The sequence below is a fragment of the Diplotaxodon limnothrissa genome, linkage group LG18 (assembly GCF_057381915.1).
Source record: "Diplotaxodon limnothrissa isolate DT_005_m linkage group LG18, D_limnothrissa_male_GT1.1, whole genome shotgun sequence".
In the NCBI taxonomy this organism is placed as follows: domain Eukaryota; kingdom Metazoa; phylum Chordata; class Actinopteri; order Cichliformes; family Cichlidae; genus Diplotaxodon; species Diplotaxodon limnothrissa.
The window spans coordinates 23,465,599-23,603,499 of record NC_140613.1 but is presented as its reverse complement, the minus strand read 5'-3'; the positions used below and the strand labels follow the sequence as shown (position 1 = coordinate 23,603,499).

Sequence of the window (137,901 nt, the reverse complement as noted above, 5' to 3'; positions counted from 1 at the left end):
ATCAGTTTCATGTGCTCTTGGTTACGTAATACAGTCGTATTTTTTGTTTATCTTGTTTTTATTTTATGTGTTTTGTTGTTTGTATCTGCATCTGTCTGGGTTAGCCGGTGTTGTGCCAAAAAGTGATTGTCTGCCAAAAACTGATTTCCGGTATTTGCCAAAAAGCGATTGCTCATATTTAAAGTGCTATAAGTAACTTGTTGGGCTATAATATGTTAAACATATGTCAAATGCATCCCTTATGGATGACATAAAGTCATCTTGAGCCACAAACAACATTCGTGTAGCAAGATACAAGCCGCAATCAGTTTTTGGCAGCGACTTTTATATAACCTTTATTTATGCAGTAAAAAAAATCTCATTAACATTAAAAATTTATTTTGTAAGAGTAAGTTGCCCAACAGGACAGCAGAAATGGCAGCAAATATTACAATAGTTCTGTAAAAATATTTTAAGTGGGGATAAAGGACCGGATTGGTTATAATGTAAGTACAAGTTGTAAAGATACTTAAAAAACATAATGTTTTAATTCTTTATGTAACCCCTTTGTATCCCCTGTTCACCGAAGTCTATTTACGAACATACGTAAAGATATTACACATAAAAAATACACAGAAACACTGGAAATCAGTTTTTGGCAGACAATCACTTTTTGGCACAAGAAAGACTTTTAGGATTTTAGCATTTTGTGTGTATTTGCACTGGAGAATATAATTCACTGAAAGCATGAACCAGGTAACTAAATACATTAAATATGGGAGGTTAACTTTGGATTTCCAGTTTCATTTCGTTGTTCTTATCTTGCAAAGTGGCTTTACATATTTTAGTCTAGCTCAGATTCTCTAAACACGATCAGGTTTCAGTTTCATTTTTCATTAGCTGTGCTGTTAGTTTTAGTTTCTATCATGGCTGCTGTTTTCACATGTGATATTTGGAATAAATATAATAATAAAACCCTTTACTCAAAGTCAGGTACATGTCCAAATCTCAGTAAACATATGCACCAAATACTCTTCAAGCTGGTTATGCCAACAAATTTGGCCAGGCTGACAAAGATTGAAACTGAAGATATTTCCTGTATACTTTTTTTAAACTTTAGTTTTGCGAGTTTACAGCATTGTTTCAGTTCACTTTTTATTTATTTTACTGTATCTCATACCCGAAAAACACCACCTTCTTCTTTTTTTTTCCCTGAAACCAGTGCAGTCTTTTTTTTTTTTTTAAATCTTGGTCACCTTGTATGCATATCAGATTTTTTTTCTATGTAAATAGACATTTTATAAGCATGTATCCTACACTTAGAAACTGTTATGTGGCTGTTATAATTATTGTATTTATTATAAATTTGTATTTTTTTAAGTTTCTTGTAATGCTCTTAAGATAAACAATCCTTATAACAGAAACATCTATCGATTTTGTTACACTCATCCAGTTGAAGGTCGTGGGGACTGAAGTCTGTCATGACTGTCGTGGGGTGAGAGGCAGGGTACAACCGGAACAGGACACTGATATGTGGCATGGGTTGAAGCTAGAGTACCCAAAGAAAACCCACAAAGAAAAGGAAGCTCCACACAAAAAGGCCTCAGACTGTATTTGAACGCAGGATCATCTTGCTATGACGTGACAGTGCCAACTGCATGAAAGCTTTCAACTGATATGTAAAAACGACCCATTAGATAAAGAGCACATATATAAATAATTAAGCAATGCCTGTCATGAGTTTAAATGTATTTTAGGCCTCCATTCAAAACGCACTACTGCACTACTCAGTAAAAAAATATTTAAGCAACAAAGCGAGAGAGGGGACTTCTCTTGATAGTCCTGTATACTCTTCGTTCCACGCTTCGTTAATCGATCCTAAGCTCCACCTTTCCACTGCTCTTCCTTAGGTCGCGATTTATATCAAAAACTCCTTATATGGAAGGAAACTTCCCAAATTCCTGAATAGTGGGAGTGAACCTCTGGTCCCACCCTGCATACCAGACGTGGAGAGAGGACGAGACAAATTGTCGCACTTTTTTGAGTCACGGTCAGGGGGGAGAAAAAAGTTATTTGGGAATGAGCTACTGGGCTGACGTAATGTCGGTGGTGTGAGGTTTTCAGATAACAAAACTTCTCCTGGCATGTCAGCATGTGTGAAAGTCCAGGATGCTATGTAAGACGTATCTAAGACAATGTATTAGTGGCGCATAATATGATTTAAGCTGGCAGTCAGCTGGACAGGTCAGGGGGTTCTTTCTTTATCTTATTTCGACAAAAATATGTACAATAGGCTGCTTTATGACAGTGGTACATCAGATTAGTATGACTCCATGAGACACCGACGGTTCCTCCCGACATGGACACATGCTGGAGCCCATCAGTGTTACTACCTGCACTCATCGGATACATCTTTCTTTCTTCTTCAGCTGATGTCTTTGACATCCCCTTGAAAAGTTTGTCCAACATATACTGTATTAAATATTGTAAAAGTATGGGGGTTTTGACTGTTGTTGTTTTTTTAAGTTTTGAAATCTGTCCCACTGACTGGGGACAATCCCACTGACGTTATTCTCCATCTTTCCCGACTATCCATCCAGTATCAAACTACTTCCTTTCAGCAAGTGGGAAGGAAAAACTCCCTTTTAACAGGAAGAAAGCTCCAGCAGAACAAGGCTCAGAGAGGGGCAGCCAACTGCTGCAACGGTGAGGGCAGGGAGACAGGACAAATGACACACTGTGGAAGAGAGCATTGATTTATGAGTATGAATATGCGACCCAGGGACCCAAATTAATCCACCAAAGCTTTACTCTTGTAAAAACTGCAGTTAAATAATTAATACCTGAAATATTTCAATAATATGCACCACTGCTGGTGGATTATAAAAGAAAGTTTCATTCCTAAAAACTCCTTTCCACTAGGATCCATAAATATTAACGTGCTTGCAATGACAGTAGACTGAATGTGGAAAAAACAGAGATATTGTTGAAAGTACAAATATTTTTAAGATGTGCCTCCTAATAATTTGTGCTGTAAACAGATGTTTGATTCATTTTTAGAACGCATATTCGATCGAAGATGAAGATCTATAAGTTATAAAGTCATAAAGGTTTTCGTTGAAATTGTGTCGTATGTAGCCTGTGAACTACAATGACAGATTAAATACTTTGGAATTTTTTTAACATTCGAATCCAAGTGAGAACCATCCAATCCTCAGTTGGTCACTTGGATCATTTATTTAGATGTTTGATGAGACACGTTTCTTTCAGTCCATTATATTTTATATAGTTCCCATTTTCAGAGGCTCAAACGTAATTGGACGTTTGACTGAAAACTTTCAGGCCAGGCCTTTTTTTTCTCGTCATTTCACAGCAAATTGAACAGATAAAAGATCTGGAGTTGATTTCAAGTGTTGATCTTTCATTTTGCACGCCTGAAAAACCCAACAAACCAGTCAGAGATAGCAGAGACCTTAGGAGTGGCCAAATAAACAGTCCTTAAAAAGAAGGAATTCATTGTCAGAAAGACCCCAGGAGACATCTAAAGTGCATGATAAGATAATTATTTCCATGGTTAAAAAAAACCCCACTACAACATTTAGACACGTGAAAACACTCTCGAGGAAGTAGGTGTGTCATTGTCCAAGTAATGTGAATGCACAGGGTGCAAACGCCTGGTTATACTCAAGAACAGGGAGGACTTTGCCCCAAAAAAAGCCTTCACCGTTGTTTGGATTCACCTTTTATTATGGATGAAGTTTGGAGAAAGAAAGAACAGCCCATGATCCAAAGTACACCATGTGTTAAACACGGTGGAGGCAGGGTTAGTGCACGGGCAAATATGTGTGCCAATGGAAGTGGGTTACTAGTGTGTACTGATGATTTGAAACTAGTTTCACCCACATATTAAAAACTATCCTGATATTTAAAATCATTTATTTGACCAATTAATTTTGAAGCTGAGAAATTCGGGGAGAGGGTTTAAAAATGGCTATAACTCTACAACATTTAATGCAAAATTGTTCTCAAATCCAAGCTGAAACTATCCTGTTTTAACCTGAGCAGAAGAAAGCCCCATAAAATATCAGTGATCTAAGCCCAGGTGTATCTCATCAGTGTCTGAGCATCCTCCTGGTCATAAATACAGCTGGATTTCTTTGTACATGTAACAGATGATACCGTCATACAGGTGTGCGGCAGGCTGATTCAGTGTGAGGGTAAACGCACCAGAGGGCACTTACTCATCCTGCTGTCTTATGTGATTACATCAGCTGACTGAGTCATAGGAGGAGTGACGTAGGCAAAACATTCTTTAGCCTATTGAACATGTTGCAACCCAAAGGCAATCAGAATTACAACCAGTAGGTGCCGAAAAACTGTTGCTTTACTACACATATGGCCAGTTTAAAAGGGTGGGATTATACTTTTAGACTAGTAAAATGTACTGTTTAATAACAGAGGACCTTTTGTAGCGTGGGCCCAGTAAAATCATAAGAATTATTGATGAATTTGAACCGATATTACTCTCATCATTTTACATCTCTGGTGCAGACAAAGAACACACATGGACAATGTGCACCCCCACATGGACGACATGTGTAAATGCACCAATTAAAAGTCCACCTTCAAACAAAAGGCACAGTTTAGATTAACTACTTAAACCATAAAAGACCTGACGGCAGCCAAGATTTAGATCTTTTTATTTTTCAAACAACTGAGAGATGTTAAACACTGAACAAATAAAGATGCCCCATCAAAACTCCAGAAAAAAACAGATTCTTTTCAACCAGTTGTAGCACTTTTCCATTATTGCCAGTGGTGTTGTTGATGACGACGTGCAGTTTCTCGTTGTCTGCAGCTTCACCCCCTCACTAGATCAGCGCGTAGAAAAAGTAACAGAAAACGGTGCATATACCAGCGTCAGATTGATCGTGGGGATTTGGGATTCTTACGTACAAATCCAGCTCCAGGCAGGCGTGTTTTAGGCGGAAGCAAATCCAGATTCACTGTTTTGTTTTTAAACCAAGGCACATTGGTAGGTAGGAATGGATGACCAAAAAGAATGAATGGACAGAGAGGCTGCACAGAAGCCAATCTTCATTTAAATCATGTGAGAATGGTGGTAGCGACTAAAAAGGGAGTCGAACTGAAGTACTGTCACATGGAAAACGCCAAGAACATTGGATGCGCACAGCTCGCTCTGTGTTTCTCTCTTAAATGTTTGAATCACTGTTTTGAACGGGAGCAAAAGAAGTGCCACCCTCATTCTGCAACTTAAATGATTTCTAAAGCCTGGAAAAAGCAGCTTCGAGAGCCGTAAATGTGTCTGAAATTCGTATTAATCCATGGGCACATTGTGGGAGAATCAGTCAGTTCACACTCGAATGAATGAATCAGTAAAGAAAATGACCAACAAGTCGTCAACTTATGTACAAGTGCATAAGAGGTCTCAATTCTGTACATTCACTAAGGCGGTATAAACTCAGAAAAAAAATATATATTAGCAAGGAATTTCAGAAGGCAAACGATATCTAAAGAAACAGAAAAAGTTCCAGCATTCAAACATGTCCTTGCTTTTGTCATTGAACACCACCAGCAGCTGGGACATTCTTTAATATTTCGGAGAGAATTAATGGATGGAAACATTTGACTGCACTATTTTTTTTCCTTTTTGCATTAGCACCACACTACTTTAAAACGGTTACATCTCCAGAAGAATCTTCATGACCTGGAACCTTTTAGGAGCCGAGCTGATGAGACAGAGAGAGCGGAAATTGGTTGGAGGGTGGAGTCTGGAATGTAAATAACCAAAACAACAAAACAAATCCGCACCGGCCAATCTTAAAGAAAGGACAGCACATGGGCTTCCTTTAACATTTAAGATTCAGCTGAGAGCACAGTGATGCAAACAGAAGAGAAAGCAAAAAGAATCTATAGTTGTTGTTATCGTCCTTTTTTTAACATTTGTTTTGATGAACATCCCGTAAATGAACTGGTCAAAAATAAATAGATGTATATATGATAAGAAGTTTATAATTTACTCTTTTATATCTCACATAAAGCTTCTTGTAACTGCCAAATATGTTCCAGTAACTTCAAACCCTGGACATATTCGGCTCTAACTGTGCTAGATGAACTCTTATTAACATCTTTCTGGGCACCAACATGGTGGTCTGTGCAGGACAGCTAAACCCCAGCCTTCCCTCAGGTTTAACCCTAGTTCAAAACTTCTTGTTAGAAACTAAACAGATTAAAAAAAAAGAAACAGCATCATCCCAGTGTGCCTCAAAGAGGGGTACAATTCATAATATTCAAAAAAAGAAAAACCTCACATTGTTACACCTATTTGGGTGATCTGGGATAATTCTGTCTTCTTTTTTTGCCTTTATGGTTAGCAGCAGTACTCTGCAATACGGGCCTCATTCCTGTGGCTTTCAGTTTGAAAAATAAAACAGAAACAGCCCTTGATATTACAAACTCAACTAGTCTTTTAATCTTTACACTTCTTTTATACCAAAATCTTAATAGATTATCACAGAAAGAGGAAGAGGCGTGGGGGAGTGGAGTTTGGCAGGCCTGATTTTTGCCAAACTCACAGTGAACAAAAAAAAAAAAAAAAAAAAAATTAAATCACAAAGTATCTCGTCTCTGTGGTGAGATGAGGAAAGGAGTGGAAAAGTACTGCAACCTTCCCGTACCCCTTCAGTCTAGGCAAACGTATGGCAGGATGTTCAATTTGCTTTCATCCCCGTGAGGGTCCAGTGATATGCAATCTGTCCAATCGTACCAGGTGCCCTTGGTGTCACAAACGCCATTCACCCCCTGCCAGTGCTGTGTGTGTATCCTGTCCAAGTCCTCATCTGTCACGTCCCGGCTCACGCCCGGTAAATCCCCTGTCAAATTGTCCGTTTGGAGAACGTGCATCTTCCGCGACTCCTTAATTTCCTGTTCTTCCCTTTTCAGATATTCCGACATGAAAAAGTGTGCACTAGGGGCCTGAACCCCCGAGGAGTTAAGGACATTGCTCTGAAGGTTCAAGTAGGACTGGATGATTTCATTTCTAGACAGCTCCTTCCAGTTTGTGTGGTGGAAGGGGTTAGGGCTAGGACCTGGGACTGTGGCGGTGGCAGCGCACTGTTGTACAGTGCTTTCAGTTCTCTGCCTAGACTCAGCGAGGTCAGGAGTGGGTGCTTCATCTGTTTGAGAAGGTTCTTTATGCACCAGAGGTTTAATCTGACCTGTGACCGGGTCAAACGTTAATCTGCGTTCTTTTAACCGAACGGGTTTAGTGGTGTCCTCCATTTTCTGGCCATCTAAGTTGACAGAGTAATCTCTAGACCTGTACTTCCTCCTTTTATGTTCCGAATTTGGTACGGTTAGCCCATCTGCGTCATCAGACACAACCATAGCTCCCTCAGAAATCTGTCTGTGTGGTTCTGAGTTCTGCTGGGAGAGAGAAGGTGAGGGGGAGACTGATGGGGATTCCAGTGTTGCAGATATGTCTTGTGACGGGCAAAGAGAGGAGGCTTCTGAACTGCTGGCCCAGTGCATTGAAGACCTATTAGAAGAATGTGGCAGCTTGTCAGCATAAGATGAGGCCGGGGACGACACAGTGTGGGAAAAAGATAAGGGAGAGTCCCTGGAGGAAGGGCTTGGGACCGGCGTTCCTTTTGGTGCATATGCTGAAGAGCGCTTGGTCATTGTATCTTGCTTCGTACTCCTTGGGCTGGTAGTGAAACCACGAGGACTTCTGGCTTGATAATAGCCCCCGCCTCCTTCATCCAATCTGGCCTGTTGCTGCATCACAGCAACTTTAATCAAAGAGGAAGTGCTGGGTAGTTTGGCCACCCCGGGAGAGCTGGGGCGAGGCTTGACAGCATTAACAGGAATTCTGTTCATTTTATCATTATCAAGGTGCTCAACTCGAGATCTGTCAGGAGACGGGACAACCTCCTGGTCAGGGAGGGCATCCGGACTGCCTGCAATCCCATTGGTGGGTGGCGTTGAAACAGAGTTATCATATGGGGACATTTTGGAGATTTTTTCTTGCAAGTACACTCCACTGTCTCTGTGCTCTGCCCGCCGCTTGCGGCTGCTTGATTTCTCAGCTTTTGGTGAGTACGTGTTGTGAACGTCATTTCTGATTTTGACCTCAGGGACACCTTTCCCTGGCACAGAAATGTCAGAAGGAGAGGCATCGGTTCTGCAGGGATGAGAACTGCCATTGGTAGAGCCAGGAACACTTGCAGCCACAGCTGGCCCAGGTTCAATCAGCTTTTGCCAGTTCCTCAAGAGTTTCTTAGCTCGTTTAGCCAGGTCTTCATCCTTCGTCTTCTTCCTCACATCATTGATCAACTTTCCTAGTCGAGTTTCCTACGTTAAAAAACAAGCACTAGGATTAGAAACACTATTCAGTTAAACAGTTTGGTATAAAGCAGCAGCTAAGTTCAGTCGACTGTCTTACCTCAAGTGCTTCTTTGGTGATAGGATACTTTTCAAGGCAGGCAATTACTTCCAGTACGACCACCATATTGCATATCTGCAAGGACGATATATAGAGCTTCTAAAACATCACGGTCACACAAAGTGTATATTACCCAAAAATTACTGCTTACTTAAGTAACAACAAAAGAAGCTGTTAATGAGAATTACAATCACATTTATAATATTCTAGAAAGGCCAATGCTGGTGACAATTCAGTGATTAGCCAAGAGCCCTGCACTAATGCTGATCGTGGAAACTCCCCAGAAATTAGACAAATTCAAGGGAATTGAATCGTGCCTGCAACGTGTTTGAGGGGCAAGTTAGCTTAGAAGTTAGCAAGGGGAGGGAGGGGGGCATTAGCTTGTCTGTCTGCTTCAAGAACAACAAAACGACGTTGCAAAGTAAAGATGGAAGTGTCAACTCACAAAACCTTCTCCTTTGTAATCATTATAACAATAGGGTAGCATATAGACCAAAACGGAGAGCACAAATTAATTAACTTTACGCGAGTTTCTTATCTTGTTGACAAAGTCAAGCGGAGCTCAAGTGTCTGTGAATTTGCTTGTGCTAGCCGATTTAGCCGCGGCTAGCATTTCAGCTGAGAAGGAAGGGTGGACTGTTTCAAAAAACGTAGCTTTAGCCGCTGGAGCTAAGAGTTTGCTAGCTCCCGTCCATGGCTTAGTAACACGAGATTTTTATTAAGATGAAACAGTTTAGGGTGAAAAACAAGTACGAGGTGAAAATAAATTCAGAATGGAAAATGAATTTGGAAGGAAATTAAGCAAATAGTTTTCTTTTTAACGTATACGCAAAACCCGCTGTGGCTAAGTTAGCCGCTAGCATGCTACACGCCAGATTATGGTCTGTCCAGGGTAACGCTGGTAGCTAAATTAGCTTTCAAGCTGTCAACTCAAGTACCCCCATCTCTAATTCCAACTTAAAATATACAATAAGAAGTTTGGGCACAGGAATATAATTAAATAAGAGTTGTCGGGCGAATTCTCAAGTCGAGTTGCCCCAGAGTGCAGGGAAACAAGGTAACTTAAGCTAGATAGCCTGCTCGCTTTAGCGCACTCACATTGCTCTGACTGTCGATGGCCTGCAGCAGCCGTTCCCTCATCTGCTGCGGGGTTGCTGAGACCGTTGTCATTGCCTGTTCGGTGCGATCCGGAGGATGGAGGGAGGAATCCTCCAAAATGAAAACCGGGTGACAATGATGACTCAAAAGCCGCTTCGGGAACACGTCAGGCGTCCGTACAGCATATTTTCTGTCGCCTGTAAGGTAACGGCTCGGCTTATCTCACATGGAGTAGGGAAACGTGTGAGCTATGTTGCCCGTTTGCTGCTGCCTCCTCGGCGCTCTCGCAACTCACTACCAGCTGCAGGATCGCTCCACGGCCTCCTGCTGCATGCCGGGATACGTTGTGTGCGCTTTGACGTCTGCACGTCCTCAAGTAAACATACCTGATACACTCAGGGATGTGCACCACCGCAGGACTCCATCTACTTGTGGTTACACAGTAAACATTGTACAGCAGATCATGTAGTATGTAAACGAATTACGCACTGCCTTTGACCCCTAAATAACAAATACTGATAGTTTTATAAAAGTGATTTGTAGCGCAAAATCTAATGGTTTTCCAACAGTTTCGTGCTGTGTTCAAAATTGTTCGCCACTGTCAGAAGCCAGCTAGCCACATCCCAAAAATACCAAAGCTCCCCCACGTTATCTTCTCCAAGACAGATTTAACCACAACCACTTAGTATTATTTTTTTAAAGTGTCTAAACGTTTGCTTTGTTTTGTTTAGTTACGCACTCTGTTGCCAAAGCTGCACACATTCTGTCAGGCATTCGAATAAAAGAAACATATGTGTGTGTTTATCGCAACGAAGTACAGTAGTTACTCATGTCTAAAATCGATCCTTCTATATTACAGCATTTCACCAGTAGATGGAGTCCTGCAGTTTCTAAAACAACAAAGCATACGTCAAAGAGCACAGCCTGTCCCTGTCCACAGGAGCAAAGCAGGACGGGCTGTGCTAGATTGATGGGGCCATCAGATATGATGCAAGAATGACTTTGCTTTAAATGTGACCCCTTCTTACATTCAGAGTTGTCATATTTCATCAAGGTTTCTGAGATTTTGATCCATATTGACATACTAGCATTACACAGTTGCTGCAGATTTGTCAACAGCACATCCGTGATGTCAGTCACCGCAGCAGAAATTCAAGACATATTAGACCAGACAGCATTTTTCCAATATGCTATTATAGAATTTGGGGGATTCTGTGTGAATCATAGCCTCTGTTTCCTGTTCTTAGCTGGGGTGGCACCCGGTGTGATCTTCTGCTGCTGTAGCCCATCTGCTTCAAGGTTTGATGTGCTGTGTGTTCAGATATGCTCTTCTGCATACTTTGGCTTCAATGAGTGGTCTTCATCCTGAAGATGGTCTGGGCATTCTCCTCTAACCTTTGACGCCAACAAGGCATTTTAGCATTTGGGCATTTTGAAAATGTTTTTAGTAGGTCTTAATATTTTTAAGTAATATTATATGAAGGGCATGTCCCAGAGGCAAAATTTACAAGAATCACTATAAGTATTATAATTTTAAAAAAAATGCACTTTTACACAGCAGTTGACTCAGTCTTGTAGACTGTAGGCAAGTTAGGATAACAAAGCTTAACCAATAAACAAATAGGAAGGGCATTTCCTCCGTATTTAGTTTTTATTTTTAATGAACATTTTATTTCAGATCTAGTTTTAGTTTTAGTTAAGGATAATCAACAATAAGAAGAGACACATTTAGGGTTAACTGTTGTAACCAAATAGAATTAAAACATTTAATCTCAAACTAATTTCTTGACAACCACAGCATAATCCAATCCACGCAAAGCCCAGAACACATTTAAGTCATAGAAAAGACTGTCCTCTCACCAGCAGTCTTAGCTTTAGTATCCATCCCACATAAAAAAAAGTAGAAACTCATTAAAACTGTTGGTGCGGAAAGAGTGGGAGAGGCAGGGCAACTGAAGTCCTGGAGTGGGTGAGAAAGTCTAAGTTATGCCAGTTATGGGGGCTGCAAACACCATGAAACTACTGCTGCACGTCTTTGTTTTCTAGTACTTTTTGGAGTCAAGCTAATGAGAAAAAAACACAATACGAGAAATCAAGTGTCTTGGCTTATTCAGATATATTTATTTTCATCTCATTTACAAATAATAATGCAAAGATACAAAGACAGAAGCCTTCACACGAGAAAAATACATCAGGTACATTTTAAATGGAAAGCCCCGCCCCAAATCTATAACGTCGCTCACATTTACAGCCAACTTGGATTATTTTGGTCCAATTTTAACAGTTAAAATAGAAAACGCACAATTTGAAGAACAAGGTTTGGACCAGTTGCTTTTAAAGGGTTAGCTCAAAAAGAAAAAGTACAGACCTGCCAAGCTCTGCTGCAGAATGCTAGATTTGCATATTATACGAGCATAATGTTTCCTGTTGCTGCGAGTGCACTACAGAAACATAGTGCACCTCTTCACGGCAACAGGAACATAGTGCATTTGCAGTGTGTGGAATAGTTTCACTCAACTTAAAATACATTGTAGAACGTTTTAGCTGCCATTGTGTGAGTCTTGAACCAGCACTGGGCCGTCCTCGAAATGCACTCACAGGATTCATAGCTGTGGGCAACCCACTGAGTGACCTTACACTCTGTTTCATCTTCCTGATTCAGTTTGTGTTTTAACAGCTTGTGTCACAGAGCCACTATTAGTCTGACTGTACAGTATTTGTATGTGATTTTTCTTACTCGTGTTATTTCTCATCGTGTCCATGTTATGTCTCAGTGTTTTTTTTTTCACTACAAAATACGATTTCACCACAAATTTATAAAACAAAGGCGAAACTAAATGGTTAGTTTAAAGCAAAATACAATATGTCAAGATACTTTGAAATTCGGCATCATGCAGAAAATAGATTTCTCATCTAGTGGACAGGATATAGCAGTCATTTCTTTAAAGGGGACCTGTTATGCTCATTTCCAGCACCAAATTTAAAAAAACAAACAACTGCTGACTCTTCTAGAGTAGACGTGCAGGATTCACAGTACAGAATAACCCCCACGTATCTTATAGAGGGCCCTGGTGCAGCTTCTCAGGACATCTTTTGTTTATGCAACAGGCTGTTTTAGCTTTTTTCCCCTTAAACATACAGAAGGTTTGAACGAAAGGTGGGTGGAGTTCAGGCCTAGTAGTTGGTGCATTGTATTGTAAATTCACTTTGGACAAGTCACAAAAAAAAAACAAGCAGGCATGCAGGCGTCTGCAAGGGCCTTCACGAAAGTAGCGTCACTGGGACCCAAGTGGCCCGAGTGACATAAAGTATAAGACCCACAGACACGTTTTAGAAATCAATTTCATAGTGACTTAATTGCCAAACAATCTCTAGGCGTATCCCACTGGGGCCTTTGATGAGCATACTAAGACTATCCACTCTCAGTGACATCATACAGAGCCAAGAGCAGAAAAAAACTAAGCATTTAGGACAGGCTTTGGATAAAGTAATTACTGTGGTCTTGTTTATTATTAGTGTCTCCCATTCTAAGAGCAAATATAACTGGAAGGAGATGCATAACAGGTGCCCCTTTAATTCATGTTGTAGAAATCAGTAATTGTGTCCAACCTAAACAATGACTTTGTAGGTAAATATGAAATAATTTGAACCATAATGGGATCATTTGAGGAAAAAAAGAGGATGTTTTATAAAAGTTTTAAATTTTTTCTCTTACTTATGGCTATCTTTTTTTTTTTTTTTTTTTACCTTTGGTTCAACTGTTGATTTTACTTTAAAAAGAAGGAGAAAAAAGATACAGTGCTGTAGACAAATCTGCTCTGAAGTAAAGACCAAAAGAATCTAAATAGTCTAATATGTAACAGGAAGTGGAATTCCTGCAGAATAAAAGTTTTTCAAGTAAATGAAAAGTGCTTCAAGGGCCTTGAAATGCATATGGACGAGGTCCAAACGAAATATCAGATAACTCTGAATTAATAAATAATAATATTGAAATAACTGTTCAACCTTACTGATTCACTGTTTAAACCACAAAATTGTTTAGCTAATCTACACTGCAAGTGGTTCTACATGCATGTAGTCTGTTTTTCCAGATACAGTATTTAACTCAGCTGAAACATTTTAAGGTAGAGGAAAACAAACGTTGCTCTGCTGTAAACTCTTGTCTCTGTAAACACTGGTGCGATACCTGAACGTTACTGCTTAAAAAGGTGGCAGTAACAGGCGACGCATCAGTCAGCGCTTATCTACATGAGCACAAAAAGTGTTTAAAAAAAAACACAAAACAAAAAACAAACGGAAATAAAGAACCCACAAAAGATGTCAGGCTCACTATAAAGTCTGGAGGTCCAGCAGAGAATATAGAGCCACAATGACATATTGCAGCACAGTATTTCTCAGTGCATTTTCTTACTTTGACATCATATCACATAAAGCACGAAAAACATTGTTCCTACCATACAGAAATATACAAAGCTAGTCTATAGATTTACAATGACATAATCAAAACTGTGTGGGTGTTCCACGGGAAAAAAAGCGCATACTGGATATTGCGGTATAAAACACAGTATCAAACAACGGCTTCTACATGTGCATGAAAGGCTGATTACCACATATCTGATGCTTTTAGGCTTCACTTAGCAGTCACGTAGCCTATACACGATGCAGAATCAAAGAGAGACAAAAGACGAGTTTAGCGAACAAGGGGGGGGAAAAAAAACGCTTGCTTAGACAAACAAAACCGACCTAACCCTTAAAAATAAAATAAAATAAATTGTTAAAAAACAAGCCATAAAGAGAAAACACTTAAGGAGATTCGTGCAGTCACAAAATTATTAAAATAGAAAAACAACCACCCCACTTTCCCACAGTGATAACTAGAACGCAGGATCACTGACCAACATGATGCATCTGAAATATTAGAGTTTTGTTGTTGTTTTTTAAAGGAAAAAGCTTAAAAATCTAATTTTAAGATTCAATCATAGTTTTGTGTTGCATGAAAATAAATATGCTGGCACAGGGTTCCTCGACGCACATCGACAGACGCGATGTTTCAGGAACATAACAGCCGAATAGTGTCCTGGGAATGAATCTATATCTATTTTACATTTTATTCTACCTGCACTGAACTGCAATATTAATTCTGCAAAATACTTTTCAGGGACTGACTCATCCCATCTGGCACAGTATTACAATAACACTTACTGCAAATGTCCAATGCACTATTTTTGTAACTTGAACCGTGGTTTGTTTTTCTTTTTTTCTTTTTTTTTTTGCTAATTAATAATTTATTACAAACGTCTTCGAGCATTGTTTCGTTTTCTTTATTCCGACATGATGCAGTCAGAGCTGCAGAGACACGACAGACACACCTGCGTGCAAAAAATGTAGGAAAGAAAAATGTGTAACAGTGTAACAAAATACTCACCGACTGAGTAACAACTCAGCTCTCTTCAATAGATTTTTTTATAGAAGTTTTCAAAAATAACTATAATTCAATTTGCTTTTTTCATTTGTCTTTTCTTTTTTCTTCGTCTTCTTTTTTTTTTTTTTTTTTACAAGAAGGCAAGTTTTATCAAAGACAGGACAGACAGGTCCAGTGCACATAACAGTCACGAGGGTAGGTGGGGACGGGGGGTTTGGTATATACACTCTGAGAAATCAGTGTTTTAAATAAATGCATAAAGTGCAATAATGAGACACGTTTCTGAATGAACTCAAAGGACCCATCTACTGAAACACGCACTGATTTCACAGAGGATTTTTAAAGCACGAAAGCATACGACTACGAGAGCGACCAGAGCGATACGGAACGAACTGATAAAGGGCACGGACAACACGAGCGCTACGAGAAAACGGATACATAGAGTCGCTGTAGTGCCAGGGAAACGAGCAAAGCAACACATAAAACTTAAAGCAGGATGTCATATCCGCTTTGGGGAAACAATATGTGTCCTTAAGGACATAAAGGCTAGTTATGAGAGGCAATGAGGATGACAGGATGGCAACAACATGGTTGTACAGATGTGACCTAAATACATTCTCTTTGTATCAACAATTCTGTTCTATTATAGAGGCAGTTCAATTGTCTGGAAAAATATACATATATATATATAGATATTTCAACTACGCTGAGGTCACATCTTTGGGAGTAATCCTGTGTGCCACGCTCAGTGTGCCTTTTCCCCCCACCATCTCTACACCTCACTAGTCTGAAAGAACGGAAACAGTTTCAAAAGTAACATGGCACGGTCGCCGTGCGTCCTCTAAGAATCCTGCACGCTGCCTTCCTGCGTATAAGGGTTCGATGTGTGTGTTTCATTTTACAGTCCCAAATCGATCGTTGTAGTTTTGCATAGATACCGTTACGCAAACTCTAATCACATTCTGTACATGTAAAATATAAAACAAAGCCTGTAAACATCTAGCTCGTATTCCTCATTTATCCGTTTAGGTGCGATAAATGAAGTTGAAAAATGATATGGTAGTGACGACACAACGGCGGATTACGTAGGCCAAACCACCTGTAAAAAATTACTCCATCCCTAAAATGCTTCTTTGTTTTTTTCCCCTCTTTCTTCCTCATCTACATAAGAGTCATCTTTGCATGAAAACCAAAATGTAGACGCTATTAAGGCAAAACAAGTATGCACAGTGATTTGTGATTTCATGCATAAACTGATGACCGCCACTGACTATGATAAAAATCAAAATTCACCATTCCCTAAAAATAAATGAGCTTGCAAAAGGGTGACTCATCGCCTCACCGGGGCTTCCATTACAGCTTGGGACAGAGGGAGGTTAAGCTCAACAGGTGTTTCCTCTGAGTCATCAAGCTACTCTATGTTAACAGCCGTGCGATCGCTATAGTGTGATTTATTACGGGTTTGCTCTACAGACATAGTTTAGTCAGTCATTGATGGAGAATTAGAGACCGGGCTGTTTATGCCCCCAAATTTTCATTAAGCTTCCTCGAATAAAAAACGGGTATATCATCTAAATCGCAACAGGATCCATCACAAAAGGTAGTGAGAGAACCATTAAAGGGAAGCTAGCAGCAGTCTTTAGAAACATTTTAAGAGCTCATTTGTGGGAGTCGATTGTGTTGGGTCGTGTGGAATTGATGCTCAGCCCAGATGAGGCCTTTGATCAGCCTGATTCTAGATACCTTCTCCTCAGAGACCCTCGGCTTTAGGTAGCAGAGTTCACACACCTGTTACACCCGCTACTTTTGTTACAGCCTGTCAAGGCGAAATGCATCCTCGGTGGCGGGATCGGTGAGGACCATGTCCGGGTCATTGAGCATGTGCAGGCCATCCAACGTCAGCGGGTCGATTTTCAGATCGTCCAGCGGGAACTGAGAGTCCACATCAAAGCTGACATCTGTGGGCAGGGAGCCAGACAGGTCCTTGGGCAGGCTGGGTGGAGACTCTCCACTCACTGTGGAAAGACAACAAGAAAAAAAAAATACTATTCATCTCACTGAGGTTTCTAAGGAAGAGAAGGAAGGCTAAAATTAGAGACAACTTCAATGAAAACAAAAGAATGCAGAGGAGTGTGGGTTATGATTTGATAACAACTTAAGGGGACAGCTTGGCATCATAATTACATATCTAAGTGAAGCTGATTATTAGGAGGGCTAATTTTTTAAAAACTAATAAAGGCAAACCTTAAGAGGATGGTTATCTTTGAATCTACATGCAGATAAGTGTTATACGTCTCTGCAGCATTTAACAATGTCAGAGCTAACATTCTAGTGATTGAATGACAGGTAACCCGCTACTTTCATACTGCTCAGACCATAAATAATCAAGTTGGACTTTCATTTTTTTTATCCTGTGATTTATGCCCGATTTAGACTTCTGTGGGAAATCTACGTCGTAACTTCCGTCATAACTGCAACCACCTTTTTTATCCTTGATGTGCAACTCGTGAGAAATGTAACAACACGTCGGGTTGCGGCAGCATGCAACGACTGAATGACAAAGTGCTGTTGCTTCCATCCATTATACAAATCCAGTAATCAACCAAATCATTGTGAAGCTTCTTCTGTTCAGTTACTGTCACAAGACCCACAAGAAAATGTGAATCACAAGCGTTCCTCCGCACTTGGATCTACCAGTTCTACACTTTAGAGTCTGGGTCTCTGCCTTAACAGGCCACTCGCTGCATGTCTTGAGAAGCCGTGTGAAGCACCTGTGAGAATGATGTTGGGGATGTTGCCATGGCTACTGTATCCAAGCTGCTGCGAGTCCTGAGGGTTGCAGTGGCCAGTCAAACCCATCATAAGAGCCTGGGAGTAATTGAGGGTGGAGTTCTGGTTGTACAGGCTGTCAGAGCTGATGGGGGTCTCCATCATGTTGAACTGCTCCAACTGGCAATCCCAAAATAAAGAAATAATGCAACAAGTCCCTGAAGTAGGAGAAAGCTAAATGCAGGAAAAACATGCGAAGATGATTGGTTTCTATCTGACACGGACGGAGCCTGTACCTGCTGTGAGAGCGCACTGGCTTGAATGGAAGGCAGCTGCTGGTCGTAGAAGTCTGCAAACACGCTGCCCAGTATGGAGTTGTGCTGCAACAACAAACAAGCAGTGATCGGTTTATTATAGATGTAGGTCAAAATTACAAGTGCGCACCATCAATATGAGCATATATATGTATTGCATCAAGGCTTCAGACATAATACATTAAACAAAAAACACGGGATATACAAAACGAGACAGTCAAAGCAGCTAGAACACTGCAACATGTCACAACGTCTGGAAATGTGTGAGGTTTTTAATGTACAAATGCCCACCCAGTTTGCATATGCCAACACATTAAGTGTTTTTATGTGAATGATGCACCATCAGCGTATTTATTTTATCTTTTGTGTTTTAAAAAGAAAAAAATCTCGGAATTACAGCACCGTCTAGGCAATAAACTACCAGATGTTTTACTGGAATTTTACACATTTATCATGTAGTTTCACTGGTCTGACCCACTAACGATCAAAGTGGGCTGCATGTTTGACACCTCGGGTCTAGACAACCAGATACAAAGGCTTAGAATAATTAGGATTTTTTTATATGCCTCTATAAAATGCTTATAGCCGATTTTCTTTCATGAGGAGGCCTTCACAAGTCTTTGAGCATCTGCCATAACGTTTTGCACATTTGTGTGACATTACTGCAGCACAAACCTTTTCATTTTAATTGCACAAAAACGATTTAAAACCTGCAAAAAATAAAAGAAAAAAACAGTTGTAGTAATCTGCAGATATGTAAATAAATGTATTATATGATAAAATAAATAAATAAATGGCTTAATTAATCACACGAGGCAAAATCTTTCAATATCAGCTGCCGATATCTTACAGCTCTCTGTATACATAATACACTGAAATGCAAACCGGCCAAACGCCCCAAATCGTCTACGTAAGGACAACAAAAGGAAAGCCTTACATGAAAAAGGAGCTTCCTCTCCTGCCTTCTGGCTTCCACGTTTTAATTAAGACAAACCAAACAGGATGTAATGTGCGTTAAAATTAAGGGAATCACTGAAAATGTAATCCCCTCTGTGGCTTTATTCTCCCCTCCACCGACTCATCCAGCGCAAGCTAATTCTCTTGAAATTCCTCATTTGAATGTCCTCATCGAATCAGCAGCAGGAATTCTCCCGTTTCATTGTGGCCTCTTAATGTATAAGTAATTGGATCATATTCTCAGTCTGTGCTCCACCTAGTTCTAAACCACATTATCTGTGTGCGCTGCACAACTCCCCACGGGGCAGAGCAGGTTAACAAGAGAACACAGACTGTTGGTTGTGGTTTGGCCCGTGGATAACCTCGGGACTACGAGTGAGCCACTTCAGCTCTGGAAAGGCCCGAGTTGGGAAAGCAAACATATAGAAATGCACACACAGCATGAATCAACTCTGTCACTCGCCACGTTCCTCTCTCTCTCCACATCTCAAACACACAAGGGCATGTTTAAAAGTCAGAAACTATAACTTCAATCTTTGGACCAGTAAAGGCTTACTAGATGGCACTTTTAAAGGTGTAATTCAAGACAGTATTTAAGAAAGAACACTTAGCAATAAGCGATTAAAAGATTATCAGCACTACCTTTTGCAAATCTTACATGCTTTTACTAAGTCTCACGCACATCACTGACAGCCCTAATCCATGTTTACCTTGGGTGTGTTCAGTTTATCTTAATGCACTACATTGCAAGCAAGGTTCAGTTTGCACAGCTTTTCCTGAAAAATCCTTCGAAGGGGATTAATACCTCCCTTGATGCTCACCCATTCCCCCCCATGCTGGTGCAAACCCACAATAAACACAGAGATCTGACAAACATGGGAAAGAACAAAACAAACTCCACTTCACAGTCTAATAAGCAAGACTGGGAGGGAAACGGTGGAGTTGCGATGCAAATACCACAAAAAGCAGCAGAGGAGGAGGAAGGTCAGGGACACGGCTACATCACAAAACACATCAATGACACTAAGAGACTGCTTAAAGAGACTGGTGGTCAGATCTGGGCAAAACAAGAGCTGCTCAGGGTTCACAGTTTGTCAATGCTTAATGTGATCATTCAGATCAGGAATAGAACTTTTTAATGCACATTTTCTATGTATATATTATTAACTTTAAGTACACACAGACAGCTTTCTCCCAGAGTATTTCCTTCACTGCGCGGTTTCACTTCCTCTTATGTCAAGCATGGAAAACACATCAGTGATTTATAAGGTTAATGATGCCGCTGTGCATGTCGGTAGACTCAGACTCAAAGAAACCCCAGGATTTCCTGCTATTGCTCGTTAAAATGTCAACTAATAGAGGCTACACTGTGTTTTATCTACTTATTAGATACTAATAGATATTATTCTTTTTTGGCTTATAAAACACAGAAAGTAATCATATGTAAATGCATAAATAATGACAATACAATTAACTTAAGGGGGGGAAATGCTTGTTTTGATGTTATGGGTCTTGCTGAAGGGCTCGCTTTTTATTTTATTTTATTTTGCCCAGATCTGTATCAACAAGAAAAAGCTGCACGGAGTCCTACTCAGCAGAGATAACCACAGCACTACGATGCAAGGGACGGTGATGTTTATACAAAGCGAGCCAGCAGCTCGTTCAGTCCATACGCCCTTACTTGAGGCGAGCCTCCGGGTGAGAAGCCTTGATTGGAGACGGGAGAGGTTGGAGATTGATTGGCAGAGGATCCAACCCTACTGCGGTACTGTTGAAGGGACGAGGCCTGATACAAGAGGATACATTTGAGTTATTCACACTGGAGGCCGTCGTTTTGTTTCCCCCCCTCGTTCGTTGTGTGTAACTCTTCTCCTATTGAACAAGGAGCTTTGGTTAACCATGTCTGTGGTGTTTTTCTTGCAGGAGACTGGCGATCAGAGGAATATTGAACCTGTGCATACTTGTAGCTAATGCTGAAATGTAATTAGTATGATCACAATATGTGACGAGTGATGTGTAGATCTCACGTCAGTGGAGTAGTAGAAAAAAAAAAGAAAAGTGAAAGACTGAGTACTACAGGGGATTAATTAGTAAGAATATCGCTGGAAATTAAACCTGAGCAAGTGAATATTTTAAAAATAGTGACCAGGGAAAACCCACTCTGCTATCTCTTGTTCTGTCCTATCATCAGATGTTTTTTATACTGTCTAACAAAATTAAAAAAAAGTACTATAAAACCTTCCAAGTAAGCAACAGATACGCCATCAAGTAATTGAGATTTATCAAATGAGGCTGATAATGTTTAATCAAGTCAACGAGGCGTTCAAACCTTTAAACTCCTAAACTATTAAAAGATAAGTTACCAAAATAATGGTAGCATGAGATGAGAGCGATAAAAAGGAGTTCAAGGTCTGTGGATAGAGCTATAAACCGGTGACCTGGTCAGTGGCGTCGAGTAAACCTGTTTGAACTCGCCTGAAAATGAAAGAAGGTCATGTTTTCCTTGACATTACTTTGACTGTAAAATGATAAAAACATTTCCTTATTAACGGTTTAATAACAAGAATACAAGTCTAAGATCCAGATCCCAGCGAGCTTCCTCTGCGTTTTCCGTGACCTCACGCCGCACAGTCTTTTACGGAGATGAAGAGAATGTAGGCCACTTCATTTCTGCAGTAATCCAAACACATTCCCATCGCAACAGTAGAGCGAAGCAGCGAGAGCCTAGATCTGAAGGAGAAACAGCGCCTTACAGAAGCTTTCAGATTCACGGATGTTTTGCGAATCTCTTTGTGCATTTTTTTACATTCTGCTTTAGTGGTTTTTGGGGGGGACTTGAACTCTGCAGAGAAACAAAGAAATTCTGGGACTGCAAAATTATGGTTTTGTATCATAGTTAAAATAACAAAGAAAGAACAATTGCACTGTCACACACAGTCCTATTTTCACGTCGTTTTTTTCCCCCCCAAGCAAAACGTCTGTTACAAAACACACTCTTGGACAACTTCACGTCACAGCTGAACGTCTACGAGATCAGTTCTGATTACTTCGACGTGGCAGTGTGTTCGCGAAACCCCGAGCCCAACACGTTAACACCATCTGAAAACAGTTCTTTGGGAAAACTGGGAACCAGCCAAGGAGAACCAGTCATCACTGGGTTGTTGTTGCAACAAATCAGCGAGACACAGACTGCTCACCGCGTTCATGTCGATGGTCATGTTGGTTTGCGAGGACGCCTGGTTGTCTGATGGGGAGCAGGAGTTCACCGAGGACGGCAGCTGGACCAGACCCGCCTGCTGGAAAATAAGCAGTGGACTCATAAATAGATAACTAATCTTTAAGCACCACTGTATAATTTTAATGCTTGCTTATCACACACGCATTATATTCATATCTTATTTTATTACATCTTGGCAGATATGAAAACACATCAAAAGAAGAAAAAAAAAATCACATAAAAGGCTACAAGTTGCCTTTTATGTGACATTTTTAGGAGTTTAGATTTTAGAGTTTTATATGTTTTTGTTGAATTTTATTGTCAAAGATCATGCCAAAATGTAAAAAAAACACACACATAAACTTTCTAGTTAAAGGTGAAGAGTCTGACCTGACTATGCACAAGGACTGCTGCACTGACAATCTCCTGTGAAATGTCTTTTTTCCCAGACCCCGAGGCAGCAGGGATATGGTTTTACTTTTACCCCTCTAAGTAAATCATTGTGTATTTTTTGTCAAAATGTTATACTTGCGTCTCATCTGTTGTTCTGGGAGTTGAGACACACGAACAAAGATTTTAGCAAGTTAGCGAGATCTCCGCAGGTGTTTTGCAGTTGGCCTTGGGTTCTTTGTACCTTCTTCAGGACCGCGTGTATTCGCACTTGCTGTGATCCCAATAGCCCCACGTCATTATCTCCTCTGTTTATTTCATTGTGGACCGATGAACGCCTAGATTCTTGGAAATGTGTCTGTAGCTTTTAAGAGGTTTGTGCAAAAACCCAGCGAGAAAGCTTTTGTGACTGAGTCATAGTTATCACAAGAGAAAACTCTCTATGGCTTTCTTACTGAGAACAACCTCTACAACCCACACTTCTAGTCTCATCTTCATAATTGGAACACCTGAATCCAAACAGCTTTTGGAGAAGCAATTAGCAGGGATTCACTTTTTTTTTTTTTACAGCCTCTCTGATAATAACTCAGTATGTTGAATAAAGACATGGAAAGCACAGTTGTTGGTGCGTTTTTATTTTTAGTCAACTGTGGCAAAAATGAAGATCTGCTCAAAAAGTAATCAAAGTAAATGAAATAAAAGCAGACGTGACAGGAATATCAAAGAGTTTGCGAAGTTTTCTTCCAACTAACTGGTAACTGAAATCATCATAGGTTTTATTATTTATTTGGAACCTTATTAAAAAATATAGTTATAATAATTCATTTATGAACTGCTGCTCCTATAACTCTGGTGTGGTTATTCTCTAATTCCATCTCATTAAACATCTCAACAATAGAGAGGTGACTGAATCACAGACGAGTAAACGTAAGTAAGTCAAAGTAAGTCGAATGTTCCCATGAGAGCCAAAACGCATCATCGTCATTAAATGCAGTTTATCTATTTTTCCCCTCATTTTTCATCTTACTCACTCATTCACAATCTGGATGCTATCAATCTAATTAAAAAGCAGCAGCAGCTGCAGATAAACATTAAGTCTGAGATCTTAAAGTCTGGCTAACATCAAAGTTTTGTAATATTCTTTTTTTTTTTTTTAATGGGCTGTGGAACACAAAAATGCATTTTCATTTCAGTTAAACATGAACGGCTTCATGATTACAGTTTGTTAGGACACGTGTTCAGTAACATTTAACATAAAGCTATAGTTTCAAATGATTTAGCGTTCATGTGATAAACAGAGATAAAATGTATGAACATTCTTAGAATGAAAAGAATGAAAACATTCATAAATCCAAAAATATTGGAAGAAGTTGGAAAGACTTGGAGATTGGGATTAGCTGTACTTGCATTAATAAACATAATCCCGAGATTGGAGGCTTAGGGAGCTGACAGACTGATGAAATGGAAAGCAGACCACAACGCCAGCGTCACAAACTGAAACACAGCAACAGGTTTGTAAAGGAATGGACTCGATCCTAATTTCCAGTGAAACTTCCTGAGGTCTATACCACAGCCACTGAAAATTCAGGACTCTGATTGGCTGGAAGACCCAGAATAACTTTTACTAAGTAAATTATTTCATCAATTCCAAAATTTAGACTTAACTTCAGATGATAATGACTCATTCTCTACTACTACCAATAACAAACATGATCAGACGCTTCTCTGTATGTTGTACATGACATGACAAGTTCGAGAGTGCGATTCGAGTGTGAATCCACTGCAGCTACTATAGCGGACCCAAGAAATATAATTCCTTATAAGGAAGAGTTTAAGGAACGGCTGCGGCAGAAAAGAGAAAACCGGAGAGGAAATGCAACCAAAACTGCGGAGAAAATGAAAAGATGTCCACAAACCACGGGTAAAAGCGAGGGAGTGAGAGAGAAAGTGAGTCAGTGCCAGGGGGAGGGGGCAGCGATATGCAACATCTGCACTGGCAGCATGTTGTGTAGGAGAGCACGTTGCTGAAAGTTTCCCATTATCTTTTCGGCTTCAAATAACTCTGACCTAAGGTGATAGACATTCTAAGAGGAAGTGACTAGCAGTGATTTGGCTTTAGCGGTGGGCAGAAAGCAAGTTAAACTACTCTCAACTCTGAGGTGATTGTTTGAAGTAACTAACAACAGGGCAGGGCGACCAACTGTCAGCTGTAAAGCGGCAGACAGTGAGCGAATTGCTTCATATGCAGATGGACTAACGCTCAGCGATCCTCTGGATGTTTAAAACGGGTAAATGAAAACAAAACGAGCCACACGTCCGAGTTAAACAACTGCTGTTGACTCATTCATTGATTTTTTTTGGCAAGTGGTCATAATACTATATAAAACTGGATGTTCGTACATATGAATGAGATGAAGTTTATTATGTTTTGAGCTGTGGCTTTGGATAGAAACTCACTTGCTGGTTTGGGTGTGTCTGGGACGACGGCTGCTGGCTGAAGAAGGCGTACTGGGACAGCTGCTGCTCCAGGTTCATGGCATTAATGGCTGCCTGTTGGGAGCACGGCACTTTATATGACAGAAACCTCAAAAAGCATTCATTTCAGTATTTGTAGCCTGCCTACAAATCATGACACTGTTTCTATGTCTATTAATGTACAACGCTTTCCTCTTGAGTACCTGGGAGAGAGTGAGAGGTGGAGTTGTTGGGGAGAGCTGCAGGTTCTGGTGCTGGTGGGAGTCTCCCGCGTTCAGGATGAGAGGAATCACACTATCCTGCCCGGCCTGGATTTCCATGGCTACTGTGGGTTGAGACGTGTTCACTCCTACCCAGCACAAGAAAACAGTTTCCTTAAAGACCCAACTTGGCACCAAACAAGTGGCAAATGCTGAAATCCAAGATCCTTCATATCCTGCACATAACTTTAAGATATGTCCAGAGAGAACAGAGGAGAGAGTGCTTATTACCACCTTGTGTGTTACCCAGAGCCTGCGTGCTGCTCTGGGAGCCGAACGAGGCGGCAGCTGGGTCGTCGTGGTCGAGCGGGGTGGGCAGCGGAGGAGGGAACTGGATGTTGGTCAGATCGGGAAGAGAGCCGCCAGTGTTGTGGGCTGCTGGTTTCATCGAAGCGGTCAGCTGCTGTTCTGGAGACGGGAAAATGCTGCAGAAAAACAGATGGGTGCCGTAAACTCTCCAGCGATGACATGCTCGATATACTCGGTGATGAAATAGCAGAACCGCCAACACCAGTAGCTTATTCAGATTACTTGGAAATGTCTCCCGAGGCAAACAAGTCCAGAGATATTTGGACTTCATGCATTTGGCCCAGGGTATTTTTGCAAATCTTTTGGCTCCACACTCTCATTCCTTTGGCAGTTGAGCGAGTCAAAATGAAAATGTTGAACTACAGTCAGATGCTTTCAGTTCAAAACTACGCTTTATTCACACCCATTCATCAGATTTGTGTACACACGTACCTAGCCGAAGCTTCCTTTCTGGATTTAAACACTATATCGTAACAGTGAGACCAACGTGCCCCCCAAAAATATTTACACTGAAACATAATTTCATTGTGTTACTCAGACTATAGAGGAAGGTATCCTTAGACAACCTAAGACATTAAAACTCACTGGATTCCAGGAACTTTGCAGGGCTTGGATCTTGAAATGTTCTAAAGTGGGAGAAAAAAAGACAACTAGTGTATCAGGAAGACCAGTGAGATACTCAAGTGAAAAACATTTTGTGTGAAGATTTACTTTTTTGCTGTCCCAGTTATGTTTCTGTCCATCTTCATCCACCTCTTGTTTAATTGCTTCAGACCCCGGTACAGTGAGTAGGAGGACTGGGGAGAGCAAGAGCGAGATGGAGAAATTAAATTAAAAAATAAATCTCCTCAATCTCTTGGATCTACAGATGTCCTGCCTGTTGAAGCTCATAATAACTGCCTTCATTTAATCAGATCAAGTGAGTAAGTGCAGTCGTTAATGTATGTAGCGTCAAGTTACAACATATATATACATGAATTTATATATATCCAAGCACTATTGCATTGTAAGGTACAAAATGATGACAAGGTACCCAGCAATTCCCTTTGAGTAAGCACTTGATGACAGTGGGAAGAAAAGGTTCCTTTAAAAAGAGGAAAAACAAAAACAAAAAAAGAAAGTAGACAAGAAGTGTGACATTAGTAAAAGAAAAAAGAATTCTGAATGCAAATAATGGGTAAAAGCACAAGCACTTCTCCAAGATGATACATACAAATTCAACCAAAGTGCTTCTAAAATTGACATAATTCCCCTCACATGGCCATTAGGAGCGAAATTCACATGGTACTTGAATGCGCACCATCTGCACAGCAATCAATTTTCCTCCTCTTGCCTTCAAAGCCGCATTCAAACCCTTTCATCATACACTGGAGGGCGCTTCCACTGAGTCGTCAGGAGAAAGCAACAAAATACCACAAAAACTAAACAGGATCACAAAAAAAAACAAAAAAACAAATAACACTGAATTCTGCAGATAATGCAAAAAACCACTAATTTAAAAAGCACATATAGACTAATTCAAGGCAGAGTTAAAAGCTCATTTCATGCAGGGTGTCTGTATGAAGTGAGCTGACACACACCACACTAATGAACATGTCTCTTACACTACATGACGAGAACATCTTCGAAATCTTGTGTACCTCGTTTTGGCTGCAGCTCCTGTGATCCTCCAGTGAAGGAGGCCTGCTGGGCAGGAATTAGTGTGCTCTGATGCAGTGCTGAGTCAGAGTTTGTCCTGCAGCACAAGAATTTTAAACTCACATAAGGCGATCTATAGACAAAATCTACCCGAATAGCACAAAAAAGTACATAGTGGGCAACTACAGCACTGCGCGACAACAGCATCACATGCAGCAGTCAGTTATTTTTAAATGTTTAACACTAGAATAAGGACACTGGAATAGTTTTAAGTGTAAATATAAACATTTCAATATTTTTTCTCAATGGCAGAAACTGTGAAAGTCATTAAATATGTGACAATGCAGAAGGATTTCACAGTCAGAGTGTTAGCCTCTTGGGTCTTTCCACTCTGAATGTGTCTTGCGTTATTATCTGAACACGTTTCTTCATGACAGGTGAAAAAAAAATGCATTTAGTTGCAAGAAGGCCATGCCGAGACATTGTGTCATTATCAGAGACCGTCTTACCTCCTCCAACTAGTATCAGGTGGCGGCGAGAGATATACTGAGCCATATGGACAGCTGTCAATGTGACATCGCAGGTTAAGAAATAACAGCTGGAGAATAAAGCCTTGGCAGAATCAGTGTACTCTCTTCTGTGAATTCAAAAAATAAATAAATAAAAAAAGCACTGTGCTTGGTGATCTTCTACAATACAGGGTACACTTTCATTACCTACAGGCCGAAGTCTTTTACAAAAATGCCCACAAAGAGTTTGATTAAGATCTAAAAATCTGAAATCAAGAAGCACTTCCGTTTCAAAAGCTAGCTGAATACAACAGCATTATTAATGAAAAGGTGTTAATAATTGCTTGTTCTGCACTGTGTATTTTCCAATAATGCTACCACGAAGGAGCATTTAAACACAAATGTATATTTTATGCATATATTAAGCTTTAAAAAACAATAATACAGTTTAAAGATTTGCATTGACTTCTGCTGGAGAATGATGAGAGCCCGCAGGTGGTTTCACTTATACTGTGTGATTAGTCCTGTTCTCAGAACTGTGTGGGTGTGTGCAGACTATGGTTTATTAACATCTCCACGATGCTAATGTTCAGCTGTTGACACCATGTTATTCCCAGCCAAACTCCTCCCACTGAATATTTATCATAATACATGAAATCTCTGTCTGTCTGTGCGTTGGTTTCTTTGTCCACCAACTCCTCCGAGAGCATTAGAAGATGAGCAACCAAACCTGTGCACACAAGTTCATCTTAGGCCCCGGAAGGTTCTTATCTATATCAGATACTGCGGCATCATCGCATTGCCTAGCAACCACCCAGCAACAGTTTGAAACGATCCATTTTTTTTGCACTTATGCACCTTATAAAAGCACTGTATCGTTTGTATTTCACAACAGTAACATTTAATTTGTATTCGCAAAAGCTAAATTATGCATGACACATTATGATGGCATTGTGTTGCCCCGCAACCACCTAGCGACAGGCTAAAATGACCTGTTTTTAGGCTTCATGCACCTACAGCAGTTTATGAGACATCCCTATCGTTTTTCATTTCAAAGCTACTTCTCATTTGAATCCACAAAAAGCTGAAATATTCATGCCTAGTAAGCACCTAGGAATGGGTTAAACTGACCCATTTTTAGGATATTAACATGTTTGTTTGTTTTTTCTCAGTGTGATTAAGTATATCAGGCTTCCAACAGCATGAACAGGCCAAAACAAATACTGTAGCATGGGGCATGCATTGGTAGGATAACATCTGTGTAAATTCCTAATAATCTGCAGAAATGCCACTCTACTGCTCCTAAAGAAAAATTTGACCGAGTGAAGTTTTGACCAAGCACTCTGATTTAAACTGAAGCTCAGAAACCAGATAAAAATGGTAATGGTAAATGGCCTGTATTTATATAGCGCTTTACTAGTCCCTAAGGACCCCAAAGCGCTTTACATATCCAGTCATCCACCCATTCACACACACATTCACACACTGGTGATGGCAAGCTACATTGTAGCCACAGCCACCCTGGGGCGCACTGACAGAGGCGAGGCTGCCGGACACTGGCGCCACCGGGCCCTCTGACCACCACCAGTAGGCAACGGGTGAAGTGTCTTGCCCAAGGACACAACGACCGAGACTGTCCAAGCCGGGGCTCGAACCGGCAACCTTCCGATTACAAGGCAAACTCCCAACTCTTGAGCCACGATCGCCCCAACATTAAACAACACTTCACCCAACAGGCAGCATAAAAGGATATCTGTCGTCCGTGTTTGTCAACAGACAGGGGTTTCCGGTGGGGCGATGTGATGCGGTTCCGATCGCGGTAGACTCTTTCCACCAATCCGTGGTGTCGCGTCGACCTGTTCATGTCGAGCCCTGAATTCTGACAAATAAAGACAAGGAAAAAAATGGGTAATGAACTGGGCAAATTGCAAACATTACTTTTCAGCTCCTCACCGGCCTGCACTATTAGAGCTGAATGTGTAACAATAACAAGAGAGTTTTTGAGGTCATTAATCTACAAAAAGCACTGCGGCAGCCACGGTAGTCAGCACTTTACCTCAGTTACACTGCTCTTGGCCAGCAGAGAATAAACACTTCCTATGAGCATGTAGCACAGGAATGAAAGGTAAAGTGGTCCGGGGTGAAAAGGATGGGGGAAGACTGGAAAAAGAAAATCTGAAATGTGTGCATTATGTTCTACGCGTGTTCTTCAACTTGTTTGTTTGTTGTTTTTTTGAGGGTTGTCATTTCATTGGCAAAGAAAATTAAAACTACGAAACTGCATTACATTTTCCTTTTTTTTAAAGGTTGGTATCTTGTTCCATTTGTCTGAAGCTATTCCGTGGAAATTTCAAGGACAAGGGCTTTTTAGCCCACATGACAGATGTTTTCTGTCTTGCTGTGCAGCTTCAGTGCCTTTCAAGCAAGAGACTGTTTCCAGCACTGGCTGAGAGAATAAAACATGGAGAAGCTCTTCTTTCTCATATACACAGACTGACACACTAAGCAACGCAGCAGTCGCGTTGCAGATAGCACTGAACGCAATGATTTTTTCTTTTTTTATTTCCCCAAATAAAATGAAACCTATTATTCAGAACAAATTACACACAACCTCCTGACCCTTTTTCCCTTCAATTTCTAACATTCATTATTGTGCAATATCAGTTTTAAGGCTTTCACTGAAGACTGACATTTCTTTTATGTTTCTGTCGACAATTAATGCAAATCCTTTCCTGCCACCTTTGAAGCTGCTCCTGAAAACAATTTAAAGCAATAAAAAAACTTCTGCTTCTGTTCACGTTGTTGCCGAGTATGAAGCTGTCTCCCTGCACATAAAACACACAATTCAAATTTGGTGTGACAGACGTGGCTTCAAGAACGTTCTTATTACGCTGCGGCAGCAACATATAAACTTCAAAGTTATTGCAGGACTGTGTACACAGTGTTTATTGGACAGAGCCTGCGCCGAGCCATGCTACAACCGTATACAAACCTAATGTAGGCTGTGGCCTTGGATACTTACACTGCCTCTAAATAAAGTATTATTTTTGTTCATATACTGCTTACATAAGTGACTTACACAAAGTATGTGACTTCCTGTAGAAGAATATTTAGTCCAGGGAAAAAGAACCTCAGGATGTCTAAAAAAAGCGACCAGTCAATACTGCAGGATATTACTTACCCATAGAGATTGGGAAAAAATGGGGGTATTTATTTATTTATATCACATAATATATTTTTGCAGTTAAGGCCACAGATTGAATTGACCTACACCAGGTATATTTTAGTTGTAAATGTGAAAGGCAAAGGAAAGATAAGCAATCCTGTACCTGAAAAGGCACGTCGATCGTGCTGTTTCCAATCTGATTGACGTTTGGCAAGGATCCTCCATAGTACTGCCCACGGTTCTGCCCCAGCTGCAAATATTTGGTCTTCTGCAACTGCAACTGCAAGAAGAACAACATCAGGTAAATCAGCAGGCATTTATGGGAAATTTAGAAAAGAAGTAAAAGAGTTTCTCGCTCGCATTAAGTCCACGCTCCAGTTACAGCGATGTAATAAATTAGCTATTAACACCCCACACGCCTAAAAACCAAGGACCAGGCCGTGATATTGTTAATAACGAGAGCTGAATATGATGTTCTGCTAGAACATTTTCTTTTTAAGTTGCATGATTGTTTCATTTACATTACAGGACTGTTTGCAGATTTTTCTTAAATTTTTTGAAGTGCTAAAAGTGAGATTTGTGGATTTTAGCAGTAAAGGAAAGGAAGATCGAAGTGGTGGAAACTAAAAGCTGTTTAATTTAGTGACAAATTTTGTTGCAAGCTCTAACGTTTACAGCTAATTTAGTGTCAAATTTAACGGTTTCTTTTTTATTTAATGTGAATAGATTATATGAATGCCAAGGTGCAAGCAAAGCAGTATAGATATAATTCAGTATCACTGAATGTGCCTGTCTTCATTTCAGAAGAAAACCCTCCAAACTGTCACTCCAGTGTTTATTTCAAAACAGCCTCCTTTTCCATGTCCAATCAGAGAACCCATGACCAGTCAATTAAATTGTCTCATGCAAGCCCACTGCTTACTGTTGGCATGGCAGAAAATCTAATAATAACAATTACTATGCCTGCATCAGTGGTGTATTTTGATAAGCCTCCAACCTCAGAGTATACTTCTTTAGCTACATGAACGCAGTCTCTGATGCAACGGATTAGATACTGTAACAACAGAATATGAAGTCTGGGTCACTTTAATCACAAGAAGCCGTGTACGGAGAAAAGCACAAAAGAAAAATCAGAGTGAGAGTTGAGCATAAAGGGAGGCAACAGTGTGAAAGGGTGAAACTCTAAACCCGAGGCATCCTTCCAGCATGTCTAACTCTGGCTCAAACAAGAGCTACCTAATGTTTGTCTTTCCATTAATCACTGGAAAAGTGCATCCTTTCACCAGTTTCACTGCCCCATCTCGCAGTTTTGAAGAAAGCGATCCAGCGTCGCTCTGTTTAATGGGTTTGCTCATACTCCACCTCTCCACTGGGTTTTAATTATAGTCAGCTTGGAGGTTTTTGCATAATTTTACTGACAGCCAAAAACACACAAACGACTGATTGCATACTTAATGAAATCTAGATTAAAAAAAAAAACATAAGGCCACAGACCTCCACCAACCTGTCGAGACATATCGTCTACAAATATGGACCTATAATAATAAAGTCATAACTCTGATGCAACTTGTTCTATTAGTTTCCAGATAAGGACGTGTTTAAAGGTAAAGCATAGGGAGGCCATTTTTCTTAACATGTATTCCCAAACTGATGATTTTTGGTTATTTGGTTACACGTAACTATGTTGCATAAGTGTAATGTAAAATGTTACATTTAAGTTACCTGTTCAAATGAAATGTACTTGATTGGTATATATTCAGTTTATACCAAGCGATTTTTGTGCGTGCTCTCACTGGCCACTTCTTTAAGATACACCTCCTCAACTGCTTGTTTATGCAAATATCTAATCAGCCAGACACAATGCAGCAACTCAGTGCATTTATGCATGTAGACCTGTCAAGTCAAGATGCTTAAGTTCAAACCAAATGGAGAAGAAAGGTTATTTAAGAGATTTTGATCGTAGTATGGTTGTCAGGACCAAGTGAGCTGGTATTTCAGTATTTCAGAAACTGGGATTTTCTAAACACCTCTAGGGTTCATAGAGAATGGTCTGAAAAAGAGAAAACATCCAGTGAGCGGCAGTTTTCTGGGTGAAAACGCTTTGTTGATGTCAAAGGTCAGTGGAGAAAGGCGCGACTGGTTCTAGCTGATAGGAAGATGCAATATCCCCGAAAAAAAGTTCATTAAAACCAAAGCATGCAGAAGAAGAAGAAGCAGAAGCATCTCTGAATGCACAACATCTTTGAATCTTGAAGCAGATAGGCTACAGCAGCAGAAGACCACACTAGGTGCCAGTCCTGTCAGCTAAGAACAGGAAACTGCAGTTAAAAAAAAAAATCACACAGAGGATTTAAGGCACTTCTTAATGGGCCAACCCATCACTAGTGAGGTGTAGCTAACAAAGTGTCGGGTGAGCGTGTATTTCTAATATTTTTTTTTTTAAAGCAATGCACGTTTAGAAGTTTTGCACTGCAGTCTGCCATTGACGTGAGACTGTGAACCAGCATCCACGATATCTACTGTTACATGATACTTCTGCTTTTCTGATTCTAGAAAGACCTTTAAGTTGCTCTTTATCGTCTTCTGAGCAGACACAAACACACAGATTCAGAGAAACAGAGCTTAGATAGGATAGTGGCTGATGCTTGCAATGATGTTAAGTCCATCATATTTCCACTCAGTAGCGGTTTCCACTGAAGCCCTGCCTCCATAGGATTTATTCTGGAGGCCTGTGCTGTATGTGGCTTAAATTCCACATAATCTGCTGGCCTTCATCTTTGACGTAAATGTCACTCATGTTGCAGTGCACACAGGCCTGAGGACCCGTCAGACAAGTTCACCGCGGTTTATATGCACAGAAACACACCTTAACATATATCCCTATATGCACCACGATTTTCTAATTCATTTTTTAAAATGTCAATCTCTACGTTCACGGATCATATCATATGCTTTAGGTTAATCGCTTCGTATCTAAGCCCACGAGATGAAGGGAAAATCGCGGTGCTGGACGCGCGCTGTCAAACACGGATGCACGCCCCTTTGCTTTACACTTGCGTGGGACAAAAATTGTAGCCAATAACTTTTAGGAAAGATGGTCCCCGCAGTACGCATCTACATTTGAGGACCGACACATCGTGTCGGCTCAGCTGGCCGTCCACCGACAGGAGAAAATCGGCCACAGCTGGCAGGAAGCGTCGTTTGTTATTGTTTACCTGTTCTGCGTGCAGCCGCGGCGCTACAAATGCCTATTTGACAGCTCGCTGAAAACAAACGGAGCGCAGACAGGAGGGAGGGAAGGAAAAGGCAGCAAACGGTGTCGTTACCCTCGCTGCTCGGGTTATGCTCAGGTCTTTCATCACTTCTTCAAACGCCGCCGTCTCCTCCGCCTGCTTCTGGTTATGTAAAGCGATTTTCTCGCTGAATTTCCGCGGATTGTTCGAAGTCGCCATGTTTCGCTCTTCTGCTCCGTTTTCCTTCAATGGTCAGCGTCAAGTAACACGGAGGGAGGACGCACAGCTTCCGGTTAGAGAGGCGGACACAACGCAGAGCGTAAAAACAGAATACCCCCCCAAAAAAGGCAACGTTTACCTGCTTTTCCTTCATCCTGAATGAAAAGTCTTTAAACTTATTTTTTTAAAAGGTTTTTACAGTGTCGTGCAGGCCAAGTGGGCTTCACATATTTGAATTTACTGACCACAGGTGATACCTATAATCTACAGCTAAAACAGTCTGTGGACTGACTCTAACTAAAACAACAGGAGCCAGTGTGTGACTTATTACAGGAAGGCCACATGTGCAGGATCCCATGAAGCCTCTCCAGTGTGCTAATAAAGCGCTGCGTGATCCTGCTGACACTTATTAAACATGTTAGTGTGTGGGGAATGACGTCCGCACCGGGATCTGGGACTACCTAAATCAAATGCAGCCATTTTTAGTGTTAAAAGCTTCAAAGACCCTAAAACCGTCGTTACTAACCTGCCGAGGCAAGAAAGGGACGGCATGTGAGCCTAAAATCAACTTCCGGCCACCGTGTTTTTATCTCATTATCTGTTAAACCGTGCAGGCAGATAACCGAACAAACATTTACTTTTACTTGATTAAAACCAAACGGTTTACACATCTTTTATTATGAAATCTGCTGGTTTCCGGTGTACTCAGGGAAGAGAACGGCAAACTTGACGCTTCTCCCTAGGTAGGCTTTGCGTGGTCACGTCGCTGCGCGGGGGTGTTGTGGAGGCGCACCGCACATCTGGACTGCGGAACCCCCGCAAAAATACACTATTTAAGAAGACACGCATCATTGTGTGCGTGTCCCTTAATATTTCTGAGGACAGTGTAATCTACAGAATTAATAATAATAATAATAATAATAACAATAATAACAATAATAATAATAATAATAATAATAATATTATGTCATTACATTACATTCTCTCTCCACATTACATTTGTGGAGAGACAATTTGCAGTTTGGTTTGGCCTTAGTGTACATGACTTGCGCCTTGAGTGAGAATGTAGAAGTCTCTGAATCCCCCTGGGAGTGTCTCTCTCCTCCTAGTTTTCCCACTGAGCAGATACAAAAGCTGTATGGACTACACATTCGCTGAAGACAAACGAGTTTTTTGTGAAAAACAAATGTGGTATTTGTGCCATCGATGACAAACGAATCCGTCTGCAGGGGAAAGAGAAAAAGAAAAGGTCTTTGCGTGTCCGTACCTGTTTTTTGGCTGCATTGGGATTTTTAATTTCACCTGCACTGCTTCATCCCCCCTAACACCCCCCCCCCCCCCTCCAAAAAACCCCCCTCTGATTTTAATTTATGACTCCGTGTGGAGCGCAGTGAAAATAGCTTACTTGCAGATTGAAGTTGTGTCTGTTGTGGCCAGTGCGATCCTCTATGCTGTTGCATGCTGGGGGAGCAGGCTGAGGGCAGCAGATGCCAACAGACTTAATAAACTGATCCGTAAGGCCAGCAATGTTGTGGGGATGGAGCTGGACTCCCTCAAGGTGGTGTCGGAGAGGCGGATGCTGTCCAAGATAAAGACAATGTTGGATAACACCTCCCACCCACTCCATGACATGTTGGTCAGTCACAGGAGCTCGTTCAGTGAGAGACTGAGATTACCGAAAAGCACCACTGAACGACACAGGAAATCATTCCTGCCTGTGGCCATCTCCCTGTACAACGCATCCACTTAACACACTGTTTGCTGCTACAACTACACATGTTTCTTTTCCAAATATTTATTTATAAGTGACTTATGTATGTATGTATGTATATATATGTATATATTGTACTATTCTTAGTTAGCGTATTGTCTGTCTTGTCTTAATGTTGGTTTAAAATGGAGCACTGTAACAAAAAATAATTTCCCCCAGGGATCAATAAAGTATTCTGATTCTGATTCTGATTCTGAAGTTCGCACGAAACACAAAACATCTGGAGCATTTGTTTTGTTTTAAGGATAAACGCACCTAATTATTGTTTCTTGTTCTCAGACACTAAAGACACAGTGGAGCTGTTTCACCTGCCATTAAGTTGAGTGTAATTTGGTTGTAATGTAACCATGGTAACATAGGAAAAGAAGTGACTCCAGGGCAGGTGGAGGATAGGAGTCTGAACACAGGATTATTATTATTTATTTATTTTTATTGTTCAATAAGCCTCCAAGGGGCAAGAGGCTTTAAGTTGAGCCTGTATGTAATTCCCTTTTAAAACGGGGGGAAATGCATGTGGAGGATTTCTGTATCCAGCTGTCCTTTGTCAGATATTGTTAATGTTTATCTAATGCAAACATGCTGTGGTGACAATAACAGCCCAGCATGCAGCGACATCTCAGCTTTAGTGCACAGCTGAAAGAACGTTTCACTTCACTTTATCGGCCGAGCTCAAAGTCTGAAAGTCATTTAAACATCTACACCAAATTTCACACTCTGGCTCCGTGTTGTTCACAAAACGCTGATGAGATGGTAACAGATATAAATGATAGAGAGTTTGGTGAACCCCATAGTCTTTGATAAGTAACATTATTCTGTCTTTTGTGCTTTGCTCCTTTAATGTAGTTAGACTTGTCCTGAAGCATGCATGCTGCTCCAGCAGAGTGTACTAAGATGGCAAATATTAATTATCAATAAAATAAGAAAGGTTTTCTTTTTTTTCAGGTATGCCAAGCCTTTTAAATGGTACCAAATCTTCCTCTGAAACACCTCCAAAAACCTTTTTAATCTTTTAACACCATATAAAACATATGAAGGCATGTGCCAGGTAACACAAGGTGATCCGCATGAACAGTCTGGTTGGGTCACTAGTTCATGACTGGGCCTTGGTGGACAAATGGATTAAACCTTTGACTATAATAATATTCTATATCTGAACTCAGTCCATCTAGTAGATGCACAGTTACAATGCCAAAGCTACAATACCTGTTTCTGTCAAGATGATCCCACACGCTTTTAATAAACTTGAGGTCTGGGCTCTGAAGAGGCCGGCCCATGACTGATAGTGTTGCACTGTGTGTTTTTCTATTCAGATATGCTTTTACTGCAATGACTGGGTTTGGGATCATTGTTGTGCTGAAAAATGAAGTCATTGTCATTCAGAATTTTCCCAGACGGTATTGTATGGTACATCAAAATTTGATGGCAATTTTTTTCCCTCCAACCATTTTGGCAAAATCCACAACAACATTGACTGAAATTCAGCCCCAAACCATGACAGGGGCTCCACCATGTTTTACAGATGGCTGTAGACACTGTTGTGCTTCTATCCTGTTGATGATTTAAACCAAACCTGTTACATTTGAATTAATTGATCAGACCTGTTGACTCTGATTGTCAGCTCAGGTGTTGTAAAATTTGGCAGACCTCAGCCTTTTCTCTCTGTTTCCCTTCCTTAAGAATGGCTTCTTGACAGTTGCCCTTTTTGAGGAGACTTCAATGAACAGTAGGTGGATCAACTGGACTGGACTGCCAAGGACCAGCTGTATCTATCAGGTCCTGTGTCAGGTCATTGTTGGATTTTTTTTTTTTTTTACTACTTCTTAAGGTCATGACTTTCAGATACTGCTTATCTGCTGTAGATATTTTTGTTTTGTCTTTTTAAATTCCTGCTACTTCTTCTTTCATCCTCCTCTCGCCCAGTTTCCTCAAATTTTTTAAGGAAGCACTACACACCGTGTTGAGATATGCTGTTTTTGGCTAATAGTGTTTTGGGAATCACTTTGTTGGAGCAAAATATTATTTTATGTTTATCAAACTGTGTTATATTCAATATTTTTCATAGATTCAACAAAAGAAATTAGAAAAAATGTTTTTGTAACAGGCTGCTTTTAACAAATTGTCCAAATATTCAATTTAAAAGCGGTTCCTTGTTTTGTTGGCTGTTATGTGTAGACGCAACACTGGTTCATCCCTTCAGTTAGATGGCTTTTTGTGCTTGAATGATTCATAGGTCACTGCTAAATGGCGTAATAAGGATCTCCAAAAATAGTACTGACCTGAAAATGCAACCAATTACCAGAGAAAAACTTTAAAAAGACTTCCTGAAAACCCCAAGAACTATTGCTCAAGACCACTTTAAGTACTGATTCAAATTCTTCACTCAACTAAAAATGAAAAATGACAGGCTGTGAAGTAAGAAAGTAGCTCTTTTTCTACCACATTTTTCATTTATTTATTCTGCAAAGCTAACTGAACCTTGTGCTGTAATAATGTAATAATAAATTACTATCAGAAGATGGGAATAAAAACTTAGCCTGAATCAATTAATTAGAAAAACAAAATCTGGGGAAAAGAAGGAAAATTTAAAACTAGCTCTATTTTCTTTGCTTCTAAACAGGAACATTGGTACAGTCAGGGGTTAAAGTGAGACTCAGCAGGTAAAGAAAGCCGAAAAATCAGTTTAATGACTCAGCGTGAAAAGAAGCACAGCTCAGATTTCCTTAATCTACATGCTGTGTCCAGCTGACCTGCTGCTCTTTGTAGAGTTTCCCTGGCTGACTTCCATCCTCTACCACTGATTGGATACTGTCAGTGGTAACTTTTTCCTAGACACCCAGTGTGCACAAGTCACACACACGTTAAACCCATCACAGTGCAGCAAATCAACCTGTTTAACCTGCACTAACCTGCAGAGGATGTTCATGCTACCTTTAAATAACACAGTTAGCCACAGTTTGTTTTGCACGTTTCACAATATGAAAAACCATAATGTCACATATACAGACCCAGTATCTGATTTAAAAACATGAGGAGCTACATTTAAGCTTTAACTTTCCAGTTTATCAAACACCACTGAGCCGTCTTTACTTTTAAATATAACCTCTCTTCTTCCTCTTCTGTCTTTCTTATCTTTCTCCATCTTCGAGTGAAGTTAGCTCTCTTTCTTTTCTCTCCCTGTCAAAAACAGCAGCTGGACCTTTTCATCTGTTTGTGTGCAGATAACCTGCACACAAACAGTCTGCATGCTTGCTGATAGAAATGCTGTATTTGAAATGACCTGTCACTTAAAAAATGTTACTGCCTTTATGCTCGCTTGTCTTCTGTGGGAGTAGCCAGATGCTGAAGTACAGCAACCTATGGATACTGCAGTCGTCCCGGTGCTGTACCAAAAAAAAAGAAAAACAGAAAAAGAAAATACAACCCACTTGAACCCCTGACTTTGCCACACGATTGTGCCTCTTTGGTCTCTTTCTATCCTCTGGTGACTAATAAACGAAAAGGATTTTCATGTGTTACTTTTTAGGCTTGATGTTTGAGGGCCAGTGACCCCTCAAATGCCTTAAAACCAAAAATAACGAGTGTGTTTTGAAAATGTAAGGAGTAGAAAGTCCAGATATTAGTTTAAAATTGTAGGGAGTAAAAGTAAAAAAAAAAAAAAAAACTACTCAAGTACAGATACCTGAAAAGTCAACTTAAGTACACTAACAAAGTATTTGTACTTTGTTACTTCACTCCTCTGCAGGTCACAAATGTTAATATGTTTCTTCCTCTGGGTAACACAAAAGTAATCGGATAGTTTTTGAGACTGACTCAGATAAACATTGCCATTTTTAAATCCTTGTCACAAGCACAGCTTTGCGTTCCAAGTGTTTATGTTGATTCAAGAACACAAATTTAAACTTGTAAGTGGTGTGAGAAAGTGTTTCAACAGAGTTTTTTAAGGCAGCGTGACTTTTGTTGGTCGACAGAGACAAATAAAGGATCTTCCAGTTGATTTGGTTCAGATAGTGGCAAAGTAGCAGCAGAAGCTTAACGAAGCGTCATTAATTCACAAGTTATTAAGGTGTATGGTCAAATATCCACAGACAGAATTAAAGTGCAGAGGTTATGAAGCATGAGCGTGTTCTGTATGTGGAGACTAAGACTGACAGCAGGGGGAGGCAAAGGTCCTGTTGAACCAAGTGGCAGTTTGATCCTGTTTATGTCTGTTAGAGAGTGTGCTGGTAGCACAGTTTCACTTTAACGGCATCATGAGAATCCCTTATCAACACAGCTTGAAGGGTTTACATCTGAGAGAAAAGGGCGCAAAAAAGTTAAAGTTGTTTTTCTCTGATAAGTTGAATCACACAAAAAAAGACTTTTCTGTTGGGTGAATCTGAGACTTTTTGGAAAGAGAAAGAAAGAAGTATCAATTTAACCTAAACTCTCTGCTGTTCAAAAAACAATATTGGTCATAACCAACCAAGTGAAGCTAAAGTTGGATGTACCTCAGTAGAAGCAGGAAGAGTGTTCGCCTGTTGAGTCACAAAGTTTACTATCACACTTTTTTTAAGCTCTTGTCAGCAGCTTTCTATTTTCAGCCTGAGCTTTTACAGGAAATATTCTAGTTTCGTCTCTTTTGCTCAGTTCCATGATTTCAATAAAGGGAACTTCAACAAAGCTAACGAACGGTGCTTATGATGAGCTACATGATTACGCTCACGCCGCAGACCTTGACCCACAACACTGAAGCAGCACTTCAAGGTAACATGAGTGTTTTTATTGACTTAACCTCTGCTGCTTGACTTGGCTTACATAATCATATTGATTTAACATGTCAACTTTGACTGTTTTGTTCATTTTAATCCATTTTTATTGTGTTTTTTAAACTTGTATTCTTAATCATATATTTATAATGTTACATTTTAACAGTGGAAGGTCTCTAGTTTAGAATCAACCTTTAACTTTCCATCTCAGCTATACTGCTAAACACTGTCTTGTGCTGTAGTTTGACAGATTATCACATTATTGTTTCAGCCATGCTTTTTGAACCATTTTGTTTCTTTATCCATAATTGCAGACCATGTATACCAATGGCACAGGAGGAAATAACACAGTCAGTGACAGTTCCTCCAACTCTTCTACAAATCTAGGAGTCGGGCTTGGGGTCTTCTTTTTGCTGCTTGCGATCATAGTTGGTGTAATCATTTATAAATTCTACTCTATAATCGCCAATGTGATGCCGTTTAGACAAAGAACAGCGCAAGAAAAGGAGGATCACTCAGAGACCCCACAAGCAGATTCCCATGAATATACTGGTATGATTCGAGAGGAGTCAATAGGACAATCTTCTATCTATGAAAACCTGAAACCTCAAACTTGCGGCTACAGCATGGCAGCTTCAAACCAAAGCAGGTGAGCTGCATTAACTGTTTTTTCTACGTGTAGATTTTCATAAAATGTATTTCTTGGAACACTTATGAAACTGCAGAAGCTCAAAAGCAACGGACGGAAGTGGATTAAGAAACAATGTGTGTGTGTGTGTGTGTGTGTGTGTGTGTGTGTGTGTGTGTGTGTGTGTGTGTGTGTGTGTGTGTGTGTGTGTGTGTGTGTGTGTGTGTGTCAGTTTCCCCATTTTGCACAATCCTGTTGTGATATAGACAAATACAGAAACCCAAAAACTTTTACAGTTTACCTAACGAGACTGTTTTCCATCACATTTACTGTTTTTTCAAAGGTTCCCAGTCGAACCTGATGACGGCGTGTACCTGCAGTGCGACGTCATAGATGAGGCCATATACATTAATGACCAATCACATGACTGTCAAGAAGAAGACGTGTACGTTTTGCCAGATTAATCACGGGACACATTTATAGAAAGGCCTGCGCATTTTGCTCCAGTTGTTGTATGCAGCAAGCTGTCTCTTTTGATTTCTGTCTCTGTTTTTGTATAACGATGTACAGCTAAAAGTCAGCATACTGCTACTGCTGCTTTTTGATACAGTCTGACTGTAAACAGAAATGACTGGATGGTAGCAACATGTCAGTGTTATCTGTTATCTCCCATTTTGGAGGAGAGTAACAAACCTTTTTTTTTTTTAAATTTAATCCACTCCCTCCTGGTACGATTATCTATGTTACACATGTTTGATTGCTACTATTATTGGCACATCTCATATCACAACCACGCTGGAAAACACTGTACAAATTTTGACAGCAGTCCAAGGTAATCAAGTTTGTGATTAGATTAGATTGTTTTATGGTGTTCTCTTGTAGTTACAGATGAGGCTTTACTTTGACCTTTGGAGAGAAGTGTGAGCAGTCTATCTGAGGTTTTGTGAGTCGTGTGTGTTCAGTATTGTCCTTTTTCTCTCACTGGAAATTCTTCACTTGGTCCTAAATCAAATCTAGAAACATCTAACTTGCGTAGATATTGACATCATGTTATGTTTTTAGTATTTTGCTAAACAATGCGTCCAAAATAAATCCAAGGTTTTAAAAATCAAACTACAGATATGGATATGGACACACATATCTTTGGAATTCCCCTTTTTGTGCAAAAACGTTTAACTACACACTGAATCTTTGAGATGTCTTCATATGAGAAAAAATGAAGTGCAGTTTCAACAGTACATCTCAGTTTTTCTGCTGGAGTAAAGAAAAAAAAATACTAACATGAAGAAATAAATGTGTAAAATTACCTAAAAGGTTCTGGCAGATTATTGCAAAGACTGTCCTGCAATAATAAAGCAAAGTCATTTATTTTTTTTAGTTTTGTTGTTTTTGTTTGTTTGTTTTTTTATTGTGGACCCACTATAAAAATGCTCTCAATTTCTATCAATTAATTGTTTTTCTATAACTTAATTACTTTTAGTGCAGTCTAAATGGCCATGGGGGAGGTCTCTATCAGTAGTTAAAGCTGTAAAACTAACAAAAAATACAGTGAGAAGTCCAAAATCAATGCTCTCCTTCACATTTTCCACTGGGGCTGGATTGGAGTCTTGGGCGTGCCAATTCTGGCCCCCAGGACTTCAGTTTGACACCCCTGGCCAAACACAGGTTGCAGTGGTTTCTCTGAATTTTTTTCCTGTTTGAATAAGGAAAACTATTTTGCTGACCAAGTCATCATAAAATTCAGCAGCAATTTAAACTAAAGGTCATGTAGTTATGGAATAGCAACCAGCGGCGAGACCAATCATTTTTCATATCACAGACATGATATCATAGTATATTTACCCTAGACAAAGAAATATGTGTGCTTTCAAACATGTTACCACGGACGGACAGACAGACAGACAGACACAGCACCCAAACTTTTCTCTGTGGTTGTTGTTGCTAAAGCAAATGACTCAACAGTTTGTTGCAGTTACACACAGACGCAACTCTACATGGTGAAAACATTACATGCTTTAGACCCGATAAAGTTAAATAATGTTTCAAAATACTAAAACTTTTATTTAAATTAGAAATTAAAAAAGGGACAAGATAAGTGAGAAGCTCGATGGCTCCCACGTGATATATTTCTGGGATTTACTCTAGCGTCGGAGTGTATAGGCAGCCAACCAGATGTGTGGGATTTATTACTCCAGTTCATGCTATAAGATGCAAGATAAGATGCAAAGAGCAGAATTTAAATAAAATTCTTATCACTTTCCTTTAAAATGATAAGCCAATGAGGCTTTACAAACACTATATTAGGAATCAAAAAACTCATGATTAGTAGTAACTGCTACACAAAAATGTTCATATAAAGCAGAAAACATGTGGTTTATGCAAAGGCAGGAAAAGATGCAATGGTCAGCACTATTTTATCTAGTCTGTGGTTTGTCGGCTTTTTCAGGCGCGAGGTCCAGAGAGGATGTGAAAATCTGTCGTTCTTTTTACAGCTCGAGTCCAGATCTGCGCGGATTTCAGAGAGCAATCGAAATATGAAAGCCACAGAATAACAAGTGAGGTTTGTGACTGTGTTTAGAGCGGTTAGGTGAAAATAGACTGGGAGGATTATTTTTAGCTTTGGTTCCAGTTATTCTGACATTAATTTTGCTGATTGTTTTCCAGGTAGGCTATTTGAGGATCCAAAGGAAGGGAATGCCCAAACGAAAGCCTGTGTGTCTCAGGCCACGCACACTCACACAGAGCACGGTTTAGTAAATGCTCTGCTTGCTTGTATCGTTTGGGTGGAATGCAGCTCAAAACCTTTCAGCACATGAGAATCAATGCCTTTCCATCCATTCACACACGACTGTGCAGCAACCCTGAAGATGTCATCTTTGAAACAAAGCATTAACAGGACAAAAGCTAAGAAAAGAATGAGCAGTGACTCAATTGAGAGGCCCAACAGATGTTCCAGTAGGTCTGCTTAATCATCTATTAACTCAATGAGCTCAGTATGTCCCACTTTTTAAAAAAAAGCTCGGTCTATTGATCGCAAAGCAGCATGGGCTCCTGTTTAACTGACCTTTATCCCTTTCAAGATAAAAAAAAACAAAAACCTATAAAGCACTTATTACAGCCAGTTGTGTCAAGCCAGATATCAATTTGCTCACTTTTTACCACAGGCTCTGTTAATATTTCCTTTTCACCCTAAACCTTGAGCTGTAATTATGAATTCAGGGTTTTTTTAAGCTTCTTTTAAGTTATTTTTCAAGTTACTTGAGAAATATATATATATATATATTAGGGGTGCAACGATGCTCGTATCGATATTGAACCGTTCGATACAGTGCTTTCGGTTCGGTACGCATATGTATCGAACAATATAAAATTTGTGATTTATTTTATCAACTTTCCTTCTGACGATGCTGTCTGTGTTGAGCGCTCAGTGAATCTGCGTTCGACTGAGATCCACTGAGCACTCAACACAGACAGCATCGTCAGAAGGAAGAGCGCAGGGCAAGCTAGCGAGACTGAAGTTAAGCTCTCCTTGCAACATGGCAAATTGAACCTCCCCCACCCTCATTCAGATATGGCGTTTGGAATTATTTTGGTTTTCATGTGACGTATGACCAGTGTTGGGTAAGTTACTTTAAATTAGTAACTTAGTTACATTACTAGTTACTTATATCAAAAGTAACTCAGTTACTTCAAGTTACTCGTTACTTTCAGAGTAACTAGTTACTAGGGAAAGTAACTTTGGTTTTACTCAGAATTCTCTTGTTAATGTGTTGCTTCCATAACCCAGCAAGATTGCCAGTGTTCTAGCTTGCTTACTTGCCACACGTGCACTGTGCCACCTACCAATAGAAAGGAAAAAATAATGTGCACATTTCCACGAGAGAAATCCCACGCCTGATTCTATCCTAGCCTGCTTTTTACATCCAACACAAAAACTGCAGTCGTGGTGCTTTCGATTGTACTCAGAACTCGGAAATTCTGCCTTCTGAATAGGAAGATGTAGGTAACCCCAGACTGCAGATGAGCTGCATACAGAGCTGGACTGGGACAAAAAAATTGTCCCGGGCATTTTGACTAGAGACCGGCCCACCATTATAGGAAAAATCATAAAGCCTTTGAATGAAAATAAACTCTGTTGTGACAGTGATGTACACTGTTCTGATGGTATATATGTATCAATCTATCGATTGTTTGTTGTAAGACTCAGATATTTTTTTTTTTTAAAAGTGAGACATTTTAAATGAGAATAAGAAAGTATTTCCTTGTGCCCCCCTTTCCCTTTTAATGCTCTACCTGGCCCCCTGGCAACACTTTGCTAGACCCGCCCCTGCACAGTTACCAGCTGTCAGCTACTTAGAAAAGGATCCTGGTGTTATTTGTCTCTCAGAAACAGTTCATTTATTAAGTGTTCATTTATTAAGTATTAATAAATAAGCGCTTTTCACAGCGCTTATTTATTAAGCGATGTGAAAAGCGCTTAATAAATAAAGTTTACTTACTTACTTACTAGTTTACTTCATAACTTCCCTTCAACTCATTCATGTTAACTAAAAGGTAAACCTGTTTCTCCATCACAGCTCTGATGATTCAGTAAGGACATCTCCTGGTTTCATCTTCATGTTTCCCTCTCACCACATAACCAAACCGATATCATGACCAGCAGGTTTACAGCTGTGGCTCCAGCCAACATCAGCTGATACTAGAAATTAATAATAAATAAATTCTAACAACAGCTGATCAAGCTTAAACTGCTGCTGTTGTTTACCGAGACATCCGCTGGTTTCCTCTTTCTGGTGCAAAGTGGGCGATAAATAAATAAAAGAGAAAAGCCGATCAGCTGATCATTGATCAATTTCATGATTGAAGTAGAAACAGGAGAGGGAGGGGGAGAGGATGAGAGAAGAAGAGGCAGCTTTGCAGCAAAGACAGAATAAATCCAGCTTTGTGTCTTTTTCATTGTAGCTGAAGTCCGGAACAAAATGTTCCTTTTCACCTCAATACGAAACGCGTAATATTTTCTGAATAGAGACGATTCCGTTTTTACGGGACGGTTGGCAACTCTAATAATTAACCTTATGAACAAAATAAAGTTCAACATCAGTAACATAGCACCACCCAGCTGTATAGAAACTCATGCTAGCTAGCACGCAGTACGGAAAAAGTCAACATAACGAAAATAAACTCCACCTAAACTTGGTTCATATCTGACCCAGATGGACTGCAGGTTATAACTTCTTACCTGAAGTTCAGTTCACCTGACACTCTCGGACCAGCGGCCGCTTCGGGTCTCTCCCAGGGGCGGAGCGTGGGGGTGGCTTACTGGGCTTAAGCCCGGGTTGTTTTGTCAGAAGCCCGGGGTCTTTTGGAGTGTAATTTTTTCATAGTTAGATGCCTGGCTGACAACTGTATAAAACAAAAAGTACACATAATATTCGAAGCACATAGTGCACACTGTGGGAATTTACGACTGTGCGTGAATCCCCCCTGATATTGGTATGATCCGAGCTCAGGGACTAAGCGACTGAGCGAGGGGGCGGGGCAGCTGCTACCTGTCAGTGCGCTGTTGGAGAAACAGAGCCAGCCATACTAAGGAGAGCTTAAGTTTGACCAGGTACCAAAGAAAATCATTCGTACCGTACAAATAATGTAAATATGACGGTGCATCACGAAAGATTGATATCAAACTGATCACTTGACCAATATTACGTTACTTGCTCTTCAAGTGAATCAACAAATGGCGAAATGAAAAGCCGAACAAATGCTATTTTTTTAGAGAGTCTTAGCTTACGTGTGTTTATTTCATATTTTCAGTTCTTACCCTCCCCGACTAAATCGGTTTCAGTTATGTACTGAAATATAAGAATGGATGTCAGAAGTAAACAGTTATCAAACACTCAGGTGAAGAAATGACACTCAGACACTTAGAGCAGTTTTAACGTGCACGGGTGAGAGCTCAAGAGAGACTCACACCCCCTGCAGCAGTTCTCTGCTTTGTGTTCCCATACAAGGTCGTTTCTTGGGTGGCGATTTCCTGTAGCTTGACAGATAATATGAAGGCAAACAGTTTCCGTTGTAGAGCAGAGAGCCAGCAATTAAAAAGTGCAGCTGGTTGAGTACAAGTTGAGTACAAACAGAAATATAAACACTCTTAGCTGATTATTATATAAAAGTAAAAGTAAAAATCCTCTGACAATGGACATTAGAGTGTTCTTTCAAAGAGAAAACTCAGGTAAATGTTATTTTATATATTATGCTTTGTATGTTGTTCAGTATATTTCTATGCAAAACAAGAGGGATTTCAGTACACAGCAGGATATTCACATTTGTAACCAGATATTTACACTTTAGGGAGAAAACATAAAACATTTTTACTGTACAACAACAATTTAGAGTAAACTGTTTGTTTTAGATAAATATTGAAATATATTTTGAATTAGTTAAATGTCAGAATAAAGAGAGACAGAGCTGTCTATTTTTTATCACTTTCATCAAATTTAGGAGTACATGTACACTAAGTTTGTTAATTAATAAGAAAACTCCAGACGATTCCATTCTGAGCTGCAGAAGCTTCTGATAGGTTAGTAGAGTCCATGTGAGTAAATTGGTGGCACAGCTATGGATGCATATAAGGCAAAACACAGAGCCTGTTTCTGTGACATGGGAACATCAAGAGATGTCAACCAAAACACCAGGAAAAGAACTGTGGAGCTCCATAAGTGTGGCTCAGTTTTGAATACAATTTGGTGCCATTTGCAATTAAGAAATACAGATAGTTTCTCTCTTTACTCTTAAAGTTAACAAATATGTTTTTTATATTTATCAATCTAAAAAAAAATAAACATTTAGTCTGATTTGATGTTACAATTAAAAAAGTGTTTGTGTTTTGATCTGAAGAGTTTGTAAATATCTGGTTTCAACTGTCTATTTGATGATTGTCAGCACAAAGAGAGAGAGAGAGGAACAGAGAGGGAGATGGAGAATGAGGACAGAACAGAGGTGGAACAAGAGCAGGTGAGACACACATGTTAGTCAAATGGTTGTTTAGCAAAAGTATCACCGTATCATAGGTCCTCATGTATCTCGTACCTAGTGTTTCTTTTTAGGTTTGTTATTTTTCAAATTCTATATTTATTAAGTTATGCAGGCTTGTTTGCACAACAAGGCTAAATAATTATATAAACCTTTCTCAATCTAAATAGTGGACTTTGGTAGATTTAAAAAAATAAGTGTAGTGCAGGTCTATGATGATTTTTAGTGCTACTATCATCTAGTTCTGATTCTGGTTCTGTCTTGGTTAAATCCTAAGTAGTGCTGATTTTGAACTGTTGCAGTCCTGTTTTAATTCTGGATCAGTTCTGCGTCTGGTTGAATTGGGGTTAGTCCTCGTGTCTTGATACAGCCCCGACTTCGTTCTGCCTCGCTGCTTAATTAAAAAACTAGTTTAAGGTGTCCTGCATGTGTGATATATATTTTTCCCTATATGAAGTCATTCTTTTTTGAACAAAACTCAAAACAGAGCCAATTAATCTTTCAGTCATTTCTAAGCCCCCCCCCCCCCCCCAAAAAAAAAAAAAAAATCCCACATGCATACTACCCTTTAGGGCTAAGCCCCGGGTGTTTCAAATGTCTGGCTCCGCCTCTGGTCTCTCCTCTTGCCTCCCTTTTCCTTCATCCACCTGCTGGCTTCCACCACTTGCTAATGTTATTGAATCTGTGGAAGCTCCGCGATAGCCACCACATGAAGTAACGAATAACGACCCTATTTAAATCCCAGTAACGAGTAACACGTTCCCGGTTTTGGCATAATAACTAGTTATCGTGCTCGTTACCACAATAATAACGTAGTTACTGTAACGCGTTACTTAATAACATGTTAGTCCCAACACTGCGTATGACCCTGAAGGTAAGCGAGTCATGGACTAAAGTAAAACAGTATGTTGGATGTGCCAGCAATGCTCAATTACATTGGTGTGAACTAGTGTGTTAGCGCAGTTAGCTCCTTAAGGTGTTGGCTGTCCAGCCCCATGCACGGGCGATCAGGGGTAGCTCGTTAAGGAGATTTGCCGTGTTGTGGCGTTAAGGTCATTTCAACGAGATTAACCTGAAAGCACTAGTGGGAACACAACGAATATGACTGCACATTTACTCTGACATCATCCTAGTGCAAAGACAAGTGGAAGCAGACAAAAACAACAAGCATGCATGCTACAAATTTACCCGAGTCATTTAGACAGCGTTAGCACATGATTCTCCTTATGGGGACCTGATATGTTTAATATGCTGCTAAGAATATAGCCCAGAAGAAGCGGATAGTATAGCTTTTATTTTGGAAAGAGCCATTTCTCTGTAATAAACTCTCTTTTCCAAAGATGAGTGATTCCTCAATCAGATACAGGGCTCGCAATATCGCTAGCCCGACATCCCGGAGCTAGCGATTTTTTCAGTCGGGGTACCAAAATCTATCTCTTCCCTGCCCGTCGGGCTATTGTAGGAAAAATATATGTCAATGCTTTTGCATTCTTTCAGAAATGTAGCTGGGTAATTATGTCATTGGCATCGGTGAGCCACTGTCAATATGTGACATATTGAAGTCGCGTTTGAATTTGCGCTTGTTTTTTTGCTTTCACTTTGCAATCGTGCGAACTGTGTATAGAGAGCGACAGTACTGATTGGTGAGTGATGATAATTTGTGCACCAATTCCTCTGACATCGTCTTATTAATCGTTAGCTTACTATGCAAACATGACAAGTGAAATCTCCTGCAGCAAGCTTAAACATGTGATAGGTTGATCGCGCAGAGAATCGCTGAGCTTATGTGAGTGCCTGTGTAAAACCAGCAGGATATATACTTTAGTTCTGCTGAGCCAAAAAAATCGGGCGATCGTGGCTCAAGAGTTGGGAGTTCGCCTTGTAATCGGAAGGTTGCCGGTTCGAGCCCCGGCTGGGACAGTCTCGGTCGTTGTGTCCTTGGGCAAGACACTTCACCCGTTGCCTACTGGTGGTGGTCAGAGGGCCTGGTGGCGCCAGTGTCCGGCAGCCTCGCCTCTGTCAGTGCGCCCCAGGGTGGCTGTGGCTACAATGTAGCTTACCATCACCAGTGTGTGAATGGGTGGATGACTGGATATGTAAAGCGCTTTGGGGTCCTTAGGGACTAGTAAAGCGCTATATAAATACAGGCCATTTATCATTTATTTAAATAAGACAGGTCAGGGTGAAGAAGTGACAACCAAAGAAAAGCTTACCACAAAACGGAAAAGTTATGACAAATCAGACTATAAGGCAAAAAGAAAGTGCAGCTTTATGGTTTCATGGACAAAAGAATTTCTGTGGCTGCGATATGATGAGCTAAATAACCAGGGGTGCACATAAGTGGTCCGCATTCGCTGTCAAAATAAAAAACACGCACAAAGGTTAGGGTTAAATTTAAAAACTGTACTTTTGAGTTAAAATATATATTTATAATTTTAATAAATGACAAATTAAAAAGGCATGAACATTTTTTTTGTATGGAAAAAATATCGAACCGTGACACCAAAGTATCGAACCGAACCGTGAAGTTTGTGTATCATTGCACCCCTAATATATATATATATATATATATATATATATATATATATATATATATATATATATATATATATATATATATATATATATATATCCCTTATGTTGTTTAACAAGATGATACTAAACACAGCGCCAAGGTCATTAAAGAGACTATCTCTTCTTTACAGCCTGATTTCTGGCACGCCTTGGCACGCCTTGACCTGACACTATCAGCCACTTCAGGTTAGTACCTGATAGTGTTGTAACAACTCCTTCTGCCAAAAAAAAAGAAAGAAGAAGAAGTTTGGCTGCAGTTTAAAATGTAAATAAAAAACATAATCCACTGACCTCCAGATCATTAAGTTGATGGACAACATATGACTAAACGGTAGTTTTCCATAGTTTTCACTTATAGTGAATAGTGATTACATTACTTGCGTGGTTATTCAATCACTTCAAACGCTTTTTGTGATATTTTGATGTTGAGACTGTCAACACCTTTGGCCTATAAAAGAAAAGAGATGATGTCTTTTTTTTAATATTATCTTTCTATTTCATCTTTTATCTTTTCTAATGTAAATACACCTCTTTGACAAGCCCTGCTCCCTTTTCTTTCATCCTGACCGCTGTGAAGACAAGCCTAGACAAAAGCCTTCAGTGAGGCAGCCCCCGCACACTTGTGTGGTGCGGGTGCCAAAGGGCGGCCCTTGCTCAGTGCTAACAGAGTGACGTCATCGTGGCTGGACCTTGTGAGCCTAAGGAGGGATTACTAGTGACTAGCTCCACTGACAAAACCCTTTGAATTTTACCCGTGAGCTATCCGAGCCAAGGCTGATTTAGAAAGCTTTTGTTGGTATTTTTTTTTTGTATTATACTTTGTTATTTGTACGACTTGCATACTACATTATCAGTTTGACATTTTGTGGCAGGGGCAAGTTTGCCCCCGTGTTGCATCAGTTCTGCTTTAAACAGGTGGCTGGGAACTGAGACACCCAGCTGCCTTACTTTCCAAATGCCAAGTGTTTTCTCCTAGGATTTCACCTTCTTCTTTTTTTCATTTCATAACTTGCCAACTGCCTTCGCTAGAAGAGAGATCTGGACTTCAGACAGGCTGGTTAAGTAGCTGCACTCTTTTACAGTGGAGGCAAGGTGTTACAGTGTGTGTTTAAAGGCTCGTAGACAAGGAAATATTGTAAGAAAACATATTTTATTATCACAACTTTAAGTGCAGCAGTTCAGCATTTGGTATTTCCATATGAACGGAAATGTATAAGACATCAACCAAAATACAAAAAAAAAGAAACTCACAGAATCAGACAATCCAGTGCAATTAAATATTAAATAGTACTAAATAATGATGTAACAAATCAAAAACAAGGCAACACAAACAGTACCATAAATAGACTTAAATAAATAACTAATAGAAAATGTTTACAAGCACAGGTATTTTTGCTTTTTAAACTAATGCATAACTCTGATTTTAAATGTAATTGCTTCATTAATACTCATTGAAAACCTTTGTTTTTTGTGTTTTTGTGTATGTAACGCTTAAAAAATAAAAGACAACACACTCCAGAAAATACACTTCTTTAAATTTTGAAGAAGTGGTTGGTTGCATTTTCTCCTCAGGCACAGTAACATTTACTGACAATAAAGTCAGTGAAAGTAGTCAGTGTCAATTTTCCCCTGCTGTCGTAGTGCATGAGGACCATGGGCTCGTAGGCTGCCGGCACGCAACAGGGATGAGGTGTCCCTCCTTTGGTGATCTGGTGCAGCCGAGACTTGACCTGAGTGTGCATGCTTGCCGGCTTGTAGTTGTGGGGGCAGGTGCCGTCGCAAAAATGCATGGTGTATTCGACTGGGGCTACAACCCAGTCTGTCCAGCCGATGTCTTCGAAGGACACGGTGACTGACTTCCGGCAGCACCATCCTGGTTCAGCACAGTCATCTTCCTTGTTGGAGCGACGCTGCCTCGTCCTCTGCGCGGGGTTGGCTTGTGTGAGGTCTAATTCCAGAGAAAAGATCGGCTTGAGGGCCCCTCTGTTAGCCACCCCTACATCCACAACCAGTGGCTTCCCATTAGTCTTGAACCACTTCTCTACCTCTGGGATGATGTCCAGGTACGCATCTTGAATGTTTGAGATATTAGTTTGGGCTACAGAGTCAGTCCAGGCAGCCGGCCACACTGCTGGCTTTCCCCCATTGACTTTAATTTTAATCTCCTCCCTTGCTTCAGGCCTGACTGAAGTGAGTTTACCCAGAACCTGTCTGGAAATCTTCAGCTCTGCTCGAGCTACAGTCAAGTCATTCTGAATATTCGTATTCTTTTGGAAAACAGCTCTGTACCACCGCATGCTTGGACCTGACCGTGAACCCCTCCGAAGCGCTATAACTGGTGAAACTAAAGAAAAACACACACAAAAAACAACAAAGAAAATTAGAAACAAAGTTGTTTACATCCTTTGATCATTAGCATTGTGTCATAGAATAATTGGGAAGGGGGAAATAAAAGAGTATTGCATAAATTCTTTATGAAACTCTTGTAATTGGTTGTTATTGATAACACTAATAAAGTATCCTCAAAGTAAAGCATTGTGTATAAGGTGTGCCTGTCACGCTCATGATTTCTAAAAGCTTGCAGGAATGTGTTTGCTTTTTTACACCACAGTTTCATGACTATAGATTCTATTTTAAGCTACATCAGCCTTTATCAGGAATGTGAACTATTAGGAAAGATATTATTCGTAGTATTCATAACCACATCACTATAGCAGGTTTTGCAAGTACACAGTGTTAAACCTATACTATAATAAAGCCTCAGTCTTCTTCTTGTAATCCAACTTTCTAACCTGGCTTTTCACACACAGCAAAATCTCCAGTGTTAAATTAACACTGGAGAGTGTCTATATGGGTCCACACCTCTGAGTGTTAAATACAACACTGTTGAGTGTTAAATTAACACTTTTGACAGTGTTATATGTTTAAAAGTAACCTAGTCAGTTTTGAAGATTAACAATGGCTAACACTGAGCAGTGCTGATTTCCTAACACTGGAAAATAACTCAAAATGTTAGAAATATTCCATTGTTAGAAAATCAGCACTGCTCAGTGTTAGCCATTGTTAATCTTCAAAACTGACTAGGTTACTTTTAAACATATAACACTGTCAAAAGTGTTAATTTAACACTCAACAGTGTTGTATTTAACACTCAGAGGTGTGGACCCATATAGACACTCTCCAGTGTTAATTTAACACTGGAGATTTTGCTGTGCATCACTATTACAGCAGCTCAAGTGGGCGGCCCCGTCTAACAGAGTTCTCATCTGTACCTGGAAAGAGCACAGTGGACATGGTGGATTGCGAGTTTTCCCCCATTGGCTGGCTGGAATTTCCTCTTATCTCCCTTATTTTTCTCCTGTAGAGCTGATACATCTCCCTAAGCTCCTTTTTCGAGGCCTTTTGGGTCAGTCTGGGCTCCACGTCCATACCCAAAGAGCTGAGGATCCCTGTCTTCACAGCCTCCAGAAGCAGAACTGCCTGGCTGTCCATGCTCTCCATATCAGGTGTGTTTTCGTGGGCCTTGTGAAGCTGGCCTTCCCCTGAGGTGGAGGCGAGGAGCAGCAGCGTGCAGGTGACGAGTGGGAGAATCGTGTGGGAGATGCACATGGTGAGCCAGCCGGGTAGGTCTGATTTGTGAGAGCAGCAGCAGTCAATGGATAAGGTTTGCCTATGCTATGAACTAAATTCCTGGCATGCCTTCATTTATAGTGCTCCTGTGTTGCCACACCCCTGTTTGGTCAGGTGAGCCTGTGATGGGCTCATCCAGAGCCATATGTCATAATATGGTAGCATTTTGTGTTATGTGACAACAAGATGTCAACTATAACATCAGAAATGTAAGAAAGAAAATTTTTAATCGTTTGCAAGTTTTTTTGTTTTTATCAACACACAGAAGGAGGCGACAGCAGAAATGGGATGAAGAGATTTTGGGATAAGATTTGGTTACGTCCACCTCAGCATGATGAAGCATTTGAATTTCCAGTTATTCATTACTTTTCGCAAATAAATGATCCACACGGACCACTTCGAAGAAGTCCAACAGAGTTATGCATGTGATAGTTTAATGACCCTCACCAGTCTGTGTCTAAATGTTTCCAATGCAGCTGTGCCCAGTATAGTCAAAGGTCAAAAGCAAGTTCCAACTGATGAGAGATTCACCTAACATGTGTAAGCGGGCTGGCCATTTTCTGGCAAAGATAATAAAAAAAATAAACAAAGGGAGACAGTTTATTACGTCTATATCAAGGCTCTTAATGTTGAGCACCCTACAGAGTAAATGTCTCAAGGTTAGATAGAAGACAGATAAAAGAACAAAGAGGTAATCAATGTCAAAACAGGGAACTTTCTTAATCTGCCATGACAGCAATCATGTGGTCACACAATAGACCTAAGCTTAAATGTGTATTTTAGCACGAAATGGATCTGCATATCTGATCTCAGCCTCTTCTGTCCCCTGTGCTGAACAAGAGAGCAAAAATGCTGCAGTTTCCGTCACTGATGATTGATAGGACAGACTAAAGAAGTAAACAAATACATCATGAAGCTCTGCCAAGACCTTATCAGCACGTATAAGTCTCACTTTGGTCAGTGCACTGCCAAGCATTCTCCCCACCCTTATAATTGCAGAGATGTGTGCGAATCTGTAAACAGTGAGTCACCAAGGTGATGAAACAATCATGTGCTTTCCCAGGTGAGTTTTTGCCGGATGAAAGCGAGTGAAAGGTGTAAAGTGACTCACGCTGAACTGACACCCTGGTTTAATCTGTCATTAAATGTTTACAGTCTTCTCTGTCGGTCTTCATCTATTGTTTTTTTTTTTTTTTTTTTTTTTTTATTAATATTTTTGGATGGACAGAAACATTAATAAATAAATATACAACTGCAATAATGATACTGTCAGTTCTCTGTCCATTTCTAAACAAACAAACAAACTAAGACAAGCAAACAAACAACACACTAACAAAAAAAAAAAAAAAAAAAAAAAAAAAAAAAAAAAAAAAAAAAAAAAAAAAAAAAAAAATTACATGAATAAATAAATAAATAAAATAAATAAAACCCAGGAGAAACAAAATAATACACCGCCTCCTGGAAAACATCAGCAAAAACAAAAACGAATAAGGGTAAAACCCCCTGGTGCAAAAAAAAAAAAAAAAAAAAAAAAAAAAAAAAAAAAAAAAAAAAAAAAAAGACAACAACCAAAATACCAATGACACATGAAATATCCCTCTAAGAGACCATTTATCATAATGTCTAAGAGACATTGTCAATGTACCGCAAAAAGGGACCCCAGACCTGCTCAAAAATATCTTCTCTTCCCTTCATTCTATACATAACCCGTTCATATGATGCCATCCTAGACATTTGTTCGGTCCATTCCTTGAAAGAACAGGGGCTGGATGACTTCCAATGCCTAAGAATTACCCTGCAACCAGTTATAAAAGCCAGACGCATCCACAATCTCTGTTTTTTTGAGAGAATGTTATCGTCAGGTAGTAGGCCCAGGACGCATATAGCTGGAGATTTAGAAAGATTAAGTTTAAAAATATCATTCACCAAGTTGATGATCCCATCCCACAAATAATCATTTTTCCGACATGTATACAACATATGAACTAGAGTCCCGACTTCCTGCTGACATTTCCAACAAATGTCCTTATCTGCGAGCTTCAACCTGACTAATTTACTGGGTGTCCAATAGTTTCTGTGAAGCAACTTGTATTGGATAAGTTGAGACTGTGTTTCAGGTGAGCAAACATACCATGATGAGATCAGCATCTTCCAACTGTCCTCTGAGATCTGGATACCCAGATCTTTCTCCCAACACCGCCTCAGTCCCCCCAAACTGGGAGCATGTGCCTCTCTGAAGCTCCCATAAAATTTAGATGCCCTGATTCTGTTATTGTCAGGGGTTGCAAACATCTTCTGAACACTAGATGGAGGGTCTAGATTATTTTTCAAAATGGCTTTAATACAATGTCTTATTTGAAAAAACCTCCAAATTTCCCTTGGATCCAAATTGAATTCTCGTCTGATTTCTGCAAACGATTTCATGCCAGTCTGCCCAAATAGGTCCCCCATCTGATTAATACCTGTCCTAGCCCAGGCCTCCCACCAGACCGGTTTCTTCCCTATTAATACTTTCTTATTATACCAAATAGAGGCTCTAGCGGTGAGATAAGGGCTGCTGTTGGTATATTGGTGAGCTCTAAGCCAGGTCTCTTGCATGAAAGACAGTACTGGATCTTTAAACGGTACTGGCCTACCCTTCTGAGTAAGGAAGGCCTCTAAAGACGAAGGGGCCACAAGACTTTCCTCAATCCCAACCCATGATGGCTTATCAGTAGAGGAATTATGTATCTTAACTAACTGAGAGAGGGAGAAAGCGTAATGATACCAGACCATCTTAGACAATGCCAACCCACCACTCTCTTTAGCAGCATATAATTTAGACCGATTGAACAATGGCTTTTTACCTGCCCACACAAAACCCTCTACACATGTATTATAAAGCTTTAGCAAATTATGTGGGACTGCTATCGGTAACATGTGAAGAAAGTACTGAAGTTTAGGGGCAATAATCATCTTCACCAAATTAATTCTGCCCAAAAGGGACAGATTTATTTTAACCCAATTCTGCAACAGCGAACGGATGTTTTGAATCACTGGGGAAATATTTACTTTCACGCTGAACTGACACCCTGGTTTAATCTGTCATTAAATGTTTACAGTCTTCTCTGTCGGTCTTCATCTATTGTTAAGTGAGATAGGAAAAAACCCTCTGACTCATTTTGTCAGCATGACTGAGGAGTTTCAGAGTACTGACAGTGAATGTCATCTCACACACTGCCCAGACCTGATGCAAAGTGTCATCAGACAAGACTAAAATGATGTAAAAGTATGTGTGTCCTTCTGTGTGATATATATATATACACACACATATGTGTCTGATGACACGTTGCATCACGTCTGGGCATCAGGTTCGAGCTGTGAGTGCATATGATGAAATTCACTCTCAGTACGATATACAGCTGTTTTATATAGCTACATATATATATAGATACATAATATGTATTTTTATATGTTTTACAAACCCTCCAGGCACAGAAACGTTCAATTCAGCAGTCATTTCGATTGAACTGCACCCATGTCATACGTGTTTTTGTTTGAAAAAGTTTTCAGAAACAACGTGACAGTGGATCATATAGATAGATAGATTTTAATTTAAAAAATAAATAAATCATGTTAATATTTCATTGACACGATTTATGACATTAATAATAATAATGGATTGGATTTATATAGTGCTTTTCAAGGCACCCAAAGCGCTTTACAATGCCACTATTCATTCACTCTCGCATTCACACAACCTTAGCTTGCCTTCCACAGCTTGTAGCCACAGCTGCACTGGGGCAGACTGACAGAGGCGAGGCTGGATATCGCGCCATCGGCCCCTTTGGCCGTAAAGTAGGGTAAAGTGTCTTGCCCAAGGACACAACGACCAGGACAGAGAGGGATCGAACTGGCAACCTTGCCCAGGGATCGAACCGGCAACCTTCCGGTTACAGATACGCTTCCTCAACCCCCTGAGCGACGGTTGCCTAACAATCATATCTGTAACTGAAACCATTCCCATAAGATAACGAGGTGACGTTTTCAAGTTCAGACAGCTTGCGCATTGACTTATTGCACCGTGGCGCCCCCTCGTGATCGTAAAGCTACACTACAGAATTTAATTAGCTAAGTGAGGCTGGATTTGGTCAGGAGAAGGACGCAATTTTTAGCATAAACCTGAACCCAAGGTTGAGACAGACCAATAATACAGAAATGCTTTCTGTTCCAGATGTGAAATATTTTCTATATCTAACATGTCTGTGATTTCATCTCTAAACTGAGAAGTAACTACCAAACTTCACAATTGTACGGGGAGTTTTATCTCTTCCTCTTTACCTTTCCTTTTCAGTGAACAAAAATAAACTTAGACTGAGTAAAAAGAGACACGGACGACTGGTGCGGTAGTAAAAAGATGACTTCAGCGGAGCTCCAAACGCTTTCACGGTCAGTCTTGACAACAGGCCGATGCACAAGAGGGATTCTGTCTGTTTCCAGTTAAATTAGATTCAAAGAAAAATGAATCAGGTGAATACAACAGCAGGCCGAGCGTCACAGGGGGAATCCACCCATCTTCAGTGTCTCATGGTTGGAAATCACTTCCTTGTAGGATTATGGTGTGCTTGGGCTGTAGTCTTGTTTGCCGAAGAGAACAGATTTAAAGAAAGGCAAACAGAAAACCCAAACACATTACTGTTTGTCTGTGATCACCATGGCTGACTGGCCGCAGAGGTTTGAAGTCAAAGACTTATACAGAGAACATGAGGAAACAATTTCAAAATATTTAATTCAAAGGTCTAATGCTTTAAATCTGCCACAAAAAGTCTGAAACACTTTTCACTTTTCATAAAAAGCTGTTTCGAATAAATATGAAAAAATGTGGATATGTTTTAGTCAAGTGTTTCACACCTTCCCTCCGTAAAGCAGTCACACAAAGACAAAACAACACACCGTAGTGTGATAAACTGAGTCACTGTATTCAGTCACTCAGCTGAAAAAACCCAAAACTTTATTCTGACACAGTAAGTTTCCACTTTAGCTGTTTCAAATCAACAGTGAATTTCACGGGAGAACAAGGAAGGGTTCACATCCCCTCCCCTTATGTAAACTCACGTGTTACATCACAGGAGAAGAGATCGACCATTGTTTTATGAAAAAAAACAAAACAAACAAACCCCAAAACAAAAACATCATAGTGTCACTGCGTGACAGGCACAGATCAGTCCCCGCTGTTCAGCTTGACTTGAGAGCTCGGTTGTTGCGCATCCTCTCACTGTTAAAGCATGATTCCTCCAGGCACAAGCTGTTATTTGGCATGATGGAGTTTTTTTTCTTTTTTCACAAGCTCACGAGAAACATCCTGCGTGGATGGCAGCATGCGGAAATGAATGGAGTGCGAGTGTTTCATGGGAATTTTGGTGGCAATGAAGAAAGGTGTCTGTTTCACACCTGTGTTGAATATTCATGAATTGGTTTTTTTTGTTTTGTTTTGTTTTATTTATGGGGGTGGGAGGTCTTGGGTTCTTAGGGGTTAAAAAAAAGGCCATTTAGCTACAGACAGTAAGGCGGTCAGCTTTTTGACAACTAGATGATAGAACGTCGATAAGAAGGTCAAAGCGCCAACCCCTCTCTTCATTAATAAGGTTAACACGCTGCATCTCTTCCTGGTCAGGTGATCAGCTGACTGGAGGACTGGTGGTGGCCACCTTTTGTGGTAGGTCGTGCAGCTCGCCCATGGGAGGAGAAGGGGGAGGAGTAGGAGGAGGTGTTGATGGTGGTGCAGTAGAAGCAGCAACAGCAGGAGGGAGGAGGAGTGTATCCAACGCTCCCGGGGAGAGAACGGAGCGCAGGAATGGGCTGACTGACCGGGGATCCGCCGTGTGCTTTCGTTGTCTTCAGTGATGGATGAGCCGAATATCCTGAGACGCCGCGGTCTACAGGTAAACGGAGGCTGGCTGTCATGACAGCGCGCGGTTGTGGTTGTTTCTAGGGAAACGAGATTAGCTCAAAGTGATGAGCCATTTGCCGACGATGCAAGGCATTGATGTCAGCGTGGCTTATGTGGCGTCAGCTTATTTTTCATTTAAAAAAAAACCCCAAAACTTTCACCGTTGCTCTTTAGATCTGTGCTTTATTGATTAGATTATGTGGCATCGTTAGAAAATATTATGTGCACTGAGCATCTTCCCCATGCCCTGTGGGCATCCTTTCAGAAAAGGTGGAGTCCCACGAACCGCAGCAACGGGGACACATAATAAATTTTATGAATGTAAGGTGTGTATATCAGACCTGACCTCACTACTACTTAGCTATGTGTTTATTTTGGAGCTCTTTCTGTGTGCTTTGGACAATCTGGTTGCCTTGGTGATCTGGAGCACAAAAGCCAATGGTTCCTGGAAGACTGTCAGAAACATCTTCTCCTGGGTGCCATGTTCATTTGAGATGTTCACAGAATAATTAAGTGTTTGTTTTTGCTCCATTAATGTCTGTATTTTCTGAATTCATTTAGTAGGCAAAGCTGCATTGTTTCCACCCAGGGTCTGTTGAGGCGGTAACACTGATCATCAGTCCAAACTGGGTGTTCCCATTCCCTTGTCTCTGTTTATAGTAACTAGCCTTTTCCCACCTTGCATTCATTGAATTTCGATGGAGTGGAGCAATGCAGTTACAATGAAAATAACGGTCATGGTGGAAATGCTGTTTCAGTGCACAGTTCTCCCTTTTTTAAAACCATCTTCATAGTCACTTTCTCAATTTTCAGACCACTGGAGGTAATGAAACAAGTGCAGGTAGTCTCAAATTCTGTGCACAGACTCTCGCAGTGTGACATGGTGCCACCCTTCAAATCCTGACTGGCAAGAGCAGTTTTACAGTCCTCTTAGCTGAAACTCACGGACCGAGGATTTGCAATTAAATGGCTACAAGGCCCACTTGTCATCGCCAGAAACTAGGCCATTCAGCAGCTAATGATATTTACATAGTGCCAATGAAAAAATAAACAGGAGTGACACAGAACAAGGCCACCAGGAAAAACTGCAGCGTTATTATTAGCACCTTGTGACTGTAAGCATGAAATGTAATTCATAGCAGTGTATTCAAAATGATAGGTGTCCTCCTTGACAGCAAAAGAAGACCTTTAAGATGATGCCAGTGATTTCAGAGCAAAGGTGGAAGATGTCCCCACCACCACCATCACATTTTTCTTAATTCAACCTTTCCCTCTTCTCTTATAGAAAGAACTGAGTCTTCCTCGTAGGGGAAATCTGTAAGTATGTCATCTGGGCAATTCTGTGCATCTTTCGCTCTTTGTCCCCCTTTGCACCTTTTTTTTGTGCCTCAAACCAGGCCAGTCAGTTGTCTGTCACATGTGGGCTTTATTGTGCATGCATGCTGCTTTTCCTGACGGTAAACATTTACTTCTTCACATCCTGAAGTGCAGGAACTTCTTAAAGCACCCAAGAAATTTGGCTGAAAGATAGAGCAGGCTCACTGCCCAAGACTGGTTTTATGTAAATGTTAGGAGGGGGAAAACAGAGGAAGAGAGTGGGAGACATTGTAGGTCTCAGTGTGAGAGAATAAATTAAGCCGCTTCTTCTTTTACTGAAAGAATCCAGGCTTTGAATCTGCTTTTGTATTTAGTGCTAGAGTTGATTTAACATCCTAGTGCCTATATCATTGTATATTATTAGCTGAACTGAGCGAGCAAGCTGAGGAAGATCTAACAGGTAACTGCTTAGTTGTGACTGTTTATTTATTTTTTTGCCAAATGTTTAGCCTGCACAAAATTCCTACGTTATTAGATCATCGTTACAGCTCATTTCAGACATTAGGAGTAGAACAGCAGTGATACATTGGAGTGCATGAAGAAAGTTACCTGAGAATTTGTTGCCAAACAGAAGCCGTTCTGGTTAAAAATAAATAAATAAATACATGTGACTCCAACTTGTCCAGGGACTTTCCCTGGAATGGGCTAGAGCTGAAGCCAAGATAGTTTCAATAGCTGGGAATGAAAGGAAATATCAGAATCACTGAATAATATGTATTCATCTCAGCTGACAGTTTCAAAGATCTTTAGAAGCTACATGTGTTTGTGCTGCTTACCTACACTTGTCCCACTGCCAGTATAGTGTTGTGAGACAAAGTTATGTTTGTGCAATAAAATCCTTTGTATCCCATTGTCTCTGATATCTGTTGGCCAAGTCAGGTGATTTCATTAAGGCTTTTCTGTCTTCTAATATACATCTATATGCATATATTGCTGTATTAACCTTATACAGGACAAAAATGAGCACCATATAAGTCCTGACATGGGGCAGTGTGTGTGTGTGTGTGTGTGTGTGTGTGTGTGTGTGTGTGTGTGTGTGTGTGTGTGTGTGTATAAAGAAGTTAATTTAATATATTTATCACAGTTAATACCTGTATTTTAAAACGTAAGAAAAAAGACTTAAGCTCTCCGAACCATTGTTTTATATAGGCTTTGAAATCAATAAAAGTCGCGAGCATCCCTATAATCGCTATTGAAAAAATGTTACCTTCAAGACTATCGGACGCTCTGAAAATAGTCTTTCTAATTTTGATATAACTTCTTGTCAAATGTTATATTTATTGTTTCTATTAAAAAAAATAAAAGAGAAGAATTAAAAAGAACAGGGAAAAAAAGATTTATCGTTGAAAATCTTAGATTTTTGTACCGGATGGATTATTTGTGTCATAGCGTTTTAAACCAGTATTTCCGACAGGACATGAAAGCATCAGAAATCCCTCCTCCTGCTGGCGCGCGGCGATGCGGCTGCGCGTTGCGGCAGAGACGTTGCTGTGGTTGAAAGTTTCTGTCTCCAGAATAACGCTTTACGTTTTGTCGAAGCTAGTTATCGGTCGATAATGTTGCACCTCGTGGGAGACAGGCTGTCTCGAAAATTTTACTGATGACATTGAAAAGGAGCAGCGTGACCATGGCCGTCGCAGTTGCTAGCACCGCCGAGCTGCCCTGCCCGGGGTCTGGGGTCAGTCTGTATCGAAGAAGCAGAAAGGAGTTTGTGCCTTTGGAGTCGACGTACTAGCCTAAATCGACAGGGGAGACTGTTTACCGCGATGCCCCCTCTTTAACGACAGTATACTAATTCTCATATCGGATCGGATTTAGCGGTCACCTCCAACATGTCTGATCAAAACTACTACTGGACCGTGCTGCCGAGCTACAAAACTAGTTTTGTGACCGGGGCCATGATGAAAAGATCGAAAAGGTAACAAAACCTAAAGCCTGTTTCTAACTAGAAAATTATCCTTGAAAATGGAGACGAATGTTAATTAGCCTCGACCAAACTGCTGCAAAACGTCTGGGGGGGGGGGGGGGTTGTATGTTTGTCATCGGCTGTGCCGTTCAGTCTCTGAGAAACAGCAATTTGTTGAACGTCGTAATTTCGAGCTATTTGATTCAAGGCGCTTAATGGCAACCTCCAGACTGTCTGCTAATATAGCCGCTTCACAGCTCAGACATCTGATCCCTCCGGAGGGTCTGTGATAGCCCCTCAGCATTGCACTGTATGTGTCGGTTACATCCGCCCTAGTTTTTGTTTCCGACAGAGAAACGTGGCCATTGTAGACTGTTGTGTGTATGTGTGCGGGCAGGCTGCATTGTCTGCTGCCAGCTGTCGCATAAAGCGACACCAGGGCCCACTGCTGATCGGTGCACTGATGCGGTTAGTGGGACAGTAGTGTTGTAAACGTGCTTTCATCAATCAGATAAATCCAGTCAGCTCTTAAGGTGTCTTAGCCCTTAATGCACTCAATATGTCTTTGGCAGTCAGTGAGTTCATAGTGATCTTAAATTGTCGCGTCTCTACCTCTCACCTCTTTGTCATAATCTGAACACATAATTGTTGGTTTGCTGGCACAATTTGCCTTTGTTACAGTGGTGTAAACCGCAAGAGCTGCAGTTTATATTGCAGGATTTAAAAATGTAAATGTACTGCTATTGAGTGAAGCTTCAGAAGAAGAAGCCATTAGCACGCTGAAACATAGGCTATCTGTGGAATGTCAAACTATCCACTCTTTCCATGTAGTTGGGGGGTCATGCATCAATCAGTGATGTGGCCGATCCACCACAGTGAGCTGATGAAATTGGCTTCAGTTAACAAATGCAGCAGACATAGTTAACACGCAGGACTGTTTCAGTGGCCTACATTCATCATGTTTCATGTCTTCCTGCAAGATCCATACAAACCATTATTGTTAGTCCCAAATATCAGTCGTCTTATGACTGCTAGCTGTTGATGAAGCGCTCACGTGGTGTGCCAGTGTGATACAGTGGTGCTCTCATGTCGAATTTCCCAGAGGAACCCACCCGAGGGATTAATAAAGTTCTATCTTATCTTATCTTATATCTTTCGGCACAGGTTCTGGAGTGTTTTTGCTGATGTTTATTTTTTTTAACAGGAGCAAAAAAGCGAACCTTCACAGTGTTTCTGTGGTTGGAGCCCAACTCTTGGCACACGTTGACCCTCTCATCCTTCTGTTTCTGTGGCACTTTGAGTCTTTATGGGTTGAGGGGCCATATAGTTTGTGAATCTGCCTTTGCACCGACCCAGAAATGTCAGGCTTTGTTGTCGTCTCAGCCCCTCAATTATTTTAGGTCACTGCCAGAAGGAAAGGGAGACAGGATCTACTTTACCGACATGAAACAGAAAGCATTGAGATCACAAACGGGGGGGAACAAAGAAAACTGAAAAGAAGCCAAAACTGTAATCTTAATGAAAACATGGAGTTAACACCTGCGTGCAGAAACCTGCAGGCACCAAATACAAACATACAGGAAATGGACAAGATAACACTGGTACTCTAAAGTAATGTTATACTTGGACTGGTAAGCCAAAAAGGCATTAGGTTGTTTGCTTTACTCCAAAAGCTGCATCAAAAGAGCATTTTAAACTCTACAAATATATGCAAATTAGAAGAAACACTGTTTGTAAATTGAAACCAAAAAACCGATCAGGACAAACAACACAGACCAGCTTCAAAAATACCAGCAGAAGTGAAACAACACTTCACAGCTCACAAAGACCGAAGTACAAACATGTGGACGGTGTGTCATGGCCTGCTCAATTATATCAGGGGTCACTTGGACCATTTTATTTATTTCCATCATGATAAAACAGCTTTCCAAAGTTCTTATTGTCTAATCAGGCTCTGCCAGTGGTACTGATAAGTAATATATTTCCCTTATCTCACATGACAATACTCTCAGACGTCATTGGATCGTACTACACTGCTCAATCCAGACTTCACATTATTTACTGATTAGAAGTGGCTAAAAGAAAAACAAAAAGTTTAATTCCTCTAAATATTAGAGCAGGTAATGTGTAGTTAGCGCTGATGCATAAGAAAGAAGTTGCACTCAAGTTGGTTTGTTTATATATTTACATGCCAACATGTTTGTAGTCATGCATGCTTTGTATGTATATACATAATTACAGTGGCATTACTATTGTCAGCACATCAAAAAAATATGAATTCAGAGGCTGATCGAGTTTGATTTTTTTTTTCCCCACAGATTGATAAACAAAGTGTGCTTGGATCATGTTTGTTACAACACTGCATAAAACAGATGATCACTCTCTTCTGTTTGCTGTTTTCCACTCACAGTTCCCGTAACAACAAGAGAAGGAGTTTGGCGGTCGGGACCCCATCGCCCACGCTGTCACGACCGCTTTCACCTCTCCCACTCGCCACAGGTACTTGTGTTTCGGTTTTACCCGTTTGTCTGCTCGCCTCAGTGCAGGGTTTATTGGATTGGCTCATCAGAATTCCTGCATTTAGCCACCGCTGATTGCGTGTGAAGCAGAGAAGTTACAGAGAGTGGAATGTTGAGGAGAGCACAGGATTGCCTGTCTCATGTAGGATCATCAGTCTCAAGTTTTTTTTGATGCTGTATGTCATGAAGCAATCGCTAGTTTACCTCTGGTGCTTTGTTTTATTTCCTTCTTTCTCATAATGTGCCCACAGTAGAGTGTAAAAGCCATACAATGCTTTTCCTTGTGATCATTTTTAATGTAGTCCCCTTCTAGGCTTCCTCATCATTTGATCTCTCCACTTAAAAAGTGTCATTCCGTGTATCCCCCTTTTTTGTGACTTGTCCTCAGGGACAGTGGAAGTCCTTTAATTACCTTTTTAGCAGTATGCAATATGGTGTGATTGTACCAAATACCCCCTGCTGTCTGTTGACACAATCCTTCTTTGATTAGGACAGGACAGGAAGGGCCCTAGATAACTTTGTATGTATGCATCACTGTCATTAAAATATTTGATTGTTTCAGTTTGAACTTGTAAAGGAAAACCATCTGCAAAGTTGACCGTTGCACACTGATAGTGTAAAACATTAGGAAGCCAGTCCAGTTATTCTGCATTTAGTAATATGCTTGGATTCCTTCAGCTTCCTCTCAATTTTCAAAAATTTTGTTTTGTTTTGTTTCCTCAGCTGGTAGCAGTCCTTCAGAAAGCCCCAGAAATGTCTCTGCTAGCTCTTCTGCCAATTTCCAGTTTGCCCGCAGGTAAGAATTAAATGAAATGCTTTTTAATATAGTCTTGGTTTAAACCAGGCACATTATTGCAGTAGTTTCTTTTCCGTAGTAATATCAAGTGGAAAATGACTAAAACAGACATATTGCAATGAAAAGTACTTTAATGGAGTGAAATGGCAGCAAATTAGATTTAAAAAAAAAAAAAAAAAGAGATATGTAGTCAGTGAAAGTTTATTTTTATTCTTGGCCCGCTTTGACTAAAAATTAAATCAGAAAAAATAACCAAGGGATCTTTGGTTCGGTGGAAACTGTGTGCACGCAAACTGAACATGCACTGGCTTGTTCCCTTTGCCCCTCAAATCGAGGCAGTGGAGAACCATGTCTGACCAGCTGAAAGCCCCCAGGGTCACTCACTTACTGGACGTGGGTCTTGGCATTTGTCAACCCAATTAAGGAGGCGAGTTGGTGCGCGCACTCATTACTCAGGGCTGCTGTGATAATGGAAGAAAACTGCAGAGCTTGCCTTCTCATCACGCGTGCCGTTTATAGACTCGCTGGGATTTAGAGGAACATTAGCTGCAACCAGCTTCCTCAGTCAGCAGCGGAAAATAGTGTGGTAGCCTGTCTCTAAGAAGACTTTAGTAAGGAGCAGCAACATGTATACTTGAATGTAGGATTTTCAAGAACACTGTAGTTTAAATGTATGTGATGACCGACTGTCCCAAATGTCATGAGTTAAGCTGCAGTGCAGTATGCCATATTGCACCATAGAGCTCAGGGATGCAGAGGGGAAGTCTTCTTAGAGGACTGCCTTGTGCAGCTCATCTAAATTTATTGACATTTTTAAGCTGCCAGAGTGTAGACAGATGCTGTGACTGCACTTTTGACAGCTCCACTGGGTTTATTTGTTATTCACAAAAGCTTCGTAGCTCTGCTTTTGGTGCAGTTATTTTTTTCATGTGAACGTGGAGTAGCCTTGAAGAGTAAGGACGACCAGTGCTCTGGTCCACTCTGATTTATTTATTTTGTTCCTTTCACAACTAAGCCATTGATTCCAGTATTGATTTGAAACCTTTGCCTTTATTAGTGGCTTCTTACAGCAACATGATACAACATGTTGTACATATCAGATAGGGATAGATAAGAAACCATACATGTAACACAGCTCACTAACCCTCAGATCCCTTCATTTTCACTGTCACCTCTAATTTAGCTACATGTCCCCAAGAGCTGGTTTCTCAGAGAAACTGCATTCGACCATCTTTTGTTGCCACAGATTGACTCCGTGAAGGAAACTGGGCCACTTCCTCAGAGTGTATTGGATGGAAAACTATTGGGACAGTGGAGATTTATTTATTTATTTATTTGGTAGAGAAAGGTTTAGGTTTTCTGCAGTGTTAATGAGTGCATTGTGTGTCTGTGTGCATAGTGAGAAACTGTCTGTAGGCCTCAATGCTGCAGTATGATAGCAGCTTGGCAGGTGTTCAGAAACAGCAAACAGCCACTGGCGGGGAGTTCTGTCAGACTAACAGGACTGTGACTTTGACAGGCAGACTTAATCTGTCACTGTCATTAAACAGTGTTTATTTTCTCTCTCACTTCATGCCTCCATTCGCCCCTTCTTTCTATCTGCATCTCTCGCCTCCATTCCCTTTTTTTGCATCTGCGTAGTCAACTGGCCCGGACTGAAAGGTAAGAAAATAACTAATTGCTGTTTCTTCTTCTTGCAAAGACTCAAACATCAAATGTTGTCTGTTGGCCTTTTTAGGCTTTGAAGATTGGAATGAGTCAACAGGATGTAAAGTTTTTCATATGAGCCTCCATTGAGCAGCTTGTTATTTATGTGTGCTTGTTTGTGTGTGTGTTTTTTAGCAGGGCAGACGGACGAAGGTGGTCGGTGGCATCTGTTCCCTCCTCTGGATACTGCACAAACGCACCAAGTTCATCAGTATCTGTAAGCGGAGAAGTATCTCTTACTGTCTGTCACCTCTTTCCATCATCACACATTCAACCTCTCTCTAAACCACTACCTTGGGGGCATTTAGTTCTCCACTTTACAGGACTGTGGTGTCTTGTAAACTTCCGATGCTGACTAACTGAGCTGTAAAGCCCATCAGCTTACAAAGTGTCATAAATCTGCCTATAAATGATTGTTGATTTTACAGTAGCTCAGGGATGTCAAACTCATTTTACATCGTGACCTACATACACATCTAAAGCTGGCCGGACCAGTGAAACTCCCCATTCTGCTAATATGGGGAGTTAAAGTTGGGAAGTTAACCTACATATTTAATCTCTGAATATAAAAAAGGGGGCAATTTCAACTGTATGTCTCATTTTCTACATGATAACAAAATGCTAGTACATGAAAGAAATGTGGTGGAATGACTCTTGGACCTAAATTGTAAGAAACAAATATTAATTTTACATATAGTCTAAAATTACAGCGAAAAAACTGTCCAGGTTATCCTGTGATTATAAAACAAAGATTTTATCAATTCACAAAAAATGTGGACCCATTGTTGAAAAAAAGAAAAAAGAAATCTCTGTAGTAAATAGTGGAAAAACAAACAAAACAGGAAAATATTTGACATGTAATTGTTTGTCTGTTACTTAATTACTTTGGTGTGGTTTGAATGGCCACAGGGTAGGTCTTTTGTTAGCTAAAGCTTTAAAACTTGTGCAAATAAAGTTTTAAAATTTATGCCATCCTTCACATTTTCCAAAGCCATCCTGTGGATTTGCTGATCCAATTCTACCCCCCCCCCCCCCCCCCCCCCCCCCCCCTTTGTAGAACACCACCAAAAATTGTAGATGTTATGAAAAAGAATGGTCAACACTGTAAACATAGACTCTGTGCACACAACCCTTTTAAAAGTTATAAAATGCACGATTGTCGACATGGCAGAAGTCTTCGAAAAATAACTTGCATTAATAAAAAAAAAAGTGTATGAATAATAAAATTTGTGTAACTGCCAAAATGTTTGGCTAGGTCTGTAAAGATTTGCTCATCGCTCTGTAGCTGACAGCTGGTCGCTGGACACTGCAGGCTTTGGTTATGAAGATAACGTCCTCTCCTTTTGCGTCAGTGTCCTCTCTCCCACTGAATGGCACTTCAATAGTTTGTTTCAGAGTTGAGTAGTTTAAGTCTGTGGGACAGTCTGCTAACTGTCCTACTTTTGTCTTCTCCCTTATTAGCAAGGCGTCGCCACACAGCAGGTATCTCGCATGTTTGATTGGAGTTTTTATCCTGAGGCAACCCCACAGGGAACTTTTCACAGATCTTTCACGTGAAAAGCAAAACAATCTGTTCCACTGAACCAATCTTACCACTGCTACCTGTAATTTTTACCTTTTTAAAAATTGGTATTTTGTGGTTACTGGTCACCAAATCAGTCGTAGTCTCGTGAACACCACATGAAAGCAGTAATTAGCCAAAAATATGAATTTTAATAGAATTGGCTTGTGTTATTTATTGGTTAGTTTTAGCCTATTGCACATACCGTACAAGGAAGGAATACTAGAACAAAGCTTCCACAGTGGTTGTGAAATATTTTAGAAGTAGCATCAGCATTACATAGCTCGTCAGAGTTACTTCAATGTATCTTGTTCATAGAAAAGGAATGTTTACTGTGTTTTAGCATTAAAAAAAAAATCTTACTGACTCACAGTTTAGAACTTGAACTTCACTTTAAACTTACCGGGTCACTCGCCATAAACAGTAGTAGAGAAAAGTTTTGTGGTTTTAGTCTTTGGTTGTTTTGGGTTTTTTGCCATTTCCTCTGTGACAGCTTGTCTTTCTCAGATTGAGTTGCAGTCGATATAAATCCAGACTAACTGCAACCTCCTTGGCAAGGAAGCAGACTGCCAACTTTTTACAACTAGCTTTTAAGTCTACGGGGGGTTTGGATGATTGTTTTCGTTACATCTACAGAGCATTCTTGTCACTTTAGCGTTATTATCGCTACAAATTTGTGACATTTTTGATTATAATTAGTTTTACTGATACAGTAAAGTGGTTGGAAAACTTCACACTGACAGCTTCGGGCACCGGTTGGTTTATAAAGCAGCTGTCTGGAGATGGATCCTGGTATCCTTTTTAATGACTCAGGCAGCCATAACAGGATACGTCCAAGGATGATGAATCCCTCCATCATCGACCATGTGTCATATTTTCCACCTTGGAGAGGATATTAGAATTAGTCCTCAGATGCCTTTTCCCCCAAGTTTTCCTATAATTATTGAAACAGTATTAAATGTGGTAAAAAGTAAATTTTGTTGTCATTGTTTTGTTTTGTTTTTTAAGTCAAAAGGCATAAAAGTTTTCTCATAATGGTATATTTCTCTACCTCCTATTCAACAACAACAACAAAAAAAACTTGGGGAAAGGGGAAACCAAAACACAGGAGGTTGTGTGAATTATTTACCATGTGTCCATCATTAAATGAATGACATCACACGAGACGAACTGAGTTGATCTGAGCGTGTCCTCTTTTGACTGAGGGGAAAGTACGGGAATAATAAAGCTTATCATTACAATAATACCGGTCCTGTTGAAATTTGCCGTTTCTTTTTCCTGGATGACATCACAAACGAGCAGGGGCTGTACCACATCATTTCCCTACTCAGCTTTCCCTTTCAGGAATACTGCAAGCACACTTTGTGCTGCCCAGCTATACCTGTCAGCTGTTTGCCGATGTCTTCTATGGTGATTATTAGGATTTTATCTCGAAAGCCATCGCTGAACCTGCAGTTGGCTCAAATGGAAAACAATACCCAGCTCCTGCGTCTCTGCTGAAATTCTGTATGGCCAACCACATGGCTTTGAGACGGTGAAGTCAGCCCTCCCTGTACAATGCCCCTTTCAGGCCTGCTGTCAGTGAGGTCTTTATGCAGCTCTTAGTCGATTCTGACAAGTCTCTAGTTTCCTGCTCAGCGTAGCCCCTTCACCCCCACCCCCACCTTCCTATCACTGCTCTGTCACGTCCTTGCTCTGTTGCTTTCTTTTCTTTCTTTTCTTTTTTTTCTCTCCTCCTTTTAGTGTCTCTCACTGTCTCGCTCTGCTTTTCTTTCTCGTTGGCTCTTCTGTTTTTCCTCTGGCCAATGAGCCACTCTTCTCTCTGCTCTTCCTGGGATACACAAGATCCTAGCCAAATGGGAGTTCTCATAAATTCCAGGCGGTGTGTCATACATCCTGACTTGGAAAGGAAAAAAAACAAAGCAAAACATTCACACATGCTGCCTGTCTCCATGTGTGCTGCGTGAAAAGGGCGAAATCCTACTGAAAAATGCTTTGGGGAATCTATAAAGTTCACTGAGTCTTTCTTTTCATGTAGGAAGGGATTCATGATGTTTTTTACATCACAAATCAACTCTCTGCATGTCCATATAAGGTGGTGCATCTACCGTATTTTCACGACCATAAGACGCACTGTGCTAAAAGGCGCAGTCTCAGTTATGTGTGCCATTACTGTATTTAACACACACATAAGGCGCACTGGATCATAGGGCGCATACAAGTACCGTATGCGTATTTAAAAATAAAGCGGGAGCAAACCTGAGTTCGGTACCTTACTCACATTTTTATTACCAATAATCGTCATCATCAACAACACACAAGCATACAAGTGTGCGTATTTAAAAATAAAGCAGGAGCAAAACAAAGTTTGGTACTCACATTTTTATCATCAATCAAACCCATCGAAGTCCTCATCCTCTGTGTCTGAATTGAACAGCTGCGCTAAATCTTCATCAAACATGCCAGGTTCACTTTCTTCACTGTCAGAGTCACTTTCCGTGCCGTGCGGCTCCTCGGAAATGATGCCGGCTTTCGCGAAAGCTCGAACAACAGTGCCAGCAGACATGTTAGCCCAAGCATCTACAATCCATTGGCAAATTGTGGCGTAACTCGCCCGGCGCTGGTTTCCACTCTTGGTTAAACTGTGGTCTCCATCGGTCATCCATCGCTGGATGTGTTTGTCGCCGATGTGTTTGCTGCAGTAGGAGCGGAAGATGGCCAGCTTTTCCTTATAATCCGCTGGAAGTTGCTGCGCTACCGTAGTCCTGGTCCGGATGGAAAAATGGCACCGTTTCATAAAAAGTGAAAGTGAAACTGCTTTTAGCCGAATGGTGACCGTCGAAACGCTTCTCCCGCTCGTTCTTTGCTCGATGATCGCCTTATGTCCGCGGAAACTCAGCTGCGTCTTCTTGACCTGCCGGAGCTTGTTTTCCAGCTTCCTCCACTTGCGAACCATCGATTCATTAATCTTAAATTCTCTCGCCGCTGCTCGATTTCCATGTTCCTCCGCGTAGCTGATGGCCTTCAGTTTAAACTGTGCTTCGTAAGCGTGTCTCTTTGCCATTTTCAGGGTTGTTAAAACAACGATGTCCTGCATAACGCACATACCTGTTCTTTTATACAGGTATGTGCAATAAAGTCAACGCACACACTTCACCCTTTAGCGTTCTCATGGTGTTCTCTACTACGTCCTCCTTACAACACACAGGGCGCACTGCGCTATAGGGCGCGCCGTACTTTTTGAAGAAAATCTAAGACTTTTAAGTGCGCCTTATGGTTGTGAAAATACGGTAATTAAGATCTGCAGTGTAACATGAAAGTCTTTAAGACTTTGGTATTAACAGGATAAAGAGTGAGTCGGAGAGAGCAGACGTGTGAGTCTTACCAGAGGAAGCCTTTTAACACAGGATGTTATATAATCAAAGCACAGCCCCGCCTACGTATGAATATTTAAATAAAAATGGATAAAAGTGGTAGTGGCAGTGGTTGATTGCTTGTTTTGTTTTTTATTTCGTTAATTTAAAAAAGAATCAATAAATGCAACTTAACCATTGACCCTACTTCCCTGGGTTTTTTTTTCTCTTCTCCACTTTTCCCTCCCAGTCCTCTTCTTCACAGGAGTTGTTGCACCAGTTGCCCTTTCAGCCCACGCAAGAGGATCTTCACTTCCTCTTCAAACATTTTCCGAGCCCAGAAAGTGTGGCAGATGAAGAAGGAGCCCACCCCATGCCCCCTGTCAGGGTCCGCTCACGCAGTCTCAGGTAACTTTCCTATACTATATGCTGATGCAGCATATAGACTGTCTCTGTTACACAAACATTTCTGTCATACTTCACTGGGCCGTTTGTTTTGAAAGGGTGGAACCGAAATCCCCCCAACTGGCTTCAGTCTCGTAGATTTAATTATGTGCTGCAGTAGCAGTTGTATACAGCAGCTCACCACACACACCACTTAAGCACAAAGATAAAACTGTTGTGTTATTAAAGGCTTATTATACTAACTGTACATTCTATATACCCTTATATATCAATTCATTAGATACACTTTAATAGTACTTCATTGGACCCTCTTTGCCTTCACAACTGCCTTAAAATTTTCATGGTTTAGTGTCAACAAGGTGCTGGAAACATTGCTCAGAGAATTCTGTCCATATTGACATGACAGCATCACTCCGTTTCTGCACAATTGTCTGCTGTGCGTCCATGATACAAAGCTCCATTGGGTTGAGATTAGGGATGGGTACCGATATCCGGTGCCATTATGGCGGTTCTGACATAAACGGTAGTAACCAGACCGAAAAGCAGCGCACATTTCGGTGCTTTATTTCTGTGCTTTTTTTTTTCTTTTTCTTTTTTCTTGAGATGTCATACACTTTGGATTCTAGCCAATCATTTTAGCTTTTCAAGAATAGTAGGCGGGCTCAGGTACGTACGCTCTTTTAGAGCAGAGCTACAGATTAAAAATGCCCAAGGCGAAGCGGTCAAAAGTCTGGCTGTACTTCACAGCAAAAGATGCAAACTCAGCAGCCTGCAACAAGTGCTTTAAGGTGACACTGTGCAAAGGAGGTGACACTTCGAATCTGATGAAACACCTAGCGACGCATAGCGTTTTTTAAAAGCCGAGAAATGCACCGTATTTGATAGCTTGCTGCAAGACTTCACAACAAGCACATCTGCTGCGGGTGTGGTAAATCTCCATTAGCGAGTTAGCGCGGATCGCCCCATGTGTGTTGCTTATCATTTTGCAGAAAAAAAGAGACTGCTAAAAATAAAAACATAAGTTTTTGGACAAAGTTTGTGTTCTCTATTCTTTAAGCACCGTTTAAGCACCAGCACCGTTTCAAAAGTACAGATTTGGCACCGGTATCAGATAAAACCTGAATGATACCCATCCCTAGTTGAGATTTGGTGATTATAGAGGCCATTTGAATACAGCGAGCTCTTTATCATGTTCGCACCAGAAATCAGAACTCATCAGACCAGGCATAATTTTTCATCGGCTGATGTTGAGCTTATTTGAATTGTAGCTTTAGTTTCCTGATCTTAGTTGAAAAGAGCGCCACTTGTTGTGGTCTTGTGCTGCTAAATTGTAGTTTCAAATCAAGGTTTCTCTTCACTGGTGTGATCATATGTGCCATATTTAAACTGAACTGTGCTCTAAATTTTCCCTTAAAAAAAAAAAAGTGTGTTTGTTTTTTTTTTTTTTTTTTAAATATGCACATTTTCTCACAACAGAAAGAGAAGATCTGCTAACGGGGTATAAAATGAAAACCTCAAACTTGTAACTAGCGTGGCTAACATGCTACCCGTTCCTGCTGCTTTACTACATACGGTACTCACCAAGTAATCAAAGCTTATAGTAAATTAAATAACTTTACCTGTTAAACAGTTAAACAGCAAATGTGGGATAGACTGTGCTAAGGTTTAAGCTCACGAAGCTTGCCACCTTAAGTAGTTGTAGTTGCTCTTTTTAGAACATTGTAAAGTTGTATGTGAATGAGCACTGCCCTGTTTGGTGAGGCTGCCACTCCAGCCCAGTCTAACAAAAGTAGGCTTAATGGTTTTTCAGGAGATATTTCGCACATGATTATAAAAAGATAAATTAAATACTGTCTGGAAAGAATATGTTGGGATAATTATTTAATGTGGCTCTGGAAAAACCCTCTGTGCCATTTGTGCGTGATCCCCTGGAATAGAATAAAACCTTTTCCTCATCACTTGGCATTGCTGGACTCATCCCTCTGAATAGCTGCAATGGCAGGCTGTTTTGAGGTTGCTGTAGAGTTTTTATGACAGGCTGGGGAGGATTTTGGCAGCCCGTTGATGTGGTTGCTTTTTTGGTGACGTGTCCATGCCTGTGCCACATGCAGTAATTCGCACTGCATGTGTACACTAATACTCTATAAGTACATCTGGGTAACTCTAGCAATTACACCGGGGAGAAATCTCCCCCTTGGGTTTTACCTGACCTTTGCATAGTTGTTAATGATGCATCTAAATCAACAGCAGCTGATTGACATGTGTCGCCGTTGTTCTAAATTTGCTCTACAAGTTGCGTAAAAGGATTTCTTGCAGCCTCAAAATAGTTCCGAGTGGTCTAAGCAGTTGCCATTACCCTGAAATAAATTCATACCGCGTGTGCAACTGTTGTGGTTACCCAGAACAAGTTAAGTTCATGTCGCATATTGACATTATTGTCATTTTTAGTATGCAACGTAGTGTAAGGGAGCACCCAGGACTGTTATTTTTAACATTTGTGCTGACAGTACATTGATTTGGAACTTGTAAGGAGGGTTTAAAAAGACCCCTGCGTGTAACCGAAACCCTCTGGGTGCAACACGTGTGGTCGTGGATGGTGAACATGAGAGCCTGATCTGAATTGTGTCAAACACGCTGTTTGTATGACCTAGAATGTTAGTCAACACTTTAATTGTTAATGTGGTCATAAAATGTTATAGCTTGTTGTGTGTATGGCTGTTCAGTAAAGATATAAATGTTGATTTCATCAGTTCAGTTTGCCACTTAGTTCAGTTGTTTTTCATTTTATTTTAGTTTGGTCTCCATTATTTGTTAATGGCATTTGTGCAAAAAAATATCGACATTTGTAATATTTTTATCTGGTTTTTGTTTTTTTCTCCTTTTGTCTTCTTTCTGTGAAGCCCTGGACGGACCTGTGGGGTGTTTGACAATGAGATTGTCATGATGAATCACGTCTATAAAGAACGTTTCCCTAAGGTAGCTCCCTTTCTGTGTGAAAGTCTCATAATCAAAGTTAAAATCTTCAACTGCTCACTAAATGGATTAGAAATGTATGCAGTACTGGTTTAAACGAAGGCTTTCATTTTTGTTTCCCAGGCGACGGCCCAGATGGAGGGTCGGCTGCTCGACATCATTGCAGAGTGTTCCCCGGACACCGCTCTGCCCCTGGCTGATGGTGTGCTTGGATTCATTCAGCACCAGCTGGTGGAGCTCGCCAGAGACTGTCTGGACAAGTCCCAGAATGGCCTGGTGACCTCCAGGTACTTCATGGAGCTGCAGGAGAAATTGGAGAAGCTGTTGCATGAGGTGGGTGTCTCTCATCTTTAGTAAATGATTTTTCATCTTTTTCATACAGAGAATTTTTTTTCTCTTCTTTTCTTTTTCAAACAGTCAGGGAGTGTTGGTTCTTTCTAAGATGTTTCTAGCTGGTGTTATTGTTGGTAGCTCAGGTTGCCCTCTGGGACATTGCATGCTGTACTATAGCAGCACTGAGGACACTGAACATTGAAATGAAAAGGCCCATTTCCTCTGTTAATATTCTGCTGATTCCACTCCATCCGTCAATAATGTTCTGTATTTTGTGTTATTACATAGGGGTGTGCAGTGGTCAAGTGTTCAGTTTTGTAATGATTGTGTATTCTACAGCAAAACAGTGGTTTAAATGATTATTTTGTCATATAATAATTTCTTTAATTAGTATATTCTTTGTGGCCACAGAAATTGTTTTGACCCTTCTCCACATGCTAAAATGCATATGTTGAGTTGCTTGCTAGTGTTGCTTTTTCATAAAGGTGTTTACAATTTTTTTTAGAGTGGATTTTTCTGTGTTTAGCAGGGCAAGAGTTTGTTTTAAACTGACTGCTGAATAATCGCTCCTCTGACTGTTTCACCACCTCTATCATACACTTTCTGAACCTGCTGTTTGATCAAAGCGCTGTTGGATTTAGATAAGCAAGAATGAGTGTTAAAAAGTCAAATGTTTTTCCATTATTTATAAGCCTGGCAGAGCATGCAGTGAGTATTGATTCAACATGTTGAAATACCAGCCCTTGAATCACCACCAGACAATGTAAGGGGATGAAATGGATGCTAAAAATATCACCCGACAAGTGCAGACAGCTTCTTTGGATGAGTTGTGGTGGCTCATGGCTTGTGTCAAATGGATTAGGTCACTATAATAATCACATCACTATTTGTTCTGTTCAGGCGTATGAGCGCTCAGAGAGCGAGGAGGTGACCATCATCACCAAACTGGTCAAGAAGATTCTCATCATCATCTCCAGGCCTGCCAGGCTGTTGGAGTGTCTGGTAAGACTCAATGACAGACGCAGTAATAATCACAGCTTTACGAGTGACGTAATAACACTATGTCCATCAGCTTAGATGCATGCGTGAAAGTTGACTCATACATGATGTTGACATCTTGTAGTAGCGATTAGTTTGTGCAGTAATAATAACCCAGCTTACTGTTTACTAAGCCAAGTTCACCTTGCTAGCCTGGGTCTGTTGTTAGTAAGGTGCCAGTGATGCTCCAGTTTTCCAGGCCAGAAAAAAAGCCCAGATTGGAGCAGAAACATTTTTCTGTCATTTTTCAGCATTTTTAATTGTATTACAATGTTTGATCCATCGTTTCCCGATGTAGTAGTTGAAGCTTTTCTACATATTATGTCAACAAAGTAATGTATATTTGAGTGAAACCTGAACTGTCTTTCCTTTATTTTTTTATATTTTGAATCCAGGAGTTTGATCCAGAGGAGTTTTACCAACGTTTGGAGGCTGCAGAGGGTCAAGCCAAAGTAGGACAAGGCATCAAAACTGATATTCCCAGATACATAATCAGCCAGCTGGGCCTTACCAGAGACCCCCTGGAAGGTGCAGATTTAAAAATATATATATATATTTCTATCTCATTATTGCTTACTTCAGATAAATTTGAAAACCCTAATGCAGTTAGCTTAAATAAATCATTGTGAACTAATCTCGTAAGATACAGTGACAGTTTTGTGATTTTTAACTTTGATTCGCACTGGCGTTTAATAAAGTTGGATCTGTTTTGTCTGCTGCCGTTACAGAGATGGTTCATTTGGAGCATACTAGCCCGATTCACAGATCAGCGAGCAGAGAGTCTGATGACACTGGAGAGGCAACATCTGCACAGGTATAAGCTTACATTAAACGGTTACCAAATGCATACAGTGAACCCTAAAGTGACCCAGGAAGAACAGATGGCGCTCATGTCTCACGTATTTTAAAAATATTCCACATCCTTTAGATTAGATTTATTTGCTTTAAGATTGTCTTACTAGTTTTTAAGTCACCGAGTGGCAACCTTTGTTGATACGGTGTTGATTTCTTAGGGTTTTTTTCCATATCTGTCACACATAAATGATCATCAAAGAAATTTTATTACTAAACACTTCTAAACCTACCTAACCCTCTGTGAAAAAGTAATTGCCTCCTTAAATAATAAATTAACTGATTAACCACATTTTTTTTGAAAAACTGAATTTCATTTCACAAGCTACATTCAGGCCTGGTTACGACCAGACCTGCTGAATCAAAAAGATCACTTAAATAGAAGCTGTCCATCAAAATGAGACGGGCACATCGTGTCACGATTTAAAGAAACAGTCGAGGGGAAAAAAAGTCACTGACATCTGCTAGTTTGGAAAGTTTGCCAAAGTGAACCACAGTGTGAGCCATTATCCACAATGGAGAAAACTTGGAACAATGGTGAACGTTCCCAGGAGTGACCTGCATTGAGGACTTATCACAAAAAAAACTAGAACATCATCTAAAAACATCCAATCCTCAGTTGCCTCAGTTAAGGTCAGAGGTTATCATTCAACAATAATGAAGAGATTCTACCAGAAAATCCTGAAGGAGGGTGTCTGGCCATTAGTTCATGGCGTAAACCAAAGATCACCTAGGTTATGTACCAGCACAATGATTCAAAACACACCAGCTAGTCCACCTCCGAATGGCTCAATAACAGCCTTTTTTTTTTTTTTTTTTTTTTTATAAATACAGTCCAGGCAAGTTTGGATAGTTTTTTTTTTCTTCTTAATGAATGAATGAATGAAATCATAATTAAGAAAATTTGGCTTGTCTTTGTTTAATATTAAAATTTGTTTGATCTGAAACATTGAAGTGTGACGCATATGTGAAAAACCTAAGAAGTTTGGAATAGGCAAATACCTTTCCACAGCACTGGATGTATTAGCAGGTTCCCAAAATCCCAGCCTTCAGCCTTTCACTGTGTGGATTTGGCATACTCTTTGCATCATTGTTGTTGTTGTTGTTTTTTTGTTTTTTAAATCATTTTTCTCTAGCAATTTGTGTTGCGTGCATAAAAGATGCTCCAGTTGATAAAGCAGAGCTGAATTGTGTCTGTGACAGGATTAACTGTGGTGGGTGACGAACTTGACGGCTGTGGCATATGCACCAAAGAAATATTAAATGCCATTTGGCAGAGCATGCAGATTATTCTTGATTCAATGCTATTTAAGTGATAAATGGAGCTCTCGTTAACATGAAAAAAATTCTCCAAAAGTAACACAGCAGCTGTAATTTTTTTCCTCTCCCCCTTTCTCTTTCTCTCTCGTTGGGATTTGCGTGATTCAGAGCCGTGCAGCCTGCACCCCTCCTCGTAGGAAACCACTGGAAAGCGACTTTGAGACTATAAAGCTCATTAGCAACGGCGCCTATGGGTGAGTAAGACAGACTTCTTTGTTTGCGTTTGACTGAGTCAGTCGCACCAAGAACCACAGAGATCTAAATAAAAGTGGAAACTAAAATGTGGATGTGTTTTTGTAGTATTTTTGTGTTCAGGCTGGAATTAGTCAGGGCAGTTTCATTTCCAGTCTGAACTGATATTTACCACTATGTGATTCCCACAATTGATTTTCTTTGTATTATCTCCCTGCTTTCTTTGTTGATGATTGCTGATTATTTATTCTGTCTCTCTTTGTGTTGTCACTGCCTCTCCCCTTCCTTTTGCCTCTGTTCTCTTACACAGGGCCGTATTTCTGGTGCGCCACAAAGACACTCGTCAGCGTTTTGCTATGAAGAAGATCTACAGGCAGAATCTGATCCTTAGAAATCAAATCCAACAGGTGTTCGTAGAGCGAGACATCCTCACCTTTGCTGAAAACCCATTTGTGGTTTCCATGTTCTGCTCTTTTGAGACACGGAGGCACCTGTGCATGGTTATGGAATATGTGGAAGGTACAGTTGGCTCAGACTGTAGACACATAGAGACACATGGACACCAAGCTCTTATATATCTACCATACAAGGTACACCTTTAAGTCTAAGTCACCTGACCTGAAAGCGTTTTTCATGGTGGCCTCATTTGTGTTTTTAAGGTGGAGATTGTGCCAATCTGTTGAAGAATATCGGTGGGCCTCTGCCTGTGGACATGGCCAGGATGTATTTTGCTGAGACTGTTTTGGCTTTAGAGTACCTTCACAACTACGGCATTGTACACAGAGACCTCAAACCTGACAAGTGAGTCAGGCAAACGGATGAACAAGGAGAATATTCTTATTCCTTCCCCCCTCCCCCATATTTCTTGTGAACGCCTTAAGGCAGCGCTAAATAACTTAAAAGCTTTCATCATTTTTAAACTTGCAGTGATCTGTAGGGAGATGGAATCTTTCTGAAGATAGAGCAGAATATTTTCAAACTTTGAGTCTTTGATATTTTTTTTTCTCTAAAGATGAAATTCCAGTGCTTTGAGGGCAAGCATTTGATGTAACATGAAACATTTCTGTGCTTACTTCCTTTGTAGTTTGCTGATCACCTCCATGGGACATATTAAACTGACAGACTTTGGACTTTCAAAGATTGGCCTAATGAACATGACAACCAACTTGTATGAAGGACACATTGAAAAGGATACCAGAGAATTCATTGACAAGCAGGTTTGTCTCTTCTCGCTTGTCTTTTTTTTTTCATCTCCTCTGATTTTGAGCTTCTCTAAAATCCGCCTTTTCTCTTTAACTCTGTTTTTTTTTTTTTTAAACCTGTCTACAGGTGTGTGGTACTCCAGAATATATCGCTCCAGAGGTGATCCTGAGGCAGGGCTATGGGAAGCCTGTGGACTGGTGGGCCATGGGGATCATCCTTTATGAGTTCCTAGTGGGCTGTGTGCCTTTCTTTGGAGACACACCAGAGCAGCTCTTTGGTCAAGTGGTTAATGGTAGGAAATCTTTCAATTGAACTCATAGTTAGTTATTTTTATACACGTAAATCCAATCCATTTGTCATCCTCTCGCTCAAAATTCTGCAATAGATCTCTGTATTTTGGCACATCAGTCCCCTGGGCTTTGTAGATACCTTTAGTTCCCTTCGTTGCATTCTCTCCTGTGTTCAGATGATATTATCTGGCCGGATGGAGAGGATGCCCTGCCAGCTGATGCTCAGGACCTTATCACCAGACTTTTGAGGCAGAACCCTCTGGAGCGCCTGGGAACAGGTTGGTGACAGCATGATTGCTGATGGATGAAAAACCTTCTCTGGGCCTCGGGACAGTGTGACTCTGAGGTGGCCAGAAAAAGGCAAAAACATGCTTTTTGTGACAGATGTGTCACTGGGTGTCTTACCAGGAGGTCATAGTCTGCACAAGGCCTCATGTGGAGGAATTTAATTTTAAGAGTTTAAATAAAGTTGGCACAGGAATAAGGAAGGATTTGAGGTCTTCTGTGTGTTTATTTGGCAGATTATTCATTAATAGAATTTTACATTAACCAGGCTTGATAAAATTGTTTCCCATAGACCTCCCATAGAGACAGAGAGGTCGACTAGTTCACAGTAATCAATAAGCTCTCTAGAGCTTTCTGACTTGAATGTTTTAGACTTCAAATTTCCACTGTTTTGACTTCTTTACACTTTGTTTGTGTTTAGGTCACTGTATGGGTTAGGACCTCTTTACTTTTCAGGCCTTTTAATTATGCACACTTTCAAAAGATCATTAAGGTCAGCTGACCAGATGCTTTTGGTTGTACCGGGAAGCTGGTTAAACCACAGATCAGGCCTTTGCTGTAACTGCAGGTAAACTTTGAAGCAGTCCGTTACACTTAAGTTATTTGAAAACTCATTTTTACTCTTGACATTTAAACCTGACTGAGACTTGAAATTTAATGTCTTATTGCATCCTATGTTGCACAGCACTAAATGCTTGTTTTTAAATTTTCTTATTAATTAACTTGAATTTATAGAAAATAGCAGCAAATTAGTTTTACAATAAGCATAAAGCCAGAGACCAGGAGAATGGAATGAAATTCAGTTAAGTTTTATTTATATAGCACCAAATCATGGCAACAGATGCCTCAAGGCGCCTCAGTGCAACAAAGAGTCTGGCTGGGGATCAGACAAGCTCAGACTCAAGTCTGGGGACCTCGATGCCGATATTTGAGTTTAATAACTTCTTTCTCCAGGTGGGGCCACTGAGGTAAAGATGCACAATTTCTTCCTTGGCCTGGACTGGAATGGTCTCCTGAGGCAGAAAGCTGAATTCATCCCACAGTTAGAGAGCGAGGAGGACACCAGCTACTTTGACAGTATGTGGATTTACTGACTGTGGGCCTTTTATGAAGTAGATGCACTGCATTGTTAAAAACCTGTGAGGAGAAATTCATTTGGAAATGAGCTCTCAGAAAATGGATGATTTTATGAGCTAAATTTGTAGCAATGCAGCATGGTGGTAGTTTTAATTTGGATAGGAAACTGTTCCCAGTTTGTGATCATTTATTGCATGCCACCATGTTTCCCTCCAGCCCGATCAGAGCGATACTGTCATCTGGGCTCAGATGACGATGAAACAAATGATGATGAATCATCTCTGGAGCTACGACAGTTCTCCTCTGTAGCCCACCGCTTCAGCAAGGTACTCGTTACTACCCATGAGTTATAATCAATATTAATACCTGGCTCATGGAACAAAGCAAGACTTTTTGTTTTGGTGTTGTAATTTGGTTAATGAAATACCTCTGGTTATTTGTAGGATATAAAAAAAAAAAACCCTTCTTCTTTAATCCATGCCACCTTTTTCCTCTTAAACTCCAGGTGTACAGCAGCACAGAGCACCTGTCCACCTCCACTCCATCCAACCTGAGCCTGTCGTCATCAGACCGAAGCCACAGCGAGGAGAAGGAGGACCGATGGGAGGGCAGGGGAGTCCTTTCCCCTGGTGACGGACACAAACATTTGGCGAGTGCAGACAAGAGGGCAGATGGACACAGGGGGAGGTGAGAGCATGGAACAAGGGAGAGTGATGTCCTTATTATGAGAACAAAACTATCACAGCCCTCTCTGTATTCACAAAATATAATAGTCTCTCGTATTGGGTTGAAGCGTTTCCTATTTCAAAAGGGCAAATTTTATAGAGGTCTTTTCACGTCGTTTTGTATTAAACCAATGAGCCATTCTAAAGTTCCCCCAGTTGGATGTTTTCTTGCATGCATGTCAGATGGAGGCCTTTACATTGCCCACGGGTGTAAACACAAGTGATATATCCATTCAGCGTTTACTGAAGCCTCCCTGTGTGGTGCTGAATGGAGTGAACCATTAAACCATAAAAGAGAAACAGGATATCTAAGAAGAAAATTGATTAAAAACCACAAAATACCAAATAAGCTCATTTTGCTGCAGTTTTCGAATAAAATATTTAGGGCTGCAGCTATTGATTATTTCATTAATTTAGTAAAAGCCTTGACATAAGAACACCCCAAGCCCCCCTTTAGACTTCCCAGTGTTTACTGCTTCCATATAAAAAGGACGGCTGGAGTCAGCCTTCAGCTCATCTTCCTATTTTAATGTAGCTTTACTTCTGTAGCTTTAGAGCTGATTTTTTTGCTGTGTAAAGTAAATGGTGGTGGATGAAGAGGCCTTTCTTAATGTCTGAGTTTGTTGATCAGGTGCTTCAATGAAGGACTCTCACTAGCTGTTTCCCAGTAATGGTTTTAATGGTGATTACAGGAACAGAGCTGCTGTTTTGGACACTAGAAACACTTTTGTCTTTCACTAAACCTGAGCTCAACATCTCAGTATCAACTTGTTAACAATAGTGATGATGACACAGTTTGTTGTTGTGTTATCAATGTTAAACACTTTTGTTAAATGTTAAATCGTTTACCACAGAGCCGTGTGCATCGAAGCAAAGAATGTGCGTCAAGCATTTTTTTTTTTTAAATTTAAAATAATTGAATCATTCACATTACTCAGTGACTCGTTGCAGCCCTATAAGTAATGCACTTTTTAAAAAACGTAGTGGCAGTTCTTCTTGTTTTTATTGTTGAAAGACATTTATTGTGTAGTTAGGAAGGAAACTGTTGTTTACTGCCCAATTTCTAAAAGAGAAACTTAGCTAAAATCTGCATTTTTATTGGACCTGCATTTTACCTTTATCTTTCTCAGTCTCCGTCCACGTGCGTCATCCAGCTCCTCACAGTCGGAACGCAGCACCAGCCCACTGGTAATGAACAACACCCAGAGCTTTGACATCATGCCTCGAGTTGCCATCCCTGCTGATGAGGAGGGTAAGAGTATAATAAATGCAGAAACTACCTTATCTACTTTTTTTTTTTTGCTGCTGTGAAACACTAGTACTCACACATTGTACCCACTATTGTAGATGGGATGGTTTCCAACCTGCGCCGCATCCGTCTCCGGAGCAACAGCACAGGTACGAGGCCATCCTTCAGGAGGGGGGCATCTCGACGCATCGCACATCAGTTAGAGACCCCAGAGAAACCCAGGTCCCCCTCTGGAAAAGTCCCCAAGTCTGCATCAGTCTCTGGCCTTTCACTCATCATTACCCCAGGTATCTTTGCAGGATGAATGCATTATAGAAAGTGTTTGGAATTAAAAGAAAATGGTGACAAGAAACGAGTGTTCATGTATTCACAGTGCCCTCTACAGCCTAATATTGTGTAATTATTGTAAATATTGTAAAACACATTATTTATATTGAAGTCAAGATTAGAACAGTGTTTGTTTGGTTTTAATTACTGGATGCAGCATTTTAAAAACAGTAGTGCTTACACTTTATAAAGACTCAGCTGTGTTTCTTCCTGCTTCTCTTCTGCTCCTAACTAGATGACTCAGGAGGTCCTCCTACGAGCCCCAAATCTTCTTTGTCCTTATCATCCAACCCCTCGTCCAGAGACTCGTCTCCCAGCCGCGATCTGTCCGTCAATGTCAGCTGCCTCAGGCCTCCGGTGGTTATCCACAGCTCTGGGAAAAGGTTTGGGTTTGCGCTGCGAGCCATCAGAGTCTACATGGGAGACAGTGACGTCTACACCGTTCATCACATGGTCTGGGTATGCGATCTTATCTGGTACTGACTAGATTTATACTATATTGGGAATCAAAAGCATAGATGTTTAAATAACTTTATGGCCTCTTTTTCTGCGCTGGCCCTAAAAATGAGTGAAATCAGCATCACCAAGCTCAGCAACATGCAAACACTGAGAGACTGTTTGCTAGTTTTTAGGTATGCGTAGGTATAATTTAAAACCAAATGACTCAAAATAGTTTCCAGCACATGGCAAAGAAATTGTGCCATCTGCTGGTTTCCTGTTGGAACATGTCAAACTTTTTCTTTTACTGAACTGAGGTTTTAAACAAAGCTTATGCAATTTGGTATGATTCGGTTTACATTCTCGTGATTTGACAACAGCTGCTTCACTCAACCAGAAAGCCAATAGTCAGACTCATAGAACCCCAAAAATTGACCCTCCTCACTCTTTTAAAAAAAAAAGCCTTTATAAAAGCTTCTTCATAGCCTTTCACTTTATAGGAGAACTCTGTGGTCATAATATGATGGACATGGTCAACAACAATACTCAGACAGGCTGCTGCATGTAAACGATGCTTAGTCAGTACTAAGAGGCCCAAGCAGCCAAAAAAATATTCCCCACACCATTACACCACACTGAACCGTTATTATAAGGCATGATGGATCGATGCTTTGTCAACCATCTGAACGTTGCAGCAGAAATTGAGACTCATCTCCCAACATTTTTCCAATCTTCTGTTGGCCAGTTTTGGTAAACCTGTGTGAATTGTAGCCTCAGTTTTCTGTTCAGGAACAGGAGTGGCACCCACTATGGTCTGCTTCAAGGTTCAGAGATGCTCTAATTAGATTCATATGAGTCTGTATATACCTTAACATTCACAAACGCTTGACTCTCATCTGGTCCTGAGGTGGGGTTGAAAATTTTAATTGTGCACTCACTGTCAGAGCCCTGAAGCTGTAGGACAAGCTGACTGATGAAATCAAGTCAGCAGACTCAGCGACCTCTCTTAAATTTCTTCAAGAAGCATACCTTTATTTATGAAACCTTTATGCTGCCGTGATACTTTGTTGCTATACATGGCATTTTTTTCACACAACAAGTTTAAACTAAGTAAACCAAAAACACTAGTTTTACTAATTGCATAGGTGAAACGCAGCAACAGCCATTTAGATGGTTGCTTTACCAGTAATTGTGAGGTTGTGTCTGTTTGGATCTAGTGCGTTGAGGAGGGCAGTCCTGCACACGAGGCAGGATTGAGGGCAGGTGACCTCATCACTCACGTCAACGGAGAGTCAGTCCAGGGTCTCGTACACACTGAGGTGGTGGAGCTTTTGCTTAAGGTATGTGGATAACGTGTTTTGTTTCGAGGGTTTTTGTTGCTTTTTTAAAATGATCATTATAATGTATGGAAGATTAAAACTGTCAAATTAAAGAAAGAATTTAAATAGAAATTTCAATTTTTTATTTTATTTTATTTTTTTGCGACAGAGTGGCAACAAGGTGACCCTCCAAACCACTGCTCTGGAGAACACTTCTATCAAGGTTGGACCTGCTAGAAAATCGAGCTACAAGGCCAAGATGGCCCGGCGGAGCAAAAAGAGCAAGAGGAAGGACGGACAAGACAGGTACACGGGCGAGAATGAAATCATATTGAAGAATTGGACGTTTTACTCCTCCTTGAAGCCTCATGTTAGATCTCAGATAAATAGCAGAGTTCCTATTTGCTGATTTTGCAATTATAAAGTCGGCAAATGGAAAAAAAGGATTTTTTTTTTTTCATTCTGCAAGTCTGATTCGTGCATTAAAAACCTTAAAGCCTCCGAAAAGCTTTTTGTAAGAGAGACGGAGTGATGCTCCTAGAGAAGCTTTGATTAGCATTACAGTAACACGAGTTGGCTCCTTGTCTCAGATGTAAATTATGTAAATTTGCTTTTTTACAATTTTTTTTTTTTATTAATTTACTTTTGTAGCAGACGACGCAGCATCTTGAAGAAGCTGTCTAAGCATACACCGCCTCCACCCATGCAGAGCAGTCGTAGCTTCTCTTCGGGGTTCCACCAATCATCTAGTGACAGCCTCTCTGGCTCACCAACACAAAGCCTCTCTCCTGGGCCTTCAACACCTTGTCGCTCCCCAGCCCCTGACCACTCTGGAGGTGAGAGAAGAGGACAATCGTTCTTGTAGTGATGTAGTTGTCTCTTTCTGGAGGAAGTGTATCCACTAAATCTAAACTCTTTTTTTTTTTTTTGTTAGATTCAAGTTCTTCTCCTTGCTCCAGCTCTCCAAACTCGCCCGTACCGCAGGCTCGTCCCAGTTCTCTTCACGTCTTGGGTCGCTACACGAAAGCTGGTCGTTGCAAGTCCACCAGCAGCATCCCTCCTTCGCCTCTGGCCTGTATCCCACCACCCCAATCTCTTTCTCCTCAATGCTCGCCATCTAGCCTCCCAAGTCACCCCAAGTCCCTGCACAGTTTTCACGGCAAGACTTTGTCACCTCCTACAATCGCTCGTCATTCTGTGCGTCCTCGCAGCGCAGAACCGCCGCGCTCACCGCTGCTCAAGAGAGTTCAGTCAGCAGAGAAACTGACTGGTGACAAGATGACTGGGGGTTACCACGGAGATAGGAAGGCTTACAGCACCCGACGTCACACTATGGAGGTGCCCTTGTCTGAGGGAGAGGGGCTGGAGGACCTAGAGGGAGACAAAGCTACAGGGTTTGTTTGCGTAGGCGAGCACGGCCGCCAGGGCCTACACATTGGAGGGCAGAGAGGCCACCAGGACACAGCCAGCGGAGGCAGCGATCACCACCGCTCTGCTGCCTTGCCACAACAGCGCAGCACCAACAACCACTCAAAAGAGATGGTGGTGATGAGGAAGCTGGCTCTATCAGAGCGCAGAGACTCCTTCAAGAAACAGGAGGCGGTCCAGGAAGTGAACTTTGACGACTTGGAGGAGGCGGCTCTAAGCCCCACGCTTCCTGTCACACAGTCAAAGGCGTTCAAGGCATCCTGGATCAACTCGTCACAGTCGGAACCCAGCAGCAAGCTGGGATCACAGGGTACCACACCGCAGAAAACCAAGTCAAAAGACAAAGAAGGGCGTTAGTTGTTCAGTTCTATTTTGCAGGGATCACAGGTCAGAGAAGATGAGGCTTTGACCTGCTATCGTACTTGCATTTAAAGGCCTTGCATGTGTCCAGAAAACTGTGACCAAGTCCCACATCATCACAGAAACAAAGAGTCTGCATTTCTCAGTACCACACGCATCCTCCAACACTGTTAACAGATTAATGACTGCCAAACGAAGTTTACTTCAGAGTTGCTCGATTTCTCTCTCGGTTCTCAAATCACTGTGGCGCCTCTAACGGATGTAATTATAAATATTTGTTGTTTTAAACGAAGAAACTTATTTATGACTTTTTAATGATTATTTGTTTTTGTTTTGTTGTTTTTTTAATTTGTTTGTTTGTTTGTTTTTTAAGTTGCTATAAATGCCTCGGACGCTTCAGCTGTTCTAATTTTAGGAAGTGCACAGGAGAAAAGCCAGGCAACAACTTCTCAGTGTAGTCTTAGTAGGTGTGGAGGGAAAACAAAGATAATATTAGTCAATATTGCAATATTCATATGATTCTTTTTTTTTTTATACTGTTGTGTGTGTGTGTGTGCGTGCGTGTGTAACGGGATGTTGTTTCATATACAGACTGTAGTGCTCATCCTGCACTGTATATGCTAAAAAGTTCCATAACACGTTTTTTGCTGCCTCTCTGAAGAAATCTATCATGCGGATTGTGATCGTGACGATTCGGAGTCATTGTTTCTCGACGCAGGGCATGTACAAATCGGGACAAAAGGAAAAATAACAACATTGCAACAGTTGTCAGCTAAGCTGTGGCGCCAAAGCATGGTTTAGCTTAATAATAGGTACTGTAGTTGTACATAAGAAGCCTCATGTATGCTTGGGTCTACCGCCACTGGCTGTCCTGGTTTTTTTTTTTTGGGTTTTTTTTTTGGGGTTTTTGTATCCGTGCTGCCACCAGTCTGTAAGTTGTTTAAATTATAACCTGATCAACACGCAGGTGTGTAGATAAAGCTTAGTGGCTACCTTCCCGGCTGCTGCATCCGACCTCCGATACCTTTGTGAACCTAACCTCCGTCCAGCTCCTTACAAGCGTAGTCTAGCAGAAGTGTTTGCACAAGTCATAGCTGCCGTGTAACAGTGAGAGTACATTTATATTTCAGGGTGATCTCTTTCTCTGTGGGATTCAGAAATTGTACAGTGGATGCAACAAACAAATCTGGCTCACTTGGCTGTTTTTTTTGTTTTGTTTTTTTATGTGTTTTATGGATGAATGTTTACATTTCAATGCAAATATGTGGGTGGACTTCAGTGGAATCTGTTAAATTATTGTATGGGGAAAAAAGAGAGGGAAGGCGCAGGAGAGGCAGACCTGAGGCCCTGGGTGGATGAAGGAATGATTCAGTGGTAATCTCCTTTTTGTATATTTTGATATGGAAACAGTCTTGTTGCAGTACTAATTACCTATGCTGTTGTATATCATATAAACAATGGTGGACCTTATAACAGCTATCAGTGAAATGTAAGGGTGGATGGACTCGTGTAAGATGTGAGTTAAGTGGCATGGCTTTAATCCCAAGTTGCGATTGACTGTAAAGAGTTGTGCATCTTTTACATCCCAGTAAATCTCCACGGTTTTACTCTGTTTGAGAGCTTGGAAGTTTTGTTGGATAGGCCTTGAATTCTTGAATTTGAGGCTTTCAGCTTTAAAAATTTGTTTTTTACGGTGAGATATAAACAAATGGTATTTGGTTTTCCATTATGTACTCTTTAACTAGTTTTTACTTTAAAAAAAAAAATTCTAATCCTGTTCTTGTTTTTGTTTTGTTTTTTGTTTTATTAGTAGTATTGTTTTACTCCCAAGAACTGTTTGGATTGGCAACTAAAAAAAATCAAACAAAGTGGTTAGAGAAGAGGAATTTGTTGATTGTTCCTCTTTTTGTGAAGGTTCACATCTATGTTTTGCAGTCAAGGGAGATTTAAATAAGGATTTCTCAAAGAATTTCAGCATATTGAACCTTGGATAAAGGTTATGTTGTGTGAATGAAAACGTAGACCTTTTTTCACTGTACTTTAGGGAGAAATGTGTGTATGTGCGTTTTATCACTAAATTTCTGATGCAATATACATTTTAATATGTTCTTAGTGTTGAATTGCTTTATTTTTCATTGTAGTATCCCATGACTTTTGTTGGGTCACCCTGTTAAACTTTTATAAATCAGGCACAGGTCTGAGCAGCAGCCCATTTTGCATCAAATGAAGCGTCAGAGTGAACTCCTTGTCTCTGATCGGCTTGTGCGTTCATGTGTATGACAAATTCACTGTAACAGCCCCCACCCTTCACATTTTTCACTTGTGTTTTTGTATTGGTGTGCCCCACCACCATCACCACTCAACCCCCTTGTCTCTACGTGGCAAACTGCCCTTTGTGAAATGCCTACCATGTGGGTATCTGGTGCAGACTGGTGTGACATTGTCTGTTATTCTCTTGTCTCAACAGTGCTTGAAATAAATGAATTTCCAGAGGACTGGAAAGTCCAAGACTACAAGACGTTGCACTTGTCATTTGTCCTCCTATAATAATATTTGCACATTTACAGTACTGTATCAAAAAAAATTATAGTTTTTCTTACTTCGTGCACCCTTTTCTTAATTATTTGCTTCCAAGGAGACAAACTTTCTTGTAATTCTTTAAGTGCTCTGGAGCAATAGTTCTCCATGATTTCTGAAGGTCTTTTCAAAGTTTTTGGGGGGGGGCGTTGGCTCCTTTTTTTAAAATCATTTTCAGTCCAGTCCTTGTACCCGACCATTTTAAAAGGAATTTTTTCTTTTTCCAATTTTAAAAAAAAAAAAGAAAAAGAAAAAAAAAGACCAGTGTTGTGTAGCTGAAAACTTTGAACATCTTAGCATGGTATGCAGCAGGTCCTTAAAACATTTGAGGAAACTGGACAGTGGGAGACAAAATAAGAAGCAGCAAATGGTAAAATGGTAAATGGCCTGTATTTATATAGCGCTTTACTAGTCCCTAAGGACCCCAAAGCGCTTTACATATCCAGTCATCCACCCATTCACGCACACATTCACACACTGGTGATGGCAAGCTACATTGTAGCCACAGCCACCCTGGGGTGCACTGACAGAGGCGAGGCTGCCGGACACTGGCGCCACCGGGCCCTCTGACCACCACCAGTAGGCAACGGGTGAAGTGTCTTGCCCAAGGACACAACGACCAAGACTGTCCAAGGCGGGGCTCGAACCGGCAACCTTCCGATTACAAGGCGAACTCCCAACTCTTGAGCCACGATCGCCCCGTGTAGTTAATCTACAAACTACAGCAGATGAACCTGAAAATCATGTCCTTAAAAATGGGGAAAAGATCCTCAAAGACCTGACACAGGACTCGGATACCTCTATCCCTTTTAGTTGATCCATCACTGTTCACTGAAACCTCATCAGAGGCTGTGTTAGAGATCAAAGTGATGGAATTATGAATGCAAAAAGGAGCCTCAGATTTTAATCAACCATTTGGAATGCATCTAATGAGCAACAGCTTCGTTTTCAAGCATGACAATGATCCCAAACATCCTGCCAATTACAGGTAGGAATCACCAGTATGCAACCAGCTGCCAGCGAGCTTGAATTGCGCTAATCTATAAAGACTCTTCACAGTCATGGCAGCATGTTGGCAATCTGCCTGTATTTATAAATTAGAAGTTTTTTGCAAGCCTCCAACAACCTTCATTTAGTGATTGCAGTCCGTCCAAGCCAGACAGCAACTTTTTTTTTTTTTTTTTTTGAACATTAACAGTTTTTAATCAAACAAGTGAAACTGCAGTAGGTCCAGTGTTTCAACGAGTGCTTTGTTTCTGCAGAGAGAGGCCGAGGCCTTGGTCCACTCAACGGCTCCACGTTCTGGTTTCCCCACACTTCTCTGACTTCTCCGTCACAGAGTCCTTTACCAAACAAACACATGATAGTATCCGTCTGTACTGTGTCCAGCCAGTGTCACATTTAAAGAAAGAAAAGAAGAAGAAAAAAAAAAGCATGACATTTCCACCGTGTGATGATACAAGAACCTTGCCGTCTCATCTTGATTGCCAAGGCTGACAGATACAACTCCAAACAGTCCTGTGAAAATCCAACCCCTGCTTTTTCCCCCTCCTCATCCTTTAAATACATCATCTCATACAGACAGCAAGGTTTTTTCCCCCCTCTTTTCTTCCAGGAATTTTCTTCCCCCCCAAATCAGCAGTGCTTTGGAATTTGATCTTTGGATGGTAATCTGTGTCCATCAGGGTTCACGCCTCTCTTTGTGTGCAGATAAAATTCGTCTCTGGACACATTTTTGTTGCTGGTTAAAGTTCATCGTTCAGGCAAGTTGATGATGGGTACCCACTGGTCCATGCAGCGGCTCTCTCTGCAGAATCTGCAGACAGCAACTCTTTGTGGAAAGGTTGCCTTCTTTAAGGTGAGATGAGCCCTCTTGTTCATAAAATTTCCAGAGTATTTTCATTTATTTAATATCAATATCTGGTGTTCCTGTATGCAAGATATTGCAATGCCATACTGTATATATTTTTCCTCCACCCCTACTGCCAATGCAAAGTGAAAGTATCCCTAGGAAGAAAAGCAAATCAGTCATGGATTGGTCTCCCCAGAGCCCGGACCTCAAAATCATCGAAGCAGTGTGGGATCATCTAGACAGCCAACATCCAAAGAAGAGCTCTGAATCCTGGAGAACTATTCCTAAAGACTACTTCAAGAACTTACAAGAAAGCAGCTCAAGAGAGTCAAGGCTGTGCTGAAGAATAATTTACATTTGATGATGATCAAGTATTTTACGCTAATTGACACAATTGACGCACATGGATTTAGCGCGTGGTTCACCGCTTTCTTTTTTTTCCACATGAACACATTTCTTTAGTTTAAATGCAGCTCAAAAAACACGATTTGGAGACTGTCTGCTTCAAATTTCCGTTTTGTTTTTTGTTTGTTTCTTTTTTTCGTCTCCGAGTCTATTCGGTGACCCCCTCACTGATGGTTCGGACGTTTCCGCTCACGTTCGTCACTTTCCGCGCACTCTTATATAGTTCCCACGCGCCCTCCTTCCCTGTACCGTGCTGAGCTGGAAAATGGCTGTGTGTTGGAGCAGGGAGTTATGAACGGGAAAAGAAAGAAAGAGCGAAAAGAAAGACGCGGAATTAAGAAGTGAACCAAAGGCTTGCTGGAAGTTTAGAGCTCACAGAGAAGCCGTCGTCTGCAGACAAGCCACCACTCGGAATCTTGTGTGCGACTTTTGCTCCGAACCCAAAAGTGCGAAGAGTCAAGAAATATCCGCGGTGAGTTTTTCCAAGTTATTGCACATTTCCAGTACGGCAGCCACTGTACTGGAAAATGGTGGAAGCGCTGCAAGTGTGCTCCACGCACGCAGCTTCACGTTGGTGACTTGTGTCCTACTTTTAAAGTTTAAAGGAGACCTACTTTTTTTGTCGCGCTCGTGTGCGTTTCTGTGCTCTTTGCGGTGAAATGTTAACTTTAATTCGCCCTCGCGCCGCACTGCTCGGTGCTCGCGCTCGCTGACGTACAAATGCCGAGCAAGTTTTTTTTAAGCTGCTTCAAAGTTTAAACCGTTTTCCCTGGCTTATTTGTTGACGTGAAAACGATTAAAAATGACTTGTCAAGTTTGCCAGCATTAGTGCTAAAATATTCTGTAATGTCAGTGTCTCATTAGTACTGTTTAGTTGTATTTTAACGCTACTAAAAAGACCCATTTGCAATATATTTGCAGTGTACTCCCTGTGTATACCATTGCTAGTATGTGTTACTAGTGTCTTTACCTTGGCTGCAGACTATGGGAGGCCTAAAGTAGCTGAAGGCCTGACTAGATGCGTCTCTTACATCCCTGGTTTAAGGATTTGGCATCCATCGAGGAGTTAATGGAAATTGTGCCACTTGCATAATGAGACAAGCCACTCAACTGTGCTGAGACCCCGCACCCCCCTGTCTTGTAATTATGAATCGAGCATTATGCAACCAAATGTCAGTCCTCCATTATATGCTTTATCGGTGTGATGCATGACTTGTGGCTTTCATTCTTCTCTCAAATGTCTTGAAATGCTCTGAGTGACTGGCAGGGCTGTTGTATTTAAATGCCCCCCCACATACACACACACACACACAATAAAAAGAGAGGAAATAGTGGTGCTTCTTGAAATGCCGAGTGACACCTCTCAGAGGGGGTGAAGAAAACCTAAACTAGCCTCAAGTTCCAGCAGAGGCACTAAAGCTGTGGTTATTTTTGTTTGATGTCGAAGTTAAACTGAAATGGTCCTGTTTGATCAAAACAGCAGCAGAGTTCGTCTTTAAGGACAGTTTAGTCATGTCTCACCTGGAAATACTGCACATTCTGTGCTTTGTGGGGTTGTGATTTTTTTCTAACTTCCCAGAGACAATCATGAGTCTACTTAAAGTCCTAATCGATTACCCTCCCAACCACGACACACTGGACACAAATCTTATTGGTCACTTGCAATTATCTGGGACTTGTCCTTTTCTTTTTCCTGCAATCCAGGAATAACTTGCATTATTAAAACGTTTTTATTGTATCAGATTAAACAGATTCCTTTTAGAATTTGATTAGATTTGTTGTCATAAATGTGATATAGATGTAGACTGCAGTATGCTACCTGCATATTACCAATTTTTGGTCAAATGTAGTTGGTTATGAAAGGGTTTGGGAGATTTTTTTTTTTTTCTTTGAGGAGTTGAGGAGGAGATAAAGGCACACATTATCTTGTTTGTGTCTGGTGTTTTCAAGTGATGCAGACTTTGCAGGTTTATCAGATTTGATTTCTTTGGTGAAGTGGAAATGTTTAAATCCATAATCTTGACCAGATGGATTGAAGTTATCGCTTCTGATAAATAGACCGAGTCCTCTTTAACTTTAGAGCCTTGCAGCATAGTTGACTTTCCTGAACAGTGCAGTCTTGGTGCTAAATAATCTAGCAGATGTTTCTATTTAGCAAAGTGAGCTTTTCGGCTTCATTTGCGACAGATAGAATTCAGGTGAACGAAACTGGAATCATAAAATTCGTAAGAACCAATTTTAGTCTGGAAAGTTAGTCTTTGCAGACTCCAGTGTTTTTGGCCCGTCCTATCTGCCTGTGGCGCAGCAGATTTTTCAGATCCATGTGGACAGATGGCCTGCGGCCAGACTGCATGCATGGTGGTTCTGTAGTCAGTACTTCCCCAGCAGCCCGGGAAGTACCAAAACATGCATACACAAATACACTGTTTGTGCCCACATAAATGTCTGAACTTTTGGTTGCATTGTTGTGATTATGAAAGTTTTAAAGAGAAGAAATGATAGTAATGCTTATGAATAAAAAAAAATCCCAGAACTTTGTCTGTGGAACAGGGAGTGATCTGTAATGTGACGTGTTAATCTTTTGTTTTGTTTGTTTTAAGCTTGGGGTGCATTCCTAAAATCCTAAACTCCTCAGCTGTTTTTAAAAAATAATTATTTGGTAGACAGGTTTCTCTTGCCACTTTCAGATGCAGTAGTAACTACTTTCTTTCTGGCCTACATGGATGTAATCAGTGTTTCCTTATTTTGGTGACATGGAGATGTGAGGGATCTTGCCAGTTAGCAACTGTTTGTTCACGCACAATCTCTCTAGTAGTTTTAGATGTGTTGTTAATTTTTGAGGAGCTTTTATTGCACTGCTCATTAAATTTCCTTTTTGTTTTCATTCTCTCAAGAAGATTAATACTGCAAAAAATCATAATCAGCAACATGGTGTTATACATCTGGTGTAACAGCTTAAAATGTCACACTGCACCACTGCTTGAGGGGGACTAAACCAGCTAAGGGACATGGACATGTGCACAAATGTTCAAAAAGATGGACCTTCTCAAAGTTAAGCTTCTTGAATGTAATAAACTTTCTCAGACATGACCACTGAGCTGTTCAGGTGAAAGTAGTAAGCTAAAAATGGCATATGGCAATGTTAGCCTCTTGGGTCTGTTATTTACCACAACTAAAATAACCTGATTACCTATTACATATATTTATTTACTGTGTTAAATAAAAAAGTTCTTAATCATCATGAAATCATAATTTTTCTTCGCTATGACTGAAGTGATCAAAATTTGCATTTTGAGTGTAAAGAAGCTCCCCAGCATCTAGATCTACATAGAAACTAATCTACCAGTTACAAACAGTGTAATTACTAATGATCTAACAATTATTACATATATTTAAATCACCATCATGGATCGGTCCTAAGGGAAAATTGGCTACAGTGATACTCTACATGAACATTTCTATTTTAAATGTCATCCTCGAAATCACTTTCTCTTAATTGGCAAATTAGTCATCATGAACATCAAGTTTGTTTACTTTTGTTAAAACTGATGACCAAACCCAAAACAATGATAATAACATGAAAAAGATAAATATTTGTTCACATTTGAGTTTTGGCACATGCCTCTGCACTTGTATATAAACATTAGAAAAATTAGAAAAACAACCAGTAAATAAATAAAAGATTACATCTGTTTAAAATCCACTGATTCGGTTACACAAACCGATTTTACAAGTAATGATGATGTAAGATGTGTGGCATTTTGATCCTCGAGCAGTGTCAGTGATGCCTTTAATAGCTTATTTGGCATTTTATATACGCATGCTGGTGCAACAAACAGGTCAGCACTGTGCTGGCTGACTAAACACATCATTTATTTTCTTTAGAAAGCAGACTTCAGTTTGTAGGTCTCGATTTAATCACACCAATAATAAATGCAATATATAAAATGTCAGTTACCAAAAAAAAAACCCACACAGTGAAAGACTAATAAATTATTAGTGACATGTTTTTAATAAGTATTTTATTTTATATTATTTATTGTATTTTTTTTAACTGTATCCCTCTCCCTGTGAACTCAGAAAAACAAACATCATCTCCTTTCATCCCATTGCACAGCTTCACTGTGACTCATGGAGTTTTCTCCAATCACACTTAGTCTGGAGTTTTTCCATGTTTTCTTTTACATCTTTCTCCCAGGGTAGCTGCACTTGATTTAAATCATCACTTCAATAAATATTACAAACAGTCATCACAGTTGCAAAGATGAAAAAAGTCAAAGGTGCTGGAAAAGGTGGAGTTGTTTAGGTCAGATGTTTTATCACTGCCTAGATACATTTTCTAATATTAGAACATTTCCTTGATTTGCCCGGTTTCTCTGGTGACTGGGGAGCACATGGCCAGAGCAGCAGCCAATCAGAGGCTGGGATTAGCTTTCCCTCTCTCTAGCAACAGTGAGTTACTCGCTGCCTATTCATTAATTATTTTCCTGTGGTCTTCCTCAGCCGTTTGGACTCTGCTGATAGCAAACTGCTCCGTCTCTCACTCTCTTTTCTCGCTGCTTTTTGCCGCTGTCTGCTCAGACTGAACGCAGAGTCTTAAAAAAAACGAATGGGTCCACAGACACTGAGCTTTCCAGCTGCTGTGCTGAACTGTGAGCTACTACAACACTGCCAGAGTAGGACAGGAACAGAGATGACTCCTCTCTCACCTTGTGCGACTGTTTCTTCTCTGGAACTAAATACTAAAAGAGGACTGGTGAATAAGAGCGCTCTGCCTTTTCCTCTGCCTCCTTTTCTTCTTGTTTTTGCTGCTTTACTGCAGCCGGACTCGGACTATAAAGAACTAAATTATTACAGCAACTGGAAAAACGGCTTGACTTTTTCGCTGGCTGAGGATCGGGAGGGGGGGTCAGTTGGAGGCAGGACTCTGTGTGTTTGGGGGGGAGTGGAGAGCAGGTGGAGAGAAGAGGGAGGGAGTTTAGGGTTGGGGGTGGGGGTGGGGGGGTAATGGTGGTGTGAGGATTGCGGGCTGTGGTTGGGTATGCCAGTGCCACGTGTCTAGCCTGGCACCTCTTGCTTCTCGACTCGAAGGATGTTGGACCGAGAGTCTGGCTGAGCCTGTCCGGCTTCCCTCTGAACCTAAAGTGGGGTGAGTTTTGCACTGTGCAGCGTTCTGTTATCACAGTAACTCTTGAACCTTTTTTATTAAAGACAACGTCCTTATTCACAAAGCTTTGCAGTGAATGTGCGTTCGCTTTCGGAATGTCGAGGGGGGTGGAGAGGATAATCTAGACTAAGGTTCAAAAGCATGCACTTTGGCATTCACGGCTGCAAACTGGACGTTTCGGTGAATTTTTTATGCTTTTACTCAACTGTATTTAAGCGTCTGCAGTACATTATTCAAAATACTGTCCATTTATGGACATTTATGAAACGCTGGTACAGCGTCGGGCCTCGCAAACCAGGCCTGTGGTTATTGAGATTTGGACGTTTTGGAAAATTGCCCCAAATGCCTTGTTACTGCCATACCACGATGAAACTTCTATCAGTCATTGTGCCACTTTCACCTTCACTCTCCACCTGCTTCTTTTCCTCTTTGACATCACGTCCAGGGAGGTTAGTAGGACCATTGTCCTTGATTGGTCCACAGACCACAGATGTCGTACTTAATCTGGAAACCATAATCTCTCTTTCTCGCCCACCCCGTCTCATTTCCCAGCATAGTTGCAGTTTAGCATTTAGCATTTTTAAATTTCAGCCGCTCGAAACTCGGCCAAAATTGCCCATTAATTTTTCCACGATTTACTGTGGATTTTATAATCAAGTGTTTCCAACATGTACTCCCAAAAAATGTAGATTTTTAATTTTTGGTCGATTGACCGACAGATTTCATTTATTTACTTTAGTCAAACCTTTAATACTGATAATATTTAGCATTTTCAGACTGTTGTGTCGCTTTTATAGGATATATATTGCGCACTTGCGCTTGGCATTTAATTGGGCCTTGCAATCGGCTTTATCAGAGGACGTTCGTTACATTTCCATGGACTGACCTTTTTGCTATATGTGGAAGCTATGAGATAAGTGACTTCAAGGGGTGTAATATGAATGGTGATGGTTCACTGTGGTTTCTCAGTTGGCTGTCCATTCAACGTTCCCATCTGAAGCAGGCTTGGTACAGTAAATTTGACAGAAGTCAAAATATTTCTTAGGCAACACAGAGCTACCTTTTTTCTCTCTGATGGAGAGTGAACTGTTGCAGAGGGTTCTGCACGCCTTAGAAAATTCTGGTCGCCCTACAGTCGAGGTGCAGTCCTTATTTTCCTTTGCATGCCAGTTCAGCTAAAACCCCTTTTTTGCGGTTCTGTTAATCGTACGTGCTGTTGTGTGAGTTGAAGAGACGTTCATTTCACAGGAAAACTTATTGTTCCTGTGGAAACTGTGACGAGTCAGTTAAGGCTTTGAGTGTGTGAATGTAGAGTGGAGGGAATGGAGGCTCCTGTCCAGGGACCCAGTCTGCTGTTGGTTATGACGCAGCAGCATCATCCGAGCTCTCTGTCCTAACCGAAGACTGCACAAATGCATGGAGCTGTCGCAGTTCGCCATTTTCATGCGCCGCTTTAGGCTTCGTTTCACATAGATATAAGTCGCGTTAATTATTGCCATTTATCGAATAGATTTGACCTTTAATCCTTTTTTTTTAAATTGTTTTTTTAAAATAGTTTCATTTACTTTAATTTTTTCGACTAAATTTTAAGTCTTTTTCCAAATTTTTTTCTTAATTTATGCACTTTTTATTTCCTACAGGTCGGTCATTATTCCTGCCCCAAACATGTGGGATATCTGAAAGAGCCAGAGAGGATTAGAGACCTTCCCACCCTGGCACTCGTCCGCCAATCGGGCCACTTGATTTAACCGCGGAGAGCCAACGACACGGGTCCTGTCACTGGGAAAACCCTTTTCCAGGCTGTTCCAGTAGCACCCAGCCAGCAGGTTTTTGCTGCTTGAAAAAGCATGTTGCCAACGATCTCCCTCTGTTCCATCATCTGGCTCAACCGGGGTATCAAGCTGAGGAAAGTGCACCAGTCCACCAACACCGGTCAGGTGTAAAGCCGCTGCCACTGCAGACACAAAAGCAGCAGAGCTCCTCGTTATTAACTTTTAAAAATGCTGCTGAGCTTCGGCTGACTTCCCCTCCTTTCATCCCCCCCGACCCTCTAAGCCACTGTACCAACACCAGACTCGAGTAACTCAGCCACAATTTTGGTTTCAGAGGTGGATTTCTGTCTAGCCTAACCCTGTTGTTACAGCGGGACTCAGGCCGATCCTAAATCCTCGAAGCGGTGGCCATTTTACTTTTTGCCTCTGTCACAAAATGGCGGTGGAAGGTTTCCAGTACCGTGCCCTCTACACGTTCACCAAGGACCAGGACGAGGACTTGGATCTGCAGCCTGGAGACCTTCTTACAGTCAGCAAGGCCTCTCTGATGTCCATGGAGAACTACCAGGAGGGCTGCGTGGAGCACCCCGAGCGTCTGGGCTGGCTCCTCGGGTACAACGAGCGCACTAAGCAGAGAGGCGACTTCCCAGGGACGTATGTTGAGTATGTGGGCCCCATCAAGATGGCACTCCCATCGAGTCAGCCAAGGTCCCAGCGACCCCTGCCTGCAGCTCCCAAACCAGAGTCAACTCAAGGTAGGGGGCACTATTTAGATCATTTTCTTTTTTTCTGCTTTTTTGTTTGTTTTTAGCAGCCAGTGGTGAGACGCTCACGGCACATCACTACTGTAAACTAAAGGTGGCCTTTAAAGTAAAAAAGATAACATAATAACAATGAGAAAAGAGTGAGATATCATTAAATTTTACTTTGTGGCATTTTTAAAATATCAGAATAATTTAACTTGCACATATGGGGATGTGAGCGACTAGTCGGGTAGGCATTTAATCATTACGTGCCAGACATGCTAGCTGACTAAATAAATTATTCTTATTTTATTAGTGTACAGCAGCCACTGTTTCAAAGATGTTACAATGCTGCTGACCTCCACCCTGACAGTTATTGCTGCATCCTGCACGCTCTCTGAATAGAAGCTGTGAACGAGTAAAGGTGGAATGACCCTAACGAGCGCTGTTCTGCTGTAGTTTGATGTAAAAACGAGTGGCTGTATGTTGGGCGCACAATTTGGCGACATTTAAAATATGATTTAATTAACGAGGAAATGATAAATGGTTTCATTAAGCTCCTATATAGAATTTTTTGGGCCTGAATTTAAATGAGTCCATTTAAAGTAGTTTTAAGTGTTTTGCTGAGGGTTTTCTGCCTCTTAGTCAGCTAGTCTCATTTTTTCTTGTTTAAATGTCTAGACAATTAGTTAGTTGGTGTTAGTTTGTTAGTTGGCCTTGAATGTGCAGAAAATATTGATGCAGAAATTTGCTAAATAATAGTTTGTTTATTTTGCTCCCTTTTACCTTTTAAGATATGTTTGGTAATTTTGAGCTGCATTTGTTTTTTGAGGTGGGGAGCTTTTTGGTCTTTGTTTGATAAGACAGCGGGGAGAAGACAGGAAAACTGGGACAAAGACCAGGGGGAGACACACAAACATGGTGCTCCTTCATTAGCCTCACAGTGTAGAGATTTCTTGATTTTTATTTTTTTGGGGGGGATTTTTTTCCTCAAGTTTTAAAAGAAAAACACAACTTCTCGCATGCCCAGCTGTTAGCAGCAGCTAGTTTGGTGTACTTGATGTTTTCATAAGGCTCTCACATTTGGCAGTGACCGCCAGTTGACCCTTTAAGCTATACTAAGTAAGCTTTACCTCTTTGTAAGCGTAGCCAACTTAAGTCTGCATTGAATAATAAAGTGCTAATCCGTCGACTGACAAGACTCTATCAGACTCTACTGGTCTGGTATTGATTGTATCGGTCTTTGCGGCTCTTGACGCAGGAAAACTTGTCTCTGCAGTGCACAAAAATGCATGCCTGTGACCCCTCCGAGTGTAATCAAGAATCACAATGGCTGGAGGGCCTGTTGATGCTGTTTTCAATTGGACGTGCCTGGGTTAAGGATACTGGCTCTTTTGACAAACTGACATTTTTATAGGTGTGTTTTTAGTTTGTACAAATGAGGAGTTATTCAACAGTAAAAGGAATACAACAGCCTTTTTTTACTCAGGGATAATGCTCTGCTCTGTCACACTCTTCACTCCCATGGCTTTTATTAAAATACGGACATTTATTAATAATGCTAAGAATCTGCTCTGAGCTGCAGCAGCTTCCAAGTCAAACATTGACTTGGCATGCACTGGTCTACCTTAGCAAGCTCAAGTTCAAGTAAAACTTTGATTTGTGACCAAAGTTCTTCCACACTCCCAAGATTTCCATCAATTTCTTCTAATTTGCACTTCATTGCTTTTGGATTCAGCTGGTTAATTTATTGCTTCCTTGTTCTCCACATAAAACCACACATTCCTCTCCTTATAATTCCTTTTTGCTTTTTTTTTTTTTTTTTTTTTTTTTTTTAAATGACAGATGTGCTAGTACCACTCTGAGCATGTAGGCTGTGAACTCTGAATTACCTCTGGTGTATCCAATTGGCTGATCATGGTGTATGGCCAAATACACGGGGGCCTCATTCAACTAGTGTCATTTTTATTTCTCATTTACCATTTTTAGTATCATAGCTGTAGCACAAATGTCTGCAGAATTATCAAATTAGCTTTTTTCATGCCGATACTTAAATAAAGGCTGAGTGAAGGACATGAATTAGGGAATAAGCAGGGGGTTTTCTCCAGCAGAAGCAGGTAAGGACATACTGTAAGTATCCCCGTGCTTTGACCGACAGTGAGACAAACCAGTTGGGCAGCTGGCGCTTGTGTCTGTGATTTGGAAAGACAGGGGCAGAAGAAGCAAGTGAAATAGGGGAAGAGAAAGGGGGGAGGTGTGGGCGAGAGGGAGGCAGGGCAGTGGCTCAAGGAGGGGTACTTTGGCTCAGCACCAAAAGTGCATTGTACATTAGAAATGGTCAAACTTTTACAAATATCATCTTCATTTCCTTGAAAGAACAGAGGCCCTAGACTTGCTGTGAATAGAGCTATTGTTGCTGTGGCACCATTTGCTATTCACAGAGATGGTAACATTACCAGTACCAGGCCTGGTGCTTAGGGGAGTTGACTACTTTACAGGCTTGAATGCAACTAAGAACAATTCAGCCTCACTAAAAGCTGTTAAACTATAATTTATTTGTGTAGAGCACAACAAGAGAGGTCATAGCTCAAGTGAAAATTATTATATGCGATACACTCACCTCTTCTCTGTAATCCCTACTTTTACAGCTGTTTACTTACTATAGTGGCTAGCTAGTCATTTTTGAGCATAATTTTAGACTCTAAAACAGGGGTGTCAAACATAAGGCCCGGGGCCAGAATCGCCACAGCAAAGACTCCAGTCCAGCTCACTGGATGTTTTTGGAAAATTTTAACAAGGGCATAAATTAATGGACTTTAAATTATATTTTGTATTGTATTGTAGCTTTATTTCAGACATATACAGAAAAAAAAACAATATATACACAAGTACACATACTTGCATTTACAAATACGAATATATATGTAAATACACACATGTATGTGCTCAGATAAAACATAAAAATAAAATAAAACAAAGTCTAAATGACATGAAATGACAATTATTAGGTCTGAAATGGAGTAGGAAGAAGTATAACATACTTATTAATCCCTACCCCATGCTCAACATTCTATTGAATCCCACTATTCCCATCATCACTTACCCCACACAATAAACAAGGAGAACATGTATAAACATAGCTACAGTGATAGATATAATTTAGATACAATTTAGCATAGTTATATATACAATGGATCATCAACTTTATCAGTTTCATATTCTTCCAAAAGCGGTTTTCGAAACGTCTTTATAACCTGACTAATGCCTGAACATTGCTGTAGGTCCACAGTAAAACTGAAACAATTTTACTGTTCCACAGGTGGAATAAATAGTAACACAAAAGGTTTTAACCTTTGTCCGTGCTTTAAGAGTCTTCAGATTTAATTTTCCCCTCAATTCATAGTCCCCTTCTCTGTCAAAAAACATCGTATGTAAATTTCCTGGTAACATATTGTATCTGATTTGTACATAATTTTTGCAGTTTTATATTTTATAAGATCCATAAACTTCAGAATTTTTAATTTCAAGAACATGATGTTAGTATGGTCTCTAAATCCTGCTTTAGTAATCATCCTGATTGCTTTTTTCTGAATTTTACATAGTGGTTGAAGTGAAGTTTTGTATGTATTTCCCCAGATTTCCACACAGTATTCCAAATATGGCAATATAAGTGAACAGTAAAGTACCCGGAGTGATTTGGAAGGCAACAAATGTTTAACTTTACTCAGTACAGAGATGCTTCTTGACAGTTTAGCTTGTATATGCTTTATGTTTTCATAAGTTTTCCAACTTATCCTACTGATAAAGACCTTCCCCACGGTCATTCATACTACATCAAAGGAATTAAATAATAGGTAAGCAAATAATTTAGTGAAAAAACAGGAACTTGTATCTATCTAGTATAGAATGCATGTTTCCACAATGTATCCACACTAAAATAAATATGATTTTTTTTGAACGGGCAATTTCTGTGAATTAACAAAAGCTTTCTGCTTTATAAATAAAGGGCAGTCTTAGCAATTTTACACATTTATTTCTTACAAATTAATCCCAAAGATTCATGCTGTTGATGTCTTTCATTTACTACATCATCATTTGTTTATGGTGTAGAAAACCTGAGATGTGCTGTTGTAATTGCTCTATTTCCTGTATTATAAACGGGATTAAATATGCAGTTAGACTATGTTACAGTGACAGAAAGGAGATTTTTCACTGGTCTGACTCACTTAAGATCAAATTGGCCTGTATGTGATCCACAATATAAAATGAGTTTGGCTTCCCTGCTCTAGAAGCTTTTTATGCATTTATTTTTTAGGACTAAGTCTGTAATATGTCTCCCTTGCTCTCCTCATGTGTGTACAAAGTGGTTCATTTACACGTGTATGGTATTTTTGTGTTTGGTTTTATTCAGATATTTGGATTTAATTAATTTGAACACTGCACACAGCAGCTGGAGAGGAAATGTTTCAGCCTCATGCAAAAGCTTGTAAAATTCTCAGAACCCAAGTGTATTTTTTTTTTTAAATCAGAAGTCCTCCTGTTAACCATTATTTTCATCTCCATCTGGTGAAAGAAACCAGATTACGCATTTGCATTCGAGAAATTGGGTTACCGTAGAATGTCGACAACAACTTGGCTTAAGTACATGCAAAAACTGCGTCATTGTTTTTCAGCAGTAGCGAGTGAAATGCAAAACGGAGATTTCTTGCTGGCTAAAATATGCAAACAGTTTTTCTGCTTTTTAAAGTGACATTGCGAGGGTAGGCTTGGCAGATGGTGTCATATAGAGTGCAAGCATTTTGTACCCAAAAAGAAACAGGGGGACTTCGATAGACTAACTGACTCACACTCCAGATGTGCTGCTCTTTTGTTGTTGAGTTTATAGAAATTAAATGTAAACAGAGAAAAAATGAACTCATGATATTTCTCAACCTGCGACGGTAACGAGTCTGAAAAAAGGTTTTTTTTCCGCCTCTTTGCCTTCCTTCTCTCCTCTCTCTGGCCTCACTTTAACTGCCTGCTGAAGTGAACCATGGCTTGGCATTTTTGCAAACTCCTCCCTTGTTCTCCTACTCGCACCCCCACCCTTCTCTCCTCCCTCGTCCTCCTTCCATTTCTGCAGCCCTGATTCACATACTCGTCTGACAGTGTCTCTGGGCGGCTATAAACCATGTTCACGAAGCCAGTTCTCTGAAAGAAGAGGCCTCTCCTCCTCGCTTTCTCTGCGCCTTACCAGGAAAACACTTTCAAAGAACCCACACGAGAAGGGTGGGAGGGAGGTTGAGACAGTAGAAAAAGACAATGGGAAAGTTATGGAGAGGCTGGAAAGGGAGGGAGGCACGGGTCATAGGGTAAGCAAAGGCCACCCTATCCAACTGCAGATACAGAAAACCAGCTGTACTTTCTTTTCTTTGCCGATCGTTGTGGCATTCTGCAGCTAGAGAAAATGTTACTGCCGTACAGGAGAACTTATTTAGGTGCGAAATTGTGTTACTGACGATTATTTATTTTATCTTATCTCATTTTAATTTTCTTTACTTATGCTTTTAGCATGTACAGCACTTTGTGAACTCTGGTTTTATGTTAAAGTGCTTTATAAATAAAGGTGGTATGGTATGGTAAAAGCTTCAGTAAATCAAATGTTAATTTATGTATTTTGTAGCATGTATTGATTGACCTTGTTGACTAGTGAAAGCACAGGAAGATAATAAAGTCGTTCAAATTGTGGCAATGTGTTTGTAAATGACTAAAAGAAGTCACTCAAGATGCTGTGGGGAAAATAAAAAACGTGAAAGGATAAAGAAAAGCTGGCGAGCTGTGCCCACTCCACATCGATGGTGGCTGCAAATGGATTGACATAGAAAGTTAAAAAATTTGTGTGCATTTGTAGTCTATTCTGGCAGTTTTTTAAAATGTGTTAATAATGATAAATGATTTTGTATCATTGATCTGTTTAATTGTATCTTTATGAATTAACAGCCATATAATAATAAATGAGCTTACTAAAGCATTAAATATAATTTTCAGTTTTAGAAACTGTAGCAGTGTGCACTTACAATAAAATTTGACGTAACCCGATGATAGTGTCTCTTTTCTCTTAGTACTCTGTTTGAGGTAGTCTCAGAGTACAAACTTCCAGCTGCCCTTTTGCTTGCTCAGCATGCATTGTAAATATTGCACAGTCATGCTCATTTATTTGTGAAAAACCAAAATTGTGATTGAGATTGAAAATTTTAATAATTGTGCATGCCTATCTGTGCTGTTGCAGTACACCTGTAAAGGTTATAATCAGCTCGGTAACAAATCTAACTGGCGTTAGCTGATAACTTAGAATGCCATCATCCAAATATGGTAACGTCTAGCTCCAAATAAACAGTGTGATCCTAACATTGAAGCTACAATGCATCACACCCAGGATTGAGTGGTGAGAAGGTGGCTGTGTTCATCTTTTATGCTATGTTTATGTTGCATGAATCAACTCCCAGTGAGCCTACTCTTACGGGTATCACAGAATAATAATAATAATAATAATAATAATGGATACTTTATTGATCCCCATGGGGAAATTACTTGTTTTTCTCTGCATTTGACCCATTCACTCAGTGAAGCAGTGGGCAGCCCACTAAGCAGGCGCCCGGGGAGCAGTGTGTAGGGACGGTACCTTGCTCAGGGGTACCTCAGGGTAGCCGTTAAGTGGATTCGAACCGCCGACCTTCCGATCATGGGGCGACCACTTTACCTACTGAGCTATCCCTGCCCCTTTAGAAAGTGTCTTTAGTGCCATTTGTCGTTCTTCCCAGTAATGCCTGGAGGCCAGTAAAACCAGACTGAGCACTGAGAGCAGATCACCTCCATTTGTTGAGTTTTCAGGGGCTCACTACTACACGTGTAGCTTTGAAATATGTTGTGACAGGAGTGGATGGTGTGCCCAGTCATGATGCATTGCCTGTCAACATAGTTGGAGTGCAGTGAAGACATGTAGCGGTGAAACACGACCAGCAACTTACAGTGTTACCCACCATCTGTGAGCCAGACACCAACTGGCCCTGTCACCACTGCACATAATACACGCATTCATGGTATCACTTGCCATGGTTCAAAATGCGAGCAAAAATCTATCCCAAAGTTGTTGTTTTTTGTTTTTTTTTTCCATTTTAGCCTCAAATATTAAGTGCATTTGGAGGGCAATCAAACCTTTTTATAGGAATGGAAACACTTAAGTTAGGCTTCGATACCGACCAAAGGCCAGTGTTTATCTGGGGTTTGACATTTACTAATGTTGGGAAACTCAGACGGGCAGAGTTAGTGTTTCGATGGCTAATTGAAACCAGCAGTTTTACTTTATTGAAACCAATAAGCAAGGATGAAGCAGTTCAGCCTTTTCTACTTGTCGGTTGATAGCGATAGTAGGTGTAGTTGCGAGAGAGCTGGAGACACCGCTAGGCAGAGTTTCCACGTTTAAGCCGACATGGTGGCACAGAGCGCGAAAGAAACAGCGAGGAAGGGGGAAAAAAAACAAGAAAGGAAATAGTCGAATAAAAACTTAAATTAAAGAGGCCTAAAGGGGGTTAAAACAAAAAGGAGCAAGAGAAAAAAAATCCACTAACAGGAGAGCAAATGAGAGAGAGCGAGTGAGACTAAGAGACATGGAGGAGCAGGAGAGAGAGCAAGGAATGTGCTGACGCGGCGTTTCTTGTCTGAACTCCCCAAATTAATAATCAGCAGTGGTTTAGCCGAGCCGTGCCAGGAACAGGAGCCTACTGCCAAGCCCCGGCCAGGCCAGGCCCTCCCTGCTCCCAGACCCCCCTCCACTACCCCTCCTTAAAAAAAGAAAGAAAGAGAAGGGGGAGGAAAAAAAGAGAGACCCAGCTCACAGGCCTGTTCTGGGGCCGAATAAGAGGTGCTGCCTGCCTGTTCTAGCTGGGCCGAGCCTGGCACACTGCCACAGGGCTTTTGCTTGTTCAGGAGTTTTGATTAAATCCTTTATTGTGCTACACTCACGCAAAGAGCTAAGGCGAAACACTGAGCAGGACAGAGTGAAGGGGAGGAGAGAGAACGAGAGCGGAGAAAAGAAAAGGGAGTAAAAAGAGGGGGAGGGAGGGAAATGGGATCTCCCTTTTTTTTTTCTTTTTTTTTTTTTCTCCCTCTAGCTTTCTCCTTTCCTCTTTCTCTCCAACTGAAAAGATGTTTGATTTAGTCTGTGGGGAATTGTTAAGTAGATAAAGTTTTTTTTCTTTTCTCGATGCCTCTTTTTTTTCTGGTGACCTTTTTTACTTTCACTCCTGCATGAAATCCCCTTTCTTCCTTTAGTACAGTCAGTAAATTGTTCTGCAGTTATTGTCATATCCCATCATTCAGATTTGAGGAGGACAATATGTCCCAGCCTTTGACATTTCTGTCCATTAATTATTTATAAGAAGTGTTTTGTTTTGTTTAATAAATACTGTGCAAACAAATGCAAAATAAATAAATCCCACGGGGCTTTTGAAAATGGCTGAGCTTGTGAAATAAATATCCATTATGTTTTATTGTGTTCCTCATAAGTTTTGTACATATTATGAACATATTTCGTGCTCTGCTTCTCTAAGTGCTCGTACTTAACAGCGGGGTTTGTCAATGTAGCAGTGTGACTGAGATTTGTGCTGTTGTTTCAGCTGTTCCTGTGCCAGACCTGAGCGAGCAGTTCACACCACCAGAGACGGCTCCCCCGGCCCTCGTCGGCCTCATACAAGCCATAGAAAAGAGAGGTATATTCATACAAACCAGCCAAGATATTCATCTGTTGTCTGTCACGCTGCCTCTGCTGTCTTTTCATCTACGTGCGACTGTCTCCCTCTCGCCATCTGCTTCTTGCTTTCATGCCAGCGTTTGCACATGTGCAGACATGCAGACAGTCGCACAGAGGTACAAGTGCTCTCACAAGCTCATGCGCATTCACATTCAGTACATATAAGTTCAGTGTGGTTTAACTGAGAGCAGACCCGCTAAGAGTCCTGCGCAGTGGGTTTGATTCACACCGTGTTATTAACAAATAGAGCTCAGTGGGACTCCATTCACAGTTTTGCCTTTTTTTTTCTCTCTCTCTTCCTTCTAACTTTCTGTGTCATTCACACCAATTCACAAACTCTTTCATGTACAGAATGTTAAAAAGTTGTGAAAAACTGCTTCACGGCTTCTTACGGCTTTTTGTTGTCCAAGACGAGGCGTTTACCCTCATGCAAGACAAAGAAAAGCTAAATTGTGACGGCGGAGATGCAGGAACAAATCAGAGAGTTTGTCTGTGAATTGAGTTACATAGTGTTGGATAATGAGACAGCTGCATTTAATTTACTCAACATTTATGTGTATGCTTGGAAAAAAATCCAGTATATCAAGTATACCGAAATACATAATATACAATTTTATACAGAAATACTGGGATGCATGCACTCTTATAAGTGGGCTTGTTCTGTTTTTAAAAAGTATCAGAGTATAGAGCAGAGTATATTTTATACCTAGTCTAATATGTTTACAATATGAATATATCCTTTGCGAGTTATTATCACTAACAAAAAATATGAATTCAAAATTTTTTTCATCATCAGAGCAAGAAAAACACAAAATCCTGGGGGAGAGCTAGAGTTTCTACTCGCAGGGAACTACAATAAGCTGTTTGTCCAAAAATAAATTTTATTTTGGCAAAAATGAGTTGAACTGAAACGTGATGATTAGTGCTGAGAGTGAAATAGATGAGATGACCACAGTTTGGAAAGAAAAAAAGTCTCTGAATCCCCAAAATTAAAAAGCAATGGATAACTTGAAAATTCAAGTCCACCACTGCAAACGTGTGAGTCCTTCTTCGGTCTTTAAGATGTTGCTTTTGAACTTTGTGGGCTGGTCACATTCTCTCTGTTGTTGGATACAGTACTGAACTGTCACGTATTTACAGACATTCAGCTAGTAATGACACACATTCTTATTTTTAATTATTGTTCTTGTTGTTGTTACTTCTAGATTTCATAGTTACATTGCGCTGCCTTTGCCTTCTTTTTCCATTTCCAGCTTGTTGCACTGCGTTAAATTATCTAGTGCAAGTCCACAGCCATAGAGTCAGAAAACAATCTGTCACTACTTCTCTGTTTTCCATCTAAATGTGTCCTCTTTGCTTCTTCGTTCCTTCTGAACACATTTACTAAAATTGCTCTTTCTGTCTGTCTCAGGTCTGGATTGCAAGACGTTGTACAGGACACCTAGCTCCTCAGGTTCAGATAGTCCGGTGTACAGCCTGTGCTCTGGTGAGTTACATTTGTCATTTATCTGTTTTAGACGTTATTTGATCCTTTTCTTTAACAGAACTTGGGTATATTTGGGATGGTTTCTCAGCCTGCATGCTCTTCAGCAGGTCCAATTCAGTGATTTAAATAAGAAAATCCACTCCAGAAAATAACTGAAACAACACAAGTCAGTACAAAATAAAAATAAAAGCTAATTGGAAAATAACTTTTTTCCTCAAAAAAAAAATCATTTTTTGGTCTCCAGAAGATACAGTTGGTGTTAGGCTTCGGGGTTAGTTTCATAGCTTTGAAGTGGGGAAAAACACCAAACACTGACATGATATGTTCGCTCTTGTGTACTTTCCTTGATTAAACTGCCTTTTTATTCCTTAAACTTCTCCCTGACGCTTGTTTGAGTTTTTTATTCTAACAAACTGCACCTTTTTGGTCTTTTGCTTTATGTATTGATCATCCAGAGAGTGACGTGGTTCAGAGGGATCTAGGTTTCCTGTCTGAGAGCGTCCTGCAGTACCTGAGAGACCTTCCATCACCTGTCATCCCTGCCTGTGTCTACCCTCACCTACAAACTGCTCTCATGCAGCAGCATGTCCTACAGCAGTCAGCAGGTACATCAGATCACAGATTGAAAATCTTAAAGTTGCTGCTTGTATTGACTGAGCATTTAGTTTTTCCAACAGGGACAGTGTGTCATCTTTTGTGCATTTTCTTCTCTTTTTACAATAATGTTAACAGTACAAATTAAATATTCTGCAGCTGCCTGCTCAGGGCAGTTAAGTTTATGCAGGTGCAGTTTGAAAAGCAACCCTAGGACCCGTTTGAAACAGTCACTGGTGTCTGCGTGATGAATTAGGCTTTTCAAGAGAAAGTCAAGTTTGCACAAGTTGACGTTCAAACGTTGACAGCATGACTTACAATGAGTGTTGCCTTAAGCTTGAAAAAATGAATCTAAAATCCCGGAGTATTCACCGGAAAATCTGCAGCACACACAGTTTGTACTTAATGGACTTAAACGTGAACAAAAGAGCTGCATTCAGGACCTCATTGTGCCAAATCTTTTTCAATTTCAGCAAAAGAACATAATTAATAAAAGGTGAAACCATATATTCTTGTTTGTTTTATTGAAATGGGCTCACATATAACTATAGGAAAAACATACGCAGAATGACTGATTAAGATGGAGATTTTATGGGGTGTGGACAAAATGGCAGTACAGTGTTATAGAACAGCACAGGCACAAATGAGCTGCTGCCGCCGTTGTTTTTGTGGACAGAAAGGCACCTTTCAGTGCTTCAGTGACTATAATTTAAGCGAAAAAATTGCACAAGGACTAAACTCAGCCTTGTGCACTGCTGTTTGAGTTCACTCTGATGTCAGCATTGAGAGAATGGAAGCAGGAGGGCAAGCTCCCTGAGGCATGTTAGATATGCTTCAGCTGATTCTCCTCCACACAAAGGACTCTCTGATTTCATTTTTGATATATGTTTGTCCTGTTTTCAGCGACATGAACTAATCACATGCGTTTTAACTACCAAATACAATCAAATGCACTCCTTATATTCTCCTTTTTCAGCCAGCTGTAATAAAGATGCACAACTGAAGCCTAAACAGTTATTCACAACGTTTATGCCTCTCTCAGATGGTGCGGTAGCTGGAAGCCACAACAGAGAAGTCAGCCTGGTGCTTGAGAACTCGACCACCGTCCCTCTCCATCACCGTCTCACCCTGCAGTATCTCCTCACACACCTGGCTAAGGTCACTCAGGCACAGGCCAGCAATGGCCTGGATACAAACACGCTGGGAAAGATCTTTGGCCCCCTGCTTATCTGGACCGGCCCCTCCACTGCTTGGTAAGTAGGGTTTTTTTTACTTTCATGAAACAAATGTGTAACAAATATGTAAAGGTGAAATGATGATAAAGAGTTAGCAAATCTAAATCTACATGTTGGAAATGTGAACTGTTGAATGGCAGGTTTCCAATGGATGATGAGTTCCCCACCTTGGTGGTGGAGAAATTGCTGATAGAGAGAACTACAGGTCAAGACCTCACTCCTCCAGGTAAGTTATGTTGTTTTAACACTGCTTGGATCCATTCCTTTATTATAAAATACTGCTGAAGGAGGTGTGGGTTTCTGATGCGTTTGTGTCTGTTTGCAGTTCTCCCAGCGAAGCCTGTGAAGTCAAAAATGACACCATCAGCCATGACAGACACGAGCAGCCTGCTGAATGATGCAGAGTGGTACTGGGGCGAAATATCCAGGCAAGTTTTGGGCTCGTAATATTGATTTTGTTTGATGTATTGTTTAAAGAAATGTCTGATTAAATGGACACTTGTGACAGATCCATAAAGATTTCTATGTTATTGAAAATACTTAAAATTAGTGAAATCATGTTAGTATTTTGCTCTTAAATAAGATCCAATGCCTCTTTTTCTTAAAGAGCAACACACCTTTAATGTTTCAAATGTTTTACTTACTTTTTGTGCTAAGTTTTTAGATGCAAGTTAATTTGTGTTTGGTCTATTATTTCTTTGTTGTAATGATGCTTCTTGGCAATAAATATTACACCATTGGAAACTTGTTTATTTTCTTAAATGGTGCCACGTTCATAATGAAAATACATTTGTGGGTCAAGCAGCAGAGCAGCATGTGGCAGACTTGCTAAATCTTCTCTGCCAATGGCAAACGGCTTATTCTGCTACTGACTCTTGTTTGAGGTTGTCTAGAAGAAAGCGCTGAAGAAACATATTGGTAATTTAAGAATTTATTGATTTAACAAACGGGGTGCTCAGTATCATGTGGAAGACCCATACACAGCCACAGCTGCCTGGCACCCCTTCCTCTTGCTGCTCACCAGCTTGGTCACACACTGCTGCAGAATGACGTCGCACAGCAGTCGTGGCTTTGTGTAATTCTCATTGTTACAACAAAGAAATAGTCGCCCATAGACAAATTAAATTTTTGTGCTCAGTTTATATACAGTCTGCAGCAGCTCCTATAAGCTTATGGTGAAAAGTATCATTTCAGCTGCCGATGTGTCTGCTGATCATCTTTCATTTCAGTAACTAAGCATCCATCTTTTTTCCTAACCTTATGTTCTTTGTGACTTAGTGTGATATTCTTAGCCTGGGGGAGAACATTTAACAAAAAAGCCAGACTCTCCTTCCACAAGCTTCTTCCAGACTTTGTCATACCTTTTCATTTCTTTGCAGTAGTTGCTTAAGCCTGTACTTTTGATGACGGCAGTATTTAAAGTATCTGTTTTGCAGTGTTAACTTTAAAAACTAGAGTCAATCAAAATCCTGAAAAAAGTGGGACATCTGATCAGCCAAGAAAATAATGACCACTGGGGGGTGCTGCAACACACAAAACTAAGTTCCTGCTTGGCCTCCTCGTTGCTTCTTGCAGCTATCTAAATATGCTGCTATATTTGCAGAGAGGAGGTGAATGAGAAAATGCGAGACACTCCAGACGGCACCTTTCTGGTCCGAGATGCTTCAAGTAAATTGGAGGGCGAGTACACTCTTACACTCAGGTGAAGTAACAGCTGTTCTTCAATACTCACTTCAGATTTAGTATAGCCATAGGAAAATGATATATAGTAGAAACAAACCAGGCCTTTGCTACTTGACGGACAACATGTATTACAGTACATCGTCTTATTTACTACCATGTTCTTTTGGCTCCTGTCTCCGTCTGCAGGAAGGGGGGGAACAACAAGCTTATAAAGATTTATCACAGAGACGCGCGGTATGGTTTCTCAGAGCCTCTGACCTTCCTGTCTGTAGTGGAGCTCATCAATCACTACCGCCACGAGTCACTGGCCCAGTACAACGGCAAGTTGGACACAAAGCTTCTGTATCCCATCTCCAAATACCAGCAGGTGGGTGAAGCTGCACATTACATTAAAATAAATCAGCTGTCATCACAAGATGTGAATCATCCAGCTCATAATTTTCCCTCATTCCATTTACAAATCGAGAATGATATTCATTAATAACACGCGAATGTAGTCGGCCTGAATCTTCAGTAAGTGGTGATCTTGCTGTCGTCTGTTTTTCATGTGGTAAAAAATCAGCTGGTGAAGGAGAACAGCATAGAGGAGGTGGGAGAGCAACTGAAGATCTATCATGAGCAGTACCAGGAGAAGAGTCGCGAGTACGACTCTCTGTACGAGGAGTACACACATACCTCGCAGGTTTGAATAGCACACATGCTGACAACCACAAACAAGAGATGTATTTCAGAGTATTATAAATCCTAAACTAGCATAGTGCGTAGTGTTTGTTGATGTGATCCGTAACAATATGCAGTTTATCCTGAAGATAAAATGGAGCTGGATTGAAACGTCTCTCTCTGTCTCAGGAGCTGCAGATGAAACGCACAGCCATTGAAGCCTTCAACGAGACCATCAAGATCTTTGAAGAGCAGTTTGAGACTCAGGAGCGGTACAGCAAAGAGTCTTTGGAGAGATTCCAGCGTGAGGGCAACGAAAAGGAAATACAGAAGTACGTTTGTATGCATAATTCTGTTTTTAGCACAGATGCAAACAAAGCTGCTATATTTAAACAACATTTTGGTGAGTTGAAGGTATAATGTTCGAATTCTTGCAAATTAGAATCCAGAGCAACTCGGAGCGTTTGCAGTCTCGTGTGAAGGAGATCCACGACAGCAAGTGTAAGCTGGAGCAGGACCTGAGAGAGCAGGTGTCTGATAACAGAGAGATTGACAAGAAGATGAACAGCCTCAAGCCAGATCTCATGCAGCTTCGCAAGATCAGGGACCAGTACTTAATGTAAGTAAACTTTTATCCATGCATGAAATTGAACTTTACACATTCATATATTTATTCTGTTTACAGTCGTGAGAACCTTAAATGTCGTGCACAGGAAGTAACCAGCATTAATTCTGTTGTCCTCTGGTTTTTCAGATGGTTGACGCAGAAGGGGACGAGGCAGAAGAAGATCAATGAATGGCTGGGTATAAAGAACGATGCTGATGAGTAAGTGACTGCTCCGCAGCTTGTGCTGTCATGAGTGAAGGCAGCTGCACCTCTGACAGTAATGAAGGCAGTAGTTAAGCTCATTGTTCTGTCTGGAGTTTCTTTCCTGCTTGATAGTTTTTGTTCATTGCATCTTCAGCTCTTTCTCACTGGAAGAAGATGAGGGCTCACCCCACCATGACGAGTGTACCTGGTACGTGGGCGACATCAAGCGCACCCAGGCTGAGGAAATGCTGAGAGGCAAATGCGATGGAACCTTTCTCATCCGTGAGAGCCAGTCACAGAAGGGCTCTTACGCCTGCTCCGTAGTGTAAGTTTGTGTTTAACCCTGTGAGGTCTAAAGGCTTTTTCACACCTGTGGTTTGTTTATGCTGGTCCGAATCATTCAAGCTTGTAAACTTGTAGCTTTTCCCCGTGATTTGGTTTGTTTTCACACAGAGAAGAATACAAGTGAACCAAAATGCGTCACTACCAACTACATGAGAATGTTCAGTCTGCTCATTTTTTAAGCTCAAACCTGCATCCTACACCTGGTATAGTTCGATAGAGGTCAGATCACATTCACACCATAAACAAAGCGCACTGGAGTTCATTTGAAACCAAAATCACCTCCTCCGAAGGGTCTCAGTGTTGTTTTGATTCTCCCCCGAGTGCTTTTACTGTGATCTTATCTGCACAAACGAGCAGCACAGTGAGGGAAAATGAACCAGTTCGATTTAAATGGACTAAACAGCACAGGTGTGAAAACATGCAGTTAAAACATTTTTATTTATAATTGAAAATGTTTGGTTGTACCAAAAAATGTGGCTGGAAATCACTTCTTCTTCTTCACACTTGTTTTCGCCACAAGTTCAAGAAATTATGTGAGAATAATTATTCTGTCACTACTGCAAATACAAGGCTAAATTCACTACTGTAGCTCTTTCTGAAGATAAGGGAGTAAGTTAAGAGCAGTACCTCTAAAGGTGAATTATTAACAAATTTGAATTCATGCACAACCCAAAGTGTAAGATTAATCCAGTCTCATAAAACCGAAATGCAGAAATTCAATTCAGATACATTAAGTTATAAAATAAAATTTAAAAGGAGGAATAACTCAAGTAAATTTTCTGCAGACACTGAAGTTAACAGTTACATTACTGGTGGGTTTGTGAAAGACTTTTAAGACTAAGATCACCTCTAAACACGATCTCTCTCCTTGTTTCTAGCGTGGACGGTGACTCTAAACACTGCGTCATCTACAAGACAGTCACGGGGTATGGATTCGCCGAGCCCTACAATCTGTATTCGTCCCTCAAAGACCTGGTGCTCCACTACAAAAATGTCTCCTTGGTCCAACACAACGACCAGCTGAATGTAAATCTAGCCTACCCAGTCCTGGCCCGCTCCCAGAATCAGAACCAGCACCCCAGATGAATTATTCACCAGCAGCATAGGACACCAGCCAGAGTGGGAAAATTAGACATATGCATTGGGGGGGTAAAAAAAAAAAGAACTCTGGACAATGCTTGTTCCTGTGGCAGGTAAAACAGACTCAATTGCCAGGATTTAAAAAAAAAAAAGAAGAAAAAATCATGTATTTTTGGCCAGAAGCTGATGCTAATTTCCCACCGAGTCCAGCAAAGAGCACTCCTTGCTAACAGCATGGCTTCACAATAAGCACACTACTACTGATAACGAAGCACTGTACAGTTAGCCTGGCTGATGCAGTCAGTTAAAAGCTGATGAGAGTGGTGCATTAGCCAGCCACACTGTCCAGTGTCGGTTATGGAAAAAAGTGAGAAATTCATAGGAACATTCATTATTCAGGAAAAAAGACTAAAATACATCAAAGGAAGGCACACACAATGGGGTTTTGTTTTTTTTTTCTAAATCTTTAAAAAGCGGAGAGACCAGATGGTGGGATGATGGTAGAAATTACAGGAGCCACATTTGGTTTTTAGGGTTTGTTGGGGTTTTTTTGCCTTTAATGCGAGATAAATGTCCACAGACAAAGGCCCGATCTGTCATTCCCAGACTGCCTGCAAACTCTCCATAGACAAAAGCCTGAGCTGTCATCCGAGGAAATTACTGGCTTGCCTAAACCAGGCTGCTCGTTTCACACTTAAAGGTGGCTGAGAAAAACAATGGGCTGGGAGTGTAGTCACTGGAGACTGAGGAGGGGAAGGGGGTGAAGAGGGTTGCTGTTTCAGGGTTTTTTTTTTTAAAAAGAAAAAGATTGATTCAGTTAAAAGCTTGCTCAAGTGCCATAGTAATAGCTTTGAATGACCACAAGCCTGTGTCACTAGAATAAGGGGGCACGTCGAGGTTACAAACCGAAAGAGAAGGGGGGGGGGAGTAAACGGTTGTCGACATAGACAAAGCTACAGCTTTAAACAAAAACATACATACACATAGGTATATTTTTATGAAATGATCTCTATTTCCAACAGCTTTGGCTTGTTGCTCTCTTTCTCAGTGGGTGTCCTTTTGATCTGACGAGGTACAACGTACAGTGATTGCTGTATAACAGGATAAAAATGCATGGTACATATTTGGTGTATTGTGAATATAGAATTGTTTTTTAATCACAGTACACTAGATGGAGAGGTACATTGATAAATGCAGTTCCACGTGATTCAGGTTTCCTTTTAAAATGGAAATGGTGGAAATACTCCTGCGTCTCTTCGTTTCAGACTTCCTTCTTCATCCTCTGTAATACTGTAGCACCTGTAGCCATTGACTTAAGGCACTGTTAGTGCTCCTCCTATGTGTCTTGTTTCTATATGCTAAAGACACTTGCAGAGCATCGACCTATGTGATTATTGTATCTCGTGTACTGTATTTACTTCATCTCTAGTTAGATTAGACTGTTTCCGTGGTACAGTGTCCTTGCAGATGTTTATTGTTTTGGAGGGTTTTTTTTTTTTTTTTTTTTTTTTTTTATATGCAAATTTACTCACGGTACTTCTTCTCCCTTGCGCTCGACTGTTCATTTCATCACAAGCTTGACTCACAGAGCTGTAGAACATTTATGTACAAAAAGATAAAAGAAAGAAAGAAAGCAGTAATATAAATCATGTACAGTATATTTCAGACACACATGCAGCCTGTGTATGTGACTTTATACGGTTCCTTCACGGAAGATTTGCTATGCTTTTAGATTCTGTTTAAGGATGCAAATTATCCATTTTAATGTGAGCCAAATGAAGGATGTCTTTTCATGTAGCAAGAATGAAAAAAGAAACAGTCCTTTTTGCCATTTAGCATGACCTTGGCGGTCTAAGAGATTATCTGGTATGTTATGCATGGAGTCCTTCATTTGGGTTGTTGTTTATCTTTTTTTGTTTGTTTGTTTTAACTTCGATTAGTGGTTGAAATTGTGCTTTCTGTAGTGAATATACAGTATTCACTGGCATGTGGTCTTACTATGCACAACACGGTTGTATGCATATATGTTTTAGACTTGGGTTCAGTTCCCTCCCGGTGATGTGGCGATGAATTTCTCCTATTTGTTTCTCCGTGTTGGCTCGAGGTGTAGGTAGTACCGCCTCCGTTCAATGTCACGTTCAAAGCACAGCGGCGTAGATGCAGGGTTACTCAGTTATATTGATGTTCTCAATGAAAATGTGGAGCTGAAAAGAGGCGTCAAATGACGCTGCTTTTAAACTTGATTCATGTAGTTGGTGTTTTTTTCCCGGATGAACAAATATTAATATGAATCTTACACATTTTTACATTTAGTAATCTGAGAAAGCCAAAAAGAAGAAAAACTATTTTTGTAGTGGGATATAGAAGAGTCGGGGGTCATTAACAATAGAAAATGGGGGAAAATGTGTTTTAAAATCTTGGTCTTATTTTGGTTCCTTTTTGTTGAGAGAGAGAGAGAGAGAGAAAAATTTAGACGTTCTTCTTAAATGAGATATTCGTCTACTCTGTTGGTGATTAGTTAAGTCATCTGAGCTAGACCCAAGCTTCAAACAAACGCAGTGCTTTTCTATTTCTGAAATGTTCAGTTTCAGACATCAGGTAGCAACATTTTTCCCAGACATACCAACCCAGTCTTCTGATCAAACCTACCTTGACCTGAAAAGTTTTAATCATTTTGATTTCAGTCAGGACGAATCTATTGTACTGTACTTTGCACAGTTCTTGGCAAGTAAAGGACCCCAAGAATTAAAGTGGAGGTGACAGAGGTGCTTCTGATTAGAGGGCTATTAAAAAAACAAAACAAAACAAAAAAAACGTACGAGTGAGAAAGATTAGAAGTGCCTTTAGTCGTTGCGATGAGGTGGTCGTCTCCCTGTTTTCATTGGAGCGTTGCTGCATAAGACGATGCCACAACCACAACCACATGTAGTGCCCCACCGTTCACACATTTGTCATTTATCAAAACAAAGGTGTATCTCGCAAACGAGTGTAGTTGTTGTGTGTGATTGTGAGTGTCTGTGTGCGTGTTAGAGCAAATCTGAGCATGTGGCAGATATTAGCTGTGCCTCTTTGGTATTGCATTTATAGTTGTTACATATTCCTTCTTTCTGTAGTGGGGCCTGTACAGTAGCTTGGTGCACCCAGGCTAGCCTACTTCAGTGTTTGTTTTTTTTGTTTGTTTGTGTGTCTGGTGTGTGTTTGAATAAAACTCATAAAAGATATAGAAATGTGAACAGTACACATCCGTGGCCCAGACCAGTTGTTTAAAGCTCATTTGGTAAGCTCTCAAGCTAATGCATGCAGCAGTTCTCAGTGTTTTGTATTAAGTTAGTAAACAGATGATCTGATTAAATCATCCACCATTATTCAGTTTGTTGGACCAACACTTTTGTGACTGCACTTTTTTTGTTTTTGTTTCACACACTCAGACTAGTGTGTCGCCCAACCACCGAAAACTAACAGACAATGGTGATGCTGAGTTGTTTATAGTGTTTTTTGTTGATAGTTATTCATTCAGTATATCAGGAATGATTGACATTTTCATTATGATATCAGAGTATACAGTGTACAGTATATGCTTTTGTTGTTTCGCAGTCAACAACTGTCTTGTAAATCTGATGCTTTTGACTGATTGCAATGTTTTCGTTATAGAATTAGTTTTACTATGTGGGCTGTGTAAACTCTGTAGTACTTTTCAAAGCTACTTTAAGGAGAGCTGCTAGCTCATTATGCAATTCTCATCCGCACAGCAGAAGTGTCCAGCTAAACATGAAAAACATAAATCTTCCTTAAAAAAGAAGAAGCTTCAGTTCATCCAGGTTTTCACTTATTCCTTGTGGTATTTAAACATGCAAATAATTGCACTCTTTCTACCTTTTTATTTGGTTCTACACTGTGTAAACAAGCGTATTGCACAACACCACAGGTGTTTTCAGTCTCATTGACACAGGTGTATAAAATCAACCAACCAATCAGTGTGCCTTTGCAAACATTTGTGAAAGAATGGGTTGTTCTAAAGAGCTCACTGAATATGGCCATGGTGCCAAAAGAGGATATCACTGTTACAACACAAACAACCTTTGTGAAATTTCTTCCGTCCATGATTTTAGCTGTAAGTGTTTTTATTCCAAAGTTCAAGTGTCAGATCACACAAAGTTACAGAGTCACATGGAGTGCATAAGTCACCGAGACCCTGCTGACTCAGTTACTGTAGTGCTCCAAACCTCCACTGGCATTAGCATCAGCACAAACTCAGTGTATTGCAGTTTGCAGTGACTCTATACATTATCCAGAGTACCCACAGCTTTCTTTTTTAGAAAAGTGATCCTATTTAATGTTCTCTGAGCACTACAAATGAGGTATTTTCAAACTTCCTTAAACCATTTTCCTCCAAAGCATGGGTCAAGAAAACATTACATTGTGGACGAGATATGGAAAAGGTGGCCAACTGTAGCGTTTCCTAACGAATACAATGGAACATTGTTTCCATTCGGGTGAGGACATAGAAGTGAAACTACATGCATGGCTTGATGCCACAAGGAGTCAGTGAAAGCAGTGTCGGGGATTTTCAAGGTGATTTTGTGTAAAGCATTTCTAGGGAAAGTCCTTCTAGTGGAGTCAAACTTTAACCCAGAACTGGTTGGTGTGACACAAGTTAATGAAAAAGGTGGTTCTGCTTCGTTTTGCTCAACTTTTTAGTGTCTGAAAGAAAACTAGAAATGTAGAACTGAACAGCTTCCAGCATCACTTGTTATGATGTACATTTTTGCAGTGTGCTTAAACACTTTGGTACGCCATGTTATTTACACGATTATTGGCTAGAAGCAATGCTAGCTGCAGTGAAATGTGGTCGCACAGTGAGACGGGCGTGAGAAGAGCAGGAGATGAAGACTTTATTGCGCTTTGACATGGAGTTGAAACTCTCAAACTCAAAGCTTTCATCCCGCTTCTCTATTAGATATGCATCTTGGAGCTTCTTGAAAAGAAAAAAAGCAACAACAAAAAAAACATTTTTCTATATGATACATAATCATTCAAGCAATTAAATATTTTTTCATCATTCTTTGGTACACTGTAAATGATAAACCTTGAAACGGCCTCATACACAAAGCACATCTTTCACTGACTACAAAGAAACACATATTTGTTGTCTATTAAGGTTTGAGGAATGAGAGATACTAGAGAATAAATATTTTCAAATATATACTTAGATATCTATATTTTTGGATGATTTAATTCTGATTTGGTTGGCGCTTGAAACGAATCAGAACGAGGCTTTGATGTGAACACTTTTAGCTCCGTGGCTGCTTTGAAATCGAGCAGTTGTTGAAATGCAGACATATTTACTTACCCGCTGCAGCGAGCTTCATCAGGATCACCAGTTAAAACTTTGTGGTTACAGTCGATCGACATTCATGATTTTTACGCATGATTATCAGGTGTGTTCGGAGGATGAAGCAAGCTCATGTACATGTGTTAATATTTACAGAGCTGAGTCTATATGTTAAATGCAGTCCTGGCTGCTTTGCATTTTATTAAATATTAGTTGTTAGTTGTTTGTTTGTTTGTTTTCTTGTTTTGTCTTTTGGAAGACAGTTTTTGTTTGTTTTTGATTTTTTTGTTTGTTTGTTGTTTTTGTGAGTAGAGGCAGTGTTAAAAAGTTGCACCACAAAAGATACACTCGATGCTGCTGCAGAGATCTGGCACAGATTGGACACTGATGCTGTAAAAAGGTGATCCATCTTACCACTCGGTCTTACTGCGCCAGATCTCAGTGGCTGCTGAAGGTTTTTTGGGGGTGGGGGGTGGTTATGTGCTTACAGCCAGGAAAGAGGAAAAAGAAGAAGAAGAAAAGAAAATTAAACCTGACGCTGAGGAAGGTACACGACTCAATGGTTCACGATTGCTCCTCTACTTGGAACAATGATGGCATTAAAGTGATCTTTTATGGTGCCTGAATATAATTCTTTCTATTTTGGCTTTTTAAAAAAGCTGATAGATTTGTTTGTCCAAGTGTTCTTTGTTTTGTTTGTTTATATCTTTAATGATAACCTTACAGAGCCTATAAAGAAAAAATAAGCTAGCTTGAATTTTTTTTCTCTATACAGAAAACACAAATACAAATGTTTACAATATGTAATTAACCAAATAGTAAATATGCGTTTGAGAATCAGTCTGTCCCTCAAAGCGGCTGTGATAGATTGATTTGTATTTCTTTATTTCTTCTGTCATTTTAAACTTGAAAATGTTATGACTGCTTGTTCTCTTCCCCCCACATTTCACTTTGTTCATCTTTTTTTTTTTTAATTTCCTGTGAACAGTGCTCCCTCTATTGCAAAATAGTTACTCAGCAATGTAGTTGAACTATTTGTGTGTCAGTCTTTCTTTACCTGCTGATTTCTTCACCTTACACTGAGCCTTGTATGTGCTGAATCTTAACTTGAGACCCTGTTGCATCTTTTGCTGTTTCTGTCATGCACAGTTTGGTGAATTCGAATATGAATCTGACTGATGTATCTGCGGTAAAGGATTCAAAGAATTTCATATTGTGTATTAGTAAAAAAAACAAAAAAAGAGGAAAAACAAAAGCGCCACTTGGTAAAAATACTTGAGTACAGATTAGTACATAAGCGAAGATTAGAATTCAGGAATGACTATCTAAAGGCATCCTATTGTTGTTTTTTTGCACTACGCAGCAAATGATAGTCGAATAAAAAGCTGAAACGATTGCTCTTTTGGTTAGTTAAGTAGTTTTTAAGACCAAAATTCAGCCAATATAGTCGCAGCTTGTTCCGCCTGTGTGTTATTTCACTTAAAAAAATCTTATCATTCTCTTTTTATCTATATATGCTAAGAGCAGCACTTTTATTTCCCTTTATGTTTTTTAAATCTTCTCACATTGTCACTCCTCCGTGTGGAAAGTTGGCATTTGTTTGATTAACCTGATGTGAATGTTGTAGTATCGTTCACTGGTGTACAGTAGTTTATATTGCGTCACACTCTTCATGTTGGAGGCAACATTGACGGTGGTCCATGTTGCAACAGGCTGGGCAGTGTTACACAGCAGCAAAAATTTAAGAGGCATCAACACATCTTTACCCTAATCAGAGCACACATTGCATTGCAGCGTTGCCCACCGAGTTGCCTCTTGAATCACCGGCTTCAGCAGACATACAGCTAAAAATTATAGTTAGTAAAGATGTTCCGTCTCTCTCACTCAAAAACAGTGAAGAGATGGACCGTCAGATAAAGCTACTCTACACCAAAGTGCAATTGAAGTCAGAGGGAGCACTGTTGTTTCAGCCAGTAGGGGCCTACTGGTTGCAATGTGCCCGACCCAGATGCATGAAAAGATGGTTATTCTTCTTCTCTTGTGTTATCCTCCCTCCGTTTATCTGTCTTAACTCAAATGCGGCATTTCTTTCTTTCTCTTTCATGTACGGCTTGCTTCAGAGTGGTATGTCCTCAGACAGGTACTCTTTGATCTGTACGGTTATTTCTTTAGGTTAATGCAATGATTTTAAAAAGACAATAAAAGATATCTAAAATGCCATGTGTTGTCCTCTTCTTTTTTTTCCCTGCCTGTGTTATCCTGGTACATTTTTACATGTCTGTCCTGATTCAGCTTGGCATAAAACATGATGGCACTGCATATTTGTAGAAATACAGAATATGCTGTTCATGACATCTAAACAAATGTCATGAACTGGCACATAGGTGATGAGGCGGGAGGCAACATGAGAGGTTTGCTCAATCATCCAGGTAAGGAAATGCCAAAAAAAAGTTAATTATCAACTATTATTAAAACACAAGTGTTTATCATTTTTTTGGAGGATGCAGAGTTCCAATTGGTGAAAATCGATGTGTGTCACAATGCTGTGTTTGATCTGTGTTGGATCAAATATGGTGGACCTGATTTTTAGAATGAGTTTTGTTGTTATAAGTCAGTTATTTAGTCTGTCAATAGCTGTAATTCAGTGACAGCAACAAAGTGAAGTTTCACATTTTCCTCTGGCTAATTGTTCATGTGATGATGGATGTGCTAATGGATTTGCTGGGCTTGCAGGTGCTTGGCAGGATCCTCCATGTTTGTTTGCATGGTTTGACTAACAGAGCTGTCTGACAGTAGTAGCTTTGAAAAAACTTTAAACCTATAGTTAAACTGATAGTAATCTTTTCTAGCCCAAATATGTTTTGCTACTGATCATCCAAAGCAGTCCATTTAGCTCCCATATTAGCTGCATGTTATGACACTCCACTTAGCATTACCTAGAAAAAAGTCAGAACCAGTAGTTCAGTGCCTATTGGTACCTACTTCCTACATAGAAAGAGAACAGAATCTTTGCTGGTTTTTAAAAGTGGTAGGTTGTCTTAATTTAAGAGTCAAATCCAAAAAACTTGGCAAAGAACAAATTTTAAATTGTATCATAGTGTTATTTGACATTACTAGCTTGTCACAAACTGTTCACATCAGCCTCGTCATCCCATTCTTACGGAAAGGAAATGGAGAGAAAAGACTGAGGCATGCCAAATACATAAGAACTGGACGGAGAATCAGTGGAAACAGGTCTGATAGAGGCATCCAAATGTTGAATTTCAACCTTAAGGAAGCAGTGTGGGATCATCTTGACAGAGAACGGAACAAAAGGCAGAAACAAAAGAGCTCTAAATGTCCTTCAAGAGACCTGGACAACTATTCCTGAAGACTGCTTAAAGAAAAAAACGGAAAGCTGCCTAAGAGATTTCAGACCATGTTGAAGGATAAAGTGGTTGTACCAAAAGTGGACTTTCAAGCTGTATTTCCATGGATGTTTGCACTTTTTTTTTTTAAATAATAATTTGCTTCTCTTAACTTCCATTTACCTGGCAAAATATTGATGACCTTTGTACTCTACTGTAGAAATGTGGTCATTTAAATTTGGGGAATTTGAAAGATGACACCATATAGAAGCAAGAAACTATGAGTTTTGTAATTTTGGCACAACCTGCAGGGATTCTGCTACTTCCTTTTTCATATGTTTGTATTTTATTTATGTTAATTCATCAGTTTTACATCCACTCTTCTATTTCCTGCCAGCTTTTAATGCCAGCTACTCACTGTGTCTATTGAGGAACTCTGACCTCCATATGCTTTCCCCTTAATTTTGGTGTAAGACCACAGCCTTAAATAGACTTCTGTTTTGCCTCAGTTTCTGTATGCCTTGTGTGTGTGGGGGGACTTTTGATTCACACACAGAATATTTAATTTTTTGCTACTCTAATGTGTGCTCTGCATCCCCTGCCTATGTATTTGGCCCTGGGTCTTCAGGCCGAGCCTCGTACCACAAATCATATTTCACAGTAAATATGGGAAAGGAAAGAAAATTTGGAATTCCCCTCCCCAAAAAAAGGTTTGATTTTCAATGAAGTGAGGGGCTTTGGTTTTGCCAGCTACACCCAATACAAAATAAAGGGCCGCAAGTCAGGAAGTTGAGTGAATCACACAGTCATGGCTCACTTCCCTGTTTTCAAAAACAGACAAAAGCTGTTACAGATCATGTGAGAATCACCAGGTAATCCTTATATAGTGCCCAAGGTTTGTGATGATTTTCTGCATGTCAACTCTTCTTGAGCAAGACCTTTGGACCGCCTCTGTTTTATAATGAGGCAAAACAAGAATGACAACAATAGACAGAAAACTTCCCCATTCATCTGTTGGAAAAAAAACCCCCCTAACATATCTTAAGAGGGAACTTCTTAACCTTTACAGAACATGATAAGATTTAAAATTGAGATGTTGCATCGTCTTAAAATGCCCTTTTGAATCCTTATTGTAAAATAAACATTTTCCAGTATTAGGTTTTAATTGTAGAGATACAATTTATGTCACACAAGTTACGGGATGTTCTTAAATTATACCTTGAAACGCTTTGTGAATAAAATAAATAACTCAGATATATATGTATTTCCTTTTAAAAACGTGAGCTATTGTGCCTGTACACGACGTTATTTTTTTTATTGATAGACTTGAAATGTCCACGTAGTTAAATCATTGCGAACTTCACGAACTTCAGGATGTGTAAACTTACTACATACTAACATGCCAATCATATGACAGTTCTATTTCCTCAGAACAGCAGCAGAGACTTCGCTCTCTTTGGATAGATGTCTCCTAGTTACAAGTGACGCTTAAGACCACAGCCAATCAAAAAACAGCTAACCTGCACGAGGAAGCGCGGTCGAGTATTAAAGAGTGGACCCGCACAGTTGTTTGTGGGTCCGTGTTGTGGTGCTAGTGACAGTTATAAACAGTGACTTGGTTGTAGGTAAGGATGAAGGCACTACTGCTGCTGTTTTTGGCTTTTGGGTACGTCGGCTCCTCCGTGTACTCCTCATGCTCCCAGTCGCCATTAAACTGGTGTTCATCTGTTGACTCGGCTGTTGAGTGCGGGGTAAGAACTTTATACATAACTTTTTATCAAGAGCTAATTTTGAATGGCTAGTTAGTGTCGACGACGTTAGCCACTTTCATAGGTAAGGCAATAGCTAAATAAAAGTTTCTATATTTATGAGAAAAAAAAACCCACTGAGAGAAAGCGTAGCAGCACCAATGAGTGCGTCGCTGTAATGTGATATGCGGTCAGTTTTCAGGTGAGTAAACTGACCTGACCGCAAATAATGGTTTCCTCTGATAAAGACTTCAAAATTATAGTCTGAATGTGGAGAGGTGAAACATTATCATGCACATGAAGTTAGCGGAGCCAGTCTCTTACAAAAATCAGAGTCATCCTTAAGCGTTGCCCTTGTCTTCATCTTTTAATGACGTCACGTGTGTTATTAAGTAATTATTTATAGCTAATGTTCGGTGTTAGCTAACAAGTACTCACTAAAACTCTGTAACCTTTTTTGTCTGTTAACTGGACTTCGAAAGAAACGGTTATTTTTAGGTTTTAAGGAAATAGGAAGTAAAACTTTCAAATACCAGTTCTTTGCCAGCTGTGCGGTCTTTACATGTACCACTAAGCAGCCAGTTTAGTTGGTCTTACCATAGTTGGCATACAGTGAATAAAAGATATAGTCATGTAAATGGTGATAGATTTATTAACAATATTACAATCACAATTATAATGCAATAAACAATATAAATATAATTCAAACTTTTAAAAACGATCGCTGCAACAACTTGATAGGTAATCTGTGTATGCTGTTTTTAAGTCATAAAAAAGGACCAGCTAATGCACATTTTCAACCTTTCTGTAGCATTTTCAGCTGAAATTGGCTTGATCACAAGTAATTACAACCACATGCTATTGATGAAAAGTCATAGTATAACTCTCACTGATGCTGAGCTTCCTCTGGAGTCTTGAACGTGGTGGCGTTTTGAAGAAGCTGACCTCCCTGTTTTGCTCTTTGCTGTAGGTTTTGAAGTCGTGCCTTCATTCCACCTACACAAAGTCCCAACAGACAGACGATCCCGTTGAGGTGGGGCTTTACTACGAGAGTCTGTGTCCTGGGTGCAGACAGTTTCTCGTTATGATGCTCTTCCCCACAGCGGTCCTCCTGAATGACATCATGGTTGTTAACCTGGTGCCTTTCGGCAATGCCCAGGTAAGCAGTCGGCTGAGCAGCTTGGTTGCAGACTGCGATTGTAAATCTACCTGTGCAAAGACATTTACGGTTAAAGGCAACCCAAGAGTTCTCATCACTATATCTGTCAAAAATTTAAAAAGATTTACCCAAGTACATCATTGGTAACTGTATTCCATTCCAGGAGGTCAAACAGGATGAAAAGTACGTCTTTACTTGCCAGCATGGAGAACAGGAGTGTCTGGGCAACATGATTGAGGTGACGTTGCACCCCAGACACACACCAACAACTCAAACTGCTGAATAATGTGTCATGTCTGGTGTCAAAAGCATCTTGCTGTGTTGCTTCAAAATGCTTAATTTTTTTAAAAGAATGAAATATTTGTTTTTTGTTTTTTCTCTAGACTTGTTTGATGAACATGTCCAAGATGGCTTTTCCAATCATTTTCTGTATGGAGTCCTCCTCTGATGTCATCAATTCAGCCAAAGCTGTAAGTGTGTGTGCGTGTTTGTTTGATTTATGCAGGCAATTGACTGGTCTAGACCACTTCAGTCCATGACTTTTTTTTTTTTCGGTCACTAATAAATTTCCGTTTACAACCATGTTTGGTTGTAGTGTACTGGAGTCTATGACCCCACTTTGAGCTGGGACAAAGTCATGAGCTGCGTCAATGGTCCTCAAGGAAACCAGCTGATGCATCAAAATGCCTTGGAGACGGCTGCCCTGAAACCTCCGCACCAGTACGTGCCCTGGATCACCATTAATGGGGTAAGACTTTACTGCAGTAACAGCCTATCCAGCAAATACCATGGTGTTCAGTTTTACTTATATAGTGCCAAATCGCAACAACAGTCACGTAAAGGCACTTTATCTCATAGGGTAAAGACCCTACGACGTAAGAGAACCCCAACAATCAGACAGCCTACAATGAGCAGCACTTGGTGACAGTGTAAAGGAAAAACTACCTTTTAACAGGAAAAAAACCCTCCTCCTCTGTGTTAGCTATCTGCCGCAACTAGGGATGGGTACCGGTGTCCGGTGCCATGATGGCACCGGTTCTGACATAAACGGTAGTAACCAGACCGAAAAGCAGCGCACATTTCGGTGCTTTATTTCGGTGCTTTTTTTTCCTGAGCTGTGATACACTTCTAGCCAATCATTTTATGTTTCCGAGGATAGTAGGCGGGGCCAGGTACGTACGTTCTGTTAGAGCAGAGCTACAGATTAAAAATGTCCAAGGCGAAGCGGTCAAAAGTCTGGCTGTACTTCACAGCAAAATATGCAAACTCAGCAGCCTGCAACAAGTGCTTTAAGCTGATACTGTGATACTGTCAAAGGAGGTAACACCAAGAATCCGATTAAACAGCTGGCGACGCATAGCGTTTTTTTTTTAAAAGCCGAGAAATGCGCCGTATTTGATAGCTTGCTGCGAGACCTCACACCGTGCACGTCGGGTGGGTTGCCAGTTATCGGACCCGGAGCAACATCCCCCAAAAACCCGAAGAATAGAGTCCTGGCCCCTAGCCCTGCCAGTGTAGCAGAAATGATGACGGATGATGATGGCAGCAGCAGCCGTTCTTCTCTGCGTGAGTAGCTTCATGTTGGTCATGTGTAATTTACGTTGAGTAGGCTAACCACGTTATTACATTAATGCATGTAAGGTGAACTAGCAAACATCATCATAGCTACATGCGGCTGTCCTCTTGTTTGATGGCAGATACTCCCTTCACCCTGGCCAAAAAGGCTAAAATGACCAAAGAAAAAGTGGGAAACAGTTAAACATGAGAGGGTTTAAGTTTGTGTTTTTTCCATTGTTTAAGCACTGCTTCCAGCCAAGAGTGATGCCATATATGCCACATAGCTGCAGAAAAGGCTAACATTGTTATATTTTTACAAAAAAAACCAGCTGAACATGAGAGGTTTTTGGACAAAGTTTGTGTTCTCCATTCTTTAAGCACCGGTTTGAGCACCGTTTAAGCAACGGCACCGTTTCAAAAGTACCGATTTGGCACCGGTATCGGATAAAACCTAAACGATACCCATCCCTAGCCGCAACCAACTGGGGCATGAGCAGAAAGGAAAAGGGAGACAGGACACAATACAAACTATAGGAGAGAGAAGACAGAATTGAATGACATACAGCATGGAAGTGGACGTTTTTCCTTTACTCTATAAAAACATAATGAAGAGGTGAGAAACTGTAAGACATCAGACTGGAATGGAGAAAGTGATTTGAAATGATCCAGATCTGATGTTGACTCTGTCCTTCAAAAGAAGTGCTGTTACTTTTTCAGTGATGAGTTTGACACTTGATCTGCCTCAAAGCCCAAATCTGTTAGTGAAAGAAAGCTGGGACTGATACATGTAAAGCTGCCTCTTTTTCACTTGACATCATGCAGTACCCTAACATAAAAATGGAAGTTTTGTCTAAAGCAAGTCACATGTGAATTGCAGGCACGCCCACGTAAGCCCCTCTTCTTTATTAGAGGCGTTAGTATTGGAATGTTAAACACACTTTTTGCTGTTAGGAGTTTTACTATGTACTGTACTTCCTGGACCAACTTAAGGTCTTCTTTTCGTATTTAGATTTCCAAAATCCATATGACAATAGGTGCATAGTAAGTGTGCCTCACCTGATTACAATTTTGCTAAGATCACATGACCCAAGATTGACGGCAATCACATTTTTGGGGGATTCCTATGAAAAGCAAGTCAAATGCTAAATTCAGATCATCCACAATATAAGGTTATCAGGCTGCTCAGCTCTATCTGTTGCATTTGCCTGTCCCTTTTTGGAAATGGTCTCTCTCAGCCTTTGCACTTACCACCTTAGTCATTCACACCGGTCTTCCTTACAGTTATATGACATTGCTGTGACCTGCAATCACCTGCAAGTCATGCACCTAGCAATCTAACGAGGTCAATCAGATGATCTGTCTCTGACGGCCTCTTATTGCTGTTTTACATTCCAGTATCACCAGGTTTAAGACCTAAAGTGTACTGCTAAGTGTCTGTTGCCTTAATAAACCATTCAAACTGTGTAACTGAGGTATGAGAAGTTACTTATTTTTAAATGTTGGGAATATTAATTTTCATTGATTTGTAGGAGCATACAGACGACCTGCAGGACAAAGCCATGAATTCTCTCCTCTCTCTCGTCTGCAGCATGTACAAGGTACAGTCATCAATGTCTACTAGATATCTGCCTTGTAATTTACTTGAACTTAAGTTTTTGTTTTGTTTTTTCAGGGCACTAAGCCTGCGGCCTGCGGGGGGAGCCAGATGCACTACAAAACTTACTGCCAGAAAGTGTGAATGAGAAATTCTGCACATGCCTGTTTACTAGCCAGGTGTGGCCTCTAAACAAGAAACACTGAAGAATGTCATCAAAGATTTTCTTTTTCTTTTTGTGTTTTTGAACTTTGTTTCTAAGAATTTGATCACTTCACTTTTGTAATTCCAAAATATAAAAACACACGTTACCTTCTTAAGAGACTGTGTTGTCATTGAATTAATATCTATGGAAACCAAAAAATCATAAATGGCTTTTGTAGTACTTTGGTATTTGCCTTATTTAAAGTGTTTTTTGCTTAACTTTTTAAAAAACAGTTTAGATGGAGGTACACAAATTCACAAATCATCCAAAAAACACAAATCATCATTTGTTAGAGGTAATAAACACACACAGTAGGGTATTCATATCTTGTGGGGACAATGCTTTACCTAGCCCCTAACCATCGAAAATGAATGTCTAACCCTTGCCCTAAACCTAACCATAACCAATTGTTACACTGTGACTAAAACCACAGTCTCAGTCTCCAAATTCCCTTCAAACTTGTGAGAACCAGGATTTTGGTCCCCAAAAGGGCCGTTGGTCCCCACAAATATAGTAAGCTTACACACAGACACACACACACACAGACAGACACAGACAGTGTTGTCACAGTGCTGTATTAAAACTGATATTTTGAGTTTATTTACTAGATTCTTTGTCTTTGTAGTCTCCCACAGCGTCAGAGTAAGTGTTTAATGTAAATGGTAGGATAATAGGTAATCTAAAGCTCATGCCTAATGGCCTTGAAAACATGTGTCACAGTTGACCTTATACTTCACGTTCTGTTTGTTTTTTTAAACCTGAGTTAATGTGGGCTTAGCATCAGGAGGCACAGGTTCATTAAAGTTCACAAAATCTCCTGAATCTTTAACACAGACTCACCTACAGCTACAAATTTAAACCGTGTTCATGGAGTAAGAAAAAAAGCTTAAATGAGAAGATTTTAGGCAACCGCTTGATCAAACCCAGAGTTTTGCTGCACTGACCGGCAGGTCTGGATCTGCAAGGTCCACAGATTCTGCAGACAGACTCGCATGACTAATGGCATGCCACGCAGGCTGTTCCACCACCTCAATCTCTGTACCAGCATCTGCAGCCTCCACATACTTTCTGTTTTGGCGACTAATTGTCGTCATTTTCCAAAACATCGCTTTTGGGTCAAATCGGTTTACTACTACTACTACTAAGAAAGTTTGCTGTTTATCACCGATGTGATGACAGCTGAAAGTTTTGAAGAGGCGGGGAGACAGTTTGGTCTGTACTGAGTGACATCCCAGCTAAATGTTGGTGCCACAGACAGCTTCATATCTCATCTTAACTGTAGTTCCTGTATCCTCCTCGTTGGCATTTCCTTCTCATTTGTCTGGTTCCCAGTAGCTGAAAGTATGAGGAGAAATAACTCAAAAATTTTCAACTTCACAGAGGTAAGAGTAATAATTTCACGTTTAAGAAATTCGGCAACCTTTATTACGTTTGGCTTGGTTATTTCTTTCTTTATTTCATTTGCTTTCTTTTATGAACTCAAAAGAAAGTGAACTGGTTACACATTCGCAAAAACTAAATGGAAAGCTATGATGTGTGATTAATGTGGATTCTGTAATTGCACTGCTACGTGTTTTGTTTTCCTTTCTTGTTCCTGTTGCCAAATAGTTGTGGAAACTTTAATGGGAGCTTGTGTGTGAAAATAAGCAACAGCATTAAAGTGTAAAATTGTGTCATTAAGGAAGGAAATCATTTGGTGGCAAAGATAATGTGTTGCAGCATAGCTTTCTCTTGATCGATCCAACTCATAATCCATGAAGTTGACACATCGGCCCCTCTCGTGGTGATCTTGGATAGAAACGGTCAACAATAAAACTCCAGAGTCTGTTGACGTTTGTTTATGGAAAGGTGAAACTTCCAAGCAGAAGGAGAGATAGGGTCACGGGATACAGCGGCAAACAAGGACTCTTATCTGTTTCCCCTCAACGCTGACGCTGAAACAGAGAAGCCCTGAGAGCGAAATCCCGAACACTGTCTCCCTGTAAGAACCGTCTATTGTGTCCAAGGTGATAGTGTGTTTGGTCTCAGGACCTGAAATCAGATAAACCTTCCAAAAATAATGCCCGAGTTGGCTTTTGTGAGGCTTGTCACATTTTTAGTAGCGTCATAAAAACAGCCCTGTGCATGGCTCACCTTTAGATCTCAACAGATGGTCTTTTTTTTTTTTTTTTACTTCACAGAGACTTTTCAAGAAGCTCGGGAAATATAAAAACTTCTCCCTGCTGGCAAACATGCAGCTTTCCTTTATGTATGGTTTCTGTGATATCCCTGCTAAAATGCTGCTTCTGTATTGTTGCTCTGTCACCAGTTTGTGTAGTTCTTGGAATTATTGCAGGCCATAAACTATTAACAACAAAAAGGCAAATTTTCTCTGAACATCATTTTCATATTTCAAAGTAATAGCCCAGAAAGCTGCACATAAGCTAAATTATAGGATGAATGAGTGCCAAGTAGCTTTGAGCCAGGGTTTGCTGTTGAAAAGCACAGAGCTGCTGATTTTTGTGATGCATAGCAATCAATCTTGTTAGCGCCACAGCACATGCACATGCACATCCCTTTCATTTCAGTAAGAAAGCTGACATGCAAAGCATATGAAAGAAAATCGAGTTAACCAAGCAGTTTCCATTTCATAAAAATCTCCTTTCTTGTCTGCAGTTCACTCCAAACCTTTGAGTTCAGTGCAAAAAAGTGAACAAGTTAAAAAGCTGGCCCCCCTTTTTGTCTCCAATCTAGTCTTTATGAATGCAGATTTATCCCGTCTTTATACCATCACACTCTTCTTTTTCTAGCTTACAGTTAGACATGTATGCATATATCATCTCAGTAAAAAAACAAATCGCCTGCCTTTTATCTGCCTTACAGAGACAGTGGGATTCCTTAGACCAAACCTCCTCTGTAGAGCCTCTCCAGGACTGTGATATCAGATGGGCTGTGAAGAGGCTCTTCTCGGGAAACCTGCAGCTGCCCAAGCTTTCCTGCAGATCTTCTGCTCAGGATGGCCCTCCGCCCGTCGCCCCATTGGGCCCTGCGACCTACAGGATCAAACACTCGAGAAGTTACGGGACTCTGACCAGCTGCATGTCCAGAGGCCTGTAAGTCACTGATGTTGAACATGTTTAGTGGCATTTTGCTAATGAATTTAAATGTGCATACCAAAACATCACACATCCTGCTTCAAAAGCATGTTTGGGAACACATGATACTTCAGGTATCTCACACATGTTAAATTCATTCTTTAAATATCCTCTGATTTCCTCTAGAAAGAACAGCTCTGGAGTTTAAGTGTTCCCAAATGTGGAAAGGAGTTAATTTTTTCCTAGTTTCCCAACAGCTGGGCCCCTTCTCAAGCTTAATGATTAAAATTATATGTGTTCAGCGTGAAACCAGCCCCTGTGAAGCAAGCTGTGGTCTTGTAAATCAACACAGATTAAGGAGTACTTAATGATCATCTGTTTTTAGGCGGGGCGGGGGGTAATTGTTTATTTAGGTTGAAAAAAGCTGAGTTGCTTCTCGAGCATATGATTGAACAAAGTGTCCCGCTTAAGGCGTTGCGCTCGCCTCTGTCACACTGCTGAACAATTATCGCCATAAAAGATCAGACAAACAAGGCTCTTATTATTGTTTTCACAACAACATTCAAGCTGCTTCAGCAATACATCTGTAGCAATTTCGGCCTCTCTAAACTTCGTGTGTGGGTGTGTACGTGTCTGCGTGTGCTGGCGTCTGTGAACGTGTGTGTACGTGTACCATCATTACGTCTCTTTTTCCACCTGTTGATGGAATCCGGAGACATCTGTTTGATATTGTTATTAGTTACAGTGAACCTCACAGGTGAACCCCTGTTGGCTTCTTCTTTGTCATGTGATTCATTGTTGAGTAGCACCTCTGCAAACACTGGATAAACTGAGAGTGATGTGGTGTTTTGTTCTTTTGCATTGCTCTTTATACGCTCACTGGCCACTTTATTAAGTACACCTATACAACTTCATGAAATATCCAATCA

At 40.5% G+C, this 137,901-nt stretch overlaps 6 protein-coding genes across 11 annotated transcripts; 3 read left to right on the top strand and 3 right to left on the bottom strand.

Moving 5' to 3' along the window:
• Positions 1-6,632: 6,632 nt before the first annotated feature.
• On the bottom strand, positions 6,633-9,822 carry crsp7 (cofactor required for Sp1 transcriptional activation, subunit 7). Its single transcript, XM_085378081.1, has 3 exons — positions 9,542-9,822; positions 8,444-8,518; positions 6,633-8,352 (listed from the first exon to the last, which is right to left on the bottom strand). The coding sequence occupies exons 1-3, from the start codon at positions 9,611-9,613 to the stop codon at positions 6,682-6,684; spliced, it is 1,818 nt and encodes a 605-aa protein (XP_085234207.1). The 5' UTR covers positions 9,614-9,822; the 3' UTR covers positions 6,633-6,681.
• A 5,799-nt stretch (positions 9,823-15,621) lies between these two features.
• crtc1a (CREB regulated transcription coactivator 1a) lies at positions 15,622-34,440 on the bottom strand. The gene is made up of 16 exons (XM_085377653.1): positions 34,294-34,440; positions 31,131-31,247; positions 29,555-29,680; positions 27,802-27,863; positions 27,295-27,389; positions 26,688-26,738; positions 26,366-26,451; positions 26,240-26,280; positions 25,580-25,770; positions 25,289-25,434; positions 25,068-25,160; positions 22,201-22,299; positions 20,685-20,789; positions 18,029-18,112; positions 17,735-17,912; positions 15,622-16,978 (listed from the first exon to the last, which is right to left on the bottom strand). Exons 1-16 carry the CDS (start codon positions 34,417-34,419, stop codon positions 16,773-16,775), a joined length of 1,806 nt encoding a protein of 601 aa, XP_085233779.1. The 5' UTR covers positions 34,420-34,440; the 3' UTR covers positions 15,622-16,772.
• An 18,294-nt stretch (positions 34,441-52,734) lies between these two features.
• gdf15 (Growth differentiation factor-15) lies at positions 52,735-54,775 on the bottom strand. Its single transcript, XM_085378528.1, has 2 exons — positions 54,439-54,775; positions 52,735-53,510 (listed from the first exon to the last, which is right to left on the bottom strand). Exons 1-2 carry the CDS (start codon positions 54,773-54,775, stop codon positions 52,735-52,737), a joined length of 1,113 nt encoding a protein of 370 aa, XP_085234654.1.
• An 8,792-nt stretch (positions 54,776-63,567) lies between these two features.
• mast3a (microtubule associated serine/threonine kinase 3a) lies at positions 63,568-90,647 on the top strand. Of its 5 annotated transcripts, none has more exons than XM_085379069.1 (27): positions 63,568-64,020; positions 66,419-66,507; positions 67,251-67,323; positions 68,965-68,985; positions 69,169-69,247; positions 74,195-74,352; positions 77,250-77,325; positions 77,446-77,655; positions 78,556-78,657; positions 79,089-79,221; positions 79,422-79,507; positions 80,974-81,059; positions 81,368-81,576; positions 81,717-81,858; positions 82,142-82,274; positions 82,387-82,552; positions 82,727-82,828; positions 83,790-83,912; positions 84,129-84,238; positions 84,418-84,599; positions 85,768-85,889; positions 85,985-86,173; positions 86,449-86,672; positions 87,869-87,991; positions 88,140-88,276; positions 88,625-88,806; positions 88,905-90,647. In XM_085379069.1, the coding sequence occupies exons 1-27, from the start codon at positions 63,935-63,937 to the stop codon at positions 89,753-89,755; spliced, it is 4,194 nt and encodes a 1,397-aa protein (XP_085235195.1). In that variant the 5' UTR covers positions 63,568-63,934; the 3' UTR covers positions 89,756-90,647. The 5 variants fall into 5 exon arrangements, with proteins under 5 accessions (XP_085235195.1, XP_085235192.1, XP_085235193.1 ...); XM_085379066.1 differs by having other exon boundaries at positions 88,622-88,806; XM_085379067.1 differs by having other exon boundaries at positions 69,166-69,247.
• A 4,130-nt stretch (positions 90,648-94,777) lies between these two features.
• Positions 94,778-126,502, top strand: pik3r2 (phosphoinositide-3-kinase, regulatory subunit 2 (beta)). 2 transcript variants are annotated; one of them, XM_085378513.1, is made up of 16 exons: positions 94,778-95,064; positions 101,400-102,286; positions 110,929-111,021; positions 112,474-112,548; positions 113,004-113,153; positions 114,185-114,395; positions 114,518-114,603; positions 114,703-114,805; positions 115,981-116,079; positions 116,247-116,427; positions 116,623-116,742; positions 116,910-117,052; positions 117,163-117,339; positions 117,475-117,546; positions 117,686-117,856; positions 118,755-126,502. In XM_085378513.1, exons 2-16 carry the CDS (start codon positions 101,968-101,970, stop codon positions 118,960-118,962), a joined length of 2,208 nt encoding a protein of 735 aa, XP_085234639.1. In that variant the 5' UTR covers positions 94,778-95,064; positions 101,400-101,967; the 3' UTR covers positions 118,963-126,502. The 2 variants fall into 2 exon arrangements, with proteins under 2 accessions (XP_085234639.1, XP_085234640.1); XM_085378514.1 differs by lacking the exon at positions 94,778-95,064 and adding an exon at positions 99,618-99,741.
• A 2,676-nt stretch (positions 126,503-129,178) lies between these two features.
• ifi30a (IFI30 lysosomal thiol reductase a) lies at positions 129,179-134,000 on the top strand. Its single transcript, XM_085378515.1, has 7 exons — positions 129,179-129,386; positions 130,354-130,542; positions 130,706-130,780; positions 130,926-131,012; positions 131,138-131,290; positions 133,629-133,697; positions 133,772-134,000. The coding sequence occupies exons 1-7, from the start codon at positions 129,267-129,269 to the stop codon at positions 133,835-133,837; spliced, it is 759 nt and encodes a 252-aa protein (XP_085234641.1). The 5' UTR covers positions 129,179-129,266; the 3' UTR covers positions 133,838-134,000.
• Positions 134,001-137,901: the final 3,901 nt, after the last annotated feature.

Coding starts and splice junctions, on each gene's coding strand:
- crsp7 (XM_085378081.1), bottom strand. CDS start 9,613: ATGACAACGGTCTCAGCAACCCCGCAGCAGATGAGGGAACGGCTGCTG. Junction 8,519..9,541: donor CCATCGACAGTCAGAGCAAT/GTGAGTGCGCTA, acceptor TCGTCCTTGCAG/ATATGCAATATGGTGGTCGT. Junction 8,353..8,443: donor TCACCAAAGAAGCACTTGAG/GTAAGACAGTCG, acceptor TTTTTAACGTAG/GAAACTCGACTAGGAAAGTT.
- crtc1a (XM_085377653.1), bottom strand. CDS start 34,419: ATGGCGACTTCGAACAATCCGCGGAAATTCAGCGAGAAAATCGCTTTA. Junction 18,113..20,684: donor CACCCGGAGGCTCGCCTCAA/GTAAGGGCGTAT, acceptor TTGTTGTTGCAG/CACAACTCCATACTGGGCAG. Junction 16,979..17,734: donor CCCCAACATCATTCTCACAG/GTGCTTCACACG, acceptor GTCTTTCCACAG/TGAGTGGAGAGTCTCCACCC.
- gdf15 (XM_085378528.1), bottom strand. CDS start 54,775: ATGTGCATCTCCCACACGATTCTCCCACTCGTCACCTGCACGCTGCTG. Junction 53,511..54,438: donor GTCCACTGTGCTCTTTCCAG/GTACAGATGAGA, acceptor GTTTTTCTTTAG/TTTCACCAGTTATAGCGCTT.
- mast3a (XM_085379065.1), top strand. CDS start 63,935: ATGTCTGATCAAAACTACTACTGGACCGTGCTGCCGAGCTACAAAACT. Junction 77,326..77,445: donor ATAAAGAACGTTTCCCTAAG/GTAGCTCCCTTT, acceptor TTTGTTTCCCAG/GCGACGGCCCAGATGGAGGG. Junction 87,992..88,139: donor TGGTGGAGCTTTTGCTTAAG/GTATGTGGATAA, acceptor TTTTTGCGACAG/AGTGGCAACAAGGTGACCCT.
- pik3r2 (XM_085378513.1), top strand. CDS start 101,968: ATGGCGGTGGAAGGTTTCCAGTACCGTGCCCTCTACACGTTCACCAAG. Junction 114,604..114,702: donor TCAAGACCTCACTCCTCCAG/GTAAGTTATGTT, acceptor GTCTGTTTGCAG/TTCTCCCAGCGAAGCCTGTG. Junction 114,806..115,980: donor TACTGGGGCGAAATATCCAG/GCAAGTTTTGGG, acceptor CTATATTTGCAG/AGAGGAGGTGAATGAGAAAA.
- ifi30a (XM_085378515.1), top strand. CDS start 129,267: ATGAAGGCACTACTGCTGCTGTTTTTGGCTTTTGGGTACGTCGGCTCC. Junction 130,543..130,705: donor TGCCTTTCGGCAATGCCCAG/GTAAGCAGTCGG, acceptor ATTCCATTCCAG/GAGGTCAAACAGGATGAAAA. Junction 133,698..133,771: donor TCGTCTGCAGCATGTACAAG/GTACAGTCATCA, acceptor TTGTTTTTTCAG/GGCACTAAGCCTGCGGCCTG.